General features: G+C 48.5%; 1 protein-coding gene and 1 pseudogene across 8 annotated transcripts; both read right to left on the minus strand.

Annotated features, from left to right (window-relative positions):
* Positions 4,785–22,790, minus strand: LOC108636424 (annotated as a pseudogene).
* Positions 18,205–102,312, minus strand: NDST1 (N-deacetylase and N-sulfotransferase 1). 8 transcript variants are annotated; one of them, XM_018050150.1, is made up of 18 exons: positions 102,102–102,310; positions 101,177–101,235; positions 87,616–87,689; positions 82,905–83,003; positions 71,976–72,863; positions 63,131–63,625; positions 60,201–60,288; positions 44,137–44,291; positions 43,293–43,478; positions 41,412–41,540; positions 40,413–40,595; positions 35,994–36,090; positions 34,692–34,815; positions 32,480–32,654; positions 30,038–30,208; positions 29,310–29,419; positions 27,842–27,944; positions 18,205–22,948 (listed from the first exon to the last, which is right to left on the minus strand). In XM_018050150.1, the coding sequence occupies exons 5-18, from the start codon at positions 72,486–72,488 to the stop codon at positions 22,829–22,831; spliced, it is 2,649 nt and encodes an 882-aa protein (XP_017905639.1). In that variant the 5' UTR covers positions 72,489–72,863; positions 82,905–83,003; positions 87,616–87,689; positions 101,177–101,235; positions 102,102–102,310; the 3' UTR covers positions 18,205–22,828. The 8 variants fall into 8 exon arrangements, with proteins under 8 accessions (XP_017905639.1, XP_017905641.1, XP_017905637.1 ...); XM_018050152.1 differs by lacking the exon at positions 102,102–102,310 and adding an exon at positions 101,670–101,806; XM_018050148.1 differs by lacking the exon at positions 87,616–87,689.

Here is a 107,160-nt window from a genome sequence, read left to right on the forward strand (position 1 = left end):
TTATTATACATACTGTATATGTATCTGTGTACAAAAGCTTTACTACTACACTTGATAAATGCTCGAGAAAAAGCAACAACACAAAAAGAGACAGACAAATTGGAAAACATAAAGTGAATGAAATGGGAGCACCGAACATGAAATGGAAAAAGTGAAACAAACTAGACAAAGGTGAATGACCAGCATGCAGTCCAGAAGCCTTTCAACATGGCTGCCATTAGAAACACTGCCTTGGAGGAAAACAGCTTTACCTGAACATTTGCATTTTTCAAAATATTCCAAGATAATTCTGTTCTGTGTCTTGATTTTAAAAAGCGATCACAAGTTTTCCTGTTGAGTATCGCTTCTTCTTCACTTGTCTGTCGACAGAAACCTAGGTGACCTCCATGTCTTGGCTACTGTGGATAGCGTTGCAGTGAGCTGTGGGGTGCATGTATCTTTTCAAATAATGGTTTTCTCTGAATGTACGCACGTGAGTGGGATCACTGGCTCATATGGTAGTTCTGTATACAGCTTTTTAAGGAACCTCAATATTCTTCTCCATCATGGTTGCACCCATTTACATTCCCACTGGTAGTGTAGGAGAGTTCCCTTTTCTCTGCACACTAGCCTGCATTTATTGTTTGTAGATTTTTTGATGATGATCATTCTGACTTGTGATGTGATATCTCATTGAGGTTCTAAGTTCTATTTCTCTGATAATGAGTGATGCTGACCATCTTTTCATGTGCTGTTGGCCATTTGTATGTCTTCTTAGGAGAAATGTCTGTTTGGGTTTTCGGACCACCTTTGAATAGCGTTGTTGGTATCCTTTATATATTCTGAATCTTAAACCAATAGCAGGCCTATGGTTTGTAAACATTTCTGCCATTCTCTCAGTTGTCCTCTCATCCTTGTGTGAACATCCTTTCACACATGAAGTTTTTAATTTTTTGAGGAGCAATGTATCTAATTTTCATTGTTTTCTCTGCCTTTGGTCATACTTTTAGACCCACAACCCAAGCAAAAGTTAAGAGAATTCAGCACCGCCAAACCACTTCAATTCAGTTCAGTCCTTCAGTCGTGTCCGACTCTTTACGACTCCACGGACTGCAGCATGCCAGGCTTCCCTGTCCATCACCAACTCCCTGAGCTTACTCAAACTCATGTCCATCGAGTTGGTGATGTCATCCAACCATCTCATCCTCTGTCATTCCCTTTTCCTCCCGCCTTCGATCTTCCACAGCATCAGCGTCTTTTCCAATGAGTCAGTTCTTTGCATCAGGTGGCCACAGTACTGGAGTTTCAGCTTCAACATCAGTCCTTCCAATGTATATTCAGGACTGCTTTCCTTTAGAATCGACTGGTTTGATCTCCTTGCAGTCCAAGGGACTCTCAAGAGTCTTCTCCAACACCACAGTTCAAAAGCATCAATTCTTCAGTGCTCAGCTTTCTTTATGGTCTAACTCTCACATCCATACATGACTACCGGAAAAACTGTAGCTTTGACTAAATGGACCTTTGTGGGCAAAGTAATGTCTCTTTTTTAACATGCTGTCTATGTTGGTCATAGCTTTTCTTCAAGGAGCAAGTATCTTTTAACTTCATGGCTGCAGTCACCATCTGCAATGATTTTGGAGTCCAAGGAAAAAAAGCCTGTCACTGTTTCCATTGTTTTCCCATTTCCCATGAAGTGATGGGACCAGATGTCATGATCTTAGTTTTTTGAATGTTGAGTTTTAAGCCAACTTTTTCACTCTCCTCTTTTACTTTCATCAAGAGGCTCTTTAGTTCCTCTTTGCTTTCTGCCAAAAGGGTGATGTCATCTACATATCTGAGTTTATTGATACTTCTCCCTGCAATCTTGATTCCAGCTTGTGCTTAACACAGTCCAGCATTTTGCATGATGTACTCTGCATTTCTTTCTTTCTTTTTTTTTTGCATTTCTTTTTCTTGGGGATGGTCTTGATTCCTGTCTCCTGTACAGTGTCATGAACTTCCGTCCATGGTTCATCAGGCACTCTGTCTATCAGATCTAGTCCCTTAAATCTATTTCTCACTTTCATTCCAATCCCAAAGAAAGGCAATGCCAAAGAATGCTCAAACTACCACACAATTGCACTCATCTCACACGCTAATAAAGTAATGCTTAAAATTCTCCAAGCCAGGCTTCAGCAATACGTGAACCGTGAACTTCCAGATATTCAAGCTGGTTTTAGAAAAGGCAGAGGAACCAGAGATCAAATTGCCAACATCCTATGGATCATCGAAAAAGCAAGAGAATTCCAGAAAAACATCTATTTCTGTTTTATTGACTATGCCAAAGCCTTTGACTGTGTGGATCACAATAAACTGTGGAAAATTCTGAGAGAGATGGGAATACCAGACTACCTGATCTGCCTCTTGAGAAATCTGTATGCAGGTCAGGAAGCAACAGTTAGAACTGGACATGGAACAACAGACTGGTTCCAAATAGGAAAAGGAGTATATCAAGGCTGTATATTGTCACCCTGCTTATTTAACTTCTATGCAGAGTACATCATGAGAAATGCTGGGCTGGAGGAAGCACAAGCTGGAATCAAGACTGCCTGGAGAAATATCAATAACCTCAGATATGCAGATGACACCACCCTTATGGCAGAAAGTGAAGAGGAACTAAAGAGCCTCTTGATGAAAGTGAAAGAGGAGAGTGAAAAAGTTGGCTTCAAGCTCAACATTCAGAAAACGAAGATCATGGCACCTGGTCCCATCACTTCGTGGGAAATAGATGGGGAAACAGTGGCTGACTTTATTTTTCTGGGCTCCAAAATCACTGCAGATGGTGATTGCAGTCATGAAATTAAAAGACGCTTACTCCTTGGAAGGAAAGTTATGACCAACCTAGATAGCATATTAAAAAGCAGAGACATTACTTTGCCAACAAAGGTCCGTCTAGTCAAGGCTATGGTTTTTCCAGTAGTCATGCATGGATGTGAGAGTTGGACTATAAAGAAAGCTGAGCAGCGAAGAATTGATGCTTTTGAACTGTGGTGTTGGAGAAGACTCTTGAGAGTCCCTTGGGCTGCAAGGAGATCCAACCAGTCCATCCTAAAGGAGATCAGTCCTGGGTGTTCATTGGAAGGACTGATGTTGAAGATGAAGCTCCAATACTTTGGCGACCTGAGCTGACTCATTGGAAAAGACCCTGATGTTGGGAAAGATTGAGGGCAGGAGGAAAAGGGGACGACAGAGGATGAGATGGTTGGATGGCATCACCGACTCAATGGACATGAGTTTGGGTGGACTCTGGGAGTTGGTGATGGACAGGGAGGCCTGGCGTGCTACGGTTCATGGCATCGCAAAGAGTTGGACATGACTGAGCAACTGAACTGAACTCTGCATATAAGTTAAATAAGTAAGGTGACAATATACAGCCTTGACATACTCCCTTCCCAATTTGGAATGAGTCTGTTCCAGCAACAGTTCTGACTGTTGCTTCTTGACTTGCATACAGATTTCTCAGGAGGCAGGTAAGGTAGTCTGGTATTCCCATCTCTTTAAGGATTTTCCACAGCTTGTTGCTCTTTAAGCACTCTATCAGATCTAATCCCTTGAATCTATTTGTCAGTTCTACCGGATAATCGTAAGGGATTTGATTTAGGTCATACCTGAATGGGCTAGTGCTTTTCCCTAGTTTCTCTAAGTCTGAATTTTGCAATAAGGAGTTCATGATCTGAGCCACAGTCACTTCCAGTCTTGTTTTTGCTGACTGTATAGAGCTTCTCCATCTTAGGCTGCAGAGAATAAAATCAACCTGATTTTGGTATTGACCATCTGGTGATATCCATGTGTACAGTCATCTGTTGTGTTGTTGGAAGGTGGTATTTGCTATGACCAGTGCATTCTCTTGGCAAAACTCTATTAGCCTTTGCCTGCTCCTTTGCCCTGCCCTGTTCTATAGCTTAGCTCCAAAATTTAGCCCTTGATTCATCTTGCATTACCTTCTGTGTATGGTATGAGGTCAGGTCCATCCTCAAGATTCTGCACGTGATGTCAGGGTTTTGCAGTGCCGTTTTTGGATCTGTTCTTTGCCCAGTGACCAGTCTTAGCACTTCTACCAGAAATCAAGTAAAAATTGAAGAGAGGGTTTGTTTCTTGGTTCTCAAGTCTATTACATGGTCTGTATGTCTCTCCCAATGCAGTAACACACATCTGGAAGACTATTTTGGCTCTTTGGCCTCCTTGAAATTCCATATGAATATTAGAGTATTTTTCCCCATTCAGAAAAAGATAAACTCTGAGATTTAATAGGAATGAAATGAATATCTATTTTTACTGAATAGTATTGTTATTTGAACATTACTAAGCATTCTAATATTTAAATATGAGTTGTTTTCCAGTTATATAAGTTTTCTTTAGGCAGTGTTTTAGAGTTTTCAGGGTAGAACCATTTCACCTCTTGGATTGAATTCTGAAATATTTTATATTATGTTTAAATTTTTATTGGAGTATTGTTGGTGTTCAGTGTTATATCAGCTTTAGGCATACAGCAAAGTAAGTCAGTTAAATATATTCGTATATCCACTGTCTTTTAGATTCTTTTCACACAGGGGTTAATACAAAATACTGAATAGAGTTCCCTGTGCTGTAGAGTAGGTTGTTATTAGTTATCTACTTTATATAGAATAATACGTGTATGTTGATCCCAGTCTCCTAATTTATCCCTTCCGGCCACCCCTCACTTTCCCCTCTGGTAACCATAGGTGTGTTTTCTATATCTGTGTTTCTATTTCTGTTTTATTGATAACTGCATTTATTTAGATTTTGCATATAAGTGATATCATATGATATTTGTCATTTTCTGTCTGATTTACATCATTGGCTGTGAGAATCTCTACGTCCACCCATGCTTCTGCAAATAACAGTATTTTGTTCATTTTTGTGGCTGAGTAATACTCCATTGTCTTCATGTACCACTCATTCTGCACTTGTTTGTCTGCTGAGTGACAGTTAGAGCGGTTCCATGTCTTGGCTATTGTAAACAGTGCTGCAGTGAACCCTGGGGTGCATCTATCTTTTTGAATAACCATTTTCTCTGGATATATTCCCTGATGTGGGATTGAGGTATCTTATGTATTAATAGTTCTGTATATTGTTTTTTTAAGGAAACTGTGTATTTTTCTCCATCATGGTTGTGCCTACCTACATTCCCAGCATTAGTGTAGGAGAGTTCCCTTTCCTCATTAGCCTCTCCAACATTTATTCATAGATTTTTTTACTTTTAAATGCATTTATTTTTTGCGGTGTTTATTCCTGGGCCATCGGTTTTTATTTCTTTAGTTCCTTCTGGGGTATCTTTTTCTTCTGCACAACCTCCTCTTCTGGTTTAGGAACAGTGTTCTTCTCCAGTTAGCATTATCTCAGTGCGGCAGGGCGGGTGGGTCTGACCATGAGTCTCTAAGTCCTGTGCTGCCTCCTGGCGCCTTTGTTCACCTGAATGTGCTCAGTGTGCTCAATGTGCTCAATGACCAGAGAACATCTACATCTAAGCCCTTAAGTTCAGCACTCTGCATTTCTGAGCATGTGCAGTAAAATTCAGCATTTTTTTCAGGCCACTGACCCTGCGTGCAGCCCCACTGTTTGGCCTGTGCACATCTACCAACTCCACGCTGGAATGATGGAATGGCGCACATTGCTTCTTTACAGTGACATACTTCAGACACTTGGTGGCTTTTCAGATATGCATACGCTTAATGGTCTGGGCGGTTTCTCAAGTGTTCTTAAAGTGAACACGGAGATTTGAACCTCTTGATCTGCATTTGTGGGGCTTTCTGGGTCAAGTGTATTACGCTCCGTTTTTAGAGGTCACTTCAGACCCTGTAAATTTTATGACGATGGCCATTCTGACCTACGTGATATCTCATTGTAGTTCTAATTTTCACTTCTCTAATCATTGGTGGTGTTGAGCATCTTTTCATGTGCTGTTGGCCATTCGTATGTCTTGTTAGGAGCAATGGCTGTTCAGGTTTTTGGATCACTCTTGATTGTGTTGTTGGTATCCTCTATGTATTCTGGATCTTAAACCCATAACAGGCCTATGGTTTGCAAACATTTTCTACCATTTTCTAGCTGTCCTTTCACTCTCATGATAATGCCCCATGACTAATAGAAGTTTTTCATTTTTCTGAGGACCAGTGAACCTAACTTTCCTTGTTTTCTGTGCCTCTGGCGTCATATTTTAGGACCCAAACCCAAGCCAAGATGATGAAGCCGTGTGTCAGTGTCTCGCCAGTGTCCCGCCAGTGCTCTTAGCTTAGGCTGAGGGTTTGTTTCTGTGCTCCAAGTCTAGTCCATGGTCTGCATGTCTATTCGAATGCAGTGACACACTTTCGCAAGATAAGTTTGGCTCTTCAGTGTCCTTTGGAAGTCCGTATGAATATTAGGATTTTTTCCCCCAATTTGGGGGAGGAGGGAGAGCTCTCAGATTGAATAGGAGTGAAATGAACCTGTCTATTGGGCTGACTAGTATTGTTATTTGAAGCATTCTAATATTTAAACACGGACTGTATTCCAATTATTTAGGTCCTCCTTAAGCAGTGCTTTAGAGTTTTCAGGGTAGAAGCCTTTCACTTCCTTGATTGAATTCTGAAATGTTATGTTATTTATAAATTTTTATTGGAGTATAGTTGGTGTACAATGTTTATCGGTTTCAGGCATACAGAAAAGTGAATCAGTTCAACATACACATATAGCCACTCTGTTTTAAATTCTTTTCACATAGGGATTAATGCAGAATACTGAATAGAGTTCCCTGTGCTACAGTAGGTCTCATTGGTTATCTATTACACATAGAGTAGTGTGTATACGTTGATCCCAGGCTCCTAATTTATCCTTCCTGGTCACCCCTCCCTTTCCCCTCTGGTAACTGTAGGTTTATTTTCCATATCTGTAACTCTATTTCTATTTTATAAATAAGTTCATTTATATCAACTTTTTAGCTTTTGCATATGAAAGATATCATATGATATTTATCCTTTTTGTCTATCAGTGACTATGAGAATCTCCTGGTCCATCCTTGTTGCTGCAAATGGTAGCATTTCGCTCATTTTCATGGCTGAGTAGTACTCCATTGTATAGATGTACCCCTTCGTCTTTACCCATTTCTCTGTCTATAGATACTTAGGTTGCTTCCACGTCTTGGCTATTGTAAACAGTGCTGCAGTGAACCCTGGAGTGCACGTATATTTTCAAATAATGGTTTTCTCTGCATACATGCCCAGGAGTGGGACTGTTGGCTCATATGGTATTTCTATATATGGTGTTTTAAGAAATCTGTATATTCTTCATCACGCTTGTACCCATTCTACATTCCCACCAATAGTGTAGGAGAGCTCTCTTTTCTCCACATCCTCTCCAGCACTTACTGTTTGTAGATTTTTTGAGGATGGCCATTCTGACCTGTGTGAGGTTGTATCTCATAGCTTTGATTTCCATTTCTTTAATAATCAGTTATATCCTGCATCTTTTATGTGCTCTTGGCCATTTGTACTTTTTTGAGAAATGTTTAGGTTGGGGCTCATTTTTTAAATGTTCTTTTTTATAAAATTTTATTTATTTTAATTGGAGGCTAATTACTTTACAATATTGTAGTGGCTTTCACCACACATCGACACGAATCAGCCATGGTGCACACGTGTCCCCCATCCTGAACCCCCCTCCCACCTCCCCCCCACGCCATCCCTCAGGGTTGTCCCAGCACACCAGCCTTGAGTGCCCTGTGTCATGCACTGAACCTGGACTGGCAATCTAGTTCACGTATGGTAATATACATGTTTCAGTGCTATTCTCTCAAATCATCCCACCCTCACCTTCTCCCACAGAGTCCAAAAGTCTGTTCTTTATCTCTGTGTCTCTTGCTGTCTCGCATTTTTAAATTGTGGTGTCAACATCTGTTATATATCCTGGATATTAATCCCATAAGCAGCCTGTGGGTTGCAAACATTTTCTGCCATTCTCTTGGTTGCCTTTTCACTCTCTTGAGAATGTCCTACGACACATGGAAGTTTTGCTTTTTTTTTTTTTTTTTGAAAGCAAGTGTATCTATTTTTCATTGTTTCCTGTGCCTTTGGTGTCATTTTTAATGAACTATGAACAAGCCCAGGTCATGAAGATGTTCACGGATGTTTTTCTATAGGTTAGCTCCAAAATTCAGGCTGTGACTCACTCTGTATTAACTTCTCTGGATGATATGAGGTCAGGTCCACCCTCAAGATTTTGCCCATGAGGTCCAGGTTTTGCAATGTCATTTGTTGGAAATGTTCTTAGCCCAGGGACCAGTCTTAGCATTTCTATCAGAAATCAAGTGAAAATAGAAGTGAGGTTTTGTTTGTGGATTCTCATATCTGTCCCATGGTCTGTAAGTCTATTCTAATAACACATTACCACTGTTTTGCAAGATTTTTGGCTCTTTGGCGACCTTTGGAATTCCAAAGAATATTAGGATTTTTCCCCATTTTTAAGATAAAAAAGTAACTCTGAACTATGGAGAACAGTATGGAGGTTCTTTGAAAAACTAAAAACAGAGCTGTCATATGATCCAGCAGTCTCACTCCTATGCATATATCCGAGAAAAACATGATCCAAAAGGATCCATTCACCCCAATATTCACTGCAGCACTGTTTCCAATAGCTAAGGCATGGAGTTCACCTAAATGTCCATCGGCAGTGGAATGGATAGAGAGGGTGTGGTGTGTTATATAATGGAGTACTACTCAAAGTCTTTTTTAAAAAATGGAATAATGCCATTTGCAGCAACATGGATGAACCTAGAGATAGTCATACCGAGTGGAGAAAGGCAGAGAAGGGGAAATGTGGTATGACACACCATATATGTGGAATCTAAAAGGAAATGATACAAATGAGCTTACAAAACAGAAACAGACTCAGACTTAGTGAAGGTAATTTTGCCAGGAGGAGGGTAAGGATGGGGGGAAGGGATAGTTATGGCGTTTGGGATGTACATGTACACACTGCTATAATTAAAATCGGATAACCAATAAAAACCTACAATATAGCACATGGAACTCTGCTCAATATCATGCGGCCTGGATGGGAGGGGAGTTTGGGGGAGACTGGATACATGGATATGTATGGCTGAGCCCCTTTGCTATCTACCTAAATCTATTGCAACATTGTTAATAAAGTATACTCCAACACAAAATGTTTTTTAAAATTAAATACAAACTGGAAAATAGAGAAACTCTTAGATTTAACAGGGATTGGATTTAATCTATATGTTATTGTGGGAAATATTAAGCGTGAGTGAACAATATTTGAACAATATTAAGCATGAGTGAGTGTGTCAAAGTCGCTCAGTTGTGTCCGACTCTTTGTGACCCCATGGGCTATACAGTCCGTGGAATTCTCCAGGCCAGAATACTGGAGTGGGTAGTCTTTCCCTTCTCCAGGAGTTCTTCCCAATGCAGGGATCGAACCCAGGTCTCCCACATTGCAGACGGATTCTTTACCAGCTGAGCCACAGGGAAGCCCAAGAATACTGGAGTGGGTACCCTATCCCTTCTCCAGTGGATCTCCCAACCCAGGAATTGAACTGGGGTCTCCTGCATTGCAGGCAGATTCTTTACCAACTGAACTACTGCTGCTGCTGCTGCTGCTGCTGCTAAGTCACTTCAGTCGTGTCTGACTGTGTGACCTCCGAGACGGCAGCCCACCAGGCTCCCCCGTCCCTGGGATTCTCCAGGCAAGAACACCGGAGCAGGTCGCCATTTCCTTCTCCAATGCATGAAAGTGAAAAGTGAAACTGAAGTCGCTCAGTCGTGTCCGACTCTCAGCGACCCCATGGACTGCAGCCTACCAGGCTCCTCCATCCATGGGATTTTCCAGGCAAGAGTACTGGAGTGGGGTGCCATTGCCTTCTCCAACTGAGCTACTAGGGAAGCCCAATATTAAGCATACTAATCTTTAAACATGTGTTGTTTTCTATTTATTTAGGTCCTTTTAACTTAAGCAATGTTTTTGGAGGCTTCAGGGTACAGTCCTTTCACTTTATAAATTCTGAAATATTTTATATTTTTAATTTTTATTGAAGTTAGTTGATAAACAATATCTTGTTAAGTTCTGGCGTACAGCAAAGTGAATTATTCATATGCCTATGTATACCCACTCTTAGATTCTTTTCTTATACAGGTTAAGACAATACTGAGTCGAGTTCCCTGTGCTCTATAGCAGGCCCCTATTAGTCATGTTTTATGTATGTTGTATTGCGTATTTGTTGATCCCCCTATACGTCTCCTAATTTATCACTCTCTGCCAACCTCCTCCTTCCTTTGGTAACCATAGGTTCATTCTCTGCATCTGTGACTATTTTTGTTTTGTAAATAAGTTCATTTGTACCATCTTTTTAGATTCCGCACATGAGCGATACCATATCATATTTGTCTTCCTTCGACTTGCATCACTTAGTATGAGAATCTCTCAGTCCTTTTATGTTCCTGCAAATGGCATTATTTTATTCTTTTTGATGCGATGGTTAACAAAATTGTTTCCTTAATGTCTCCCTTCCTCTGTTCTTTCATCATTAGCGTATAGGAATGTAAGAGATTTCTGTATTAATTTTGTATCCTGCAACTTTACTGACTTCACTGATACTCTAACAGTTTCCTGGTACTATCTTTAGGATTTTCTACATATAATATCCTGTCATCTGCAAACAGGGACAGTTTTTTTACAGTTTGAATTCCTTTTTTCTTCTCTGACTGCTGCGGTGAGGACTTCCAAAACTATGTTGTATGAGTGGCAAGACATCCTTGTCTTGTTCCTGGTCTCAGAGGAAACGCTCAGCTTTTCACCACTGAGAATGCTGTTAGCTGCTTTTCACCACTGAGAATGCTGTTAGCTGTGCATTTTTGGTAACGTCCTTTATCGTGTTTAGGTAGGTTCCCTAACGCCCGCTTTCTGGAGAATTTTTATTGGGAGTGGATGTTGCAGTTTTCCAGAAGCTCGTTGCGGGCTTCTCGCTGCGGGGGCTCCTCTGGTTGCAGAGCGTGGGCTCCGGGGCCATGGGCTTATTAGTCGTGGTGTGTGAGCTTAGTTGTCCTGCGGCATGTGGAATCTTCCTGGACCAGGGACTGAACCCGTGTCCCCTGCATTGCCAGGCGGATTCTTAACCACTGGACCGCCAGGGAAGTCCAGTCTCTAGACCTGCAGTTCTATCCGGATTTTCTCTTTCTTCTTGAGTCAGTTTTGGTAGCTTGGGTATTCCTAGGAATTTGCTCATTTCTCTATTTGTTGACATGCAGTTCATAGTATTCTTTTATGATCCTTTGCATTTCTGGGAAGTTGGTACTTGAGGGGATGTATATTTTGCGGGGTCATTCTCAGTGTCCTAGATCACCTAACCGATTTGATTTCAGGGGTCCCAGAGAGAACAATCACACGTGATGAGTTTCCCCATTGGGCATTCCTCTTGGCTCTTCAGCCCCATCCTTCTCAGCCTCAGGACAAAGGTGGCAGTGCCAGCCCCAGGCCAAGGCATGGGAGCCGCCAAAGTCGGGTGCCTAGAACTGGATCAGGCTTTACCGAGTGCTCAGTGTGGAGCAGGCCTTACTCCTCACAGCAGCCCTGGCACCTGCCACCCATCACTGTTCCCATTTTACCAATAAGACAGCCTCAGGGACATAAGGTACTTGCCCAAGGTCACAAAACCAGTGTAGACCTACTTGAAATCAGGTCTGCTATCTGTGCATATTTCAGCAACTATGCTACACAGCCTCTTCCCTTCCCAAGGGACACCTCCCTAGAACAGGGAACAGCTCCTAGAGAACTTAAGCTCCAGCTTATCCCTCCCTCCCTCCTCCTCCAAACGTTTGATAGAGTGGAGCCCCCTCAGTGCCTAAACCAGAATCTCCATCCACTGCTGAGAAAGCAGCAAAACCTGCCACACAGCGCCCAGCACCAGGGAAGAAGCAGCGTGCAGAACGTGCATGAGCAGGGCAAGCCAGCAGAGGGTGTGTGTGTGCGGAGCTGTCACATTTGAAAAATAATTTCCGGAAAGATCCAGAGACACTGGTGGTAGTCGTTCCCTGGGAGAGGTGCGGGTTGGGGTGGGTTAGAGGTCAGGGGGGTGGGGCTGCTGTTTAGAGCTGGACTTAGGTCTCACTGTAGGCGGCGTTGTGCTTGCTTTATACTCATGGGTGGGACACACACACACTTTTAAGTGCTCAGCCTATAGACGGGCAGGGGCAGGCTCAGTGCGTTCTCCCCAGTCTGACTCATGACAGGAGGCAGGACCACCCGGGGGGCTCAAGGCAGTGGAATCTCACAGACCAAGGACTCCCAGCTCTGTGATCCTAGCAGAATTATTCAACCTCTCCGAATCTCAGACTCCTCATTTACATAGTGGGAGTAAGGATAATACCTACCTCAGAGGGTTGTGGCAAGGATTGAGAGAGAGCGCACTTGACGAGCAGAAGGCCTCCCTGACAGAGTGAGAAAGTTTTTAATTAATCCTGTCATTGAATTATTTATAGTCTCATTACCTCACCACCATTGATCACCAGCCCAGTCTTCCCAGAGGAGGTTCAAGCCAACTCTAGTTTGTCAGAGGGTGGGGCGACAGTGTCCCCTGGTGGACATGGTCTGAACTGTGCCAGATAAATTAGACCCATTAGAGAAAACGCAGGGGTCAAAATTCAGCTTTGTTTCTTCCCTTTCACCCATCAATATTTCAGCATGTTCTACTTAAGAGCAATGATATACTCTTACATAACAGTATAATAAGTATTAGCCAATCCACACAGAAAATATTCACATTTTGCCAACTGTTAGTATGGTGTTCTTTACAAGTAACTTTTCCTAGTCTAGGAACTCTCCTGGATTATAAATGATGGTTGATTTGCCAAGGCTCTTTAGTATCTTTAGCATCCTTTAATCTCCTTGAAGCATTTCTTAACCTTTCTTGACCTTCCATGACCTCAACCATTTCGAGAGTTCAGGCCAGTTATTTTGCAAAAATGTCCCTCAATATGGATGTGCAGCTGTTTCTTCTTGGGTAGATTCATGTTATGAATTTCACAGGTGCTAGGCTGGGTTTGTCCCAACACTGATGTTCACTCCAACTCCCTCGTGTGAGCATGTGGAGCCGAGTCACCCACAGTCACACAGCGAGTCAGGCTCCCCAGGTCAGGAGCCTGACAGGTGCTCAGGATTCCTGCAGCAAGGCAAGAATTCCCCCCACAGCCAGGGCCGCCTCTGGCCCTGCATGTTGGGTGCCTGTGGGCTGGGAGAGCAGCAGGGCTGTTTTTACGGTGAGCATCCCACAACAGTCCTGCTCTCTGGACTGCATTTTCTGCTTTGCCCATTTCTGTTTCTTAAAGTTATCTTTATGACATTTTCATTCCACAAATGATACATACATCTCTCTTGTTTTTAGTAGAATACTTGGGACAAAGCTAAAGTCCCCTTTGAAAGCTTCCCCCTCCCCATTTCCTTCTCCCTCACAAGTAGCCAGTTATCAGCTCAGTGTGAGAGTGAGCTAGCTACATTGCCAGGAAAAGCAGTGCAGAATGGCCTAAGCAGTCGGAGCCAGCAGAGCATGTACGTGTACTTAGCTGTACGGCATCCTCTTTCCACAGATGGTCACATTCTTCAAATTTCCCTGGATGGGGACCTGGGGCCTAAGCTATTCATTCTCTCCTCCATCACCATGTTCCAGCATGCGGCCATAGCAGTGGCTATTTAGCCAATGCTCTGGATGGACATCGAAGCTGTTTCCAGGGCTTCTCTGAGGGAGTACCCATTTCCAGGATCTGACACTGCCCCTTGGGCATGATGCTCCCTGAGTCAGGACTCCTCACGTGGGAGATGAGGAGGTTTCGATGTGTTTGTTCAGACTGTTAGAACTGCAGGACTCTTGGGACCTCTGAGAATACTTGGGCTGGGCTTCCCCGGGGTGTTCCAAGGATTCTTCGGGTTCCAAAACAGTGCAGGGACACGGAGGAGATGCGCTGGTGAGTCCTGATACTCACCCCAAATCCAGTGAGAAGTCTCTGCCTCTACCTGGGTTTCAATTACGTTTCTTTAAAAAAAAGAATTCTTAATTCAAAACTCTCTGTTACAGCTTGACTGGTTACCTGGCCCAGGAATCCCATCTGGACCGTGCATCCTCACTGCTCCTGTTAATGCTACACCCATGCTCTTTATATTTGTTAGCTGCACCAGGTCTTAGCTGGGGCTCACAAGATCTTTGATCTTTACTGCAGCATGTGGGATCGAATTCCCTGACCAGTGATTGAACCCCAGCCCCCTGCATTGGGAGTGCGGAGTCCTAGCTACTGGACCACCAGGGAACCGCCCACCCGTGTTATCTTCATTGCGCCATGACTTTTACCAAGCTCCCAGCCGACAAACCCCAAGAAGTGTCTGAAAGCGCCACCCTTGTGCTATCGAGGTTGTTTTTGCTGTCCTTTGGGGGGATTTTTGGCCACAACATGCAGCTTGTGGGATCTTAGTTCCCCAACCAGGAATCAAACCCAGGACTTCAGCATTGACACATGGAGTCCTAAGCACACTGCACCACCAGGGAATTCTCATGGAGGTGGTGTTTCTTATTTTTAGTTTTTCTAGGAGTATGGTTGATTTACAATGTTTTATTTCAGGTGTACAGCAAAGGGATTCAGTTATACATCTATACATGGCCAATTTTTTTCAGCCTCTGTTCCCATACAAGTTATTAAAGCATGCTGAATAGAATTTTCTGTGATATAGAGGTCTTTGTTGATGATCTATCATAATTATTATAATATATATATATATATTAGTGTGTATAGGTTTCTTTCACCTAATTTATCCTTTCCTCTCACCTTTCCCCTTTGGTAAGCAAGTTTCTTGTCCAAGTCTCTATTTTTTTTTTTTTTTTGCAAATTAGTTCATCTGGAATGAGTTTTTGATTCCACCTTTAAGTGATATCACATGACGGTTAGCTTTATTTAGTATGATCATCTCTGGGTCCATCCATGTTGCTGAGAAAGGTCTTATCATATTCTTCTTTATGGCTAAGATTCCATTGTCTCTCTATTCTTCCTTATCCATTCATTGGTCCACGGACATTCTGGCCACTCTGGTGTCTTGGTTATTGTAAATAGTGCTGTGGTGAACGCTGGGGTGCCTGTGTCTTTTCTCCAGATACATCCCCAGGTGTGGGAATATCTGATCAACTGGCAGCTCTATTTTCAGTTTCTTGAGAAGTTGTGGTGCTGTTCTCCAGGGGACTCTTTACACTTCACATTCAAGGACACTGTTCAGTTCAGTCACTCAGTCATGTCCGACTCTTTGTGACCCCATGAACTGCAGCACGCTAGGCCTCCCTGTCCATCACCAACTCCCAGAGTTCACTCAGATTCATGTTCAAGTCAGTGATGCCATCCAGCCATCTCATCCTCTGCCGTCCCCTTCTCCTCCTGCCTCCAATCCCTCCCAGCATCAGAGTCTTTTCCAATGAGTCAACTCTTCGAATGAGGTGGCCAAAGTACTGGAGTTTCAGCTTTAGCATCATTCCTTCCAAAGAAATCCCAGGGCTGATCTCCTTCAGAATGGACTGGTTGGATCTCCTTGCAGTCCAAGAGACTCTCAAGAGTCCTCTCCAACACCACAGTTCAAAAGCATCAATTCTTCAGCGCTCAGCCTTCTTCATAGTCCAACTCTCACATCCATACATGACTACTGGAAAAACCATAGCCTTGACTAGACGGACCTTAGTCGGCAAAGTAATGTCTCTGCTTTTTAATATGCTATCTAGGTTGGTCATAACTTTCCTTCCAAGGAGTAAGTGTCTTTTAATTTCATGGCTGCAATCACCATTCGCAGTGATTTTGGAGCCCAAAAAAATAAAGTCTGACACTGTTTCCACTGTTTCCCATGAAGTGATGGGACCGGATGCCATGATCTTTGTTTTCTGAATGTTGAGCTTTAAGCCAACTTTTTCACTCTCCACTTTCACTTTCACCAAGAGGCTTTTTAGCTCCTCTTCACTTTCTGCCATAAGGGTGGTGTCATCTGCATATCTGAGGTTATTGATATTTCTCCCGGCAATCTTGATTCCAGCTTGTGTTTCTTCCAGTCCAGCGTTTCTCATGATGTACTCTGCATAGAAGTTAAATAAGCAGGGTGACAATATACAGCCTTGACGTACTCCTTTTCCTATTTGGAACCAGTCTGTTGTTCCATGTCCAGTTTTAACTGTTGCTTCCTGACCTGCATACAGATTTCTCAAGAGGCAGATCAGGTGGTCTGGTATTCCCATCTCTCTCAGAATTTTCCACAGTTTATTGTGATCCACACAGTCAAAGGCTTTGGCATAGTCAATAAAGCAGAAATAGATGTTTTTCTGGAATGCTCTTGCTTTTTCGATGATCCAGCAGATGTTGGCAATTTGATCTCTGGTTCCTCTGCCTTTTCTAAAACCAGTTTGAACATCTGGAAGTTCACAGTTCACATATTGCTGAAGCCTGGCTTGGAGAATTTTGAGCATTACTTTACTAGCATGTGAGATGAATGCAAATGTGCAGTAGTTTGAGCATTCTTTGGCATTGCCTTTCTTTGGAATTGGAATGAAAACTGACCTTTTCCAGTCCTGTGGCCACTGCCGAGTTTTCCAAATTTGCTGGCATATTGAGTGCAGCACTTTCACAGCATCATCTTTCAGGATTTGAAACAGCTCAACTGGAATTCCATCACCTCCACTAACTTTGTTCATAGTGATGCTTTCCAAGGCCCACTTGACTTCACATTCCAGGATGTCTGGCTCTAGATGAGTGATCACACCATCATGATTATCCGGGTCATGAAGGTATTTTTTGTAAGTTCTTCTGTGTATTCTTGCCACCTCTTCTTAATATCTTCTTCTTCTGTTCGGTCCATACCATTTCTGTCCTTTATCGAGCCCATCTTTGCATGAAATTTTCCCTTGGTATCTCTAATGTAGGTGTCCCTTTCCCCCACATCCTGTTCAGCCTGTATCCTTAGTAGATGTTTTAAAGATAATCACTCTGTCTGGTGGGAGGTGATACCTTGTTGCAATTTTGAGTCCCCTGTCTCTAATCATTAGCCATGTTAACCATCTTTTCCTGTGCTTTTTCTTTTTTAAATAATAGTGAAACTAATATTTACCTCTTGAAATTGGCCTCCAGAGAGTCGTCCTGATTTGAATTCTTTTTCGATTACCTCTCCCAGGATATTTCTTGAGAGCCGGGGCGGCAGGCCTTGTGAATATTCAGTGCCGAGTTGCTGTTACAGGCAGTGTCCACACCGAGGCAGCACTTATGTTCCCAGCTGTGTCCCAGCAGACCCCAAGGCAGCCGTCCCCAATTCTGGGGAGCTTCTCAGGATGACCCTTGGTGGCTTGACTCAAGTGTCCCCATACCTTCCTGTGAGGCAGGGACTGTTTAAAAGCCACATTTCTGGATCTCTCTCCCAGAGGTTCTGAGTGGACAGGACTGGGGGAGGCTGGGAATGTGCATTTTGTAAAGTTCCCCAGCGGCCTCTGAGGGAGCGGCTTCTGCCTCTCTGCTCCCCACCTCTGCCCCGCCCCGGCAAACTTGACGTCAACCAAGCAGGGAGAACTAGGAAGTCATTCATTTCATCCAAAGTTTTCACTTCTTGGGCAGTAGGAGGAATTAATTGGAATTCATGAATTAGAACCTGCAGGAGCCACCTATCTGAACCAGGGTTTCCTGAGTGGGGCGCCTCAGTGTGCTGGAGAGGCTGTTAAAATGCAGGTGCTCGGGTCACACACGCATCTGCCACGGAGGAATCCTTGGGGGCACAGACAGGGAATCTGCATTTGAATCAAGCTCTCCAGAGTGGCCACTGAGCCCAACACCTTCCACGCCCCTAAGAGGTGAGAGAAACTGAAGATTCAAGCGTAAGGGTGACTTGTCTTCAATCACATCACACGCTGAGGGCAGAACTCTCTCTAGACAGAGGCTCCTCGCAGCACAGAACTCCAGCACTTATTGTCCAGCGTGCCTGAGAGCTCTCTGTCACCTGAGAGACCCCATCTGGCTGTCCTGGGACAGGCCCCTACTGGCTGCGGCTTATCCTCTGTGGGATTGGTCTTTGATCTGATAAAGTCACTGTGATTACAGGGGTGGCCACGGCAGCCACCGTGCGAACACCCTTCTCTCTACCACTCCTGTGGGCCTTGAAAAAAGATCAGACAGACAGATGTGACCAAGGTGTACAAACAGAACCCCACTTTATTAGCAGTTAGTTCAAGATTGTACATTAATGGAGGAAGGTTCCCACGTTCAACACAACCCAAAACGGCTGGTTTGAGAGCCCTGATCAGCTGAGTGGGGAAGCACCCTCCTCTCTCCTCCCCACCCACAAAGGAAGGAAACCTCTGCCTGTTCCCCTAACCTGCCCCCCACCCTCTCAGTCAGCACTCTCCTCTCTCCCCAGGAAATGACATGAATTTCATGCACAAATTACAAAAGGAGCCCTCTTGCTCATAATAAAAGCTAGCACAGTCATAGAAAACCCTCACCGCCCTCATTCTCCTCAAGGGCCACAGAGAGGAGGGAGGGAGGGATGAACTTATTAGGATGAAACACAGCCAGAGTCTTCCCTGCGCCCTCGACACTGACTGCACACGAGGCCCATGGCTCTCCCTGGTGGGAGCTGGCGAAGGGAAGCCATGGGGACAGGCAACCCCAGCCAGGCAAGCAAGCCAGAAGCCCAGCACTGCCTCAAGAGCAGGGGGCCTCCATCCCCACCTCAACGAGAGCAGACCCCTTCCTTCTTCGATGTCTGAAAAGCCCATGCTGCAGCCCCATCTGCTTGTTCTAGATGGGGAAATTAAGCCCCTGGGAGGAAAACTGTCACTGAGCTACTCAGTGCACACAACTCGGACAAAACTTCACATCTCCTGCCTCAGCCCAGCGCTCTTTCTCCCTAACCGCGGCCTGCGCAATGCGCCCTCCCCTTTCTTTGGTGCATCCTTGCGGCTCTGCCCTCATGCACACAGACCATGGGCCTCCAGGAAGCGAAAACCCAGAGATGCAAAACAGAGAGAAAGAGATACTATTTGGTGCCCTGTTTCCAGTTCCAGGATCAGAAGGAAAACACAGGACCTTATGAGTCCAAGATGCCTCATTTCCAGCAGGCCCAGCCTCCACGAGTGCGGCCTCTTCCTTCTAAACTCTCCCAGCCCAGTCGTGAAGCTGCCTCCCCCGGCCTCTCCAGGAGCTCTGGCCAGCCCCTCTGTTGATTTGGCACTTGGTACAGGTGACAGCAAAGGGACTGAAGTTTTTAAGTCAGCAACAAAAGGTAACACTCCCCATAGCCTAAATCACCCTTGCCAGTACAAGGCTTAGAGGAACTAGACCCCTTGAAAAACAGATCAGCTTGCGGGACGTCGAGCCTCAGAAATAACGTCATTTAAAAAACCAAAGTGAGCAGAATGGAAACTTCACTGGCTTGAAAGAGATTTTAGAAAACACACTTCCAAGATGCAACTTGTGTACCTTAACTAGGTCCTAATTCTAAAACCAGGCATAAATTATTTGGGGGAACTTTAAATAGGGACTGATGTTGCTAGGAAATGACTGCTGTCCTGGGTGTGATGGAGGGCCAACTGAAGGAAAATGACCTATCTCTTAGGAGATGCAGGCTGAAGTATTTGGGGTGGAGTCTTAATGATAACTGCAACTTTTAAACTAGTTCAGAAAAAGTGTACAGACAAAAGATAAAAAAAATGTGGCAAAATGTTCACTGTGAGTCTAAACCGTGGGTAGTGGGAGTTAGCTATAGAATACTGGATACAACATTTACTTGCTGTTTCTAACATACCTGTGGGGACAGCTCCATGTTGGGACCAACTGGTCTCTGCAGGTCAGCCCAGCAGTTTCCTCCTGCTGGGAACAGACCACTGCTCCCTCGCTGGGCCCCAGAGGCACTGGCTGCTCCTATTGAGAGGTGCAGAAGAGACCCATCCTTACACCTCAGACTCTTTCTCCAAGTGCAAGGCGCCTGCCGTGGGCAGCTCTAGAACCCCGGTGACACAGCACACCCGCTCCCAGCCTGGGGCACAGGCGTGTGGAGGAGACGGCAGAAGGGGGGCAGAGTTTCTGCTCTTGTTTTCAGGCCAGACAGTGACTTAGTGACATGGAGGATGCAGAGGACACTGCACCACTGACCTCTGGTTTTCTTCCCCTCTCAGGGGGATCTGTGTACTCAGTAGCCAAAGAGCCCCTAGGGCTCTCTTCCCTCCCCAGTACCTCCAAGTCCTGGCAGGGGGGTCCTTGAGACAAATTCCTTTAGTGGGAAGGGAAAAAGTAGCAGTGACCAGACAAACTTACAACACGTGAGAGGTCAAGTCCCTAGGATTTCCTCTGCTCCCTCAGGGTCTCAAACCTGCCTGTTTCTTCCTCAGGCCGGAGGAGAAGGGGACCGGACCCACCCGCTGCTCAAGGACAGACCTCAGACGGTGGGAGCTGTGAGGTCCTCATCACAGAACACAAGCCTTGCACTGAAGGCTGGGCTCTGCACTGCGGAAGCCACTGCCAGCTCTGGGAGTCTGGTTCCTGGTGCCAGTAAGTCCTCACAAGCATGCACGCAGGCATGCCACCCAGTCCTCAGACACTCTGCTCCTCAGCCCCCGCCGGGCTGGCAGCGCCAGGTTCTAAGGCCCCGTGAAAAGCATAATGGGAACACTCCCCTCGGGGGACGGTAGAACCACACGCGGCCGGCTCCGCAGAACACTCCACTTCTCCATTCCACGGAGACCCCAGGAACCAAGATTCAGGTTTCCAGGCTGGGGAAGGGCCTTCTGAGGTGGGGCGAGCACGACAGGAATGCAGATCTGGGACTGAGAAGGCACCGGGCTGGGAAGGAGTGGTTTGTCCCCATATCCTGGAATGACCAAAGGCGTGACCGCTGGAGGGACAGCAACCTGGCAGGGCAGGGTCCCAAGGACAGGCTCAGAGGCAGTGTGGCATTGGAAGAGGAGCTCTGGGCATGGAAGCGGGAGCCTCAAGTTCGCTTCTTGGCCCTGCTCCCAGTCAATTCTGTGACGTCAGCCCAGGAGGCCACCTCCCCTTTCTGGAGCTGTGTCCACACCCGTTGAAGGACTCCTCAGCCCCAACATCCTAGGAACAAAGACCAGGCTCTCTAGAAAGGATTTCCGAAGTGTCAGTTCAAAGCTGAACTGGCAGTGGGAGGGACTGGGGAAAAGGCACCCCAGCCTTAGTCACTTCACATTGTTAAGAGGGGGTTAGGAGCAGGCCCCCACCAGAAACTAGCCCAGAGATCCGCTTGTCTGCAGAGGGGCTGGAGACAGCTCTGGGGGGTCCTGGGGGCCCCCAAGCTCCCAGGGCAGCTCCCCACCTAGCACCATGTGAGGGGAAGGGGGACAGGCCAGCATTCAGCCCCGGGGTCTCCTACCTCAGCCTGGCTGTTTCCTTTGATCAGAAGTCCCTGGGATCACTGCACTTCATGAAGGCAGACTTCCTGGAGACAACAGGTCTTTCCTCTGCATCTTACAACCCCTGTTCCCCTGGAGTAGCTGCCGGGCAGCCATGACACTTGACCTTTCCAAGGGCACATCCATTCTGTGTCCTTGAGGCCCCCACACGTGAAGATACATACCGCCCCCCCCCATCCCGTGCTCTAGCACTGAGATAGGACACCCTTTGAGACTGGGGCTTGCCACCATTCTATATCACTGAATTAAAAACAAACCCAACCAAAAAAATATAATATATATATATATATATATATATACACACACAGTTATATATATATATGTAACACAGTGCAACCCCAGCACCCAGGGTATAAACTCTGGCACCAAGAAAAAAAAAAAATTAAAATACTTTAGCTTCTTAGTACTTGGGAGGTTAAGGGGAGCTCTAGGTACCCTCGGCCCCAGGGAGCTGGCGTCAGGAAGAGGTGGTGGTCTCACCAACTCTGTCCAGCATCTGCCTGGGGTCAAGGCAGGGGCCTGGGGGCAACAAATGTACACTGGAGCATGTATACAGCCGGCCCCACGACCGCCTCAGTCTCTTACCACAGGAAACACCACGCATGTCATATCCCAGGGGGGGAGAGGGGGCAGGGTTGAGGACTGGGTCTCTGGGTCCAAATGGCATGGCAGTGCCCCTGGGGCCCTGAAGGTGGCCTTGAGAACCGGGTGGGTACTGTATGAACCAGCGGCTCTATCCCCAAAGCGGGAAGATGAGATGCAAAGGTATGGGCCGCAATGGGTGTGGAGGTCCAGCATTCTCTCAAGGCGGCCACCCTCACACCCCACCTGTGGCTGCCTCTGGGTTTCCAGCTGACCCCTCTGAAGAGCCTGGCTTGAAACGTCAGTGACACGTCCAATTTCTCTCCCTGGTTTGCCAGAGGCCCCAGCTGGACCCTTGTCCTTATTGTCAGGAGGACAGAGACGACGTGGCAGCTAATACTGAGTGGACGCCCTACAGGGGCAGGGAGCAATGGATGGGGAGAGCGCGGTGGGTAGGACACAGTGAGGGCCAGAGAACAGAGTCCTGTGCCTCCTTCCTACCAGCCTGTGGCCTTCCACCAACAGGAAGTGGCCTCCCCATGAAAGACTGTGAGCGGAACAGACCACAGGTGGCAAGGGAGGTCCGAGAGGCCACCGACGGCGTGCTGGATGCTCTGAGGCACGTGGGCACCTGCCTGGGCTCTCCTCCTGGCTGGCCCGGGCCGTGGCGGAGTATTGCTGTGAGTGCTTGGCCAGCCGGGTCCCACTCCCCACTCTGCAGGTCAGTCTGGCTCAGCGTGTGGCGGGACATCCCTGCCGTCACATTCAGTCCGGCGGTGGGGGCCGCGGCTACCTGGTGTTCTGCAGCTCCTCCCGGAGCCAGGTTGGCAGTGTCTGGCCCATCTTGTACAGCAGCTTGGAAAGCTCGACGTTGTGGTCCCGGTAATAGTCCTTCAGGAAGGCACGGGACTGCAACAGGAAGGGAAGCTCAGACGCTGGTCATGTGCTGGTTGGAGTGACCCCCGCCCCTGCCTCTGGAAAACCAGCACCCCGCTGCCATCATCGCCCACTCCCATTAGTTATTCACAACCTTCTTCAAAATGGTAACCTTCAAAAGAAAACATATAGTAAAGCACCAAACTGTAGTGCACAAGGTCAAAACTCGTGTTTGGGAGAAAAGAGAATTAATCAAGAGTACTTTGTTGAGGATTTTTGCATCCATGTTCATCAGTGATATTCGCTGATAATTTTCTTTTTTCTGTGGTAGTATCCTCATCTGGTTTTGGTATCAGGGTGGGTGATGCTGGCCTCACAGAATGAGTTTGGGAGTTATTCCTTCCTCTGCAATTTTTTGGAAGAGTTTCAGAAGGTTAACTGTTAACTCTTCTCTAAATGTTTGATAGAATTTATCTGTAAAGCCCTCTGGCCCTGGACTTTGGTTTGTTGGGAGTTTTTAAAACACAATTTCAATTTCCACTTAAGTACTTGTGATTGGTGTGTTCCTATTTTCTATTTCTTCCTTGTTCCGTCTTGGCAGGTTGTACCTTGCTAAGAATTTGTCCCTTTTGTCTAGGGTGTCTATTTTGCTGGTGTACAGGTAAGTGCTGAGAGTAGTTTCCAACGGTCCTTTGAATTTCTGTGGTGTCGGTTGCAGCTTTTCTTTTTTCCTTTCTAATTTTATTGATTTACACCCTTTCCCCTTTTTATCTTGATGAGTCTGGCTAATGGTTTATCAGCTTTGTTTATCTTTGCAAAGACCTAGCTTTTAGTTTCATTGATCTTTTCTACTGTTTCCTTCATCACTGTTACATTTATTTCTGCTCTGATCTTTATCCTCAACAAAATACTAGCAATTCTAATCCAACAATATAGTAAAAGGATCATACACCATGATTAAGTGGGATTTATTTCAGGGATACAAGGAGTTTTCAGTATCTTCAAGTCAATTAGTGTGATACACCCCATCAACAAACTGAAGAATAAAAACCATATGATCATCTCAATTGATGCAGAAAAAGCTTTTGACAAAACTCAACACCAATGTATGATTAAAAACTGTCCAGAAAGTGGGCATAGAGAAAACCTACCTCAACGTAACAAAGGCCATATATGACAAACCTACAGCTAACATCATTCTCAATGGTGAAAAGCTGAAAGCATTTCCTCTAAAATCAGGAACAAGACAAGGATGTCCACTCTTGCCACTTTTATTCAACATAGCTTTGGGAGTCTAGCCACGGCAATCAGAGGGGAAAAAAAAGAAAGAAAAGGAATCCAAATTGGAAAAGAAGTAAAACCATCACTGTTTGCAAATGACACACTATACAACGAAAATCCTAAAGATGTTATCAGAAAACTACCAGAGCTCATCAATGAATCTGGTAAAGTTGCAGGATACAAAATTAATACACAGAAATCTACTGCATTTCTATACACTAACAACAAAATATCAGAAATAAAGAAACAATCCTATTTACCAATGCATTGAAAAGAAAATATCTAGATGTAAGGCCAGATACTATAAAACTCTTTAGAAGAAAACATGGGCAGAGCATTCTTTGACATAAATCACCGCAAGATCTTATTTGATCTACCTCCTAGAGTAAGGAAAATAAAAACAAAAATAAACAAACAGGACCATAAACAAAACAAAAAGAACCCTCAGAACGGGAGAAAATCTTTGCAAATGAAGCAACAAGGGATTAATCTCCAAAATATACAGACAGCGCATGTAGCTCAATATCAAAAAGCAAACAATCCAATCAAAGCATGGGTGGAAGACATAAGCAAAGATGGTTTAAAGAGCACATGAAAAGATACTCCATATCACTAATTACTAGAGAAAGGCAAATCAAAACTACAGTGGGGTATCACCTCATGCCAGTCAGAATGGCCATCATCAAAAAATCTACAATTAATACTGGAGCAGATGTGGAGAAAAGGAAACCCTCCTACATTGTAGATGGGAGGGTAAATTGGTGCAACCACTGTGGAAAACAGTATGGAAGTGCCTTAGAAAACTAAAAATAGACCGACCATGTGATCCAGGAATCCCAGTCCTAGGCATATACTGAAGGAAACAGTAGTGAGAAGGAAAAAAAGTGCACCCCAGGGGTCACTGCAGCATTTATGAACTTATTTACAAAATAGAAACAGACTCAGAGATTTTGCAAACAAGCTTATGGTTACTAAAGGGGGAGGAGAATAAACTGGGAGTTTGGGATTGATATATATACACTGCTATATTTAAAACAGATGACCAACAAGACTTACTGTATAGCACAGGGAACTATGCTTAATATTTTGTAATAACCTAAACGGGAAAAGCATTTGAGAAAGAATAGGTATGTGCATATGTACAAATGAGTCACTTTACACCTAAAACTAACACATTGTTTATCAACTATACTCCGATATGAAATAAAAATTTAGAAAAAAAAAAACAACACTCCCTAACACCATATATGAAAATAAACTCAAAATGATATAAAGACCTAAACGTAAGGCATGATACCACAAGACTCCCAGGAGAGTAACACAGGCAAAACATTCTGGCATAAATCATAGCAATGTTTTCTTAGGTCAGTCTCCTAAGACAAAAGAAATAAAAGCAAAAATAAAGAAATGGAACCAAACTAAACTTAAAAGCTTCTGCAAAGAAAACACTGACAAAATGAGGAGAGAAAATATGTGCAAACAATGCAGCCAAGGAGTTAATTTCCAAAACATACAAACAGTTCATGTGACTCAGTATCAAAAAAGCAACTCGGATGAAAGAGCAGACCTGAGCCGACACTTCTCTGAAGGGAACATACAGATGATTGACAGGCACGTGAAGGGACAGTCAGCATGGCTAAGTGCTGGAGAAACGGAAATCAAAACCACAATGAGAGCACTCCACAAAGATGAGAACGGACAACATGAAAGACCTACAGAAGATAAATGCTGGAGAGAACTGGAGAAAAGGGATCCCTCCTATACTGTTGGTGGGGATGCACAAATTGGAGAACTATGGCGAACAATAGGTTCCTTTTTAAAAACTAGTCATTGCAGCATTAGTTATAATAGCTAGGATATGGAAGCAACCTAGATGTCCATTGACAGCTGAATGGATAAAGAAGTTGTGGTCCATATATATAACGGAATATTAGCCATAAAAAGGCATGCATCTGAGTCAGTTCTAGTGAGGTGGATGAACCTAGAGCGTGTTATACAGAGTGAAGTCAGAGAAAAACAAATATCATATGTTAACACATATATATGGAACCCAGAAGGATGGTACTGATGAACTCATTTGCAGGGCAGGAACAGAGACACAGTCAGAGGTCAGACTTGTGGTTACAGTGGGGGAAGAAGAGGGTGAGACAAATACAGAGTAACATTAAAACACAAATATTACCATATGTTAAACAGACAGCTAGTGGGGAGCTGCTGAGCTACACAGGACCCACACAGGTGCGCTGTGATGACTGAGAGGGGCGGGATGTGGTGAGGACTGGGAGGGAGGCTCAAGACGGAGGGGACATATGTATACCTATGGCTGCTTCATGCTGATATATGACAGATACCAACACGATTCCATAAAGCAATTTTCCTCCAATTAAAAACTAAAACTAAAACTAGATCTACAATATGATCCAGCAATCCAACTCCTAGGCTTATATCCAGAAAGAAAATAACTCCTTGAGGTGCATGTATCTTTTCACATACATGCATTGGAAAGATGTGTGCACCCCACGTTCACAGCAGTACTGTTTACAATAGCCAAGATGTGGAAGCAACCCATGTGACTATCAACAGATGAATGGATAAGATGTGGCACGTATATATACACAAGAAAATTAAAAAGAATGAACCATTGCCCTTTGCAGCAATGTGGATGGACCTACAGGATATTATCACACTAAGTGAAGTCAGACAGAAAAAGACAAACACTGTATGATATCGCTTAATATGTGGTATCTAAAAAGTAAATCTATTTACAAAACAGAAACAGACTCAAAAGACAAACTTATTTGTTACCAAAGGGAAAGGGAGCAGGGTGGGGCAAATTGGGAGTATGGGATTAACAGATACACAATGCTATATATAAAATAAATAAGTAACAAGGATTTACTGCAAAACATAGGGAACAATATTCAATATCTTGTAATAACCCATAAGGGAAAATAATCTGAAAAATTTATATATATATATGTATATATATAAATACTGAATCACTTTGCTGTATACCTGAAACATATAATATTGTAAATCAACTATACTTGGATTTTTAAAAAATGAGCAAGGGGTAATGAAAAAACTGGGAAACATAACCACAGTCACAGTTACGTACGTTTTACCATACATTTATACTATAAAGGATGTCCTCTCCTACAAGAATGCCTCATCCTTCCATGCCATAGGTCCAAATGCTCCCCCATCCTTCCAGGCCCAGCTCCAGAGTCAGCCCCCACCCCATCTGAGAAGCCTTTGCCCATCCAGCTTCACAGGGTGCGTCCTTGTTCTGAAGTCCCATCGCACATGTGCACACATAACTACACAAATCGCTTCTTGCCTTGTATTCTACTTACTGGCAGGTGTGACTCATTTTCCTCCTAGACTAGGAACTCCCTGAAGGCAAAGAACATGTCTGATTCATTCTCAAAGCCCCATAGCATTCAGCCCTTGCGAAAGGAAATACTGTTTAACTAGATCAACTCTGAGTTGTTAAATCCTAGCCCACGTTTCCTCCTAAGAAAGCTATCCAAGAAATGTCAAGGCAATGCATTGAGCACTGGGTGTCAGGTAAAGAGAAGCTTGTCTCCAGTACGGGGCCCCATCATTTATTCCCCTGCCACAGGCGGCATGTCTGCTACTTACATCCAAGTCCATCTCCGGGTACTTCCGGCCCTTGCTTTTGCCTAGACACTTGGTTTTTCCTCCTTCGAGCAGCTGGCACCAGAATCCTTTCTTTGGATCAAACCTGTGGAGGTGGGGAAAGCCTTCATCGTTCCTCAGCCTGGAAGCCCTCCTGGCACTCTCCAACTCAGGGGCCAGACCCAGTAGAAGAACGTTTAGTGGGGGTTCTTTTGCTTTTTAATAAATTCAATCTTTATCAAGAAATGCTCTATCTACAATTGTGTTTAAGCATGTGTATATCTGGAAAGTTGCTGTTGTTTAGTAAACTCCAGAACTGACAAAGCAAGACTGCCTTCAGAATCTGAAGTCATGTGGGCCTTCCAGGGTATTTTGGGGAGAGCAGGTACTGTTACCGGGAGGGGAGGTATAGTGATGTCAGAATTCAGTCCCAGATCAGCAACTATCTGGAGATTCTTGGGCATTAGGACAGCAGGAGAATAGTTTCCTTCTGGCAGGAGAGCGAGATGGGGGTTTCTGAACAGGTCACAGGGCAGGCATGGTGATGCTGAGGGCAGCTGTCATTTACTGAGATTAGTACATTCTGGGCACTAAGCCAAGAGCTCCACAAGATAGTGGCCCTCGGGAGATAGGAATTATTATTATCTGTACCCCCAACCTACAGAGGAGGAAAGTGAGGCTTGAAGGAACTAAGACACAAGTTCAAAGTCCCACAGTTAAAGTAGTAATGGGTCTGGAATCCTCACCCAGGCATCTCTGCTCCCACAGCTATGCCCTTAGCTGCTGCTCCTCTCTACCCTCAGAGCAAAGGACTGACTTTCTTTCTCTACCTTCATCCTCCAAAGTAGGGAGATGGCGATATTCTTGCTGCAGGGCTTTCCAGAGAAGGTAGCTGGGGAAGGAGACTTTATTTCTCCTCCTGAGACCCCCTCATCCAGCTGTGTGTCATGGGTCTGAGATTCACCCTCGAAGACAGCCCCTCCTCAGCCCTGAGTCCCTCAACAAAGGCTGGCACTTATTCACCTTGGGAGGGCATTCTCAGTGTCCTTGCACTGGGTTTTACGTGATGAAAATTATTAACTGTTGACAATATTTATAGTATCTTTTTCCTTAAATTATATTTAAGTCATAAACTAATGCTGAGAAACCCTTAAGGGTATTAGAGCTGCTCATTGCTGGTCTAACTTAAACATTCTGAAAATGTTCAGTCCAGATTGAAAAGAACACCCTAGGGGAAGAACTACCAGAAGAGAACAGAGTCATCACCTCCCTTTTTCTTGAGTCAATACCTTTGTTTATATGACTCAAGTCATATTAACTTTTCTGCTAAACTGCCATCAGGGCCACGCATACTTCCTCATACTTGCTGACTTTAATCTGTGTCTCTCTCCTAATCATTCCAGCCTCCGGCTCTTGGGCCCATGTGCCTGTTTAGAACATCCCCCTGCTGAAAGGCCAAGATAACACTCACGCCAGCGTTTTGTGGTAGTCAATGGTGTTTGTCACCCCAAGGAACTTTTGCACTGTGTCCATCACTTTGGCAGGTTCTGTTCGCAGCAATTTGCCATCCAAGACCAGAATCTGGAAAAAAAAAGAGTGTGATCTGAACCTGTTTTCACTCCGGTGGCCAACAGGCCCCTAGTCTTCTGGGTCAGCAGCCACAGTTATGGGTTGGGGACCCTACGCTCTGTAGAGTGCCTTCTCCTCCTCCTCAGACAGGAGGCGTCCTTGTGCTTCAGTCCTGGGCAGTCTTGCTCCCTGCCTTCTTCTGACTGACACCGTCCTCTCCCAGCATTTAATCCATCACCAAGACCCTGTCTTTCCCTCCTGCCCCTACGACACCACCCTCTCTGCCTCTCTCCAAGTTTCTGGACTACATGTCACTCTCCTGCCTAAACCTTCCAAGGGTTTCCTTAAAATGCCTTAGCAACCTGGCTCTTTACCTCTCCAACTGGGCTCTCCCCTCCCTCCCAGGGCCTATTCCAGGGCTTTCTGGGTCCCCTTAGGGTTACAGAGCCTGCTGTGATGGGACAAGGGCTTGGGATAAACAAGACTGAAACCTTTGATGATCCCAAAAACCTAAGTGTCCAATGACTGCATTTCTGGCCCTGTCACTGGTAAAAGGGATCTTGAGGCCCTCAGCTAACTGCCCCAAGTCAGTGCTATAGCTGCCCTCCCGAGAGTCAGGGATAGGCCTACCTGGTTGGCATGAAAGGCGCTGAGCCAGCGCTCGATGTGGGTGGCGTACCAGCCAGGGACCAGGCAGCGGTTCTGGAGGGTGCGCAGTTTCAAGGATGCGTCGGGCCCAGCAGTGATCACCTCATGGAAAGTGTACTTCAGGGCTACCGGGTCATCGTGGGCTCGCTGGTGCTGCAGACAAGCGGGGAGAGAGGGTCAGTGTGTCACATGGAGGCACCAAAGGGAGAGGCTTTTGTGGGGCAGTGACTAGGAGGTGGCCAGGACACCGAGCTGGAACCAGGAGCCCTGGCCTCAAGATCTGGCTCTACCTGTCATTACCCTTTGACCTCAGGGAAGTCACAGCCCCCTGGAGCCCTAGTTTCCCCATCTTTGCAAGATGGGGGTCAGCCTAGGTCAGAATTTCCGAATGCTGGTCCCCTCACACCATCTCTGTGGTCTCTGCCATGCCCACCTGTGCAAGCCAAATCAACAGGATTGTCTTTATGTGGACACATCTTATTCACATAAATGCATTTCAAAATAAAACTCAATACTGCCTTCACAGACAGAAAACTAGAACCAGCTGTCGTATATAAAGATAATAAAGGTAATCATTCATAAATACAATAAAAATAAAGCTATGTGCTCACACACCAGGCAGATACAAATGTCTGCTCCAAGCCTTGATGCAGTCAGGCAGGCGGAGCCCGTGATAGGATTGGTGCCCTGGTACAAAGAGACACTACAGAGGTGGTTTGCCATGACACAGTGACATGGTGGCTGTCTAAAAGCCAGGAAGGGAGCTCTCACCAGGAGCCAGACCGACTGGTACCTCAGTCTTGGACTTGAGATTTCTAGGCTCCAGGACTGCGAGAAAAAAATGCTGCTGTTTAAGCCACCCAATCTATAATATTTGCTGTGGCAGCCCAAGCAGACTAAAACAGAAGGACTGGGGAAGAACTGGAAAGGGGAAAACACCAGGTTTGAAGCACCTGAAATAATGCCCCAGGCAGTCAGCATCTGCAGAGTGCCAAAGTCCAGAGATCACGAGCCTGTTCACCAGGGGTGACCCTCAGGAGCCCCCACACCCTCACTGAGCATCACACACAGCCTGGGCCAGGGACTGGGGGACAGCCCCCTTCCTCCTGATCTCCCCTCTGAAGCAGGCCATCATCCTTCCCTTCCCTTCCTTGGACCTCCCTGGACCGTCCTGGGAGGAATCAGCCCCCCTTCTCCTTATCCCGCCTCAGCCACAGACAGAAGAAAGAACAGGGGCTTAGACCTGGAGGAGCTGGGTTCAAAACGCCAGCACATGAACTTGAGCTAGTCACCGGCTTGATGAACCTGTCTGTGAGAGGAGACACAAAGCTCTCCGCCCTCTAGAGGAGGAGGTGCATTAGGACAGAACCCGGATGCCTCCACCCAGGGCTGCTTTCCCTCAGCCTCCCTCTCCTTCCTCTTTCCTCCCCTCATAAATACAGATGGTCAGTCTCTGCTCACTGCCGGGGCACAGGGTAGGGGGCAGCAGGGCACGCAAGAGAAATGGCTTCTGTTCCCCCGGGATCAAAGCCCAGAGGAAAGAATACTGGGGTATAGACAGAAAGTCCTAGATAAGTGAGAGGAAGAGTGGGGTTGTACACCAGAAAAGGAGGGTAACCAGGCTTGGGAGGGAGAGGAGGGGAGAGGTCTGTTGGGGGATCTGCACCCAGACTCCTACCAGCCTGTGGTCACAATGAAGCCCCAGAGAGGAAGCTCAGAGAGTAGCCAGGCCTACAGTAGGACCAGCTCTAGAGCAGGAAGCCCCCCACTCTGGCATAAGCATAATTCCAGCAAGACTGGCAGGTAGGGGAGGAAACCCCCCAAAAGACCCGAGGTTAAGCTTTCCTATAAGCCTAGTGGAAAGGTGCTCAGAAAAAATTCAGTCAGGTCATTGATATTACAGGAAATTCTAGTTCTTACACAATCAAGTAGAAACTAGAAGCTGTGTTCCCTCACACAAACCACAGTCCAGGTAACTTCCTTCCCTGATCAGGCATTTGCATCCTCCACTAGGAATGGCAGGTCCTGTGTTCTGTCCCTCTCTGAATTCCCAGCCCCACCCAGAGCCCAGTGAGGCGGCCACAGATAGCATGAAGCCTGGATCACTATTCGCCAAATCCTGGCTTCAGCAAGACAAAACCAGCCTCCACCTCTACTTGGAGAATCAGAGTCAGAGCAGGTCCCCAGATGAAGCTGGGAGGGGGAGCAGGTAACCTGGCTGGGACTCAGCATGGATTTCTGCCCGGCTGCTCCTCTGGGCTGGGAGCACAGTGGAGGGGACCCTGTTCTTACCCACCAGTGCACTGCAGGAGCCAGCTGAGGGTGAGCACAAAGACGACGCAGGAAAAGTGTTCGCTGATATTTATTAGTGGCTGAGTGGAGGACACAGCCCGTGCCACTGCCCAGGGCCCCTCCCCAGCTCACCTGGTACCAGGAGTAGGCTCGGTCCGCTGGGTTGATGAGGATGGTCAGGACCTTGGCCTTGGGTAACAGGGCAGCTGCCCGCCGGGGAGCCACTTCCGAATCAAAGTAGTTGGCGCTTTTCTCAAAGTAGAAGTCGGAGGTGGTGTTGGAGGGGATAGGGAAGAATTCCATGTACCTGCAGGAAGCCCACAGAAGAGGGCTCACAGGCAAGATTCAGGAGGAGGGGCCTGGGGAATGCAGCCGGGAAGGCCAGGCTCACTGAGGGGTGGAACGTGAGAACGCAAGCAGGCACGCTGCTCTGGGTCTAACGAGGACTTACTTGCCAGGATCCCTTACTTGCCAGGATCCAAGGCAGAGTGGCCACTGGCAGACTCCTTATGAATCAGCTGCTTTTTCGGGGAGACCTCAGGATCAAGAGGATCTGAAGACTTGTGGGTGTGATGTGTGTGGCGGGGCTGGGGGCAGGGGGAGGTGTGTACGCATGGGAAGGGGGTGTGTCTTTTCTTGTTAAACGGGATGCTCCCAGGGCGAACCTGACAGAGCCCTAACCCTTACTGCCACTAGGGGGCGAGCGGGGACGCTTCTGACCCGGGAACCCCAGCACTGAGGGGAAGGACGCCCTCTGCTGCCTCCAGGCTGCAGGGTTTCCTTCCTGACCTGATGGTACTTTCTAAGCTGTTACTGTAGACCAGCAGACAAGGAGGGGAGGTGACTGACTGCCTACCATCTGTCCCCCCACACTCCGCCTGCCTCATATGGGTGAACCTCACAGCTTCCCAGATGAACCTCCCACATCCCGCCCAGAGTGACTGTCCACACCAGTCCTCTGAGATCACCTCTAGGTTGAGGGCCCCTCAGAAAAGAAAATAAACACTCCAGACCCTCCCAGGGGCACCTACTCACGCAAGACGGAGCTACAGCTTCGGAAGTTTCTGGGAACCAAAGCCCACAGAGCCCGTCTTAGTTGAGGGCATAGGATCCCTACTCTATCCTGTGAGGCGAGGTTTCTCCTGGGTGGTCCCAGAGACCCATTTATCAGATTTCAGAGTTACCCGGGGGCCTGGGGGATTTCTGTACCCCTACAAACAAAATATTTGGAGTGGAGCTGAGAAATTGCTAGTTCTCTCACATTTCCAAAATTTCTTTACAAAATAGCACCTTTACGTTCACAGTTCATTGTTGGTTATACCTAAAGGGAGAAAGCTCTGAGAAAGAAGCTTTTTTGCTAAGTCTGTAGCAAAGCCATCCAGCAGCAAACCCTGACTTCAGAATCTTACCTGGCATAAATGTTCACATACTTTGCTACAGATATATTAATAAACTTGCTAATGGGTGCTGCCCCAGACCTTGGTGAAGGTGCTGTTAAATATGCTATGTCCCTCTAAATCCAGAAAGAGGTGACTTCCAATCATGCATCTGGTTACAACGGATTTTAGATAAGAGATTGTGGCAGTATCAGAGAGAGAAAAAGACAGCTAGATTGCCTGACAGATGATTGGAAGGAAGAAACAGAAAGTGGCTGCTGGTAATACACAAAGAAATACCAGAAAACAGAATAATGCCCATGAGGCCTCTACTCAGGTAAACCACAGACATAAAAATAATGATAAACAATACACGTATAAGGTTAGAAAAGACAAATAAGGGAGAGGCAAACAAGAAACACGGTGTGGAAGCATCCCCCCCAGCACCCACACCCTGGGGTAGCCTCTTGGTGACAGCTTCTGGTAGGAATCTACAACTCCAGCCACGCTCCCAGGAGACTCCCTGAAGACCTAACAAGCCACCTCTGAAGGGCTCACAAGAACGCCTCCTGCTACACGGTCAGTCACACGCAGTGGAAAGGGCCAGCTTTCCGGTCAGAACACCTGGATTTTTAACCCCTGCTCTGTCCTCAGCTCTCAGGGCCTCAGGCGTGTCCCTCTTCTCTTCTTGGACTCGTGAAGGCAAGGAAGGGGAGGGACTCTAACGTCTAGTATTCCGAGTCCAGGCAATAATACAAAGGGGCAAAGGGCTTCCTCATCAAGTGTCCCATCTGTGTACAGGCTCCAACATCATGACTCAAGGGTCACCGCACTCTGTCCCTGTTTACAGGAACTAGCTGCGTGTGAGCAAGCACCAGCTGCTTCCTGCTGTGGCCTCAGCAGACCTCCTCCTTGGCAGCCTCCATGGCGGCCGTCCTGTCCCACTGCTGACAGAAAGACCCACTCACCAGTCGATGCCTTTGTGATAGTTGTGGCCGTTAAAAAACTGGATCTCCTCAAAGGTCTCGGAGCTGGGGTAGTTGCTGCTGAGGTCAGGGTGCATGCCCAGGAACAGATAGAGGGCCGTGGTGCCTGCAGGGAAGGAAGGCAGGTGAGACCTGGGCCCAGGCCCCCAGTGAAAAGACAGTCTGAAATCCTGAGTTCTGGTCCTGGCTCTCTGTTACTCGCTGGGAGACACTGGAAAAGTCCCTTCTCTTCTCTGGGTTTAGTTTCTTCGTCTCTACCATGAGGGAAACACACTAAACTCAGGACAGGCAAATACAGAGCTTATAGGTGGGTGCCCCAACTCTTGAATCCACTGCAGACATCACTAGCCCATCACAGCACTCTTCATCACAAAGACTTGGCCTCAGAATCCTTCTCAGCACTGTACTCCAGCATTCACATCCACTTGATTACTGTCCCCTCAAAACCCCAGAAGAAGATGGTTTCTGCTGGCCCCTTCAAGCCCTGGGCTTCGGTCCTCTCTGGCATTTGGGAGGAACTCAAGGACAAGGGAGTTCCAGACTCACCAGCCTGCTGGGAAATTCCTGAAGGGCTAAGAAATCTGGCCCAGATGCCTCCTCTTTGAGTGCCCTTCCTTCACTCACACTCCCTCCCCATTCAACAGTACAGGGCTGACCCTCTCCCTTTAGAGGGTCCATTCCTTTCCTACACGGATCTACAGTTAACATGCTTTAATGAGAGGTTTCAGAAGAGAAGAGACCTCAGAGTTCGGTGGTTCAGAGTATATATTTTGGGGGCACAGAGACCAGAGTTCCAGACCTGGATATGCCATCTTCTAACTAAATGTGTTAGAGAAAGTGACAAGTTCTGAGAGCCAGGAGTGTTTGTCTGTAACATGGGAACAGCCATCCATACCCTGCAGTGTGCATGTCACCACTGCACACAGTCCTAACTTGTCACGGTCTCTTTGCCCTGACCCAGTTTTGCCAAGCACTGCTCAGTCTTGCAAAGCATCTGATCTGGGCTTCTCTGCTTGGACCCAAACTCCCAAGAGGACACCAAGAGAGCTCCCTGAGGCTGTGGTTCACAACAGGAGAATTCAATGCCCAACCTCTACCCTTCCCACCTCCACACTGATGGGCAACTCATGGTCACCCCAGCTTCGGTCCCACTTCCTGGGAAAGAGCGTGTAGATTACTGGAGAGTGGGACCAGGGCACGACGGTCTCCAGAATTGTGTGGCTGGGACAGCAGGGGAAGCTGTCAAGACAGTAAGGGAAGCTGGTCAAGAGTGGAGAGACCTGCCTGTTTTCTGGGGGCCAATGATGAGGAGCTTTGGGAAGCGGTCACACGTCTTCTCCTTGGACCAGATGTCCTTATGGCGCTTGTCTTCGCAGGGATCCTGAAATGACAGTGGAAGAGATGTCAGGGCGGGGCGGGAGAATGGACTCCGTGAGTGGATTCCAGACTCCCACTGCACACGGACGTGTGGCTCTTACAGCCCTGAGTGACAAGTGTAACTACACGTGTCCTTGTCACACCCCACCTCAGGACACTGAGCTACTGGTAGGCAGCAATGATTTCTGGTCAGTCTCCCACTCCCAGACAAAGCCTTAGAAAATGCTCACCCCAGCACTTGGCGCATAACAGGAGCTCACAGGCTCCCACTGTTGAATTTAAAAGGTCAGCAAGAGGTCAGAAAACTTTATGAAGTATAGTAAATCTTTTGAAATGTTTATTAAATATTTTAGGCTTGGGTACTATCCGGTCTCTGCTATTGGAGCTTGAAAGTAGTCACAGACAGTATGTACAAGAATGAGCATGGCCATGTTCCAATAAACTTTATTTACAAAAATAGACCACAGGGCAGGCCATACTGACTTAAAAGCTAGGTTGTGGACACCTGGTCTGAACTGTGAGACCATCAATTCAAGCTTCTGCTCCTAGTTTTTGACAGTCCCCACTGGGGCAGACAGCCAAAGTGGAAATGATGCTCAGCTGCAGAAGTGTCTGGTGGTAAAATTAAAGTCTGATGCAGTAAAGAACAATATTGCACAGGAACCTGGAACATTAGGTCCATGAATCAAGGTAAACTGCACATGGTCAAGCAGGAGATGGCAAGAGTTCATGCAAAGATGGGTGAATTTAATTCAGATGACTATTGTACCTACTACTGTGGGCAAGAATCCCTTAGAAGAAATGAAGTAGCCCTCATAGTCAAAGAAGGAGTCTAAAATGCAGTACTTAGGTGCAGTCTCAAAAACAACAGAAAGGTCTCGGTTCATTTCCAAGGCAAACCGCTCAGTATCACAGTAATCCAAGCCTAAGCCCCAACCACTAATGTTGAAGAAGATGAACTTGAATAGTTCCATGAAGACCTACAAGATCTTATAGAACTAACACCAAAAAAAGATGTCCTTTTCATCACTGGGAAGTGTAATGCAAAAGTAGGAAGTCAAGAGACACCTTAAGTAACAGGCAAGTTTAGCTTTGGAGTACAAAATGAAGCAGGGCAAAGGCTAACAGAGTTTTGCCAAGACAACACACTGGTCATAGCCAACAACCTCTGCCAACGACACAAGAGACAACTCTACACATGGACATCACCAGAAAGTCAATATCAAAATCAGATTGATTATATTCTTTGCAGCCAAAGATGGAGACGCTCTATACAGGCAGCAAAAACAAGACCAGGAGCTGACTGTGGCTCAGATCATGAACTCCTTATTGACAAATTCAGATTTAAGTTGAAGAAGTACAGAAAACCACTAGGCCATTCAGATATAACCTAAATCAAATCCCTTATGATTATACAGTGGAAGTGAGAAATAGATTTAAGGGATTAGATTTGACAGAGTGCCTGAAGAACGATGGATAGAGGTTTGTAACACTGTATAGGAGAAGTGATCAAAACCATCCCCAAGAAAAAGAAATGCAAAAAGGCAAAATGGTTGTCTGAGGATGCCTTATAAATAGCTGAGAAAAAAAGAGAAGGGCAAGGCAAAGGAGAAAAGGAAAGATACACCTACCTGAATGCAGAGTTTCAAAGAATAGCAAGGAGAGACAACAAAGTCTTAAGTGAACAATGCAAAGAAATAGAGGAAAGCAATAAAATGGGAAAGACTAGAGATCTCTTCAAGAAAATCAGAGATATCAAGGGAACATTTCATGCAAAGATGGACACAATAAAGGACAGAAATGGTATGGACCTAATAGAAGCAACAGATATTAAGAAGAGGTGGCAAGAATACGCAGAACTGTACAAATAAGATCTTAATGACCCAATAACCACAATGGTGTGATCACCCATGTAGAGCCAGACATCCTGGAATATGAAGTCAAGTGGGCCTCAGAAAGCATTACTATAAACAAAGCTAGTGGAGGTCTTGGAATTCCAGCTGAGCTATTTTAAATCCTAAAAGATGATGCTGTTAAAATCCTGCACTCAAAATGCCAGCAAATTTGGAAAACTCGGCAGGGGCCACACGACTGGAAAAGGTTGGTTTCGATTCCAATCTCAAAGAAGCACAATGCCAAACAATATTCAAACTCCCGCACAATTGCATTCATTTCACATGCTAGCAACACAATGCTCAAAATCCCTCAAGCTAGGCTTCAACAGTACATGAATCAAGAACTTCCAGATGTACAAGCTGGATTTAGAAAAGGAGAGGAACCAGAGATCATATTACCAACATTTGTTGATCATAGAAAAAGAAAAGGAAAAACCAGAAAAACATCTACTTCTGCTTTATTGACTACACTAAGCCTTTGACTGTGTGGAACACAACAAACTGGAAAATTCTGAAAGAGATGGGAATACCAGACCACCTAACCTGCCTCCTGAGAAACCTGTACACAGGTCAAGAAGCAACATTTAGAACTGGACATGAAACAATGGACTGGTTCAAAACTGGGAAAGGAGTCCGTCAAGGCTGTATATTGTCACCCCGCTTATTTAACTTACATGTAGGGTATATCACGCAAAATGCCGGGCTGGATGAAGCATAAGCTGGAATCAAGATTGCTAGGATATGCAGATGACACCACCCTAACAGCAGAAAGGAAAGAGGCACTAAAAAGCCTCTTGATGAAGGTAAAAGAGGAGAGTGAAAAAGCTGACTTAAAACTCAACATTCAAAAAATTATGATCAAGGCATCCAGTCCCATCAGTTCAGTTCAGTTCAGTCGCGTCTGACTCTTTGCGACCCCATGAATTGCAGCACGCCAGGCCTCCCTGTCCATCACCAACTCCCGGAGTGCACTCAGATTCACGTCCACCGAGTCAGTGATGCCATCCAGCCATCTCATCCTCTGTCGTCCCCTTCTCCTCCTGCCCCCAATCCCTCCCAGCATCAGAGTCTTTTCCAATGAGTCAACTCTTCGCATGAGGTGGCCAAAGTACTGGAGTTTCAGCTTTAGCCTCATTCCTTCCAAAGAAATCCTAGGGCTGATCTCCTTGCAGTCCAAGGGACTCTCAAGAGTCTTCTCCAACACCACAGTTCAAAAGCATCAATTCTTCGGCACTCAGCCTTCTTCACAGTCCAACTCTCACATTCATACATGACCACAGGAAAAACCATAGCCTTGACTAGACGGACCTTAGTCGGCAAAGTAATGGCTCTGCTTTTGAATATGCTATCTAGGTTGGTTATAACTTTTCTTCCAAGGAGTAAGCGTCTTTTAATTTCATGGCCAGTCCCATCACTTCATGGCAAATAGATGGGGGAAAAAATGGAAACAGAAACAGACTTTATTTTCTTGGGGTCTAAAATCACTGTGGATGGTGACTGCAGCCATGAAATTAAGATGCTTGCTCCTTGGGAGAAAATCATGACAAACCTAACAATGTGTTAAAAGACAGAGACATCACTTTGCCAACAAAGGTCCATACAGTCAAAGCTATGGTTTTTCCAGTACTCATGAACGAATGTGACAGCTGGATCATAAAGAAGGCTGAGAGCCAAAGAATTGATGCTTTCGAACTGTGGTGCTGGAAAAGACTCTTGAGAGTCCCTTGGACTGCAAGGAGATCAAACCAGTCAATCCTAAAGGAAATCAGTCCTGAATACTCATTGGAATGACTGATGCTGAAGTTCAAATACTTTGGCCATGTGATGCGAAGAGCAGATTCATCAGAAAAGACCCTGATGCTGGGAAAGATTGAGGGCAGGAGGAGAAGGGGGTGACAGAGGATGAGATGGTTGGAAGGCATCGTCCATTGAATCAAACTCCAGGAGACAGCGAAGGACAGGGAAGCTTGGCATGCCACAGTCCATGGGGTTGCAAAGAGTTGGACACGAATGAGCAACTGAACAACTGGGGCGGACTTCCCGAAGGACTGTCCCTTAAGCTCTCTGACTGGCCCCCTTTCCCGGGCCCAGGGCCTACTGGAGTGAGAAGGGACGTAACAGACTGAATCCAGGCAGGCCAGCAGCTGCTTCCCACACTCATTTATACCATGTCCACCTGCAGTCCCATGACACTGTTTTTCACAGGCTGTGTCTGAGTGTGCATTCACATAGGTTCTGCATGGGAGGTCTCATGTGCACAAGAACAAGTGACAGTGCCCCCGCTGGTGAGCAAGTGTACAGCTGAGTTTACACTCGAGAGAGCACGCGGGCCTGAGGACCGAGTCCCTGAGCCTGTGGCTGGAGCGCAGGCCTGTGGGTGCTGGGCCTTGCCTCCCTGCAGCGAGGTATCCAGGCCACCCACCCCACTCACCTGCCAGAGCGGGTCCTTCTCCTCGGAGAAGATCTGGAAGTACTTCTGGGCCAGCTGCACCGGGGGCAGCGTCTGCAGCCGGAGGTTGGTCCAGGAGTGCAGGAAGCGCACCAGGTGCTTGAAGGTGTACAGGCCCAGGCGGTCATTCCCGTAGTTGGACAGGTGTGTCATGAAGATGCTGATCTGCTCCAGGGAGGAAGATGGGAGGCAGGGGCTGTCAGCCTCTGAGCCCCCTTCACTACCTTCACCCCGACTTCTGACCCACTGGCCTTGCTTAAGCTTATGGTGCCACTCGATGACCAGTCCACGGTTCACCGGGGCCATTGGTCAACATGCCACGTGACCTTGGACTAGGTGCACCAGGTGAATTCAGTCTGACACCAAGCACAGCATCCCCGAAAGGGAAGCTGACCTCCTGTGCAGACACATGGGTGCTCTTTTGTACTTTTTTGGCAGGAAGGTGAGGGGGTACATGAACCATAGGAATACACGGTTACCCCACAAAGCTGATACCACCACCACTTGATATCTATCCAACATTATCAAAGCATGGATGATTATTTCCATTTTACAGATAAGGAAAGAGAGGCCCAGGAAAAGAGGTGAAAAGTTTAAAATGCACTCTACATCTATAGCGAGTGCCTTTTAAACTTTATCTATCAGTACATATATATAAATGTATACAGGTAGTGATATATAGTTTAACATATTCAGTTTATTATATATTTTAATATGCAATATTTATATATTTATACACACACAAAGATTGGAAAAAGAACATGGAGAAAAATGCCAACACTATTGTACAGAAGTGTAAGATGATAAAAGGAAACAAAGGCTGCTCAGATTCTCTGCCAAGGTCACACAGCAGGTGGGGACAGGGTCAGGGCTGGAATGCGGGTTTTCTAACTCCCAGCTGCACACCTGCTCCCACCCTCCCCCAGGGATGGCAGTCCAGCTGCCCCTCCTCACCCCAGCCAAGGGCTGGGGAGCACTTACAGGGTTCAGGAGCACGGTCAGGAAGAGCTCGCCCCCATTGATGATCTTGTCCAGCTCACTGGAGCCACCCGGGTACTCGTTGTAGAAGATGGTGTGTGTGAAGAGGCCGCAGGTCTGCCGCGGGAGGACCTAGGGATGGGGCGGGAGAGGAGCTATGGCTTCTCCAGGTCCAGATGGTGGCAGGCAGAGTCCTGCCAGAGAGGCAGCCTCCTATGTGACCACACAGCCCCCACCCTTGGGGGTCTTCCCCACCAAAGAATGTCTGCAGCCTGTGACAGTCCCCCAGGTGAGCCCACCTGGCCTTGCCAGTTTACACACGTAAATACTTTTCACATTTCTCTGTACAAAGTGAGCAGACTCCAAGGTAATAGGGACTGGCAAGGGAGAATCTTTCTGGCAACCTGGCCTGTGTGCCCAGAAAGGGCCCCTTCCCTCTCTAGAGCAGCACCCCCAGGCACGCTCTGTGACTCCTCTCCTGGCTTTAGCACTTGCCTCATGGCACTCTCGGTTGTGCACTGATTTAGCTGTTTCTTATGTGATCCACCCTCTCCGTCACCACCTTCATCCCCAGGGTCAGTAGGAATGCCTGAAAGGAGGAGGTCAGTGGCCGGATGGATGGAGGTGTGACTCTGGCCTTTCCATAGCTGCCCATCTGGACTGATAAGAACTATCTAGCCACTCCAGTGGCTGAGGTCAAAAACTGGGAGTAATCTTTCTCTCTCTTATATGCTATGTCCAACTCATCAGCAGTTCATGTATGCTCTAACTACTAACTAAGTCCAGAATCTGAACACATTCCAGCACTGCACCCTGGGCCAAGCCACCGCACCTCAACCGGAACACTGCAGCAGCCTCCGCCTGCTCCCGACTTTACCCCCTAGCAGCCAGAATGATGGAAATCCTTTTAATTTATGAGTCAGGTCATCAGAGCACTCCACTCAAACCACCCCCCCACACACACACACACACAGACTAAAGCTCAAGCCCATCCAGGGGTGTTAGTTGCCCTACATGACCCGGTCCACCAATCGCCCTTCTGACCTCATCACCTGCCACCTCCCAACTTGTCTTCTAGCCACAGTCGCCTGTTAGTTGGTCCTCAAAACCACCTGCACAAGCCTGCCTCACGGCCTTTGTGCTTGTTTTCTCTGCCATGCATGCTCTTCCTCATGTAGCAGCCTGGTTCCATCCCCAAAAGGCTCTCCGTAACCATCTTGTTTAAGTTTCTTCTTTTCCCGCATGCATGCTAAGTCATTTCAGTCATGACCGACTCTGCAACTCCTATGGACCATAGCCCTCCAGGCTCCTCTGTCCATGGGATTACCCAGACAAGAATACAGGACTAGCTTGCCAGGCCCTCCTCCAGGGATCTTCCCGACCCAGGGATCAAAGCCTCTTACGTCTCCCTGCACTGGCAGGTAGGTTAGCACCACCTGGGAAGCCCTCTCCTCTTCTGAGCCCACCCTTTCTCCATCCCCCTGCTTGACTCTTCTTCACAGCACTTATACCATCTGACCGTTATATACTTTACACAGTCATGAATGCACTGTCTCCTGTCACTAGAATGTCAGGTCTACAAAGGTGGGGACTTCTGTTGACTTTGTGGATTTCAGTATTCCCAGTGTGTAAAAAAGGGACAGACACATTTCACGTAAGCCAACAAATGGATGAGACAGAGGCCTGTCCCAGGGCCTCATCAGAGGCCTCTTAAAAAATGTTCAGCCACCTGATCCTGTCACAAAAGCATAAGAGTCGCTCACTAAAGAGGCAGACTGGCCTCCTCCCTCCCTGGGATAGAGAGCCTCAGGTGACAGAGGGGACAGCAGAAACCCCTAACCAGGTCCCCCAAATCCTGCCTCTCAGGCTCCGGGCCGCACTCACCATGATGCCGTTGTGGATGAAACCACGACGGTAGCGGGCTGGCTTCAGGTGGGGGTACTCCTCCGTGCTGGTCACGCGGATGTTCCACACCTGCTTCCAAGCCTCGTAGAGCTGCACATGCACAGGGTACACGCCCGAGTGGTGGGGTGCCACCGCGTACCCCATGTCTGTGGGAATGCCATGCTCCTGGGGAGAGGAGGGCCAGGGCAGGGTGAGCACAGGGTTCCTGCTCCTCTGGGCCTTACTTCCCCTTTGTAGGGCAGGGGAGAGAAGTCAGAGACTAGGACGGCAGGACGGCAGGTCTGAGACCTCGAGGTGCACATGGGGAAGCTGAGGCTTGGGGCCCAGAGTCTTGGAGGAAAGCACCGGCCGAGCCGGGACTTCAGCTCTCAGCCCAGTGTTCACTTCCTCCTGCTCCAGGAGTGAGAAGCAAGGATGGGCACCCTTCTGCCTTCGTGGTCTCTATGACTGGCTGGTAGCTCAGGGGGCACTAGCACCAGGCCTTATTCTCTCCTTGCTGGGCACCTCCTCCAGCTGTCCAGGGCTCCTAGTCTAGCCTCAAGACAAGAGCTTGGCTCCAGAAGCCAACAGTCCTGCGTTTAAGTTCTGGTTAGACCTCTTATAAGCTGGGGTGGCCTCCCCAAGCTTCCGTTTCTTATCTAAAATGATGCTATCAAGACACCGGGCTCTTGGGTATCAATGAGTCCTCAATGAGACAGTGGCTATAAAGATGTTAATAAAAAGCTGTCACATGGAACTGCAAAAGCAGCAGGAGGCCAGCAGTTCTGACCCCCAGTCCAGCCCCAAGCCCACCCAGCTCTGCCCTGTAGGGAATCTTACTCACGACAGCGAACTTCTTGTTCAGGGCCATCTGCTCAGCCAGCACAGACTGGTTGTGGAAAAGGTGGGGCTGCATGTGGCTCCACATGTGGGGGAACCACCAGAACTCCTTCACGTATGACAGTAGCAGGTCATCCCCCGCATCCTCAGCATCAGTACCTATAGCCCAAGCACAGGCAGCTCAGCCCAGCCCACCTGCCTCAAGGCCCAGGGATGGGCGTGGAAGGCCACTGCCCACCCAAAAGTTGCTCAGAGCAGTTCTATGAGCTATAGGGCAGCACAGAGAGAGCCCCAGTCCAGGTCCTGGAACCATGTGGCCTTGAGTCAGTGGATGACTTTGGCCAAGTTCCCCCATATTTGTGCCCTCGAGGTCTATCTGTTCAATATGCAGTTCAGATATAATGATCTCAATGGTTTCCTTTAGCTCTGACTTGCTTGCTGTGATTTTATTCCTGTTTTTCTGTGTTGTCTTTTACTTATTAACTTATAGATGTTTCTTGTATATATACAGGATGTTTACGCTGTCTTGTGTATATCACCCCAACTACCTCTGATATGCTAAGGGTTGTGTGTGTGTGGCTCAGCCATCTCTGACTGTTTGCAACCCAATGGACTGCAGCCTGCCAGGCTCCTTTCTCCATGGAATTTTCCAGCCAAGAATACTAGAGCGGGTTGCCGTTTCCTACTCCAAGGGGTGGAACCTGCCTCTCTTGTGTCTCCTGCACTGGCAGGCAGATTCTATACCACTAGTGCCAGCTGGGAAGCCCCGTTAAGGGTTAAGAACAAAAGAATACTAACAACCCAATGTTGCTCTTATTTGGCTTTGGCGCTAAGCTGCAGACTTTCCTCCCAGAGCTGCAGACCAGGAGAGTCTGCCTAGAATTTAAGAGAGGCTGTCCTCACTGTGGCCCAAGCAGGTGGCAGCTCAAGTGAATACTCACTACAGATGACCACTCATGGGCTCTTCCCTCCTGCCCAGTCCTGCAGGGTAGCATGTGAGGAACGAGGGAAAGTCACCAAGAGGAGGGCAAGTATGAACCAGAGAGCCCTCAGCCTTCAACCTCAACCCTTAAGACATGAAAATAAACTCATTCCAGGCAAAGAACAGGATAAAACCCCACAAGAACAACTAAATGAAGTGGAGATAGGCAACCAACCTGAAGAAGAATTTAAAGATGCTGAAGTGTGAGCTGCTCAACCTTGTCTGACTCTTTGCGACCCCATGGACTGTATGTAGCCTGTCAGGCTCCTCTGTCCATGGAATTCTTCAGGCAAGAATTCTGGAGTGGGTTTTCATTTCCTTCTCCAGAGGATCTTCCCAACCCCGGGATCAAACCCAAGTCTCCCCCGTTGTAGGCAGATACTTTACTCTGAGCCACCAGGGCATAAGAATTTAGAGTAACGATAGTAAGCATGATTCAAAATCTCGGAAGAAGAATGGAGGCATAGATCATTAAAATACAAAAGATGTTTAACAAAGAGCTAGAAGATTTAAAGAACAAACAGAGATGAAAACAATACAATAACTGGAATGAAAAATACACTGTAAGAAATCAATAGCAGAATAACTGAGTCAGAAGAAGTGAGTGGAAAGACAGAATGATAGAAATCACAGCCATGGAACAGAAAAAGAAAAAAATAAAGAAATGAAGACAGTTTCAGAAATCTCTGGGATAATATTAAATATACCAACATGCGCTTTATAGGGTCCCGAAGGAGGAGAGAGAGAAAGGGACCGAGAATATATGAAGAGATTATAGCTGAGAAGTCTCCTAACATGAGAAAATAATCACCCAAGTCCAGAAAGAATCCCATACAACATAAACCCAAGGAGGACCATAAACGTCCCAATACATATTAATAAAACAGACAAAAGTTAGAGACAAAAAAATATTAAAAACAAAAGGCAACGAATAACATACAAAGGAACTCCCCCAGAGTTATCAGCTGATTTTTCAGCAGAAACTCTGGAGGCCAGAAGGGATGGCACAATATATTTAAAGTGATAAAAGGGAGACATCTAGAGCCAAGAATACTCTATCCAGCAAAGCTTTCGTTCAAATTCAATGGAGAAATCAAAAGCTTTATAGACAAGCATAAGCTAAGAGAATTCAATACCACCAAACCAGCCTTACGGCAAATCTTAAAGGAACTTCTTTAGGCAGAAAATAAAGGGCGGACAACGAGAATCAGGAAAATTACAAAATGGGAAAGCTCACTGTAAAGGCAAACAAAGTAAAGGCAGGAAATCATCCCTATACCAGCTGACATCAAACTATAAACCTAGAAGAGAGGAGAGTGCGAATGAGGGATATTGGAAATTAAGAGGCCAACAACTTAAAACACTCTTGTGCGTATGCAGACTGCTATATCGAAACCTCGGGGAAATCACACACACACACAAAATCTACAAAAGATACAAACTCAAAAAAGGAAAAGTAATCCAAATACAACAGTAAAGATGGACATTAAATCACAAGAGAAAAGAACAAAAGAAGAAAGGAAGAAAAAAAAATCTTTAGAAATAAATCTAACTAACAACAAAATGGCATTAAAAGCATACATATTGATAATTACCTTAAATGTAAGAGGATTAAATGTTCAAACCAAAAGACATAAATTGGCTGAATGGATACAAAAATAAGACCCATATACACATATGCTATTTACAACAGACTCTTTTAGGAAGGGTCTTAGGAAGCATTACTACAAACAAAGCTAGTGAAGGTGATGGAATTCCAGGCAAACTATTTAAAATCCTAAAAGATGATGCTGTTAAAGTGTTGCACTCAATATGCCAACAAATTTGGGAAATTCAGCAGAGCTCACAGGACTGGAAAAGGTCAGTTTTCATTCCAATCTCAAAGAAGGGCAATGCCAAAGTATGTTCAAACTACCACACAATTATACTCATTTCACATGCTAAAAGGTAATGCTCAAAATCCTTCAAACTAGGCTTCAACAGTATGTGAACCAAGAAATTCCAGATGTACAAGCTGGATTTAGAAAAGGCAGAGAAACCAGAGATCAAATTTCCAATATCCATTATAGAAAAAGAAAGAGAATTCCAGAAAAACATCTACCTCTGCTTCACTGACTACAGTAAACCCTCTGATTGTGTGGGTCACAACAAATTGTGGAAAATTCTAAGAGACAGAAATGCCAGACCACCTTACCTGCCTCCTGAGAAACCTGTATACAGGTCACGAAGCAACAGTGAGAACTGGACATAGAACAACAGAGTAGTTCAAAACTGAGAAAGGAGTACGTCAAGGCGGTATATTGTCACCCTGTTTATTTAACTTATATGCAGAGAACATCATGTGAAATGCCAGGCTGGATAAAGCACAAGTTGGAATCAACATTGCCGGGAGAAATATCAATAACCTCAGATATGCAGATGATACCACCCTAACGGCAGAAAGCAAGGAGGAACTAAATAAAGAGCCTCTTGATGAAGGTGAAAGAGGAATGTGAAAAACTGGTTTAAAACTCAAGACCAAAACAAACGAAGAACATGGCATCCAGTCCCATCACTTTGTGGCAAATAGATGGGGGGAAAATGGAAATAATGACAGATTTTATTTTTGTGGGCTCCAAAATCACTGTGGATGCTGACTGCAGCCATGAATTAAAAGATGCCTGCTCCTTGGAAAAAAAGCTATGATACCTAGACACTGTATTAAAAAGCACAGACGTCACTTTACCAACAAAGGTACATCTGGTCAAATCTATGGTTTTTCCAGTAGTCATGTACAGATATGAGATTTAGACCATAAAGAAAGCTGAGGGCTAAAGAACTGATGCATTCGAACTACAGTGCTGGAGAAGACTCTTGAAAGTCCCTTGGACAGCAAGGAGATCAAATGAGTCAACCCTAAAGGAAATCAACCTTCATTATTCCTGGAAGGACTGATGCTGAAGCTCGAGTACTTTGGCCACCTGATGTGAACAGCTGACTCACTGGAAAAGACCCTGATGCTGGGAAAGACTGAGGGCAGGAAGAGAAGGGGGCAACAGATGAGATGGTTGGATGGCATCATTGACTCAATGGACATGAGTTTGCGCAAACTCCAGCAGACAGTGAAGTACAGGGAAACCTGGTATGCTGCAGTCCAATGGGTCGCAAAGGGTTGGACACAACTGAGCAACTGAACAACAAGGTCAGAATGGCCATCATCAAAACATCTACAAAAAATAAAGGCTAGAAAGGGTGCAGAGAAAAGAGAATGTTCCTACACTATTGGCAGGAATATAAATGAGTACAACCATGATGAAGAAGAATACAGAGGTTTCTTAAAAAACTATATACAGAATTATTAATACCACATGATCCCGCAATAACACTCCAGGGCATATTCCAGAGAAAACCATTATTCAAAAGATACATGCATCCCAGGGTTCACTGCAGGTTTACAATAGCCAAGACGTGGAAGCAACTTATCTATCAACAGACCAATGGGTAAAGAAGGAGTGGTACATATATACAATGGAGTATTACCCAGCAGTAAAAATGAGCAAAATAATATCATTTGCAGCGACATAAATAAACCAAGAGATTCTTATAGTCAGTGATTAAGTCAAACAGAAATGACAAGTACCATATGATATCACTTTATAAGCAAAATCTAAGAAGTTGGTACAAATGAACTTATTTACAAACAGAATTAGGGTCACAGATATAGAAAACAAACCTATCATGGAAAACACTTAGAGATGGGAATAGCAGACCAACTTACCTGCCTCCTGAGAAGCCTGTGTGCAGGTGAAGAGGCAACAGTTAGAACCAAACATGGAACAACAGACTGGTTCAAATTGGCAAGGGAGTACAACAAGGCTGAACATCATCACTCTGGTTATTTAACTTATATGCGGAGTACATCATGTGAAATACCAGGCTGGATGAAGCACAAGCTGGAATCAAGATTGCCAGGAGCTATACCAATAACCTCAGATATACAGATGACATGACCCTAATGGCAGAAAGCAAAGAGGAACTAAAGAGCCTCTTGATGAAAGTGGAAGAGGAGAGTGAAAAAGTTGGCTAAAAGCTCAACATTCAGAAAACAAAGATCATGGCATCTGGTCCCATCACTTCATGAGAAATAGATGGGGAAGCAGTGGAAACAGTAGCTGATTTTTTTGGGGGGGCTCCAAAATCACTGCAGATGGTGACTGGAGCCATGAAATTAAAAGACGCTTACTCCTTGGAGAGAAAGTTATGACCAACCTAGAGAGCATATTAGAAAGCAGAGACATTACTTTGTCAATAAAGGTCCATCTAGTCAAGGCTATGGTTTTTCCAGTGATCATGTATGGATGTGAGAGTTGGACTATAAAGAAAGATGAGTGCCAAAGAATTGATGCTTTTGAACTGTGGTGTTGTAAAGACTCTTGAGAGTCCCTTGGACTGCAAGGAGATGCAACCAGTCCATCCTAAAGGGGATCAGTCCTGGGTGTTCATTGGAAGGACTGATGTTGAAGCTGAAACTCCAGTACTTTGGCCACCTCATGCGAAGAGCTGACTCATTTGAAAAGACCCTGATGCTGGGAAAGATTGAGGGCAGGAGGAGAAGGGGACAGCAGAGGATGAGATGGGTGGATGGCATCACCAACTCAATGAACATGGGTTTGGGTAAACTCCGGGAGTTGATGATAGACAGGGAGGCCTGGCATGCTGCGATTCATGGAGTTGCAAAGAGTCGAACACAACTGAGCAACAGAACTGAACTGAACCTACAGTTATGTAGAAAAAACATATATGAACATCTCCATGACCTTGGCTTTGTTCAGAGTTCACTAAATATGATACCAAAAGCATAGAAAACAATGAAAAATAGATACACTGGCTTTCAAAAAAATAAATCTTCATGCATCACAGGACATTCTCAAAAGAGTGAAAAGACAAGCAAGAGAATGGCAAAAAATGTTTGCAAACCCACAGACTGACTATGGGATTAATATCCAGAATAGGTAAAAGATGTCGACAACACAATTTTAAAATTAGCAAAAAACTAAAAAAACGTTTCTCTAGAAAAGAAATACAAGTGGCCCAGAGCACATAAAAGATGCAGAATATAACTGACTGATGGAAATCAAAACTATAATGAGATACAACCTCACACAGGTCAGAATGGCCATCATCAAAAAACCTACAAACAATAGATGCTGGAGAGGATGTGGAGAAAAGAGACCTTTCCTACACTACAGGTGGGAATGTAAATGGGTACAACCATGATGAAGAAGAATATAGAGGTTCCTTAAAAAACTATGTATGGAACTATGTACGATACGATCCAGCAGTCCCACTCCAGGGCATTTATCGGGAAAAATCAGTATTCTAAAAGACAGATGCACCGCAGCGTTCACGGTAGCACTGTTTACAACAGCCCAAACATGGAAGCCACCTAAATGATCACTCACAGAGGAAAGGATAAAGAAGATGTGGTATGTGTACAATTAAACACTACTCAGCCATTAAAAAGAATGAAACAATGCCATCTGCAGCAACATGGATGGAACTAGAGGCTGTCATACAGTAAGTAACACACGGGAGAAATATCACATAACATCTGTTGTATGTGGAATGTAGAAAGAAATGATACAAATGAATTCATTTACAAAACAGAAACAGAATCACAGACTTAAGAGAATGAACCTGTAACTCCCAGGTGGGAAGGATAGAGGGTATAATTAGTTGGGGATAGACAAGTACACACTGCTATAGTTTAAATGGATAACCCAACAAGGACCTATAATGTAACACATGGAACTCTGCTCAGTGTTACATGGCAGCCTGGATGGGAGGGGAGTTTGGGGAGAATGCATACATTTATATGTATGGCTGAGTCCCTCTGCTAGCCACCTGAAACTATCACATTGGTATCCAGCTACACTCCAATACAAAATTAAAAGGTAAAAGAAAAAAGAACGACCATCATCAAAAAATCTACAAACAATAAACACTGGAGAGGGTGAGGAGTAAAGGGAACTCTCCTACACTACTGGTGGGAATGTAAATGGATACAACCATGATGGAGAATATTCAGGTTCCTTAAAAATCTGTATACAGAACTACCATATGAGCCAGCAATCCCACTCGAAGACATATATCCAGAGAAAACCATTATTCAAAAAGATACATGGATGCCAAGGTTCACTGCAACACTGTTTACAAAAGCCAAGATATGGAAGTAACTTAAGTATCCAGTGACAGACAAATGGGTAAAGCAGAAGCGGTACACATGTACAATGGAGTATGGAGTTCATAAAAATGAATGAAATACCACCATTTACAGCAACATGGATGGACCAGGAGATTCTCATAGTCAGTGATATGTCAGACAAAAAATGATAAATATCATGTGATATCATTCATATGCAGAATCTAAAAAGTTGGTATAAATGAACTTATTTACAAAATAGATATAGAAAATAAACCTATAGTTACCAGAGGGGAAAGTGAGGGGTGGCTGAGAGGCATAAATTAGGAGACTGGGATCAACATATATACACTACTATATCTATATATCTATACTATATCTATACAACAAATAACCAATAAGGCCCTACTATATAGCACAGGGAACTCTATTATTCAGTATTCTGCATTAATTCCTATGTGAAAAGAATCTATAACCGAGTGCATACAGGTATAGATCTAACTAATTCACTTTGCTGAATGCCAGAAACTGATAGAACACTGTATACCAACTAAACTCTAATAAAAATTTAAACATAATATAACATATTTCAGAATTCAATCAAGGAAATGAAAAGCTTCTACCTTGAAAACTCAAAAACATTGCTTAAGGAGGACCTAAATAATTGGAAAGCAACCCATGTTTAAATATTAGAATGCTTACTTTTGCTCAAATAACAATATTAGTCAGCCCAATATACAGATTCATTTCATTCCTGTTCAGAGATTTTTTTTTTTCCCCCTGAAGTGGGAGAAAAATTCCTAATATTTATTTGGAATTCCAACGGATGCTCAAGAGCCAAATTTACCTTGCAAAAGTGTGTTACTGCATTCAAATAGACATACAAACCATCGAGTCTACTTGGAACACAGAAAGAAACCCTCAGCGTAAACTAAGAACTACAGATGAAAACAGACACATCTCCATGACAATGGCCTGGGTTATGGGTCCTAAAATGTGAAGCCAAAGGCATAGAAAACAATGAAAATTAGATATACTGGTCATCAAAAAAGTTAAGAACTTCCATGTGTCACAGGACATTCTCATGAGAGTGAAAGGACAACTAGAGGTTGGCAGAAATATTTACAAACCAGAGGCCTGCTACGGGTTTAAGATGCCAACAACACAATTTAAAAGTGATCCGAAAATCTGAGCAGATATTTCTCTTAAGACGACATACAAATGGCCCACAGCAAATGAAAAGATGCTCAATACCACCAATTACTAGAGAAATGGAAATCAGAACTACAATGAGATGTCTTGTCATACAGGTCACAATGGCCATCATCATAAAACCAACAGGGTCTGATGTTATCTCTAAAAATGGAGCACAACACACTTGACCCAGAAAACCCCACAAATCACACAGATCAAGAGGTTCAAATCTTTGTGTTCACTTTAAGAACACTAGAGAAACCACCCAGGCCATTAAGTGTATGCATATCTGAAAAGCCACCAATATCTGAAGGATGTCACCGTAAAGAGGCAATGCGTGCCATTCCATCATTCCAGCGTGGAGTTGGTAGGTGTGCACAGGCCAAAGAGTGGTCCAAAAAGACTGCTGAATTTTTACTGCACATGCTCAGAAATGCAGAGAGTGCTGAACTTAAGGGCAAAGATATAGATTCTGTGGTCATTGAGCACATTCAGGTGAACAAAGACCCCAGGAGGCAGCACAGGACTTAGAGACTCATGGTCAGATCGACCCACAAGTGAGCCCTCCCTGCCACACTGAGATGATGCTAACTGGAAGAAAACATTGTTCCTAAACCAGAAGAGGAGGTTGTGCAGAAGAAAAAGATATCCCAGAAGAAAGTAAATAAATAAAAATTGATAGTCCAGGAGTAAACACAGCAAAAAATAAATGCATACGAAAGTTTTTTTTAAAAATCTATAAATAAATGTTGGAGAGGGTAATGAGAAAAGGGAACTCTCCTACACAAATGGTGAGAATGTACACGGGTATAACCATGATGAAGAAGAAAATACAAGTTCCCTAAAAAACAATAAACAGAACTATTAATACCATAAGATCCAGCAATCCCATTCCAGGGCATATATCCAGAGAAAACTATTATTCAAAAAGACACATGCACCCCAGGGTTCATGGCAGCACTGTTTACAATAGCAAAGACATGGAGGCCACACAGGTACCTACTAGCAGACAATGGGTAAAGTGGTACATATATACAATGGAGTATTAGTAGCCATAAAAATGAACAAAATAATGTTCTTTGCAGAAACATGGATGGACACAGAGATTCTCACAGCCAGTGATGTAAGTCAGACAGAAAAGGACAAATACCACATGATACCACTTATATCCAAAATCTGAAATGTTGCCATAAATGCAATTATTGATAACACAGATACAGAAAACAAACCTATGGTTACCAGTAGGGAAAGTGAGGGGTGGCTGAAAGGGATAAATTACAAGACTGGGATCAACATACACACATTACTGTATATAAAATAGATGACTAGTAACAACCTACTGTGCAGCACAGGGAACTCTATTTAGTATCCTGCATTAACCCTATGTGAAAAGAACCTAAAAGACAGTGGATATACGAATAATTTAACTGATTCAACTTGCTGTATGCCTGAAGCTAACACAACATTGAATAACAACTATACTTCAAAAAAAATTAAACATAATATAAAATATTTCAGAATTCAGTCAAGGATGTGAAACACTTCTACCCTGAACACTCTAAAACACTGCTTAAAGAAACCTAAATAATTGGAAAACAACATGTTTAAATATATTAGAATGCCTAGTAATGTTCAAATAATAATACTATTCAGTAAAAATAGAGATTCATTTCATTCCTATTCAATCTGATTTTGTTTTCTGAATTGGTAAAAACATCATAATATTCTCATGGAATTCCAAGGGACACTGAAAAGCCAAATAGTATTCCAGATGTGTATTACTGCAGTAGCACAGACATACAGACCATGGAATAGACTTGAGAACAAAGAAACAAACCTTCACTTCTAATTTCACTTGATTTCTGATAGAAGTGCTAAGACTGGTCGCTGGGCCAAGAACAGATCCAACAAATGGCACTGCAAAACTCAGACCTCACGTGCAAAACCTTTACAGTGGACCTTCCCTCATACCATACACAAAATTTAATGCACAATGCCTCAAGGCCTAAAATGCTGGAACTAAGCTATAGAACTGTAGAAGAAAAAAAGGCTGAATATCTCCCTGACCTTCAATTTGGTGTTGGAACCTTCAATTTGACACCTAAGGCACAGAAAACAATGAAAATCAGACATTGGCCTTAAAAAAAAAAAAAAAATAAGAAACTTCCACGCATCACAGGACATTCTCACACGAGTGAAAAGACAACCTAGAGGAGGGCAAAAATGCTGGAACACTGTAGGCCTCCTATGGGTTTAATGTTCAGAATATATAAAAGATGCCAACAACAGAATGCAAAATTGGACCCAAAACCTAAACAGACACATCTCAAAGCAGACACACAAATGGCCAACAGAACATGAAAAGATGTTCAACATCACTAATTATCAAACAAATGGAAATTAAAACTACAATGAGATACCACTGCACATAGGTGAGAATGGCCATTATAAAAAGAAGTTTAAAAACAATAAATGCTGGAGAGAGTGTGGAGAAAATGGAGCCCCCTACACTGCTGGAGGGAGTGTAAATGGGTACACGCATTACAGAGAACACTACCGAGGTTCCTTATAAAACTGTATACAGAACTACCCCACGATCCAGCAATCCTACTCCAAGGCATACATCTAGAAGAAATTAGCATTCCAAAGGATACCCGCACCTCAGGGTCCACTGCACCACTGTTTACAATACCCAAGACTTGGAAGCCACCTAGATGTCCATCAACAGAGGAATGGAGAAAGAAAAAGTGCAACACCTATTCAGGAGATATTACTTAGCCACTAAAAAGAATGAAATAATGCAATTTGCAGCCTCATGGACGGACAGAGAGATTTTCATATTGAGTAAAGAAGATCAGACAGAGATGGAAGAAATACCACAAAATATTCCCTGTATGGGGAATTTAAAAAGAAAGGATACACGCTAACTTATTTAGAAAACAAAATAGACTCACAGACTTAAGAATGACTTATGGTTGCCAGGGGTGAAGGGCAGGGAGAAGGGGTTGTAGGGAGTCTGGGATACATGTGAACACACCCGCTATATTTAAAATGGATAAGCATCAAATCCTACTGTATGGCATATGGTACTGTGCTCAATGCTATATGGCAGCCTGGATGGGAAAGAGTTTAAAGGATAATGGGTATGTGTATATAACAATCGTCATATATTGTTTTTGGATTAATCCCTTGATCATTACATTGTGCCCTTCCTTGTTTCTTGTCATTTTTTTTAAGTTGTAAATATATAAGCACTCAAAATAGGAGCTCCTTAATATATAAAGTAAATGCTAATGGTCATAAAAGCAGAAACAGTGACACACAATAGTGGGGGATTTTTCAGCCAGACGAAAAAAATAAACAAGGAAACATGGGCCCTAAAAGAAACATTAGACCAAACAGACTTAGTTGATATTTATAGAAAACAGGAAACACCTTCTATGGTACACATGGAGTATTCCCCAGGACAGATCACATCATAGGCCAAAATCAAGCTTTGGTAAATTTAAGAAAATTGAAATCACATCAAGCATCTTTTCTGACCACAAAACTATGAGATTAGAAATCAATTACTGGGGAAAAAATGTAAAACACATAAATATGTGGAGACTGTACAATATGTTACTAAACGACCAACGGATCAATGAAAGAATCAAAGAGGTAATAAAAAAATAACTAGGGACAAGTGACAAATAAAAAAATAGCAAACCTATGGGACTCAGCAAATACAATCTTACCTCACAATAAAAATCTCAAATAAACAACCTAACTTTACATTTAAAGCAACTAGTGAAACAAGAAGTAACAAAACCCAAAGTTGGTAAAAGAAAAGAAATCATAAAGATCACAGCAAAAAATCAGTGAAATAGAGACAAAGAAAACAATGGAAAAGATCAATGAACCTAAAACCTAGTTCTTTGAAAAGATAAAACTGATAAACCTTTAGCCAAACTTCTCAGAAAAAAAGTGGCAAAGGGTGCAAATCAATAAAATTAGAAATGAAGAAGTTATACAATGACCACCACAGAAACACAAAGGATCATAAGATGACCACACACACATACGCACAAAAACTATATGCAAAAAAAAAACCGGACAACTTAGAAGAAATGGACAAATTCTGAGAAAGACACAACCTTCCAAGACTGAACCAGGAGGAACAGAAAATATGAACAGACCAGTCACAAGTGCTGAAACTGAAACAGTGATTTTAAACTCCCAAAACAAAAGTCCATAACCAGGGGGCTACACAGGCAAATTCTATCAAACATTTAGAGGAGAGTTAATGCCTATCCTATCCTTCTGAAACTCTTCCCAAAAACTGCAGAGAAGAAATATTCCCAAGCTCATTCTATGAGGCCACCATCACCCTGACACCAACCAAAGACACAGCACACACAAAAGGAACTACTGAACAGAGACACAAAACACTCAACAAAATAGCAGCAAACTGAATCCAACGATACACTGGAAGGATCACACACCACCATCAAGTGGGATTTATCTCAAGGATGCGAGAATTCTTCGATACCCACAAATCAATGTGACACGCCACATTAACAAACTGAAGAACAAAAACCATATGATCATCTCAACAGATGCAGAGAAAGCTTTTGACAAAATGCAACACCCATTTATGATTAAAAAAAAAAAAACACACTGCAGAAAGTGGGCATAAAGGGAACTTACCTCAACATACTAAAGGCCATATATGACAAACTCACAGCTAATACCATTCTCAATAGTGAAAAGCTGAAACCATCCCCTACAAATCAGGAACAAGGCAAGGATGTCCTCTGCCACACTTTTATTCAACATAGTTTTAGAAGTCCTAGCATTGGCAATCAAAGAAGAAAAAGAAATGAAAGGAATCTAAATTGGAAAAGAAGTAAAATTGCCACTGTTTGCAGATGACATGATACTATACACAGAAAATCCTAAAGATGGTACTAGTAAATTACTATAACTCATTGATCAATTTGGTAAAGTTGCAGGGTACAAAATTAATACAAAGAAATCACTTGCTTTCCTACACACGAGCAATAAAGGTCAGAAACAGAAATTAAGAAAACAATCCCATTTATCATCACATCAAAAAGAATAAAATACCTAGGAACAAACCCATGTAAGACAAAAGGTCTGTACTATGAAAACTATAAGATGCTGATGAAAGGAAACAGAAGATGACAGAAACGGAGGGATACACCATGGTTTTGGATTGGAAGCATCAATACTGTCAAAATGACTGTACTACCCAAAACAATCTACAGATTCAATGCAATCCCTATCGAATTACCAATAGCATTTTTCACTGAATTAGAACAAATATTTTAAGTTTGTACAGAGTCACGAAAGACTGAATAGCCAAAGCAATGCTGAGAAAGGAAAATGCAGGCGGAGGGATCAGGCTCCCTGACTTCAGACTACACTACAAAGCCCAGTCACCAAGAGGCATGCTACTGGTACAAAAGCAGAAATACAGGTCAACAGAACAGGACTGCAAGCCCAGAAACACAACCCCGCACTTATGCGCAATTAACTTATGACAAAGGAGGCAAGACTACACACTGGAGAAAAGACAGTCTCTTCAATAAATGGTGCCAGGAAAACTGGACAGCTACATGCAAAAGAATGAAATTATTCTCTAATACCAGACACAAAAATTAACTAAAAATGGATCAAAAACTAAATATAAGGCTGGACATTATAAAACTCTTGGAGGAAAACACAGGCAGAACACTCTGACATAAATTGCAGCAAGATCTTTTTGAATTAACCTTCCAGAGTAATGAAAATAAAAACAAAAATAAACAAATGGGACTCAAACTCAAAAGTTTCCTCACAGCAAAGGAAACCATAAACAGAAAGACAATCCACAAAATAGGAGAAAATATTTGTAAACAAAGTGACTGACAAGGGATTAATCTCCAAAATAGACACAAAACTGTTCATGAAGCTCTAGGTCGAAAAACAACACAATCAAAAAATAGACAGAAGATCAGACGTTTTCGCAAAGAAGACATACAGATGGCCAAAAAGCACATGAAAAGATACTCAACATCACTAAATATCAGAGAAATGGAAAGCCAAATACAGTGACCTATCACTTCACACCAGTCAGAATGGCCATCATCAAAACCTATGCAAACAATACACAGAGAGCTCTGCACGGTGCTCTGCGACGATGCAGAGGAGTGGAGCAGGCCAGGGGGCTGGGGAGGCTTAGAGGGAGGGATATATATACATATATGATCATGACCGATTTTCACTGATGTAAGGCAGAGATCCCCCCAACACTGTAAAACAATGCTCCAATTAAAAAAATCAAAAAAATATGCGAACAGTAAATGCTGAAGAGGGTGAGGAGAAAAGGGAATCCTCCTACACTGTTGGCAGGAATGTAAACTGGTATAGCCACTAGGCAGAATGTTATGGAGGTTTCCTAAAAAACTAAAATAGAGCTACCATATGATCCAGCAATTCCAGTTCTGGGCACATATTCAGAGAAAACCATAATTTGACAAGATACATGTACCATAATGTTCGCTGCAGCATTATTTACAACAGCCAAGACAAGGAAACCACCTAAATGTCCACCCACAGGAGAATGGATAAAGAGGAGGCACATATAGTAGCTCAAATGGTAAAGAATCTGCCTGCAACGCAGGAAACCCAAGTTCAATTCCTGGGTCAGGAAGATCCTCTGGAGAAGAGAATGGCAATCCATTCCAGTATTCTTACCTGGAGAATCCCACGGACAGAGGAGCCTGGAGGGCACAGTCCATGGGATCGCAAAGAGTCGGATACGACTGAGCAACTGACAGTACCTACTACTCACCCATTAAAAAGAATGAAATAATGCCATTTGCAGCTACATGGATACTACAGATTATCACACTGAATAAGCCAAAGTAAATATCGTATCTCATAAGCAGAATCTGATTTCTAAGAAATGATACAAATGAACTTAGTCACAAAACAGAAACAGTTACAGATATGGAAAACAAACTTATGGTTACCAAAGAAGGGAGAGGGATAATCAGCAGTATGGGATTAACATGTACACACGACCATAAATGAGAGAGAGAGCCAACGAGCACCCGCTGTATAGCACAGGGAACTCTCCTCGATATTCTGGGATAACCTATATGAGGAAAGAATCTAAAAATGAATGGATATGTATATATGTATAACTGAATTACTTTTCTGTACACCTGAAACTAATACAACACTGTAAATCAACTATACATCAATAAAATTTTAAAAAGAAAGAAAATAAACTCATGACAGTGCTCATCTCTGGGGTGGGTACAATTATAGTGCCTTTTCACTTTCTCTGCTATATATTTCTGTAATATTCTTAAAATTCAACCAATTCCTTTGTAAGGCAGAAGTAGTACAAGGAATATTAAAGGTGGGGGTGAGACAGACGAGAGGCAGAAGATGCCCACTCCCAGGACAGCAGAGCCTGGGGGCTGGGGATGAACTGGGGGCTATCGTCACATCACTGCTACCCCCAAATGCCCTCTACCTAGGGCTGTGACTGCTCTGTGGGCTGTGTGGTTCTGGAAGAGGCCACAGGGGTCAGGTCAAATGTTACCCTAAATGGGTCCATGCACTCTCCTGTTGTCCCCACGGCACTGCACTCCGAGGGTCCGGATGCTAAGGGCCCGTGGAAGTTGTGAGTAGGGGCAGAGCCAGGCCCACTTACCTGTGTGGAAGAATTTCCCTGAGTAGCCCAGGTTGAAAGTGAAGTTTGGGATGTGTGTCCGTAGTTCGTTCTGTGTATCAAACAGGGCCTAGGATAGGCAGAGTGGGGACAGTGGGGTGAGAGGAAGCCAGGAGCTCCTGCTCCTCCCATGAGGGCCCACATCAAGGGTCTGGCTCCAACAGGACCAGCTACAAAGGCTGCAGGGCCCAGGGAAAAATAAGAATAGGGATGTTTGCACAAAAATTGTTAAAAATGTCAGGAAGGCAACAGCAGAGGATCACCTTGTGTGGGCGTCTTCAAAGCATGGGGCCCTCTGTGACTGTGCACGCCCCGTTCCCACGAAGCCAGCCTGTGCCGCCACCTCCACCAGGCCTCCAGCCAGACAAGGCCTAGACCCTAAGCCTGGTACTGCTGTGTCCTTGAGAAAGTTTAGCAACTTCTCCAGGCCTCAGTTTCCCTAGGTGTGAAATGGGGATAACAACAGCTCTCTCATGGGACTCTAAATGAGATACTACATGTAAAACAGCCTGGCATTTTGGCAAATGATGAAAAATGGTGGCATCGCCACGCCTGCAGTCACTGCCACTGTGAGCCTCACGTCTCCATCTGCCAAATAAGGGGGATTTCACCTCACTGGTGACTAAAAGGCTGATATCAAAGGACCACAACTTTTCCAAAGATGTACTGTGTGTCCAGCAATGCAGCGTTTCCATGCATGGCACACCCAGTGCTTTGCATGTCAGTGAAGGGATGCTGACCCTTGTCAAACAAACAGTTGTCCTCTGGAGTAGGGACTCAAAAAATCCCTACCAGGCATGATGTGCAAGGCTGCTGGGAAACCTGCAAGAGCCTGCTATCAGAACACTTTGCAAACAGAAAGTCCTGGCTCTCCTGGGGCCATGCACTACCTCATGGATATCCACGCCCTAGCTGTGTTGCCTTGGGCCAGTCACTTCACCTTTCTGAATCTTAGTATCTGCCTCTGTAAAACGGGATTTAAAACAATATCCATCTCACAAAGCTGCTGTGAGGATCAGATGAGGCAACACACAGAAAGGGCTGAACACAGAGCCTGGAGCTTGCCAAGCCTTGAATAAAAGCTGCTGTTGGTATTACTTAAGTTGTACTGGACAGCTCGTACTGTACAAGTTAATGAGGCAACATTCATGTTTCTGAAAGAAAAGCTCAGTTGTCACCAGTGCTTGGGACTGAAGAAAAAAATTTTTTTAAGCTGTCCATTCTGACTTTAAAAAGGATGCTTAAGGCAAATGGGACCCGCTGCTGGAGGGCTCAGCAGTCTCCACTGAGCTGCGTGCGTGGAAGAAGGCATCTCTGTTGGTACTCTTCTACAGAAACAGCTCCAAACTGCTAGCACTCTTCTCACTCTAAAAATGGGGAAAATAAGAACCAAGAGGCCAAGTCTGGGGTTCATGGGAGACACAGTGAGTCTGGCAGCCTGATTTCCTTCTGGGGCCAACCCTGGACCTCTCAAGGACTCATCCTGGACAGGGAGCAAAGACCTAAGTTACAGAGGAAAGAGCAAGGCTGGGCCACTGGAAGAATGACCTAGGTAGAAAACAGAGTAATCTACTCTGTGGGAGGTGGGTTGTGGCATTGTATGAAGCCTCAGCTGGAAGGCTCACGAGGAGTTGTCACAAAACTTTCTTCCAACAGAGGAGCCCTTGAGGAGGTGAAATCTCAGAAGCAAACATGTAAAAAAGCAATACTGCCCTGTCCTAAAAGTGGGGCAGAGAGCTCAGAGCCTGGCACCTGCACACACACCCCACCCCCACCCCAGCCATCCAGGGCCCTCCCACCCACCCCATCTTGTCATTTCACTGCTGAGGCTCAGACAAAGGAAGGGGTGTACTCAGGTTACCCACTTAGGGGCAGACTGGGACTTGAACCCAGGTCTTGACTCCCCAGACACTGCCTGCTCCCCAACAGTCCCTGCTCTGCTCTTCTCCTCTGGAGGTGTAAGGAGGAGCAGAGAGTTCACTCTGGACCAAGGAAGAGTCAACACATCCCCCTGCCCCTCACCCCGGGGGCCCTACCCACTATGGCCCTTTCAGGACCTACAGAGAATCCCAACACAACACCCATGGGAGGAAAGCATTCCTGTAAAGTCTCTTTCACTCCTCCTAACATCAAAAAAAAAGTCTTGGTTTGGTGCTAATACATTTCTAACTCTCACTAATCTCACATAAGAGAGGACAGGCGGTCAGTAGGCAGCAGGACTTCGCTAGAATTTAATCCCCTGTTTTGTTTTCACTGGATCCATTGTTATGGCTGCCCTCTATTTATGGCATGTGATACTGATTTCCCCATTTACACAAGTGATGTTGTTCCCTTTGCATAACCCTGAGTAAAATAGTGAGTAGATGGAAGCTGTCTTTTAGAGAATGCTTAATGGTCTTAATTTGTAGGTGTCTCTTTTACAGTGAAACGTGTAAAATTTCATGGCTTGCAAAATGCTTTTACATACAGTTAGTTAAGTTAGGTAAACATTTTTTTAATTAAATACATGCCTTCCACCATCTATACAGAGCTCAGTTAAAGTATGCCTTGTGTATAATTTAAGCTCTAATTCTTGTTTTATGAGTTTTGGAGGAGCTTTGATACTGACATACACATTTTTGAGAGTTAAAAATCATGTCTGGATTAAGAGGTAGGTAAACAACTCTGCACAGCTCCCATCTCTCAGTAGTTATGTTCCTGAGCCCCACATATCCAGAAGCAAAATTCCTCTATATTCAGTACTTCAAATAATTTTAAATGGCAACCTGCTGCGAAGAAGACAATAGAACCAAACAGCCAAGGGAGGGGGACAGACAGCATAAAGGAGGTACAGAGAGCAAAGTCACAGTGGGGACAGCAGACGCTGATGGTGCTGAGGCGTCCCCTGCCCCCGCTGGCACCCCCAGCCATACCTTCACGTCCTCCACCTTCATGCGTGTGCCCTCCTTGCCCACGAAGATGTCATCGATGTCCACTAGGATGTAGCGGTCCAAAGGCAGCGAGAGGCGCTTGCCCGTGAGGAAGGCCACGGCGTCGACGAAGACGAGTTTGTGCAGCCAGAAGTTGAGGTTGTTCCCAAAAAGGACACGCTGGATGCCGTCGTGCAGGCCCAGGTCCTGGACCACCGTGGCGTGCAGCGCGGCGTGCAGCCCGGCGTCCGCGCCCAGGTGCGGGATGGACTCAGACGAGCGCGTCTTGGCCAGCAGCACCGGCTCGTAAGTGGAGTGGTTCGACTGGAACACAGTCCAGTCCTCGCCGGGCAGCACGCCCTTCTCCACCTCACTGGGCCGGGTCACGTAGAGCAGCGGGGACTTGGGGTTGATGCTGCAGTCCTTCAGGCCCAGGTTCGAGTGCAGGAACAGGGGGAAACCTTTGAGCTGCGCGCTCAGCAGGCTGTTCTCATTGGCCTGCAGCAGGGAGGGGAGGAGAGGGGAGGGGGAAGACAGCCATCAGATCCACAGCCTCCTGGGACCATGGAATCTCAGGTGTAATACTGAGATGGGCAGAGAACAGGAAGGTCAGCAGTACCCGCTCTCATTCCCGGAGGCCTCATCACACTCCTGAGCCTGTGTGAATGTAGCATGCCCCACTCCGCCCATCTCAGTACTACACCAGCTAACACACAGGACGGCTTCCCAAAGCCAGGAGCCAGGCTTGCGTACTTTACATGAAGGGGCCCTGTAATCCTCCCAGCAGCCCCACGATGGAGGCATCTCCGATATACAGACAAGGAGACCAGGTCCGGAAAGGCTAGGTAACCTGTCCAAAATCACACATGGGAAAGCTAGCAGTGGAGCACATGGATTCCGCCACCAGTCTGCCTGACCTTGAGCAAGTTATGTAAACTCCTCACACCTCAGTTTCCTCTGCTATAAAACATGGCCAAGAATGGCAGCAAGTCCCTCAGGGCTGGTGGAGGGTGAGCATTAAGCCTGGCAAAGTGATCACAACAGGGCTGGCGGCGTCACCATCGCTCCTTCAGTCCTCACATCAGCCTCTGTCGCCCCGCTTCACAGGCAAGGACACCGAGGCTCTGAGTGCGGTGCCGTCCTGGGTGACACAGTGGTCAGGACGAGCCACACCGCACAGCCAGATGGCTGACCCCAGAGCCCGCCCGCCTGACCACCGGGTTCCCTGCCTGGGCTTTCCAAGCTGGCTTCTGCTACACCATCTCTCCTTCAGGAGAAAGCCTGGGCGAATGTCCACGGAGAAGAGATCAGAGCACAGGAGACTGCTGGGGGTACAGGAAGAGATACTCCGCCGCAAAGTGCTCCCAACCCCTAGACGCCCCAGCACTCCCGAGGCCACGCCCTGCAGGAGTCCAGCTCCCTGTGCCTCTGTCTCCTCCCAGGATCCACTGCTGCCAGCTCTCTAGGGACCTTCAGACAGTACCCACAGCACCCTCTCCTTCCTCTTCCCTAGACCCACAGCCCCTGCCCCTTGTCCTTCACCCTCCCAGTCACCTTCCTCTGGTTGTAGTACAATCTGTCTTTGTCCCTGTGCCAGCTCCTTTGTGTCTTCTTGGCCTGACAAACTCTTGCTCATCCTTCAAAACCCAATGCATCTGCCCTCTTCTCATCCCTGGGACCATATTAAAGCCTCAGCTGCAGCACCTCTCACCTCGGCTGCGGCACTATCTGTTCAGAGTCTCTCTGCCAGTCTGTGCCCTCTCAAGGGCAGGGATGATGTCATTTCCACCTTGGATCCCTGGTGCCAGCACAGGCTTGACACCCAGTGGGAGAAAAGGCATATTTGATGAGCAACTGAATTTTTAAAAAGAAAGAACAGACAGATCCCGAATACCTGGCACATGCCAGCTGTTCATTACACATTTCATTTGTTTAACCTACAATTATTCACTATTCCAGGCACTGTGTTAAGTAACAGGCATGTGGTGAGAAAACAGACACTGCTCCTGCCCTTATGAACTATAAAGGCAAGCAGAGAAGAGAGAAATCAAAATAGCGGAAATGCACATAAAACGTCAATGTGGCACAACTACACAGAAGAGGTTCAGAGCTCTAGAAGAGTAGGTAACTGAGCATAGTCAGCTAGCTCAAGAGAGGCTTCGCTAGGAAACGGACTTCTGAACTAAGATTTAAAGAATGAGTAAGTGTCAACTAGGGCAGAGGTGGGAACCAAGTTCAAAGAACAGCAAGTGCAAAGGTCCTGAGATTGGAGAGAGTGCGACAGTCAAGGAACATGGAAAGGCCAGCAGAGTGATCAACAGGGAGAAGAGGCAGAAAGGTCAGCTGGGGCCAGACCTGCAGGACCCTGGAGGATGGAAGTGGCACTGGGAAGCCAACAGACTCCATCAATGGGATTTGAACAGAGGGATGACAGGTTCCTATTTGCATTTTAAAGGTCCATCTGACCACTGTGTGAGGAATGAGTGCGGTGGGACAAAGCAAGAGTGGACAAAGGGTGCCAAATGGTTGGAGAGGGAGGCAGGGTGGTGTGCTGGGCCATGCTGGAGAGCTGGCCTGTGAGCGCCATGCAAGGACACTTGAGAGGGCCGAGCCTTGTGCTAGGGCACCTTTCAGTAATAACCTCCATGCACAAGTGCTTTTCTGTAAGGCTCTGGAGGGCCCTGGCCTCACAAGCTGAGGTAAGGGGCCTGTGTTCCACTCTCCACACACCAGGAACACATGCCAACTCCCCACCCTTGTGCTGAGAGTCCCAAACTGAGAGGCCCCTCCCCCAGCCCCAGAGTCCCCAAGACTACTAAGCTAGCACCGAGGACAAAGGCAGTGGGAGCCAGCGACATCTCAGACCCTGTCCATCACCTGCTGTGGCCAGGGAGGCCACAGTGGACCACAGGCACTGGGGGATCCCATTTCAAAGCCCCGATCCTGAACTGACTGCCAGGCGCTGGCAGCTCAGGCAGCTGGCCTGCTGGGACGCGACGAGGAAGGGAGAAAGCCAAGTCACTGACTGTCCACCCCAATCTGCAGTGAAAGCAAATGTCTAGGAAGGGAAGGGAAAGTAACCATAAGCATGGCAGAGACTGAATCCCCACTGTGGGGCTCGCCCCAAAGGAGAGGAATCATTCCTGTTCTTCAGCACTGGGGACCCACACAGGAGACACCAAGTCTTCCAGTGGGGTCATCAGGCAGAGGAAGGAACAGCCCTGACCTGGGAATGGGGAGGCCTAGTACATGGCACCCCACTCCAGTACTCTTGCCTGGAAAATCCCATGGACGGAGGAGCCTGGTGGGCTTCAGTCCATGGGGTCACGGAGAGTTGCTTTTCTCTTTCACGCGTTGGAGAAGGACATGGCAATACTCCAGTATTCTTGCCTGGAGAATCCCAGGGACAGGGGAGCCTGGTGGGCTGCCATCTATGGGGTCGCACAGAGTCGGACACAACTGAAGCGACTTAGCAGCAGCAGTACAGACTGAAGTAACTGGTTGCATGACCTTGGAAACCTCAGGGTGCTACTTCCCAAGGCACTACTTCTTAGGGCCTCAGGTCTTACAGCCATTGGTCAGTTTGCTCCTGCAAGTGGGCTAAAAGAGCTGAGCGTGGTGGCTGAATCTTGGCTCAGACTTATGAGCTGTGTCAGTCTAGACAGCCATGTTACTTTTGGAGCCTCAATTCCTCACCTGAAAACAAAGTACTCACTTCACCAGGACTTATGAGAATTATATATGATAAAGCACTAGAGCATTTAGGTCTGACCTAAATCAAAGCCCTTCCGATTATTCAGTGGAGTTGATGAATAGATTCAAGGGATTAGATCTAGTAGACAGAATGCCTGAAGAACTATGGACAGAGGTTTGTAACACTGTACAGGAGGTACTGACCAAAACCATACCTAAGAAAAAAAAAATGCAAGAAGGCAAAGTGGTTGTCTGAGGAGGCCTTACAAATAGCTGAGAAAAGAAGAGAAGAGAAAGGCAAAGGAGAAAGGAAAAGATATACTCAACTGAATGCAAAGTTCCAGAGAATAGCAAGGAGAGATAAGAAAGCCTTCATAAGTGAACAATGCAAAGAAATGGAGGAAAACAACAAAAAGACTAGAGATCTCAAGAAAATTGGAGATACCAAGGGAACATTTCATGGAAAGATGGGCACAATAAAGGACAAAAACAGCAAGGACCTAACAGAAGCAGAAGAGATGAAGAAGAGGTGGCAAGAAGACACAGAGAAACTGTACAAAAAAGGTCTTAATGACCCAAATAACCATGATGGTGTGATCACTTACCTAGAGCCAGATATCCTGGAATGTGAAGTCAGGTGGGTCTTACGAAACTCACTATGAACAAAGCTAGTGGAGGTGATGGAATTCCAGCTGAGCTATTTTAAATCCTATAAGATGATACTGTTTAAAGTGCTGCACCCAAAATGCCAGCAAATTTGGAAGACTCAGCAGTGGCCACAGAACTGGAAAAGGTCAGTTTTCATTCCAATCCCAAAGAAGGGCAATGCCAAAGAATGTTCAAATTACCACACAATTGCACATTTCACATGCTAGCAAGATTATGCTCAAAATTCTTCAACCTAGACTTCAGCAGTATGTGAACCAAGAATTTTCAGGTGTTCAAGCTGGATCCAAAAAAGACAGAGGAACCAGAGATCAAATTGCCAACATCCGCTGGATCTTAGAAAAAGCAAGGGAATTAAAAAAAAATCTACTTCTGCTTTATTGACTATGCTAAAGCCTTTGACTGTGTGGATCACAACAAACTGTGGAAAATTCTTAAAATGATGGGAATACCAGACCACCTTTCCTGCCTCCTGAGAAACCTGTAGGCAGGAAAAGAATCAACAGAACCGAACATGGAACAATGGACTGGCTCAAAACGGGGAAAGGAGTACGTCAAGGTTGTATACCGTCACTCTGCTTATTTCACTTGTATGCAGAGTAGTACATCCTGTGAAAAGCCGGCCTAGATGACTCACAAGCTGGAACCAAGACTGCCAGGAGAAACATCAACAACCTCAGATATGCAGATGACACCAGTTTAATGGCAGAAAGCGAAGAGGAAGTCAAGAGCCTCTTGATGAAAGTAAAAGAGAAGAATGAAAAAGCTGGCTTAAAACTCAACATTCGAAAAACTAAGATCACGGCATCCATCCCATCACTTCATGGGAAATAGATAGGGAAAAAGTAGAAACAGTGATAGACTTTATTTTCTTGGGCTCCCAAATCACTGGGGATGGGGACAGTAGCCATGAGATTAAAAGACGCTTGCTCCGTGGAAATAAGGCTATGATAAACCTAGACATGGTATTCAAAAGCACAGACATTACTTAGCCAACAAAGGTCCGTCTAGTCAAAGCTATGGTTTTTCCAGTAGTCATGTATGGATGTGAGTGTTGGATCATAAAGAGAGCTGAACGCTGAAGAATTCATGCTTTTGAACTGTGGTGCTGGGGAAGACTCTTGAGAATCTCTTGGACTGCGAGAAAATCAAACCAGTCAATGTTAAAGGTAATCAACCCTGATTATTCATTGGAAGGACTGACGCTTAGGTTGAAGCTCCAACACTTTGGCCACCTGATGGGAAGAGCTGACTCTTTGGAAAAGACCCTGATGCTGGGGAAGATTGAGGGCAGGAGGAGAAGGGGGTGACAGAGGATGAGATGATTGAATGGTGTCACCGATTCAATGGACATGAGTTTGAGCAATCTCTGGGAGATGGTGAATGACAGGGAAGCCTGGCATGCTAAGTGCTGCAGTCCATAGGGTCACAAAGAGTTGGACATGACTGAGCAACTGAACAACAAGGCCTGCAGGGCAATAAGCTGAGGGTGTGGCACAGAGTAAGTGTACAAACAGGGCTTCCCAGGTGGCACTAGTGGCAAAGACTCCAGTTGCCAATGTAGGGGTTTGATCCCTGGGTCTGAAAGGTCCCCTGGAGGAGCATGCAGCAACCCACTACAGTCGTCTTACCTGGAGAATCCCCATGGACAGAGGAGCCTGGCAGGCTACAGTCCATGGGGTCGCAAAGAGTCAGACACGACTGAGGTAACTTACACACACACACACAAGTGTGCACAGAAAGCATTAGTGGCCCTTGTCAGGCCTCTGTCAGGATGTGCTCAACCCAGGGGAACCTGGAGCTGCCAGGCTCAGCCAGGAAACAGGGCTACTGATGAAGACCGACTCTGCCCTCAGGGACTTCAGGGGCACATGTTGGCTGAGCCACAAGACAGAGATCCACCCCCAGTTGTGTGTGCTGAGTAAGATGACAAGGCAAGCCAGCTGCCATTTCCTGGGTGGCTCTGGGTACCAAGCACTGTGCTCGTGCTTTCTGTCCACTGTCCTGTCTTCAATGTGGCACAACAAAGGCGGGTGCTGTGACTGGCTCCATCTCATAGACCAGCTGAATATCCTGCCCAAGGTCACTCTGTCTATAACTGACAGAAAGAGCTGACCCACAGTCTGGACTCTCCAGCCCCTGCTCTCCCACTGACCAGGGAGTCCAGTGCTGTGGGCATTGGAAAGTGGGCGCTTCCAGACCCCTGGAGTTCCAACCCCCGACCTGCAGCACATGTTTCTTACAGAAGAGCAGAAACACGCAGCTTGACCACCAGATGGCTCCAGTCAGAATGGAAAGTCACCAGCCCCTGATGAAAACCACAGAGGGGGTCTTGTCTTACAAAGAAGGGTGGAAAGAGCATGGAAAACTGGAATGACCACAGGCCCCACAGGAGACTCAGCATACCCCTGCCCCTCCCTGGGCCAAATGTTCACCTTCTGTATAGCAACGGACCAGGGCCTGAGAGGATCCCAGCTCTGTTGTACCCACTGCACCCAATGACCAGAGTCCACTGACTAGTCCCCAGAAACCAGGGGAGCTCTGGGCACTGGGCGTGGCCTCTGGTGCAAATGCTACTAAATACGTGGTTTTCAATGCTCCTGGACCCATCCCAGTGTTGGGAATAAAGTCTGTGGAACCAGATCACCTAGGTTCAAATCCTACGCCTACGCTCATTAGAGGTGTTGAGTGTGGGGACACTGCTTTGCCCCTCCGTGCCTCAGTTTCCTTCTCTCTCAAATCAAGATGACTTCCATCTGGTTTGGAGGATGGTCTATGAGTGTTAAATGTGTTAGTTCACATAAAGTGCATAGGATGTGTGTGGCTGTGCTTGAGCACTCCGTAGCTGTCAGCCACGCCGACGTTTCTCAGGCCTGGGGCTCTGCATCGAGCATAATGAAGCTCATGGCAGGAAAGGGAACAGAGGCCAGGAGCAAAGGGAAAGCAGACAATGCAGCCGTCTGACGCTATGCCACTGCCCAGCCATAAACCAGGCCAGCATTCCCCAGATGCTGAGACACGAAATAAAGGGTTTTGTCATCAAGCCAGCTGGGGAACAAAGCTCACCAGGTTGGTCCACTGCAGGACTTCTAAGGGCCTTCAATTTCTTGGCCCACAAAACCTTTTCTAGTGGCAGAGCATCCTACTCCATTAGTGTGTGAAAGAATACACCGTGAGACACCCTCATCTAGACCACAGTCCTCCCAGCACAGCGTGGCTGTGCCACCAACGCCTGGGCACGAACGAGCAGCCACTGGTGCACATGGGCTACTTCTGACCCATCTCCTGCTCCTCTGTCCACTCACGCCACACAAGGGCTGACCTTGGCACTTGTGTGTTTACTGTCTCCTCTGCCTGGAAGGCCCTTTGCACAGAGTCATGGGCTCCTCTCACGCCCTTCCAGTCACTTAATCAAAGAAAACGTCTCTGGCCAGTCTATCAAAACCAGCATCACTGCCCATATCCATCATCCACGTGCCCTTTCCTGCTTATTTTTTTTTTGTCCTTATCACCACCTGCCACATGGTATGTTTATTTGCCCACTGTCTAGTCATCCACCCCACCCATTGCACAGAAATGTCAGCAGCACGACCGCAGGGACTTTGCACACTTCGATCACCACTGTGTCCCCAGTGCCCACCGAAGAACTTAAACATGGTAGGCACTCCGTAAATATTTGCTGAATGGAGGAACATACACCCTCAAGCACCCAGCTAGTCCCAGTCACCCACCTTGCAGTTCAGGGTTCTCTGGCCTGAGCCTCTGGATCTCCTATCCTGTTGTCCCCAACCTCCTCCCCAAGGACAGCTTCTCCATGACAATTTCAGAAAGGACCGTGGTCCCAGCAGTTGCTCCGAGTACCCCAACAAGCCCAGAGCAGCTCACCTGTCCTCTGGGATTTCTTTCCCTTCCTTCCTCCAATGCAAAATGGCTCTGGTTTAAGGGGTGCATGAACTCCATATACCCCTCCACAGCCAAGAGGAAAGGGTATAGGACCCAGAGTCCCAACCATCTGAGTCTGGGCTCAGAGGCTGACTCTCTCACTTACAGGCAGCACAGCCTCCTGTAACCTAACTTCACCCTCCTGAGCTTTGGTTTGCCCATCTGCAAAACAGGGACATAGCCCCGCCCTTGGGAGAACTGCTGTGACAGGTTTTGAATGACCCAGTAGAGCACATGCTCTTCTCCTTTGCACCCATCCCTAGAGCCACTCTTAAGAATGGGCCAGCAGCATGCAAGGCCTGTGTAAGGCAGGCAAGGTTCCTAATAAAGCTAATACTTAGAAGGCCCGATCAGACACGAGGCACCATGTACCCCAAGCACCTTACCAACACTCACCCGCTCACCCTTCACGACCAACAAGCTGGGAGGAGGTGCTGTCATTACACCCACTGTACAGGTGGGAAAGTCAGGAACTCAGCCAGCAAGGGTGGGATGAGAATCGAGCTCGGCTGGAGCCCCTCACTGCTCGGACCTGCTCCCCGCGTACCTTGAAGAAGCCAATGATGCCCACGCCGTAGGCCACGCAGTACTTGTCCAGCAGCTCCCGGTTCCAGGCATCCAGGTTGACATACTTAAGGATGTTCTCATAGATGATGAGGGCGAAGCGGCCGCGGCCCTTGTCGGTGAGTGTGGGCATGTCGCCCTTGCCCGGTGCAATCTCCGTGCGGTACTTGAAGCGGCTGGACTCCAGGATGGCCACCACCTCCTGGCCCAGCTGCGAGTAGAGGCTCTCCACGAACACCAGCACCAACGGGTCCGTGCGGGAAGGGGTGGCTGCCTGGATGGGCTTGAGCGGCAGCAGGCGGCTGGGGGCCACGGGAGGAGGGTCCCCACAGTCAGGCTCGGGGGCGTCCGCGGAGGGCTCCAGGCCCCGCTTCCAGCCATAAAGGTAGTAGGCCGAGACAAAAACGCTGAACAGGCAGAAGGCGAACAGCAGGAAAAGGACGGCCTGCGGGGACACATGCCGACACAACCTGCGGAGGCGCGCCAGGGCGGGCATCCTGGCCCCCGAGACCGTGGCCACCAGGGCCCCGGCCTGCCCCAAGGCCCCACGCAGGAGGAGATGCCCGAGTTGTCCACCGGCCAAGAGATTCACAGAGACTCAGTGAGTGAGGCCCGCAGTGGGCAGGGGAGAGGAGGATCCGGGCCCTGGCCCTTCCTCCCAGCCAGGGGCGCAGTCCACGGCTGGTTGCGCTCCTTCCTTCCTCCGCACCCCTTTATGTCACCATGGCAAACCCCCACGTGGTCCTGTGCACAGCAGAAGTGCCCCAGGGCGTCAGGGCCTCCTGGGGGTGCTGGGCAGTCGGCAGAAGGATGCTGGGCAGGCCTGGGGGCGCCGCATGCCGCTCACTCAGTGGGGCCCCTGGGGCCAAGGCTGTGGAGAGAGAAGGAGAATCAGAAGGTGGAAAGCCAGAGTGTGGGCCCTGGGGGGCTCCACCGACTGTGGACCCACAGGACCTGATCTAGGCCGGCCCGAGTTCAACTACTGCTGCTCGACCTGGGTGCATGCTTTGGGGCAAGCTTCTTCATCTCTCTGAGCCTCAGTCTCTCCATGTGTTAACCACAGTACCTGCCTCACCAGAGGCTGGGAGGTTTCGTCCCATGATACATACATCACGCTGAGCAGTTACCTGCATATGGTGTCTACAGTGATAGATGCGGTTTATCATGATTACCAGAGTCCAAGACTGCACCAAGAAGACTCCAGAAGCAGGAAGAATGAAGTGGGACGATAAGCGTTCACAAGGCCTGGCAGCTAGAGGTGGAATTCTAAATCACGACCCAACGCCGCGTTCCCTCACTCCCTTACCCGCATGCTTCCCACCCATTTCTCTCTCGGAATGCGCCCAGCAGTGCCATCTGACAGATTAAAGCCTAAGGCTAAGACTAGGATTCAGACTTAGGCTGTGAGGCATCAGCGGCTTGGCTGTGCTAGAAGGCCCTCTCAAGCATCAGCGATCTCACGTGTGAAATCACCAGGCCTGCTGCACCGGGCTGTGGCCGAGGGTGACTGAGGAAACCTACGGGAGGAGGACGGCGTAAGCCACATGTAAGAAACGGCAGCTGTCGCTATCTGCCCCAAATACAACAGGCATCTCTCATCCTCAGGGCACAAGCCCACAGTGGCATACACCAGCCCAGCACAGCAGGCGACCAAACCCCCTGCCTTGAGGATCTCAAGCTCGCCCAACATCCTCACCCAAACAGCACCCCGACCACGGCCCTCTAGTCTCCCTTAAACCTGAGTGGAGGCAGCTGCTGAAAGCTGGCAGGAGAGCTCCCCTGCAGGATGGGAGGGCAGGAGGTGTGAGGGACTGGGCTGGCGCAGCCAGGAGGGGAATGTGAGTCTCAGACCCAGAGGCAGGGATGAAGATCCTCAAACCCGCTCCCAGCCCCCAGACTACATGGTCTGCTCAGCGTGGGCACAGTCTACCAGAGACCCTACAGCTGTACTTCTAGGAACTCATCCTAGAGGTAGTAATTGCAGAAGTGTGCAAAGATTTCCCCACAAGAAATCCAATCCCCGTTCTGTATAATAGCATAGAGTGTTGTTTATAATAGCAAATGCCCAACAATAGGGGGCTGTCTTTAGCAATTATAATGCAAGCATGTGATGGAATCCCAGGCAGCCATTTACAGTATGCTGAAGGAGGACATTTACCGACACAGAAATATAATTACCATATATATTGTTAAAGTAGAAAACATCTTTATAAGACCATACTGTCTTTTGTGAAAAATTTTACACGTAAGCCAGAAACTGGTACTAAATCCAAAAATCAAAACAAAAAACAGTAACAATTATCTCTGACTTTTCTTTTCCTTTGTTTCCTAGATTTTGTATAATAATCATTTGTTATCTCGTGAATAGGTGAGAACAAATATTTTTAAAAGATGTGCTCAGCAAAGAGGCAGGGGTATGAAATGAGGACATGTCTTAGCCGCTGGGTCTGCTCCCAGTTCTGCCATAACGTGCTGCGTGGTCTCAGGCACACTCTGCCCCTTTCTGGGCTTCTCGTCAGTCAGCAAGGGGCCTGGGCCAGATGATGTCTGGGGACTCTTCCACCTCTGATATTCTACAGTTCAGTCTCTTACGATGTACCAGCATCACAGGGAACCCAACGCAGCCAAGAAAACAGGCACCCACGATGCAGGGAGTGCGACAGTGGGAGGAGGGAGGGTATCTGAGAGAACTGAGGGGCACTTAATCCCCCTGGGGAGGATCAATGAAGGCTCCTTGAAGGAAGTGGTACCTGAACTGGCCAGAAAGCCAAGCAAGGGTTGGCCCAGGGTAGGGAGAGGGAGGGATGCATAGCACAGCGTAGGCGTAAGGGAACAGGCAGAGCTTTCCAGGGAGTCCCTGCAGTTCCATCTGAGGGCAGGGCAAGGCGGGACAGGCTTCCCGGGTGCAGCCGAGAGAGCTGGGGTGACTGGCCCAGCTTATTCCCAGGGTGTACCCAAGTCCCGTTCCCCTTTGATAAGGGCAGCCCTCTGCCCTGTGGCCACAGTGAGCCCCACCCCTTGGCCCAGGGCCAGGACAGGAGCACAGTGGGTGGGGAGGCACCTGCCTACTCAGGCCATCTAACCCCACTGCCCCTGCTGGCCTGGGTGCTCTGGTCACCGGCCTTCAGCCTGTTGCATTAACAGCCTTTCAACATGTGTGCTAATGACACAACCAGCAGTCTCAGGCGTCTTGGGGTCACCGACCCCTGTGGGAATCAGACATTTCCCTATTTTTAAAAAAATGCACGTACACTGGGAAATGTAACAATTTCATAGTCCAAACCCAGTGCCTCCAACTCCCTAAAGCCCTAGGTCAATAGAGCCTAAAGGTTACGCGGGCAGACTAGAGCTAGGCAGCTTCGTTCAAACCCAAGCCCTACCACCTAGTAAATGTGTAATCTTGGGCAGATTCTTTAAGTGCCCCCAGTTTCCTAATCTGTAAAACTGGAAAACTTGACATACTTTCCAAAGTTGTGAAAATTAAATGAGTGGATACATAGGAAGTGTCATGCCTGGCACATAACCCTGAGGAAAGCCCAGCTGCTGTTTTCATGTATTCCTATTTAGCGTACTCATAACGTGAGTAACACCTGAGCCCACAAAGCACCGTCAAGCTCTGGGCACTCTCTAAGTCTCTAACAGCCCTTGGAATCCCAAATCCCCACTTTCAGAAGCCATGCCTTGCTGGGGAACTGGATGGATGAGCAGAGGCCATATAGAAGCCAGAAGGCTAGAGAGAAGGCCATGCAAAGCTCAAGCCCAAGAGAGGGTAAAGAGGGAAAGAGAGTGACCAACTAGCCCCTGGCCCCAGAGAAGGCCAGGTAGCTGGCAAATCGCGGACCACCATCGAGCTGGCCACGAGGGCCTCCAGTGCGGCCCCTACTGCAACCCTTCAAGGGCCCAGCACCAGCCATTCAAGGCCCTCCATACCTGCCTGAATTCCTGCACCCCTGTGGCTCAAGGGATGCCAAACAAAGGTTTCAAACTTCCGTGGAGCCGGGCAGGCCTCAAGGACATCTAGGGGCTGAGGCCTCAACACCTCCCTCCCGCCCTGGGCCTGCCTGGGCCTTGCCGACATCACCAGCCATCTTCCTAAACTCCAGCCTCGCCCAACCAGTCACCAGTCTCGGTCATGCATCTAAGCCTTCGTTAATGAAGTTCCCATTGCTTGGAATGTCTTCCCCTACCCCTTGGGACACTTACTCATCCTTCAAGACCCCAGTTCCAATATCATCATGTCTCTGAAGTCATCTCCACCCACCAACCCCTTTCCTGTCCCCACATCCCATTCCTCGGGCTCCTGCCCCATCCTACTCTATAGCATAGAAGCTGAGAACCAGGACTCTCCAGCCAAAACAGGATGCAAAATTCTTTGACAGCATTTTTCTTTGAGACTAGCTATCAGCATCTTAAAATCAGGAGATTTCATATAAAAGTCAGAACTCACAACTTCTTGGAGAAGGAAATGGCAACCCACTCCACTACTCGTGCCTGGAGATCCCTTGGACAGAGGAGCCTGATGAGCTACCGTCCATGGGGTGGCAGAGTCAGACACGATTGAGCTACTGACACACACAAAATTGAGGAGATACTTGATGGCGAAAGGGTACACTTCATCTACTCTCCCATCTCCTGCAGGAATAGGATGGGGCAGGCAGCAGCTGGGAGGCAGGATGGCTCGCCACCCCCCCTCATCCCTTCTGGAAGTCTTGGGGCCTCAGTGCCTGCAACAGCTGGCCTTAGGCAAATAGAATACTAAGTTGTTTACTGACAAAAAAAAAAAAAAGAACTTCCAACTTCTTGAAAAAGAGCACATTTGAGGGACTTCCCTGGCGGTTCAGTGATTAAGACTCTGCACAGTTTCAATCCCTGGTTGATGAGCTAAGATCCCACATGCTGCGTGGTGCGCCAAAATAAAAAACAAAAAGTCCATTTTAAAAAAACACACACATTTTAGTGACACTAGGCCTGTGGAAATGGCAACCCACACCAGTACTCTTGCCTGGGAAATCCCATGGACAGAGGAGCCTGAAGGACTACAGTCCATGGAGTCACAAAGAGTTGGACATGACTGAATGGCTGAACTAAGCACGGGGCATGCACACGCACTGGCTACCTTTGTAGCTTATACTTCAAGCTCCAGCCTCAGGTTGGTAAACACAGTCCCATAGCTGACCTCCCTCCCTCATTTAGCTCCCTGATGGCTCAACAGGTAAAGAATCTACCTACAATGCAGGAGTCACAGGAAATGCAAGCTCAATCCCTGGGTCAGGAAGATCCCCAGAGAAGCAAATAGTAATCTACTCAGTATTCTTGCCTGAAAATTCCATGGACAGAGAAGCCTGGTGGGTTACAGTCCATTGGGTCACAAAGAGAGCGTCTCTGGTGGCTCAGTGGTAAAGAATCCACCTGCCAATGGAGGAGACACAGGTTCGATCCCTGATATGGGAATATCCCACAGTCAGGGCAACTAAGCCCGTGTGCCACAACTATTGAGCCTGTGCTCTAGAGCCAGGGAGCCGCAACAATTGAGCCGACATGCCTCAGCTACTGAAGCCTGCAAGCCCTAAAGCCCATGCTCCACAGCAAGATAAGTCACTACAATGAGAAGCCCTCATACCACAACCAGAGAAAGACACACACAGCAACAAAGATCCGGCACAGCCAAAAATAAAATAATAAATAAAAGTAAAAAGCAACAAAGGGTTGCAAAGAGTGAAACACAACTGAGCAATTAAGCACTTAAGTGCACACACACACCAACCCCTGAGCACACCCGCGCGTGTAGTCCAGGCGGAGCAGACTTGGAGTGTTTCTACACACGGCTCTGTACCCTGGAGCCTGCAGATGGGGGCAGGACTGGAACTTATGACCTGTGCCTGGCACTGTGCTAAGCACTTTTACATACTTTATCTCAATTAATCCTTACAACTGATACTGTCATTCACCTTTACAGTTGCAGAAAATAAGGCTCAGAGATGTTAAGCCACTTAAACCACACAGCTAGTCAGTGGCAGAAATGAAATCTGAATCCAAACCCCCTGAAATGGTGATGGCTCCAGAGTCTACAGGGGAATCTTGGCAGGGATAGGGGAGAGCATGAGGGGACCTCAGCTACCAAGCCCTCAACCAAGCCTCCACTGTGCTCTTTCAGCCCTAGGCCCAGCTTTCCCTGCCAAGGTGCTGGGGATAATGAATGAGATGCTCTGGTTGTCATGGAGATGCCATGGCAACACTGCACTTTCGGGAAATACCACGGTAACTATGGCCACTGCTCTGTTGAAAGTCACTCATGACCCCACCCCCCATTCCAAAACACTCAGGTGCCCCCAGAATCCTCTCTAGGACCCAAAGAGAAAAGAGGCAGAGGCTACAAGGAACCTCTCAGAAACCAAGCTGTCTAGAGAGGAGGACTGGGGAGGAGGTTGAGCTCTGCCCTAGATGGACAGGTGGGCTCTGGAGTGAGACCAAGAGCTCCCTGAGCCTTTCATGGTGAAGTGCACCTAACAACCCAGGTCCCCCGCACTCACTGCCTCCACGTGCAGCAGGCCTCCTGTGAAGAGCGCTATGCGTCATGCTGTGTCATCCCAAACATCTGAGGGGCAGTGATGCGGTAGCTGCTAGCATCCTTGTTAAAGGTCTCTGTGCAAATCTCTCCACCTCTCTGAGTCTCAGTTTCCCCAGCGTAAAATTATTTATCTTGCAGGGCTATTGCCAAGACTGAGAGAGATGATCTGTGTAAAACCGCTCAGTGCCTGGCACGTGGTGATTACAGGCTAACAAGATGATTATTCACTTAATGGATTTGGAAACTGAGACTCAAGAAGGAACTGGCCAAAGACCACACATCAAATTGATAGTGGATCCAGAAACAGGAAGAGAGGTCAGGTTTGGGCGCACACTGGAAGCTGGGAACAAGCAGATGACCCATTCCCTGTTTCCTCATTCTGTTCCTACTGAGCCCCGCCAGGTACCAAGCAGGGAACTGGGCACTGGGCACTGAAGGTGCAGACTTTTGGGCTCCAAGGTCCTAGGTCTCTGGCATGCTGCTGCTGTGGGCTGAATGGAGGCCGGTACCCAGAGCCCCACATGCTCACCCAGCCCAGATTTTATTTCCTGCCTGGGTCACTCCTGACCATGCCCCCTACTTCCTCCACACTCACAGGCACATGAATGGACAAGCAAACTTACATGGTGCTGAGATGTTCAAATGGATCAACACAGGCCTCCAGGCCACAGGCACAAGGATGGGGTGGGGAGTTGAGAAGAAGTGTGGGGAGAGCCCTGCAAACAGGCTCAAAAGTGTGTGAATAGGCATTCAGCCTCAGGGAGGAGGAGTGGCTGCCGGCTGGGCACTGGGAGCCCCACATGCAATCCCAGGGCCGTTCCCCACAGCTGACTTGGCCCCTCCCAGCCTGTCACACCCTCAGCACAGTCACACCACCACCCATTACCCAGCCGCACCTCACAGTCACCCTGCTCCACCAGCTACCCAGCCCCAGCCTGCCCCACCCACCACATGTATAGCAAAGAAAATCCTTCACATTTGCTTCCCAGCTGTGCAGGAGTTTCTCTGGCGCAATCACACCCTTGGGAGGCCGAGACCAGAAGCAAATCCCTTCCTCTGTTGGAATCTGCGGCCTGCCCCATCCCCCACAGCCCCGCAGCGCCGCCTGGCTGGGGGCCAAAGGGCTGCCTATCCGTCACCCTGGAGTCCACGGCTGCCACCAAGGGACGGTCGGCAGTCTGGCTGAAGGGTCTCAGGACTGCAGAGTATATGGCCCACCCTGCGGTGAGCACATGGGGACAAGGAGGCCCAGAGAGATGAAAGGACCACCTTGGGTTGCACTACCAGGCCTGCCCCACCCCCACCTGCCTTGGCCCATTTTCTTATCCACAAAAAAGCCTACACATCCTCCTCCAAGGCCAGCCTCAGCTGAGAGTTGATTCCTCCAGCTCTGAATTTCAGAAGTCCTGGATGAGCTCTCCTGCCCTGTACCCCACCACACAGGGCCAGACTGATGTGCCAGAGATGTCAGCTGCAATCAAGACTAGCACACCGGGCCCCAACTTCACCAAAAGCTTTCCAAGGCGAAGTGATCACCCACCCACGGTAGGTACGTAAGAGTGAAGTGCCCCTGCCAATGACCTTTCCCTTTTTCAATCTGCTACAAGGAACTGCCAAGCTAAACGTATTAAAGTGTGAACTCCCATGTATTAGACATGATATGCCTGTACTACATGCTATTACTTACCCCACACCACACCACTATGAACAACATTCCCTTCATTTGACAGATGAGGAAACCGAGGCCCAGAGCAGTCTGGGGCTCGCTAACAAGTGGTAACTGGGAATCTCCCCAGCCCATCCATCCTTCAGCAGCATGCGCCCTCCAAGTCCACAGAGGACAGCTGACACAGGCCAGCGCCTGCACACCCCGTCCTCTGTTCCCTTCAAATGCTGCGCTTTCTGTTTTTGTTTTCAAGCATCTTATGCGTGTTTTAACATCAAAAGCAGCCTCTCATGATCCTGCCTGCAAGCAGACCCACAAATCAAGCATCAATCAACAAGCAAACAGACCATAAAGCACTGGTTCACTCCCCGGCTCCCAACCTGGGGTCTGTGCTGGGTTCCCGGGAGGGGAATGCCCAACAAAACTCTCAAGAATTGACACTCCCTACTTGTTGAGAATTTGTCTTTCTTCCAGCAAGGCCTGAGTTGAGAGTGTACCTTTGCACCAGCTCTGAAAACGGGGTTTACTGAGCAAACAAACAAGATGGCAGGGCGGCAAAGTGGGGAGTGAGAGGGCACAGGACCTCTGCCCTTTGGCCCCACTGGAGCTCTCAGGCAAACAAACCAAGGCAGGCAGGACCCTCATAGAGCAAGCTCTTCATTAGCCCCCAGAACTCCTCAAAATAGGGCTCTCTCCACCCAACGCCCAAATCCATCTATGCAGTCAAATTCATTCCCAGTTATTTCTCTCAGGCTTGGATCACTGGCACTTGTGGGGCGGGGGAGGGGGACCAAACAGTAAGATATTTCTTTGCAAATATCCTAACCTCCCTCGCTGATGGCAGCCGGCACTGACTGAACTCCTGGTACCTTGCCAGCCAGACGCTGGCTTCCCTTGATTCATCACACCCAATCCTCACACTCTGAGAGGTGGTGTCACTGATACGTGCACTTCACAGAAGGGAAATCTATGCTCAGAGAAGGGATGAAGCAACTGACTCAAGGTCACACAGCTGGGCAAGGACAGAGCTAGGACTACCCCAAGCCGGCCCACTTGGAGCCCCAGCCTCTGTGCAGCTGCCCAGCACTCCACACCATTCCTAAACTAGGTCTGCAGCCCAGAACCTACCCAGGGACGGGTAGGTTCCTGCTCCCTGCAGGTGACTGGCCCCAGTTGCCTCAATGCAGGCTGATCGGCATCCCTAGCAACAGGAAAGCATTCCTTCATGGACAGATGAGGCACCACAGGTCCCCAGAGAGGCAGGACCTCAGCCTGAGGGTCCTGACCATCCCCTGCCCCATCCCAGACAGGCAGAGACCCCACAACATGAGACAGGGAGGCTGCCTCCATGCCCCAGGCAGAGGCCTCATGTTGAGGAAGGGGAGAGCTGGATGGTGAGGGTCAGAAGCAGGAGATCCGAGTTAACAAGGCCAACTTGAAGGATATTGGGGACCAGCATGCCTCACAGGTCTGCTACACACCAGCTACTACGGCAAGCAGTGCCCAACCGTGACCTCAGTTATTCGTCGTTTTCTTTCAAGAAGTACACACAAGTTTACCGTTATTCATTCCTCCCCGTCTGCCAGCCCTGCAGGGGAGCTGGGAAACACTGGCCAACTCCAGCCCCTGCCCTCCACCTCTTGTCCATCCCAGGTTGCCATATGACCCCTGGACAGATCCTGAGAAACATGTGTACTCCGGATGGGGTGGGGGCCTCCAACTCCTGGAGGTGGAAGCAAACTCCACATGGGCCTGGAGTACCATCAGCATCCCAGTGTGTCCACCAGCTCTCTCCAGGCAATACCTTCCCTTCTCTGAGCCTGTTCCTCAACTGGACAACAAGGGGGTACAGATTAGATCAAAAGTTTGTGACCTCTGGGGGTTACGGCACCCTTTGAGAATCTTGTGAAGGCTGTCAGCAGACTCTTCGCAGACAGATGCCACATTCCATACAAACTCACAGAGACTGTGAACTCCCTCCCCAAAAGTCAAGTTAAGATCATAGAGAGACTTCCCTAGTGGTCCAGAGGCTAAGACTCCGTACTCCCAATGCAGGGGGCCCAGGTTCGATCCCTGGTCACGGAACTAGATCCCACATGCCCCAATGAAGACCCGGCACAGTCAAAACAAAGAACAAACACAGAAAGTCTGCAGCAGCCTTTTGACTTTGACAAGCCATATCCTCACCATCTAGACAGGACTGAAGCCACGAAGGTAACGTCGGAGCACCCTGGGACCTCACCACGCCAGCTCCCCCAGGGCCTGTGGTAAATCTTTAACTCCCAGACCTGCTGGCCTCAGGTGGATTTGTGGACTTGCTGAGCTGTCAGGAGAAGCTCAGAGAGAAGCTGAGCCCGTCCTTTCCACCCCTCAGCCACAGTCTCCTTCTCCTCAGTCAGGAGTCTGCCAGGTCGGCCCTAGGCTGTCTCCCTGGGGCGGTCCTGGTGGTGGAGATCCTTGAGGTACCCGCTTCTGGTCCTGTATGCAGACAGGACCCCCAGGGCCAGGCTTGGGGGCCACTCCTGCACCCCAGGCCCCGTCCTGCGTTGGTATGAACATGAACACACTGTGGGCACACACACATCAGACAGACCTGGGAGGACTGCACAGGAGGGAGGGAACACGAGGCCGTGGTCAGATGGGGCAGGGAGGCCAGGGAGAAAAATGACAGGACCCACCAGAGCTCCAGGCAGCAGCCGCTCAGCTCCGCTCCGCTTTAGGTCGCCGCGTCCTCGTAATGGCTCCCTGCTCCTCACTTAACACAGCCGCGCCTAATCCTAGAGCCAGGACAAATGGCATTACTGTCAGCCCAGTTCCCTCCCTGGGAGGGAGGGAGGGGGTGGCCCGGGGGCACCCCACGCCACCAACCACGTTCCAGGAATCCTCCAGGCCTCCCCCATACTGCATCCCTTGCCAGAGGCCACCAATTCCTACCCTCCTAAACCTCAGGAAGAGGATGTCTCGTCCGACTCCATCCCACGCCTGGGGACCCTACAGCAGGCAGGGACCCTGCGCCCTCACCCATGCCCTGACAGAGGCAGCTTCCACGGAAGAGGAGAAAGTATATCCCTGACCCTATGCCGATGGCCCTCGCGTTCCTCTCAAGGGTGGCAGCCTGGAGCGGATGAGCCCTTGCCATCAGCAAGGGTAACTGAGCTCTGACTGCAACTCTGCCTGACTTCCTATGTGACCAAAGCAGGCCCTGCCCCCCAATCCAGATCTCAGTTTCCCCGCCTGTCCTGAGATGAAGAGGAAGCAGGACTGATAGCCCCTACAGGGCCAGCAGGTGGTCAAAGCGCCTCGTTTTGGTCCCCACCCCAGCTGCCAGGCCCTTGTCACTGCCCCCACCAACCTCAACAGAGGAGAAAGAAGGGTAACTGCCAGAGCGCGGAGGTTCCAGAGTGGAAAAGGGCCTTAACAAAGCCCAGAGAGGAGGGGCAACTGGGCCGTGGTCACATAGGCAGCTGGATTAAGGCCAGCCTGGGTTTGCTCTTCAGCAGTAAACATGTAAGAACGTCCACCTGCGAACGTATCTGCCTTTTTAGAGGATGCCAAGGAGAACACAAGACAACCTGCTCAGTGGCAGAGTTTCAGGCCCCAAGAGTAGCAGCTGGGCAGGGGGGTGTTAATGGCATGTTTGAAAGTGTAGGGTCTGGGGATGGACACTGCTGACTGCCCAAGGCTACTCACATCACACCACGAGGGTGGCCTAGGCTCCTGCCAGCCCACAGTGATCCCAGGAACTCCTGCAGGGATTAACAGCCTTGGGCACCTCCTAACAAGTCACCTGTGGCCCAGCGGTAGTGATGGGGAGCCTGGCCTAGAGGCACAAAAGCCTGGGGGATGCTGAGAAGCCTCCGGGCCCCATGGCCAGAGTGGAGGGAAGCCAGGAGCTCTGGGGTCAACACGGAGGAAAGGAAAGCCTGAGGCATTTGGAGCCCCAGAAGCCCCCTAATCTCCTAGAGGCCTGGTGGGTACCAGCCAGGCCTGCTGATACCAAGGAGGCTTCATCAGGGCCTGCATGAAAGCGCCCTCGTCTCTCCACACTCGCTGGGGCTTGTCACCACGACAGGAGCCTGCTGCCAACATGCCTCCCCGCCTGGGTGAGGGCTCGGATGCTCACACGGAGGCGCAGCTGGCAGGGGAAGGGGCAGCAGGCAGGGGGAGGGGGAGGGCCTTGCTCTCTCTAGGTCACAGACAGCTCGAGAGCAGAGACAGAGTAAACAGCACCAGGCCGGTGACTACTTATCCAAGGCCCCTTTTAAAGAGGCCAAGGGGCCTGGATAAGGCTCTACAAGGCACCCTGCAGGTGTCCGCACACCCCCAAGGCTCAGGGGCTGATTTCTGGAGTCGGGAGACTGGTGTTCTAGTCCTCCACTGAGCCAGGATGAGGCATCCAGGCAGCAGGCGCCCACTCTCAGGTGCTGGCGGGCACCTGCCCGGCACCAGGAGTCTCACTGAGGCACCTGAGTGCTCGTCTCAGTCTGCCTCTAAGTGCCTCCCTCGCCTCACCCTAGGCCCAGCCTCCCACTAACCTGCCAGTGAGCCCAGCCAAGCACTCCCTCCTTGCTGTGTTCACCAGTAAAATGGAATGGTGCCAGATGACTCCAAGGACCAATCTAACTCCAAGCTGGGCAATTCTGCAGGGAGCATAACCAACCTCCACACTCAGCCCCAGGAACGGGCACAATGGCCCCTACTCCCGCCATCCAGAAGCCCATCAGGCACCACGCTCCAGGCAGAAAACATGGTATAACACCTCTGTGTAACCATGTGCTCTGCCCTTTCCTAAATGCTTGGCCTCTGCTTCATCAAGCCCTCATTTCACAAATGTGGAAAATGAGGCTCACAGGAGTGAAGCAACTGGCTCAAGCTTAGTCGGGAAGTGCTGAGCTGAGATTCGAACCAGGGCCTGGCTGTAATCCTACATTCCACGGGATCTGCCAGATAACCCAGAACTCACTACAGCTCAGAAGATGCTACTGGGTCTTTGCACCTCCCACGTCTTTGAGGGTGCAATGCTGAGGCTAATGCAAAAGGCGGGCTGCCGGAGGTGGCGGGAGCAGAGGCAGGCATGGGAAGCCTGTGTGGGTGCTCAGCATCTGCAGACTGACCAGCCTCCGGCCTGGCCAGCTGTCCACTACTGTGGCCACAAAGTCCTCGTCACCACAAGCATACCACCGCCACCACTGTGCCATTTTTAAACCATCACACAGATGCAAAGCTTTTTCACAGATGCTGCTCTGGCATCACATGACAAGCTTCTAAGATCATGGCAGGGATTTCTTCCCTCTTTCTGCTATGAGGAAAGTGGGGTTCCTGGAGGAAGAGTGACTTCCCAAGAACACAGTGAGGCAACGTTTGGCAGTGAACTTGGAGCCCACACCCTCTGCCTTAGGTCTGGAGCTGTCTACTGCTCCATGCCCCTGACTTTTCAGGTCAACCAGCACTGATGGACCTATATAACAACCACTTTTTTTTTTTTGGACCATGCTGCATGGCTTGTGAGATCTCAGTTTCCTGATGAGGGATTGAACTTGGGCCACGGCAGTGAAAGCACTAACTCCTAACCACTAGACCACCAAGGAGCTCCCACTAACAAATGTTTCTGAGAGCTCATTCTGTGCAGGTATTCAGTTCAGTCACTCAGTCGTGTCTGACTCTTTGTGACCCCATGGACTACAGTACGCCAGGCCTCCCTGTCCATCACCAATTCCCGGAGTTTACTCAAACTCGTGTCCATTAAGTTGGTGTTACACCCACATTTCATGTTGTTATCTCATTTAACCGTCAAGACAGCTTCACAAACTACTGCCACTGTTCTCATTTCACAGAGACACTGCAGTTCAGAAATATGGCATATCTTCCCCAGTTCACCATTTTAGAAAGGGGCAGAGCGGAGATTCAACCGGAGGTCAGTCTGGCTCTGAGGCCTGCACTTGGAATCTCTGTGCTCACTCTGGGACCAGAGGGGAAAGGACAGCAGACACACTCAAACAGCATGTGTGCCTGCAGGTTATGGCGAGATTAGGATAACAGGAAGACAAACAAAGCTCTTGGAGAGCCCAGAAGATGCAGGCTGTTACAAACGTCCAGGCAGGAGGCCAGGAGTCTGAGCAAGGGACATGGGAACAGAGGGAGGTGACAGATGGGAGGGAGGCGGCCTTGTGAGACCTTGGTCAAGTGCCTTGCTTTCTCTGGATCTCAATTTACCCAGCTGTTAAGAAAAGTCCCTGGAATATCTCCAGAGCCCTCTCCACCTCGAAAAACTCTTGGACCCTGGGAAAACAAGCAATGCCTGGTGACAGCCTGGCTGCCAGCCACAGGGGAATCTGAAATGTCCTTGGCTGTCCTGGCACGATTCAACTGCTGGGTAACAGGCTTGCAAAAGCACAGGCTCGGTCAGCATGCCTGGGCACCACTGAAGTGTGGGTCCTAAGGGGGCCACATTCCACCCATTGTCAACCCCTCCATGGCTCCAGTGGAGAAAGCACCCAGGCTGGACCCAGACCAGGAACCGAGGTCACATCCAAGTGCCCAGTGGAATGTCACTCCAGGCCTGCCCTGATCCTGTTCAGACAACCCAAGGACACTCAACATCACCCACCCCTCAAAGCCCCACACTCACATTCCCTAAGGTCAGCCACTGGGATGTAGAGACAAAGGGTTCTGTAGGAGCTCTGAGGGAAAATGACAACCTCCATTCCCACAGGACGTGTGCAAGGCAGAAGCTGCCCACGCCAAGTCAGTGAAGACCACCAGTTAAAAGAAGGGCGGAGAGTCCATCGGGGTGGCCCTCAGTTGTCACTCCTGCAGGTGGACGGGGTTCAGGCAAACTCACAGCTGCCTCCTCAGAGCACGTGTGGACCAATCTCCTATTCTACAGCCTGCCGTGGCTCCCACCACCCACGGGGCAGAGCCCCTCAACTTGACCCACTGCACAGCCACTGTCACTAACAGCCTCTATCCACTGCGTGTGGTGTGTGCTGAGGCCGTGGCAATGTGCATTTTCTCATTAACCCCTCACAGGAACTCTCTGATGCAGGATGCAAGTACTATGGTTGGCCTGTTTTCACAGATGAGAAAACTGAGGCGCAGAGAGGTTATGCCAGTGGCCCAGAGTCTCACAGCCAGGTGGCAGAACAAGGACTCACATCCACACTGGACTTTAAGCCAGGTTCTTAACCTGTGCTTTTGGCCTCTTCAAGTGCTCCCTGCCACCCTCAGAACCTTGGGGCCAGCTTAACAATTCCATATGCCAGAGGGGAAACCAAGGCACAGAGAAAAACCTCTCTCTCTGTTGGTAACCAAGCCAGGGAAAGGCCTGGGGCTTCTGGTTTCCTCTTCGAGGACTCCCCCCACGCCACCCACCCCAGGAGGAGCCCTCACCCAAGGAAGCACACCAGGCAGAAAGGCCAGGACCACCGCCAAGACAATGAGTCTTCAGAATCTGCCTTCTTCCTCTGTCCAGAAAGAAGGGGGAAAAAGGAGCAGGTTTACGAAGAAAGAAAAAGCACATGAAAGGCCCAGGAAATGCTGCTCTTACTGACAGGTTCTCAAGAGTCTGGAAGGTCCTCACGGGCACCCCCACACCCCTCCAACAACAGGACGCCCAGGACCAGCCTCTACTCGCGCATCTCCCCTCCCCTGGGCATGCCCCTAACTAGCGCATCTGATCTGAAATCTCCACTTCTCTCCCTAAACCTGCCATCCTGCAGCCTTCCCTGTCTCCATAAATGTCCTTCCGGTCCCTCAGACCAGAAACCTTGCCGCTGACACTTTCTTCCTCCCACGCCGCCCATCTGATCCATCAGCACAGCATCCTGAGAAACCCATCCGGAGCCCGACCCCTTGCCACGCTGAGCTGTACTGCCACCTGTGTGACCACCACACCTCCCTCCCTCCCTCCCGGCCTGGCCATGTCCTGCTTCCACCCTCCTGACTTCTCCCTGCCCGCAAACGTGAGTCAGCCCTCGGCCCCAGCCCCTCGGCAGCTTCGCCTCAACTCAGACTCAATAGCAAAGTCCTCTAGAAGGCCCGAGAGGCCCTAGGCGGTCCTCCCCGGCATGGCTGGCCACCTCTCCTCCTAGGGCCGCTCTCACTCTGCCCCTGCCCACGCCAGTCTTCTGCTCCTGGAGCACATCCCAAACCCTCTTGCTGCGAAGCCTTGTGCTGCCGCACCCTCTGCCTGGAATGCTCTTCCCCACACACCCTGTGGCTCCCTAGCTCCCTCCTGGAGTCTCCCGTCCCCTCACCAGAGATTTTCCATGACCCCCACCCCTAACACAGCAGAGCCACCACTCAACACAGCTTTATTTTTGTGGCAGGCACTCTGGCCACCTGATAAATAGCCACTATTCATCAGTTTGTTGACTCTCTCTCACCACTAGAATGTCACCCCTAAGTCCAAAGTAGGGACCTGGGCTGTTTTGTTCACTGCTGTCTCTCAGTGCCCGGAACAAAATAGATGCTCAATAAAAATGTGCTGGCAGAAGGACTATGGCTGCCCTCATCTGAGCATCTGTTGGTTTCTTCAGCCCCGAGGAGACCAGGAGAGCCTGGAGGTGAAGTGAGACTCTGCCTGTATCAGCTGGAATCTTGACAGTTGTCACATGAACAGTCCTGGAACAAGTAACTGCTTGGACCTGACCAGGACTTACACTGGTCCCTATCTGATGCCTGTGCCCAGTCTTCTGGCTACTTCTGGGTCTGACAGCTGGGCCCGTGGGGCAGCTCCCATCCCCGCGGGAACACGGACTGGGCTGCAGCTGGGCTCCCCCCGCCAGTCCACCAGTGCTGCTGGGGTCCGGCATCTGACAAAGGCTGCCCCACGCCCCCAGCCAGGGGAAGCGGAGGAGGGAGGCCCAGTGCCACGCCTGCCCTTTTCCTGTTGTCAGCAGGAGGGCCATCAGAAGGAAGCTTTGTTCTCAGAATAAAGAGCAAGAAGCCCAGTGCCAGGCGGAAACGGGCACAGAGGCAGCTGGCCCATTGGAGGCAGTTTAAGGAAAAATGAAAAAAAATGGGATGGAGGATGTTTGAGGGGTAATTTGCACAACCAACCAGTTTCATGCCTCCAGGGTGGCTATGACGATGGTGGCTTCGCTTTTCCAGGCCAAGCCTCGAGGTTGTCACAGACAACCAGACAATTGTCCCAGCTCGGGGGGCCTGGCACTGACCCTGAGGAGGGAGGTGAGGACAGAGGAGTGGATCCTTGCCTGGGAGTCAGAAGACCTGGGTCCAAGCCTGGCTTTCCACATAATCACGTGAGACACGGGGGATGTCCCTCCCTCCACGTACCTCAACGTATCCATCTGTAAATGACTTGTGCCGGCCTGTGCTTGAAGCCTCAACCTGTCTGCCACCAGACCACCCAGCGAGATGCCTCTGAGCCTGTGGCCAGGTCACTGGCAGCCCAGGATAGTCCTCCAACCTTCTTGGGCACAGGCCCTGCCCACTGGGACCCGGGCTTCCAGCCTGCCTCCTCCCCTGCCATCAGGGCCCTCCTCTCCTGAGCTGTCTGTCACCTGAGCAGTGTTAAATCCCTCTGGGCTTGGCCTAGACTCTGACACCTGCCCAGATGCCCCTGTCAGCCTCTCCCAGGATGGTGCTCCAGACACTTTCAGTCACAACCACCAGAGGAACCCAGCGTGTTAGTGCACAGAAGGTGAAAAAGCAGCTCAGAGAGGGAAAGGGACACGAGATGTCACATAGCTCAAACGTACCCAGAGGTCCACCCTTCCAGCCCTGGGCTCCCTGAGCCAAGATAGGGTCTTCAAGGCATGTCTATAGACCTTCGCGTCTAAATCCTCTAGGAGGGGGACACTATACTCTGGACTGAAGGAATCAAAGATGAGGGCCAGAAACCTGCATGCTTTTTTTCTTTTAAAAAAAAAAAAAGCTTCCCAGATTTTTCTTGTACCCAGAACAATTGTGACCTCTCAGCTAAGACCTCTTCCAAGAGGGGACATCTTAGCTGGTCTCCAGGGAAGGTTAGGATTTCCATTAAAAGAGTAAAATAAGCCTTGCATAGATAGATAGCTGAACAAAGAAGCTGGGGGTTAAAGCACATTCTCTAGAAGAATAAAGCAGAAAAAGGCCTGAAGGAGGGGAAACCCAGTCCAGTAAACACTTGAACTGACTCTCCCCCACCATCTCCCATCTCCCCAGGATTCAGAGGTTTGCACTTGATGCCATCCAAAGGCTGCTGATCCCAGCCTCTCTCTGCCCTGAAGCTCCTCTAAGCCCCAGGGGAGAGTGGAAGGTGGAGACAGCTGCAGGGGAAATGTCCCTCTCCTTGCTTATACCGCAGCATGGGGATGACTCTCTGAGTGACTGTTTATCCCCAGCTTAAGAAGCTGCCGGGGTCAGTGGCTAAGCAGTCACAGCTTATCTGGGAGGAGGATTCTCAGGCCACGGGGCAGGCTGATCCAGAGGCTTCCATTAAATGGAATCTTCACAGCTGGTGAGGTTCAGCAATGCCCTGCCTTCGTTCATAAAGGAAACACTTATTATGCTCCTGCTGTGTATGTAGTCCTGAGCTTGAGCACAGTGCTTCGAGGGACAGAGAGAGGAGTCAGCTACCCCCAACCACCCTCAAAGAGCCCACAAAGCTGACAGACAGGGCACCATAACACAGCACAGGCGAGAGAACCAGCCATGCCTACAGGACAGGGTCGAAAACTCAGATGCCTAGGAGGCTAGAGAGACTGTGTAAGTGTGCCAAGTGGCTCGGGAGGGATGGGGCAAAGTGGAGCTTACGTGCTTCATCTCCAGTAGCAGCCACTGGGGAACTAGGCTCAAAGTTTTACAATCTTCTCATTTTTGAAGTAAAGCCAGAAGTTGAGATCTTACGTAAAATCTCCTGTTGGCAACTAGCTCAATATTTGGTGTGGGCCAAGTAAAATCTGCCCCTGGGGTGGATGTGTCCTGCCAGTCTGCGGCCTCTGTTTTCTTAAAGAGAACAGAACGCAAAGCTCAGAAGAGAAGAGATAGATCTCTGTAGCCGAGCTACCAGGAAAGGCTTCCTGGGAGAGGAGGCCTGGCGCTGGGCTGCAGGGATGGGTAGGTCACTCCTGGGAAGCGAGTCATGGCGGGGTTGGGGGGAAGTGGTGTACCAATTCAAGCCATGGGTCAAGGGCACCACCCCCCAGCCTATAGCCTGCCCATCCCCAAAGCAAGTACAGAGGTGTCATCTCTGTCTGTCCCCAGGTGGCTGGGGAAGGGGCCACTTGCCCAGCAACCTCCTAACTAAACCAGTCGGTGGCAGAATAGCACGGGTTCGATTTCATCCCTGGAGCCTGAGGAACAGGTCAGCTAATGTAACAGCCCCACGGGGGAAGGGAGAGGAAGAGACAATGGAGGACAAAATGAGGTTGAGAATCCAGTCCTGCCTGGCCAGGCCCCACTGGTTACATAATCCTGCCTCAAGGCACCAGTGAGGGCCTGGGCTGGGGAGACCCAGGACGCAGAAGGTTCCCCCCCACCCCCGCCACCCCGCCTTCCCCTGCCCACTGCTGCTTTTCAACCCTGCCCTGCAGCTCCTGAAAAGCACAGCAGAGCTGTGGGTGGAGACTAAGACCCCAAGATAAGGCACTTAACAGGATCACACAGCAAATTAGCAACAAAGCTGAAACTGATAATAACAGCAAACTTTAACCAAGTGGTTACTTTGTGCCAGGCAGAGCGCAAATCCTTTACACACATTATCTTTATCTTATTTAAAAAGTCTACAACACCTGTAGATAACTACTCTCATTTTTCCCACTTTACAGATGGGGGAATTGAAGCACAGATATACTAACTTACCCAAGGTGATGCCGGAGCTGGCTCAGAGGAGGAGCCAGTTTTCAGAACCCAACAGTGGCCTCCAAGACCACACAACGAACCTCGAAACTACACTGCCATCAGGCTACTTTCTGCTAGAACCACACTGCCTTTCAGCTTCCTTCTCTCAAGCCCATAGGGCATGCATGCAGCCCCCTGCCCTCCTGTCAGCACTTTGGGGACCACTGAGTCCTCTTGACAACCTGATGAAACCTACAGATTCTCTCTGCAGAAAAATAATCCACAGAAATGCCTACAAAACATTGCAGGAGATCTGAGGGGCTCACACAGCCCTGTGCTGGGGACCAAAGCAGATCCAAAGCATGGAATACTCCAAAGTTGGAGGGAGATGGAGGAAGGGGACTCCCCGAGGCTCTCTGGCCCCCTCATCTCTGAACTTGAGCCCAAATGGACAGCCACGTTAGTCCACAGGCGTGGGCACGCATCAGGGCCCAGGGCCTAGTCATCCCTTCAGGGCTGGGAGAACAGAATGAATCACGATATACAATAGCCCCCGCCTCTGCACCCACTGGGAGTGACTCACAGCTCCCAGCTGCTAGGCAGACGGTGCACAGCTGGGCCCCAGCATCTGGACGGGGGTGGCATCGCCAAGCTTACCACCATGCTTCCCCACGCTGCAAGTCACCATTCAATGGGTCACCTGTCTACAGGTTAGACCTGGCCTTACCCAGACTATAGTAGCTCTGTTTCCAAGAGGGGACCCTCCACAGTCTCCACTGGGCTCCAGGCCAGCTGGCGCCATGGGAGCAAGAGGTGACAACAACTGCCCCTTACAAGGCACCGCAAGACCCAGGCTCCCATCCCAAGCCTCCTGCTGCCTCACTGTGCAACCGCAAGCAGCACCCCCACCTGTCAGAGCCTCAGTTTCACCAACTATAAATTGGGAAGACAACGCATCAAGTCCCACCCAGCGCCACAGCCCCAAGTCTATAAACAGTAGCACCGACACTTGACAAAGCCTTGGGATCCTGCTTTCAGGAAGTTACATAAACATCCTTCGGAGAAACAAAAGTCAAACCTAAAGACTTTTTTTTTTTTCCTGTAAAGATATCAAGAAGCCCTTTTTATAGTCTGACTTCCCCCATTCTACTTCCATTGTTTCAAATATCCTCTCAGGACCTAGAAAATACATTTGGTTTCCGTCTGGGGTCTGGGCTTCTTGGTGTTCTTCCCCTTGGATGCCGCCCCACCCTCCTTGGCAGCTTTCTCCTCCGGACACACCCTTCTCTACCCCCAGCACTGGTCTGGGCCACCCTGAGGGCTATGGCTACCCAGCCTGCCAAAGGAGGGGTGGGGGGCAGAGACAGTTTTCAGGAAACAAAGCCTCCCCTGGACAGAACAGAGCACGCTGCAGGTCTGGTCCCAATCGTGACATGGTGGGTGGCCCTGTGTGGGTCCCTGCTCCCCACGGAGAGAAGGGCTTCTTATACTGTGTCAGGGATGCTCCTGCACTGCACCCAAAGACACGGAGGCAGATAAGAACAGCAGGGCGCACACTGGGCTCTCTGATCACGACTCCCCAAACCCTCCTGCTAAAACGGGAGGAGACCCAGGTTTTTTCTGACTTTATTTCTTGCTCTAGCTGTGGGGCCTGGAACTCAGCTCAGCGCCTCTCTGAGCCTCAAATGGCCCATCCATGAGACAGGGAAAGTGACAGTGTCTGTAGTGGAGGCCATGATTTGGAGGCTTGAGCCCTAACCACCCCCACACAATCCCATCACCCCTCCTCAGTAAAGCCCGACTTACTCCTTTGATAGAATGCAGCTCTATAAAGCCTGCTACACAAACACACCAAAACAATCCTCCACAGCCTCTCTTCCAAGGAGATCATGCTTCTAAGGCCCCTACAATAAAATTCCTAGATTTCTACCACCTATGGCTGTGTGCCTTCAGTATTTTCATCTGTAAAATGGGGCCAATAATGATGCCAACCTTACAAGATTACTCTGGGGATTACTCCAGAGATTACATGGATGTGCCTAGCAAGCATTGACAAGCTCTCCACAAATGTGAGTGGCAATTATACAATCACCATCATTAAAATGACTGAGACGCTTTAAAACCATTGGTGGTAACAGCAAAGGCCCCGTGGCCCTCCTGGACCACATCTGGCCACTGTGACCACACAGGCATGCATGTGCCCCCGACCCCAGCACACACCCTTCCCTGCAGCAGGAACCACTCTCTGCCCTCAGTGCTAGAATACAGCCAGCCTATTCCTGGCACCCATCCTTGCCACCCACAGAGTCTGCCACCTGCTAGTTCCCCAACCTCCCAAGTGGCCCTGGCACTGTCTCCTGTAAGCACGTTGGGGTTCTCTTGAACCCCATCACTGTGGCACAAGACTGTTTCCCAGGCAGTGGAAGCTGTTACAAGATGGAGACTCTCTGAAGTCAGGCTAGAGAGAAACCGGCTTTCCTCTGGGTCCCCTGCATTTGCTGGTATCTGAATATGTTCAGAGTCCAGAGAAGCATCAATTTTTTTTTAATTACCCAACCAAGTACTTTTGGAAGTTGAGCATGCATCGGAATCACCTGAGAAACTTACATTGTTGGATTCCCCTCCCTAACTCATCAGTTTAAGATTCAGTAAGTCTGGGGTGGGGCTGGATAATCTGCATTTCTAATAAGTTCCCAGGTAATGCTGATGCCAACGGTCCAGAAACCAACTTTGAGAACCACTGACTTAACATGCAGGTGAGTAAGGGGGAGCGTCTGTGAACAGGTGATGCTAACAGTCCTGTAAATACACACGCAGGAGCTGCCCGGTGTAAGGGCAGGAGGAAGGGGACCTGGGCAGACGGTGCAGCCAGAGAGAAGGCCCTGCGAAGACGACCTTCATTTCTCCTCACCTGGCCTCTGCCTGGGCAGGCAGCATAAACCAGAGGTGTCTGCGCAATAACCACAGCAAACCTCCACCGACCGCCACCCCAGACCTGCCCTGACAGGCCCATCCTCGGCTGGCCTGCAGGTGAGGAGAATCCATGCTACGCCTCACAGAGCCAGAACTCTCAGGTCTCCACCACTTCCCAGCGAGGAACAGCAGGATTCTGCTCCATACCTCCAGACACCCATCCAGACACATCCCCTTCCATCTCGGCCAGCTCAGACTGCTTCCTCATTTCCAGCGCCTCATGCAAGTCAGCTTCGTCTGACCGGAGCAGTTCCCTCAGAAACCACCAGACACCAAGGACGGACCTGCCAAGTCTGAACCTCTCCAGGCCAAGTCATCCACCTCGCTGGGCCTCAGTCGCCACATCTGCTAAAGGGGGGTGATAACAGTGCCCATCTCCTTCTGTTGTTGGGAGAATGAAAATGGGGTCCTTGGTCATTAACTACATCATCAGCTACAACAATAACCATATCTATTCTGGCCTGGGCTTGCAGTTAAGCATCTTCCTTATGTTTTCTTTCTAAATGCTGTGAAATGAGGACAGTTATCCCCTTTGTACAGATGAGAACCTACAACTGCTCGCCCAGGGTCCCACCAAGTAGGAAGTGGCCCTGTAGAGATGCGAACCCAGCTTATCCTGCTCCAGAGCCTGGTTCCTAGCTTCTTCTCAATGCGTGTCCCCATCAGCCCACCCTGAGACCCAGCCCAGGTCACCTCTCCCTGCCACCATCCTCTCCCCCTTCCTGGGGCACAGGGAGGCTGGGCAGGAGGCCCATAGAGGCTGCAACCTCCACAGCTGCCCACAGTCTAGAGTATGGGCCCCTGGTCTTGAGGGCAGTCATGAGGCCTGCCAGCTGGGCCAATCTATCTGGCACAAGTTCTAGATACCACTCAACAGGGCCACCAAGGAGGAGGCTGGGACTATAGAACTTGACCATCTTAACCAGGAAAGAAGAGAAGAACGGGTTTCCCTGGTGGCTCAGTGATAAAGAATCCCCCGCCAATGCAGGAGACACAGGGTCAATCCCCTGAGAAGATCCCATATGTCACAGAACAACTAAAGCCCATGCACCACAACAACTGAGCCTGTGTCCCAGAGCCCGGGAACTGCAGTTACTGAGTCCCCTGGATGCAGCCACTGAGGCCCTCGTGCCTGGGCTTCACAGCAAGAGAAGCCAGCACAATGAGACGCCGACACACCACAACCAGAGAGCAGCCCCTCTCTCCATAACTAGAGAAAAGCCTGTGCAGCAATGAAGACCCAGGACAGTAAAAATAAGTACAATTAGTTTAAAAAAAGGAAAATCAGATGTAACCAAGAGAGTGAGATCCTGCCAGGCTTCCAGGATGAGACGGGCAGCTGCCATGCCCCATGCACATTGCCCTCTCTCCAGTCTCAGTTTCCTCACCCATACAAGCCTCAAGTAACTTAAGACAGAAAGCTTAGAAATCCCAGAGATTCCTCCCTTCATCTCTAGAAAGAGAGATCACCTCCTAGGTACAAACAATAATTATGATAACCACTGTTATCTCTGAACAGCTCCCACTTACTGGGCTCTGACACTGGGTCAGGCAGAGATCTACTCCATCTCCCTGGTAAAACAGGACTATTACTATCCTCATTCCGCAGTTGAGGAAAACCATGCCGAGAGTTAGGTAGTGTGATCTAGATCACACAGCTAACGATGACAGAGTTGGGAAGTGAACCTGGGACTTCTAACTCCACTGTGCAAAGCTGCCCAAATCCAGTGGGACAGAAACGGGCTGCCTGCAGCCACTGCCTCCAGAGCATGGAGCCTGGAGGAGATGAGACATGTTCTTAAGGAGCCAGAATTCAAAACCAGGTGTATGAAGGTCCCTGTAGAGGCCCAGATAACAGACTGTGCATGGAAAGCAGGGAGCAGGTAGTGCCAGCTTGGTGGATTTAGAAAGAGGTCCTGCTGGAGCTGGGTACTGGCTGGGGAGGGACTCTGGGGTGGGTGAGCGGAAGTGACTAGGGTGCAGCATCCTCTCTGTGAGCAGAGATGTGGAGACAGGAAGGGACTGGGCACACAGGGAGGGAAAGGGGACAGTTTCTTTGTGAGGGTCAAGGGGGACTGGGAGACAGAGCACTGTAGTCACATAGCAAGCCACCCACCTCCCACACCTGGCCCTCAAATAAGTGTTCATTTGCAGTGCACATTTAAAATTAGACTAATCCAATCTGTATCAACAAATAAAACAAGCAGGAATAAAAAGGTCCAGGAGGCAACTGGACACAAACTTTTCTTCATCGAGATAAGAGCGTTAGGCTGTGTGTGTGTGTACGCTCAGTCATGTCTGACTCTTTTGTGACCCCATGGACTGTAGCCTGCCAGGCTCCTCTGTCCATGGGATTTTCCAGGCAAGAATACTGGAGTGAGTTGCCACACCCTCCTCCAGGGGATCTTCCCGACCCAGGGACCCCAGGGACCGAACCCAAATCTCTGCATCTCCTGCATTGCAAGCAGATTCTTTACCACTCGCTGAGCCATTGGGGACCTCTGTAATCCCTTTGGTGACAGACTGGCTTTAGCCCCAACACCACACAGTCCAAGACACCCCCCTCCACCCCTTCTTCCAAGCTCCCAACCTCCAAGCTCAAGCTGACAGCGCTTGTGACAGGCCCACAGGCAGAAGAAAGTACCTTGGCTGGTGAGCCCTGAGACTGGGAGACTCTACTTTAACCTCTAATGAGGGGACAGAGGCAGATACCCCTGCCCCCTACCCCCCCGCAACACACATCCCACCCCATCCATTCCTCACTTTCAAACCAACCCCTAACTGAGTCAGCCTGATTCATGATTCAGCCTTATTTCCTCATATTTGAGGAAAGACAGACTGAACCCATTTCACAGACTGAGAAAGGAAGGCAGCAGGTTTCAGGCCTATGTGAAACCACAGGCCCTGGCAATTCAGGCTTTGGTGGCTGCTCTAGAAATCCTGAGGGGCCTCTGAAAGGGCAGCTGGGCTGAGGGTTTCCATGGGGCAAGGGCTCTCCCAGGGAGAGCACCGCAGAGGAACTTCTAGAAATGCACAGAAGGGGCAGTTCTGAAAAGCTATGAGAAAAATGAAGTGGAAGTGGGTCAAGCACACCCTAAACGCCGAGATTCTCGGGTGAAAAGGGAACTGAGAGAAGTCACCCAGGCCTGACCGTCCTGGCACATGCTTTCTGCACCCTCTCCAGAGTCTCTGTGTGCTGTCAGCAATGGGACTTTGCTGTTTTCCCAGGCAGTTTATGCCCATTAGTGTCACTGTTAGCCCTGTAGGGAATTGAAAGCAGTGACATGGCCACTTATGGGTCCTTCCCCAAACCTTAGGCCACCTGTGATGACGCCACCCCCAAGGCACCTACAAAGTCCTGTAGCCTCCCCCTCCTTCCCTCTCAGTCCATCTTGTGGCCTGAGTCAGATGCCGGTCAACTTTTTCCTGGACCACAATTAGCATCATCTCTGAGCTGGTCTCAACCCTGCCAGTCTTGCTACCATCTCCTGCCAAATGACCCCCAAGAGAAGCAGCACAAGAGGGCAGAAACAGTTCAAGCCTGGGCTCAAACACAGGTCTGCAAGTGACTCAACCCCTCTGAGCCTCCATTTCCTCATCTGAAGATGGGGTGGGGTTGGGGGTGAGCAGCAAAAAGCTACTTTGCAGGGCTATTGTGAGATTTCAATGAAGCATCTGTAAGGAGCCTGGCACAAGACACAGTAACAGGCACCAACTCAATGAGCTGCTTACAACCCTCTGTCCTCTCCACCAGCCACAGAATAAAATCCAAACTCCTGAGCAGGATACTGCAAGCTCCCCATGACCTGATCTTGCCTCCCACTGCCCCCCTTCCCGCTGCCTGCACCCTCACAAGCACTTCCTCCCCCAGGAAGCCCTGTCGACATTAATAACCAGAAAAGCTTTTCCCCTCCACTGACCTTCCAAAGCCCATCTATCACTGATCACATCCTGCCTCTTCGCCATCACTTGATCCTTGCCTTCCCTCCTCCATCAGATTAGCAGACTCTCCAGTCAGAAAGCAGCAGCACCTCACCACATTTCATTTCCCAGTCACCCCCGTCCACAGGCATTTTCCATACATATTTAACAAATTACCCGAACGTTCCATTTCAAGTAAAGAATGTCCAAGTTCTCCAAACAGTCCAGATATTTCAAGCCATATCCTAAACCAAATCCCAAGCCAGCAGAAGTCTGCCCAATCTCCAGAGACTTACAGGCCTGTTTTTGACCTCAAAGTTTGGAAGACGGGTCACGCAGGTCCAGAGCCCAGGGCAGAGAAAGCTCTAAGCTGCGAAAACCAGAGTCAGTTCCTAAGTGTCTCACATGCAGGGTTTCTCAGTTGGCCCCTAGGTCAACCCCCAGCCTATGATTTCATACCTTTAACCACATCCTCGATTTGTGATTGTAAAACTGTCTTTGCATACTCCTGTGGCCGGAGTTCACCATCCATCTTTTCATTCTTGCTGGCTTCTCCTCCCTTCACCTGTTGATTCTCTTGCTCTGATCATGACAAAGAGAGTCTGACCACACGCCAAGGGTCATTCCCATCCCTCAGGACTCTTCAATCCCCCACATTTCTGAGTGCCCTTAAAGTCTAGCTAAGTAGTCGAATTTCCCCCCTTGTTCCTACAAACTGGCAATGAACTGTCAGTCCAAGAGGACCCCCTACTCTCAGGGTCCAGGAAAAGCCTATGGACACTGCAAATCCCAGACTCGGTGCTGGAACAGCCCCCTTGGAGCAGATAGAACAGTAATGCACAAACTTTCCTCTCCCCAAAACTTTATTCATTGTCTACTCCCACTCTATTGTTTTAATATGTCATTTACTAACCAGCAATTTGTTTTCTATTTTTAAATAAATTTCTCAAGGTCCCTACTCAGAGCCTGATACATAGTCATGGAATGGTACCGCCACCAGAAGACTGGGCTAGCACAAAGCACTTATGCAAGTGAAAGTCTAGGCCACCCCACATTCATTCCTCGGCTATTTACTGAGGGCCTACAGTGTCCTCTAGACTCAGAAACTCATGCATTTTCCATGAGGATTCTGCAATCGAGACATGGGCTCAAAATCCACCCTTCCTGACTATCCTCAAGGATGCTTGGGGTTGGGGCACCAAAGCAGCTCACTACTTTTGCAGTGAGGACCCTGCTAATGAGTCACACCTGAGGACACCTGGAATGTAAGTCCCTTGGCCATAGGTCTCTCATCACCCCAAGGGCTCCGCTCCTGGCCCTACCTCTGCCCCTTGCTGATCTGAAAGTGACCTGGTCCGAATGGAGTTGGTAAGCTCTTCGGTTCCCTGGGTACTGGGAAGAGACAGCCACCAGCTGTCCCTGGGCAGAGCACCTCCCTGCACCACCCGCACGACAAGCTAGTTGCTGCCATGGACCCAGCCAGCAACAGAACTTGGACCATTATCCAGCGCCAGGCCCAGGCTCCAGCCTCCCACAATAATAAGAACCAAGGCACAAGACGTCAGCCCTCACGAGACTGGACAGAAGGAGCAACACCTGGGGGTAAGGGAAAGGCCAAGGGTATCCTGATAATTTCAGAGGAAAATGAGATCAGTCACAGCAGGACTTTACAGAGCCCTGTAGTCGAGACTCAGGCTGGGGGAGGGGAGTCAAATCTAAGCTCCACCGCTTCTCACCTGTGTAACCTTCCCGATTTCTGTGCCTCAGTTTGCCCCTCTGTAAAATCTTGCTGATAGTCACATGGTAGAATTAAACAAGATGAAGTATATAAGGCAATTAGCCCAGGGCCTAGAGTGTAATACACACAGGACAAATACTTGTTGAATATAAGCATGCTCCTGTTTGCTAAGGTACCCCAGGTTCTCATTTCATTCTTATCCTGGCCCATTCTTACACTTTGCTCATTTTACAGGTGAGAAAATTGAGGCTAGGGGAAGGTAAGGAATCAGCCCAAGCTTACAGAGCTGGGAAGTGACAGGCACCCAAGTCAATTTGAACCTCAAACCAGGGAAAATAATGCCCAGGCCATTCCAAATGCTCTGGGCGGGTGGGTACAGCAGCTGGGTGCGATGGTGGGGCTCTGTATCCCCTGGGCTTGGCATGGCTCCTCGCTGACCCACCGGGGCCTGAGTCTGGGAAAGAGCCAGGAGGCCAGTGCCCAGTTTCCCAGTTTGTCCCAGAGCCCTCGAGTCCACATACGCCCCCTTCTTACCTCGTCCCAGGTTGTTAAAGGGCAGCGTTCAAAGCGGGGGTGTCCTTGCTCCCGAGAACCTGAGGCAGGAGAGGAGTTAAGAGACCAGACGGATCACTACCCAGGGAAAACCGGTCCGGCTGCCTTACCCTTCCCAAAGCGGGGACCCGGCCTCTAACCCCCTCCCTCGCTAGACAAAAGTTTCCCCTGTTCGGGAGTGGGGAGGGGGAGGGGGCATTCCTCGTGAGTGACATTATCCGTGACCTACAGCTGCCGCGCTGCCCTCGCCCGCACCCCGGCCTGCCCCTGGCCCCCGCGCGGTCCCCCACCCCTTTGTCCTCCCACCCCCGTGCGCGGAGCCCCGCGGACGCTGCAAGCCCGGCCGGCGCCCGCCCGCACCAAACTTGAGCCGGCAGCCACTCGGGCCCCGCGCGGCCTGCACGCCCGGCTCGACTCGGGCCCCGCCGGCTCGGCGACAGGGGACTGGCCGGCCCCGGCCCTCCCAGCGTCTTACCTGCCTCGGCTAGGGCTCCACCCGGGGGACGGGGCGCTCCCGGCGAGCCGCCGGACGCCTGGGTCCCCCGGGCCGAGCGCGCGCCGTGGGGCACTGGCCCGGGCCGGGGTTAACCCCTTCGCGGCCGCCTCCCGCCGTTCCCACCCCCGCTCCACGCCGCCGCCGCCGCCGCCCCGCCTTCCGCAGGCTCTCCACCCTAGGCCCTCCCTCCCGGTGCCCAGCCCCCAGTCCCGGCCCCCGGCACTGCGCTGGGGCACCGCTCAGCCTTCCCCCTCATCCCGCGGTGGGAGGTGGAGGGGTCTCCCAGGAGGCTGGAAGTTGGGGCGCGCCACCTCGCCCCCGCGCGGGCCCGCGGAGCACAGAGGGGTGAACCCGCGCGCCAAGGGACCCCCCCACCTGCCTCCCCTAACACCCTCCTGGCCCAGCGCCTACCTCCCCGAATCTCGGCGGTGGAGGCGGGTTTCGATCCCGCGATGGAGCGTGGGTGCCGGCCGGAGATCAGCGCCGGAGGCCCGAGCGGCCGGCGGGCGTGCGGCGAGCACCCCGGGGCGGGGGCCGGGGCGGGACTGGGCGCTGCTATCGGGGCTGGATTTCTCGGCTTCCACCCGGATTCTCCCTCGGCTCTCCCGGCCGATTCGGTGCTGCTCGGCGACCACGTGACGCGGGCTGCCTTTGACCCCAGTCTCGGAGCGGGTAGGGGGCGGGGGCGGGGGCGGGGGGGGGGCGGGGGCGGGAGGGGTGTCAGATGCTGGACCCACGAGGGCCCGAGGCGGCTGCCGGGAGTCCCGGAGGCGGTGACCTCGAGGAAACAAAGCCCGAGTGAAGCCAACAAGTTATTCGGGGTCAAGGAGGGAACAGCACTGGGGGGTCGGAGACGCTGCAGAGAGACCGAGGGAGACAAAGACCCGCGCCCGCCGTGCTTCCAGGGGCCCTGGGAGCGGCCCGCCGGGCCCGAAGGGGCCTCGTGGCTCTGCCGCCACTAGGCTTGTGACAGCCCTCCAGGGCCTCCTCTGACGGCTCCCAAACAACTAGGTCTCTGCTGGAGTGACCCCACCTGCGTGCGCAGTTCTTCCCCGCACCCCCTACCCCTTTGCCCTTACCCTCGAAAACCCCTTTATTCCCTTTATCGTGATTATCTTGTTCATTTATTGGTTTCACTGTTTACTAGAATCATCTTCCCCAACAAGTTGTTCCCAGCTGAATTCCCAGCGCCTGGCACGTAACAGGCAGATGAAGAGATGGATGACATTGTGCAAATCTCTTCTCCCACTGAGCCTCAGTTTCCTACCTCCAGTGTTATTTCAAGGATCTCAAGGACCCTGCAAATTAGGCAGGATTACAGTGGTCATCCTCATTAAACAGATAAGAACCTTGAGGCCCAGAAAGACAAAATGATTTCTGGGAGTTTCTTAAGTGGCTGAGAGCTGGAGCCTGCACACAGATGTATTTGTTCCAGGTGGGGCTTTTTGCCATTCATGAGCCTGTCTGTAAAATGAGGGGCTGGGTCATTAGTTGATTGGTTGATTAGGAGCCATAAGGAGTTTGTTTAATGATGTAGATCACCAGGCCCCTACCCTACCCTACAGGTCTGACTCATAGGCCTGGAGTGAGACTAGAGCAAATTTGGAAAGCAACAGATTGGTGGTTTCCTAAGGGCCTTCAGAGGCTCAAGATTACCTCACTGTAGGAGCAAAGCTTAAAATATATATATATATATATATATATATATGAAACTATCATATGACCCAGCAATCCCACTACTGGGCATATACCCTGAGAAAACCACACCTGGAAAAGACACATGCACCCCATTATTCGTTGCAACACTTCTTACAGTAGCTAGGACATAGAAGCAGCCTAGATGTCCACTGACAGATGAATGGATACAGAAGCTGTGGTACATACATACAATGGAATGTTACTCAGCTTTAAAAAAAGAATGCATTTGAGTCAGTACTAATGAGGTAGATGAACCTAGAGTCTATTTTACAGAGTGAAGTAAGTCAAAGAGAAAGACAAATATTGTATATTAACACACATGTATGGAGTCTAGAAAGACGGTACTGATGAACCTGTCTGCAGGGCGGCAGTGGAGAGACAGTGAGCAGACTTGTGGACATGGTGTGGGAGGGGCAGGGTGGCAAGGATCCAGAGAGAAGCATGGAAGCATATCCATTACCATACGTGAAACAGACAGCCAGTGAGAATTTGCTTTGTGACACAAGGAGCTCAACCCAGCGCTCCGTGACAACCTAGAGAGATGGGATGGGGTGGAAGATGGGAAGGAGGTTCAGGAGGGAGGGGGCAAATATATACCTGTGGCTGATTCATGTTGATGTGTGGCAGAAACCAGCACAATACTGTAAAGTGAATATCTTGCAATAAAACAAAAAATATAAGTGAAAAAAAAAAAAATAGCAAAGCCAGGAAAGGTAAAAAAGTTAAGCCGGTCACTTAAAGAGTAAGACAGATTCACCCCAATTTCCCTAAAGAGTAACCGCCCTGTGGTTGCGGTGGGGAGGGGGGAGGGGGTGAGAGGGAGAAGGGATTTCAGCCAGCCCACTCATGTCTCAGAGAGGGAAAGACTCAAAGGCCTGAGCAAGTATGCTACTGAGGGGTGGGACCAGGCTCAAGACCAGTCCTGTCCATGTGACAGCTTTAGATGGAGCACAGTCAGTTGGACTTAGCCTAGGGTTGGTGACCACAGGCCCAAACTGCAGGCCTTGTTCAAAGATAGGCTTGTGACTTCCTAGGGCATACTCCAGCCATGCCATCAGTTTAGCCAGGGAAATCAGCATCCACCAGCAAATTCTCTTTTACTATCCATGTTCCTGCAGTCAACGATCTAAAAACCCTGAATACTGTCTGGGTCTTGGGCAGGTTAAACAAGCCCCAAAATCTTATGCTCAAATCTGCTGTAGAAAACCGTTTTCATCCACATGAGGTCCTGCAGGCGTCTTCCCTGTGTCAGGGCCTGTGTTCTCGGTAACAGATGCAGAGTTGAAAGGACACAGATCTGCACTCTTAAGAAGTGTCCCGGTGTGTTTGGAGATGATCTGCATGACCCTCTCTGTGTCCAGAGGCTTCCTGAGCTGAGGGCCCAAGGCCCTCCAGCTCACTGTCACCCAGAAAGCCTGCAAAAAGGCCCCACCCAGGAAATCGGCCTCCCTGGGTGTGGTTGGAACTGAGAACTCGCATTTCTAATCCATACCCTAGGAGGTTCTGCGGGACACTGTCAAGATGCCCTGCTCCTCCATCCCCTCAAACCTAGGGCAAGTGCTGTAGCCCACAGTAAGAGGGGAGCAGCCTCTGAGCAGGATCCAGTGAAACCGGAAGGGATCGGGGTGAGGAGATGACATTCCCAGTATAAGGAACAACCTGTTACAGGCCACATGGAAAGCATTCAGGAAAAGCTGAGTGTTGCATGGACAGGGGTAGGGGGAAGGGGGAGGAAACAGGAAGGAATGAGCAAGAAAGCTGGAGAGGTGGGTTGGGAGCGGCTTATGGGTGACCTGCTATGAGGGGTCCAATGGAAGGGATGGTATCCTGAGGGCCAGCTGGAGTGAGCAGGCTGTACGCAGGTGAAGGAGGTGATAGGAGACAGGCTACATGAGGCCGGTCAGGCCACCAGCTATCCTCCTGCCCAAGCTAGGCAAGGCCAGCATCTCATCAATGGAGCTGAGGAATTGGGGGGAGGGAGGCTGTGAGCCGGGGTAACTCCCCATCCCTGACAGTTCTTCCGGCTCTTCTCAAGTCCTCAGAGTTACTGTTCACCAAGCTGGGCCCAAGGCCCTCCTGCTTAGTGTCACCCAGAAAGCCTGCAAAAAGGCCACGCCCAGGCCCCACCTAGGGAACTGGCCTCCCTGGGCCTAGGGTCAAGGTGGAGCTGAGGACTCCCATTTCTGACCATACCCCAGGGGGTTCTGAGGAGGACTGTCGAGATGCCCTGCTCCTCCATCCCCTCAGGACCCACCCACATCTCCCGGAGCTTTGGGGACCTTCTTTGTTCTGATAACCCCCACTGCCCACACCCTCTCCTCAATCCAACTGTTCCCCTCACTGACCACTCGCCATGTTCCTTGGTTGTCCCAAGGTCCCCTTTATCCAACGCCATAAATCAAGGCTGAACTTCCAAACCTGCATCTGCTCAAACCTGCTTCTCCCCCTCCTCCATGGACATGTCCAGTTCACATGTCCAGCCCAGAAATCTGACACAAGCCTCTTCTCCCCGCATCCCATCCATGAGCCAGTTCCATTGGTTCTGCCTCCCGTTGTTTCTCTAACCCAATCCGATCCCATTCTCTTTATCACTACCACTCTAGTCCAAGTCACCGTCTTGTCTGCCTTGGCCCATGTTAACAGCTCCCTTCCCCCAACTTTGCCTCCTCTAAGGTAACCTCACCATGCTCATTTCTTACTTAAAGCCATCAATGGCTTCCCATTGCTCTCACGATAAATTCCCCAACTTGTTGTCCAGCCTTATCTCTTGTCCTACATGATATGCCTGGCCTTCCCCTTTACCTAATTCCTTGTTAAGTGTGTGGACTAACTGGGTTTGAATTCTGGCTCTACAAGCTGTGTGCCCATGGGCCAGTTTTTCAAACTTTCTGTGTTCATCTCTAAAAGGAGATAATGGTAGTCTGCACTTCATAGGGCCATTGTGAGAATTAAATGAGTTAAACATGTAAAGAAGCTCTCAGAATGGTGCCTGTCACATGAAGTTGTTGCTTAGCTCCTAAGTCGTGTCTGACATCTTTTGCAACCCCATGGACTGTAACCCGCCAGGATGCTCTGTCCGGGGAATTTCTCAGGCAAGAAGAGTACTGGAGTGGGTTGCCATTCCTTTCTCCAGGGGGTCTTCCTGACCCAGGGATCAAACCTATGTCTCCTACATTGGCAGGTGGATTCTTTATTACTGAACCACCAGGGAAGCCCCTGTCACATAATAAGCTCTATTAAACCAGTCCACCCTAAAGAAAATCAGTCCTGGGGGTTCATTGGAAGGACTGATGTTGAAGCTGAAACTCCAATATTTTGGCCACCTGATGTGAAGAGCTGATTCATTTGAAAAGATCCTGATGTTGGGAAAGATTGAAGGCAGAAGGAGAAGGGGACGACAGAGGATGAGATGGTTAGATGGCATCACCAACTCAATGGACTTGAGTTTGGGTGGACTCTGGGGGCTGGTGATGGACAGGGAGACCTGGAGTGCAGTGGTTCATGGGGTCGCAAAGAGTCAGACATGACTGAGCGACTGAACTGAACTGAACTGAAAATGTTAGCTAAATGGTTAATTTTTATTTGGGGGACATCAGGTTAAATCTCACTTCCTCCTGAGGCTTTCCCTGTGCCCCTTACTAAGACCACTTCCAGGTCTGCCTGTCATAGTCCCTCTTCATCACCCTTGCAGTTACCTGCAGGCTGCCTCTCTCTAGAGTGCAAGCTGTGCGGGGGCAGGACCACATTTGTCTCAGACCCAGCTGAGCTCTGA

The sequence above is a fragment of the Capra hircus genome, chromosome 7 (assembly GCF_001704415.2).
Source record: "Capra hircus breed San Clemente chromosome 7, ASM170441v1, whole genome shotgun sequence".
Taxonomy (NCBI): domain Eukaryota; kingdom Metazoa; phylum Chordata; class Mammalia; order Artiodactyla; family Bovidae; genus Capra; species Capra hircus.

Coding starts and splice junctions, on each gene's coding strand:
- NDST1 (XM_018050151.1), bottom strand. CDS start 72,488: ATGCCCGCCCTGGCGCGCCTCCGCAGGTTGTGTCGGCATGTGTCCCCG. Junction 60,289..63,130: donor TGAAGGTGGAGGACGTGAAG/GTATGGCTGGGG, acceptor TGCCTATCCTAG/GCCCTGTTTGATACACAGAA. Junction 44,292..60,200: donor AGGGAAATTCTTCCACACAG/GTAAGTGGGCCT, acceptor CTTGGGCTATAG/GTACTGATGCTGAGGATGCG.